Source organism: Quercus robur, chromosome 8 (assembly GCF_932294415.1).
Source record: "Quercus robur chromosome 8, dhQueRobu3.1, whole genome shotgun sequence".
NCBI classification, from domain to species: domain Eukaryota; kingdom Viridiplantae; phylum Streptophyta; class Magnoliopsida; order Fagales; family Fagaceae; genus Quercus; species Quercus robur.
The window spans coordinates 6430100-6538908 of NC_065541.1; the positions used below are offsets into that span (position 1 = coordinate 6430100).

General features: G+C 35.8%; 3 protein-coding genes and 1 long non-coding RNA gene across 5 annotated transcripts; 1 reads left to right on the top strand and 3 right to left on the bottom strand.

The window, feature by feature from the left end:
• Positions 1 to 5855: 5855 nt before the first annotated feature.
• On the bottom strand, positions 5856 to 106027 carry LOC126694350 (serine/threonine-protein kinase ZRK3-like). 2 transcript variants are annotated; one of them, XM_050390585.1, is made up of 2 exons: positions 105451 to 106027; positions 5856 to 6551 (listed from the first exon to the last, which is right to left on the bottom strand). In XM_050390585.1, exons 1-2 carry the CDS (start codon positions 105939 to 105941, stop codon positions 6023 to 6025), a joined length of 1020 nt encoding a protein of 339 aa, XP_050246542.1. In that variant the 5' UTR covers positions 105942 to 106027; the 3' UTR covers positions 5856 to 6022. The 2 variants fall into 2 exon arrangements, with proteins under 2 accessions (XP_050246542.1, XP_050246541.1); XM_050390584.1 differs by lacking the exon at positions 5856 to 6551 and adding an exon at positions 103391 to 104453 and having other exon boundaries at positions 104899 to 106006.
• LOC126694353 (uncharacterized) lies at positions 48222 to 49765 on the top strand. Its single transcript, XR_007645743.1, has 2 exons — positions 48222 to 48598; positions 49283 to 49765. It is a non-coding gene; the product is annotated as an uncharacterized LOC126694353 (long non-coding RNA).
• LOC126694352 (serine/threonine-protein kinase ZRK1-like) lies at positions 65711 to 67232 on the bottom strand. Its single transcript, XM_050390587.1, has one exon. It carries the CDS (start codon positions 66886 to 66888, stop codon positions 66058 to 66060), a length of 831 nt encoding a protein of 276 aa, XP_050246544.1. The 5' UTR covers positions 66889 to 67232; the 3' UTR covers positions 65711 to 66057.
• LOC126694351 (serine/threonine-protein kinase ZRK1-like) lies at positions 83101 to 88788 on the bottom strand. The gene is made up of 2 exons (XM_050390586.1): positions 87568 to 88788; positions 83101 to 83450 (listed from the first exon to the last, which is right to left on the bottom strand). The coding sequence occupies exons 1-2, from the start codon at positions 88599 to 88601 to the stop codon at positions 83444 to 83446; spliced, it is 1041 nt and encodes a 346-aa protein (XP_050246543.1). The 5' UTR covers positions 88602 to 88788; the 3' UTR covers positions 83101 to 83443.
• Positions 106028 to 108809: the final 2782 nt, after the last annotated feature.

A 108809-nucleotide genomic window follows, 5' to 3' on the forward strand; every position in this document is an offset into this window, starting at 1 on the left:
TTGCCAAAAAAAAAAAAAAAAAAAAAAAAAATCAAGCTAACATCAATAACACTACTACAATTGACCATTTAAATTTAGCCATATCCTCCATATCATTAAATTATTAATATTTTTTTTATTTAAAAAAATGAAACATATAATGTTTTAATTAAATAAAAATTTCCTTATAAAATTGCACTCATTTTTTTAACATTTATATTTTCTTCAACATTTCTCATTCCTTTCACATTTTCATCTCCTCACTGCCGTCTACCTTAATATCACTCTTTATCTTTCCCTTTATCTTCGCTTATTTTGTTTTTTCTTATTCTTATCCTCTTATTATAAAATTTTCATTATTTTTTCCATTCTATATTTCTATGCATAATTTTCCCTCACAAAAGATGTTATTTCTCTCTCAATTTTTTGTTGGATTTTTTTTTCCTTGCATCTTTGCTTTAGGTTATTCATTTTTTGTATTTTTAAGAACTCTACTTTAAGTTGATGCAATTTAATTTTGTGTTTTGTGTTTTAAGTTTTTTTCTTTTTTGTTCACTCTAATTGTTAAATGTTATCCTATTGCATTTTAAAGAATATAATATTATTCTATTACATAGCATGATTTGGATAATTTTACCATATAAGAATTTTATATAAGTTACATAGGCAAAAGTAAAACAATAATATATATATATATATATATTTATTTATTTATTTATTTATGAGATAACTCTATAAAAACTATCATGCGTAACGCGAAGGTGTGTGATTAGTTTATATATATCTAAAAGCTGAAGTGTAGTATTTATTATTGCTATGCTCCAGTTGAGCCACATCATCGCCATGTCACATCATTCTCTCTCTCAACTCATCATCTTCCCATCAAACAAATGGCTAATGTTTATACTGTTAACGACTTTCTCATTGAATCCAAATTCCCTTAAATCTAGCAATCAATCATTCTCTCTTTCTAACTTATTATCTCCTTATAAAAAAAAACGGTTTCTTTCTCCCATCAAAACATTCAATTGCCTCCCTTTGGATTTAAAACCCACTGATTTAATTTTTATATATATAGGTTTTGAATTGCTTTCTTTCCACCCTATCAGTGACCAAATTTCAACTATAATTGGAAAGTCCATTTGAGGTCAGTTTTTCTTTTTCTTCCCTTGAACTTCTTTGCTTTTTTTGTGGCAATTTTTTATGATTTGGACTGGATTTTCATTTCTAGGGTTGTAAATACCATTTTTCTATTTTCCAATTTTCAATTGATAGTCTATCTCTTTGTATTCATGTTTACAATTTTTCTTTACATTATTATGTTTTACCCATTAAAATTGTTAGTGTCTAAAGAATTGTAATGTGCTTTATTGATTTAGTACGTGATCATTTGCCTCCCATTTGTCTATTTTATTTTCTAAATGGCTTTGTAATTTTTAAATTAAATACTACATAAATTCTTGCTACTTTTCTATTAATCTCATCTAAATCTATGCTAATTTTTAACTTCTTAGGAAAACTTGGAATAGGAAACAAAATATTATGATTGATAGGTACGGACCATATGTTGTTCCTCTTTTTCTTTGTATTTGGGATTATAACTTAGTTTAATATGGTTATTTTCATTAATTCTTTGAAAAATTACGATGTAAAGGTTTGTATTGGATTTTCTTTTCCAGGATTGTAAATACCATGTTTCTTTTTTTTCTTTTTTTTAATTGATATTCTATTTCTTTGTATTCATATTTACAATTTTTTTTTTTACATAATTGCATTTTACCCATTAAAATGGTTTGTGTTTAAAGAATTAGAATGTGTTTTATTGATTTAGTACATGATCATTTGCCTCTCATTTGTTTATTTTATTTTCTGAAGAGCTTTGTAATATTTTAAATTAAATACTACATAAATTCTTGATAATTTTCTTTTAATCTCATCTAAATTGATGCTAATTTATAACTTCTTAGGACACCTTGGAAGAGGAAAAATATTATGATTGATAATAGGTATTGACCGTATGGTGCTCCTCTTTTTCTTTGTATTTGGGTACCATTTATCTTCTCAAAAAAAAAAAAAAAAAAAAAAAAATCTTACAATTTATAACTATTGCATCCATTTTATGATTGTGGACATGCATGCAATATTGCTTCATGTTTCCATGGTAATACTAATGTCCATTAATTTGAAATTAAAAAATTCTCTCAATTGAAGCATATACCTCAACGTGATTTCGTTCTTAGGAAATCTTACAACTTAATTCAAATCATGCTATCCAATAGATTTTGTATACTCCAACATGAATTAAATCATATTACCTTAGTAATTAGCTTAATTTAGCTTATCTAATTCTCAAGAGAAAAAAAAAAAAAAAAAAAAAAACCTTAAACTTATATCTTATATCTTATTGTTCAATTTGGCTATGATATGTTGCACTTCAATCCATCATACTCCTTAAATATTCAAAAATATAATAGAAATAACATAAGAAATATAATAGATAAATACAACAAGAAATCAACTAGGCATTTCTTTTGTACTGCAAATTTCACTATTATAATTCTTAAATAATATGTACATAAATATTTACTATTAGCTCTTTTACAAATACAATCAATTTTTTTTTGACTTCCTATATATTTCTTCTATCTAATTGAAAAAAAAAAAAATCCATAAAATTCTCATTTATGAAGGAAATTATTTTCTCTGATAAAAATTTTTGGGAAAAAAAAATAATGAATATGGAAATTCTTAAATTTTTCATAAACCTATATGGTAGCCCAAAAGTCCTATGTTCTGACTTACTATTGTGTTACTATATTGGATTTGATGAGTTTTTTGTTTTTTTTTTTTTTTTGTTTTAAAGAATATATATATATATATAACATTAACCATGCAACTTACCAGTTATAAATACATTTTTCAATTACCAAAGCATACAAAGTCTTTTCCTCTTCTCCAACGTTTCCCCTCTCTCAACACTTATGTATCGTATATCCCTCAACACTTATTTATTGTATATACATTTTTCCTCCCCTCCCCCCCCCCCCCCCCCCCCCAACACACACACACACACATATTTTATATTTATATATGTTTTCTTTTAATCTCTCTTAAAACCAATAAGTATAGTATTTGTGATGGAAATTTTTTTAATCATCACTACATATTTGTGATATCTTTTAATCTCTCTGTTAATTTATCACTAAAATTTAGAAATTGTGTTTGGCTTCATTTTGCTAGGTTCTTTTTCATGATCATTGGTTTATATGCTCTGAGTTGGGTTAAAGCTGCATAACTGGGAAAGATCAAACAAGATACAATTACTACATGAATATTTTAGAAAGCAAGAGTATTATTATACAAAAACAAATATGGACATATACAGAAACAATTATATCGTGAATACGTTTGCTTTCCCCTATCCCTTTTATGCAATTTATTGATTGACTAAGATCAACTACACATTCTTATTTTTTGGAGAAACAATCAACTACACATTTAGCTTCCTTAGTTTTTCACATTTTTTAAATTGTATGGAAAGGAATAATAGAAATCAATATATGTTTTGGGGAGAAAATTTTTTTGAAATAGTTGATTCTAATACATGAATTTAGTGATTATCAAAATAGAAACTATTATAATTTTGTTTAATAGTTCTTATGTGATAAAATGGAAACAAAGTTTGGATAAATTGCTCAGTAACTTCTCCAAAAATGCAAAATAATGTTAGCTTTCATATGAAACCAACAAGATTCATTTTCATGTTCTAATAAAAATTATACATTTTCCATTTTTTAATTGTGTTGTGTTTTGATACATATCTCACACTATTATAACATATTACAAAATATTTTGTCATATATAATAATTGAAAGTAAAATGCAACATTTTTCCTCGCCAAAATATATATACACACACACAAAAATCAAGATAAAGACTTCTTTACTTACATAAAATTTATTATATATATTACAATGTAATCACATTATTGTGAGATGAGTTTGAGACTATTACTTATAAATTTCGACTATTATTCTCATTCTTTACTTAACAAAAAATAATATGACATCAATATTATCCCACGCATTGCGCAGGTCTGCGACTAGTTGAAAAATAAAAGCTGAAGCCACAAGAGAACCAAACAAACTAAAAACAGGAAGCAGCTGTACCACAATTCAAACACAAGGTTTTGTTTCAAAAACTGAGATGTTGCCTCTTTATATTTAACATTAACATTATGAACTCTTTCACATTGTGCATCCAGATGTAATAAACTGTGGTAGCCAAGTCTAATTTGCATAGCAGGACCTTGAACTTCTCCACTTAACATCTCTATGCCTAGTTGCAAGATCTCATGCTAACAGCAGCCTATATTATTTTCCAAGCATTACAGCATCACACGAGACCAAATCCTAATTGTAAATACATTTCTAGCATTTGGTATTTGGAAAGGAACATGGATGAACCAAGTGAGAAAATAATTAATCATGAACAAACCTCTCAATCCGCCTGAGTTCTTGGTATTTTTAAGTGATATATTTTGGTAATTTGCATAGCATTTGGTATTTGACACGGTATCAGAAGGAATTGGAATCAACAGGTTAACTCATAATTTCATGATGGCAAAACTTGATGGGCGGATTTATGAGGCACGTATTTGGAAGCTGTTGACACGTCTAGGTAAGTGCAAGCTCTTGGTTTTTTAAAGTGATATATTTTGGTAAGAAAGTCGAGAAATTAAACTGATGGAAAAGAGAGTGTGCCAATTCTACTAGTGGATGTTTTGCTGATTTTACTGTACAGGACATTTTATTGTAATCTACCATTAATGACATAAAAACTCCATTCTTTCCCCCATTTACTTTGCTAGAACACAATTAACTTGTGTGTGTTTTCCTTCAACTTTTTTTCTTTTTCTTTTTAGGATTCTTTTGAAGAATAGTGGGTCCTTTTTGGATGTTCATCAGCTATGAATTGTGTTGGAGCCGTCAGAATGGCACAATTTGTTAGCCCTCATAACACTATTATGACTATTCTTTGTTGCAATGCAATGACACATCTGACTAAGTTTTACAATGCTGCATATTTGTGTCAGCATGGACTGACATCCAATGCTATTGGATTAGAGTTTCTGGGCATGAGATGAGTTAGCTTGACCTAGAGCTTTGATTTGATGTATTTTGTCACTTCAGTCTAAAGTTTGAGCAAGCCTCTGCAGCAAAATTTCTCCAGAAAAGTTTGTATTTGATTTTGGTAACATTTATCGCTGTTTATCTCCCTTGGGTGAAATCTGAATTTTCTTTTGCAGATATGACATAATGGAGCAGCAACGCCAGATTAGGCATGTCTTTTAGGATATTGATAATTTTTGTTTCATTCTTACTAGAGCTGGATTAGGCACATCTCTGTTCGATGCAACAATATGTATTTCATTCAGATGTGTATTCAAGGATGATTGAGAGAAATGGAATGAGTTTAGTGATCTATTCCCACTCAAAATTTTGCAATTATACAAGGATAATATATTCCCGTTCAAACACTGCAATATTTCCTCTTCAGATTTAACATTACCATTGTGAACTCTCACATCTCTGTATACAGATGTGATAAACTATGGCAACCAAGACAAACCTACATAGCAGCACCTAGAAACTTCTCCCCTTCAAATCTCTTATGTCCTGTTATAAGACCTCATGCCAACAGCCTATATTATTTTCCATGCTTACAGAGCCATCACATGAGACCAAAAAAAATCTAAAATGAACGCAAGGTCTGGGGGTTTGAAATTGTGAACAAAACCAACTTTCATTTGTAAATTAACATATCAGTCCAAATTTGAAATTTCCATGGCTTTCAAAGCTATTGGTGAAAGAGGGTAGCAGAACTCATTAAGAACATTATATAACCATACACATCATTCAATTCGGCAATAAAATTTTGTTTCTATCTTTGTAGCATTTCACATTAGTTAATTTATGGTAATAACTACATATCTAGAAATGATGGTTGGAAAGGAACTTAGATGAACCATGTGAGAAAACAGTTAATCATATGGCACAAACCTCTCAATCCGCCTTAGTTCTTTGGTGACATCTACCATAGTTGGCCTTCTCTGTGGATCATCCTCTGTACATCTCAAGGTGAGGTCCAGCACAGCTTGTAATTGCTGCTCTGCCAAAATTGTAGGATCCATAATCTTGCTTATGCATCGACCTTGAGCATGGTTACGGATGTATGCTGTTAAGCTAGAATCTTTATCAATATAAAGTTCCTCTCCAGTTAAAAGTTCTAGAAGAAACTCGCTGAAGTGATACACATCAGTTTTCTCCATTGCCTTACCTGTTGCTTCAATCTCGGGGGTTTTGAACTTCGAAGACCAGAAGTCGCCAGCAGCTTCTACCTCAGTTTCACCCTCAGGAATTGAAACGGAAACCAAAAAGTTGGACAATTTGGGAACATCATTTTCATCTAATAAGATACTTTCCATATCTATAGCCATGTGGATGACAGGTCTTGAGAACCCAATATGGAGATAGGAAATTGCATGAGCAATCTGCCTTGCAATTTTTAACCTTCTTTTCCACGCCATGGGTTGATGTTGTCATTCAATAACACGAGAGGAATAAATTCGATCTGCAAGAAGGCCATTGGCAGCAAATTCATACACTAAAATGGGAGATGTAGTCTCGAGACAACACCCTATGAGTTTTAATACATTAGCGTGACCACTCATCTGTGCAGAGATTACTAAATCATTGATTACAAAATCGGCCAAAAATTTCGAGTCAGGAAATCGCTTAACGAGAACAAGTCGTCCTTCAAGAGAACCCTTGAACCAATACGTTCCCAGATGATTATGATAGTTGTTGGTTGCTTGGTGGAGCTGTTGAACTGTAAAGCTCCGGATGGGAATAGGCTTCCCATTGCAAGAGACAATTAGCTTCTCCAGTACCTTGCTTCCATTCTCAAGGAATGCTCTTTCTTTTTCCTTTCTTTCTTCTCCTTTCTTACTCATTTTAAAGAAACCAGTAAGATTGGAAAACAGAGAATAGAGAGAGCTACGGAAGCTAAGAAAAGAAATAGAGAAAAGAAACTTCTGGAGGAACTTTCTATATTCTGATTCTGGGAAAATGAATTGATTCATTATCTGTACACGGGTTCAATATATATACTAAAAGATCAGCTAACTGAAACAGAAACTAATTCCCTAATTACACGGAGAACAGTTACATATAGCACGTGCAACACTCACGTGTGAACTTAAATAACTAATACAAATTGAAAACTACAAGTAGCATAAGTCCCTTGTGCCGTTTTGTGTCAACACCATCACTTGCTTTGCTTTACTCTGTTTCACAAGCACTTCACTTCACTGTTTCTGCTTCTTGCCTCACTGCTGCTTTAACCTTGAGTCTAGTATCTTTACAGCCCCCCTCAAGGTTAGCTTCAGTTCCATGGATATTGATTATGCTCATTTTGTCAAGTAAAGAAAACAATTGTCGAGCACCAAGTGCCTTTGTCAACAAATCTGCTAACTGTGTGTGAGTTGGAGTATAAAACAACTTGATTACTTGATCTTGCACTTTGTCTCTAACCAGGTGGCAGTCTATTTCTATGTGCTTTGTACGTTCATGAAATACAGGATTCTCTCCTATATATATGGGAGCTTTGTTATCACAGAAAAGTAGGGCCGGTTGTGGATGATACACTTCAAGATCCTTCAATAGAGCTAGCAGCCAGGTTATTTCACATACTGTCACAGCCATTGCCCTGTATTCAGCCTCTGCAGAAGATCTAGACACAATGGACTGCTTTTTAGACTTCCATGATACCAAAGAATCACCTAGAAATATGCAATATCCAGTCGTTGATCTCCTAGTATCTACACATGCTGCCCAATCTGCATCAGTGTACCCTTTCAAATGGAAATCAGATCTTGAAGACAACAAAATTCCTTGACCAGGATAGCTTTTGATATACTGCAGTACCTTATAAGCTGCATCCAAGTGAGGTTTTCTAGGCTTGGACATGAATTGGCTGAGCTTGTGGACTGGATATGCCAAATCTGGCCTAGTAATGGTTAGATATAGTAATCTACCAACCAATCTTCTATAGATTTCAGGACTAGCCAACAATTCTCCATAATGCTTACTTAGCTTCAAATTTTGGTCCATTGGAACCGTGCAAGGCTTACAAGCTGTCATCCCTGCATCCTTAAGTATCTCAAGGGCATATTTTCTTTGGCACAATGTGATTCCCTTATCTGATCTAGCCACTTCAAGGCCAAGAAAATATTTCAAACTTCCAAGGTCTTTAAGCTTGAATTTCTTATCCAAAAATAGTTTAAGTTCTTCCACTGCCTTGACATCATTGCTAGCAATGAGGATGTCATCAACATAAACTAATAGGGCCAAAAATGACCTTTGAGACTTCTTAGTAAACAAAGAGTAGTCTGACTTTGATTGTTTGAAACCATATTGTAAGATTGTGGATGAAAGCTTAGAGTACCACTGTCTGGAAGCTTGCTTAAGTCCATATAAGGACTTATTGAGCTTACAAACCAGTCCCCCCTTGCAGTGAAACCCCTGTGGAAGCTACATGTATACATCCTCATGTAGATCACCATGAAGGAAGGCATTATTGACATCAAGTTGAGCCAAATGCCAACCCCGAACAGCAGAAACAACCAATAAAGTCTTGACAGTAGCCATTTTGGCAACGGGAGAGAAAGTTTCAGTAAAGTCAAGGCCCTCTTGTTGAGTAAACCCCTTCGCCACTAAACGTGCCTTGTACCTTTCAATACTGCCATCTGCCCTATATTTTACCCTATAAACCCATTTGCAACCCACAGCCTTCTTATGAGGAGGTAAAGTTGTGAGAGTCCAAGTATTGTTAGCCTCTAAGGCAGCAATTTCTGTATCCATTGCTTCCTGCCACTGTGGAGTTTTGACAGCCTCAAAGTAGGACTTGGGTTCAGGAATATTAGTAATGAGGGAACAAAAATGGGCATAAGAAGTGGATAAATGTGAAGTAGAAAGATAAGAAGATAAAGGGTATTTGGTACCTGAAGTGGGATGTGAAGAACCTGCCTTGATGGAAGAAGTGGAGTGAGAAAATGGATCACAAATAACTGAGCTGCATTTGTATGATTGCAGATAGGTAGGAGGCTTGGAAACCCTTTGTGACCTTCTTAAAGATGGAGTGGAAGCAACAATGTCTAAGGTTGGAACAACATCAGCAATAGCAGGAGAAAGAGAAGGACTACTAGATATATTTGGAGGATTAGACATGGAAAGAGACTCATTTAGGGACTCATCTAGGATAGGAGTATTGGAAGAAAGGGAAGAAACAGGATCAGGAAGTGGAGTAGAGGGACTGACCTGAGATGGTGAAGGAATAGAATCTGTGACAATATCAGAAGTTGGAAAAGAAAGCAAAGGATCATGAGGTGAAGCTACTGAAGGAAACAAATGAGGTAGAGGAATATTGGAATGAGAAGAGGATGAATAAGGATCTGACACAAAAGGAAAAAGGGTTTCATGAAAAATCACATTCCTAGAAATGAAAATTTTCTTAGTAAATAGGTTGAGAAGTTTGTAACCCTTAACACCAAATGGGTATCCAAGAAAAACACAAGGTACAGACCTGGGATCAAACTTAGTTCTATGTTGAATTAAAGTTGAAGCAAAACAAAGACAACCAAAAACTTTGAGATGCTCATAAGAAGGGGTTGTGCCATATAACTTTTCAAAAGGAGATTTGTTATTCAAAATAGGGGAAGGCAACCTGTTAATGATATGTACAGCAGTCAACACACACTCACCCCAAAGATAAAGAGGGACATTAGATTGAAATCTCAAGGCCCTAGCCATGCTCAAGATATGTTGGTGTTTCCTCTCCACAACTGAATTTTGTTGTGGAGTGGCTACACAAGAGTGTTGATGTATAATACCATTTGCAGAAAAAAAATCTTTCAAGAAAAACTCAGGAGCATTATCAGTTCTAAACACCTTGATTTTTGTGTGAAATTGTGTACATATCATGTTGTAAAAAGAAACAAGCAGTGGCCTAGTATCTGATTTGTATTTCATTAGATAGACCCAAGTAGATCTAGTAGCATCATCAACTAAAGTAAGAAAATATTTGAAACCTTCTTGAGTAGGTTTAACAAAAGGACCCCAAACATCACAATGGACAATATCAAAAGCATTAGAGGAAATGTGATTAAAGGATGGAAATGGTAACTTTTTCTGTTTAGCAATAGGACAAAGAACACAATCTTTATTGCTTTGAAATTGGATTACATCAGGAATATGATTGTGCAGAGTATTGAGCTTATTATCGGAAACATGCCCAAGTCTAAGATGCCAAAGAAATGGCTTAGAAACAACAGGAACATTGGAAACAGAATTTACAAGTGAATCAAAAACAGATTGTAAAATGGAAGAAGCTCCTGATATAGATTTGCAATCTGGTGAAACTTGCAGCAAGTAAAGATTGTTGTGCAATTTACCCACTCCAATCGTTTTCCAACATGACAGGTCCTGTATGAAGCAAAATTTTGAAAGAAAAACAAAACAACAAGATAGGCATTTTGTCAATTTGCTAACAGAGATTAGGTTGAATGAAAAGGAGGGAACACAAAGAACGTTTTCAAGAATTAAGGTGGATGTGATTTGGATGGTGCCTATGTGAGTGACAGCAACTTTCTCACCATTAGGCAATTGAACAGAAGTAGATATAGAACTAGTGATTTTGGTGAATAAGGTGACAGAGTGAATTATGTGATCTGTAGCACCAGTATCAAGAACCCAAGTCTCACTATTAAAAGCAGTTTTGTGTACAGGATTCATAGCAAATACAGAATGTCGCATGCTTAAAGACATACAATCTTGAAACATATGACAAGTTTTACCTGAAGCAGCAGTGGAAGTAATTGCGGAATTGGCTGAATGAACACCCTCACAAGAATCAGATGAGAAGGCATGAGTGTTGAGTAGAGAAATCAATTGCTGGCATTGATCCGCAGTGAATGGAAAATTACCACTGCCTAGCTGTGTTTCTCCAATCTGAGATTGATCACCCTCAAGACTGATCTGATTTGCCATTGGAGCTTTTCCCTTCTGCTTATAACTCGGTGGAAAACCAACCAATTTATAACACTTCTCCTTGATGTGACCAAGCTTGCCACAATAACTGCACATAGGCCTTCCTTTTCCAGTATTGCCTTTGAAATTCTTGCCAGAATTATTTGCAAAACCAGAGCCATGAGTGAAGCTTTGATTTTTAACAGCAAGAGCAGTTGTTTCAACTGATGAACCTAGACTGAAACTTGAAGATCTTTGCCTTTCTTCTTGAATCACCAAAGAAAAAGCCTTGTCTATAGAAGGAGCAGGTTCCATCATGAGAATCTGAGTCCGTACTTGAGAATAAGCATCATTCAATCCATTGAGAAATTGCATCAGTGAATCTTGATGCTGAAGTGAATTGATCTTATCATTCACACCACAAGTGCACTTGCCACAAGAACAGCAAGGCAAAGGTCTGAAATTTAACAATTCGTCCCACGAAGCTTGAAGCACTGTGAAGTAGGAGGTGACTGTTGAATCTCCTTGCATCACATTAGAAATTTGCTTCTGCAGCTGTGAAATTCGTGGTCCATTAGCTTGAGAGAAACGATTCTTGAGTACATTCCAAACTTCAAGAGCAGTGTTCCTATAGATCACACTAGCAGTGATATGAGGCGAGACACAATTCAGAATCCAAGAGGAAATCATCGAATTGCACTTAGACCACGCCTTGTTCTCCAGTGGAGTGACTGCCATTGAAGCAGTGATTGATCCATCGACAAAACCTAGTTTGCTTTTGGCATCCAAAGCCATCTTCATAGCACGAGCCCAGTTAGGATAGTTATCCTCTGTTAATGGCTGTGAAACCAAGATCGCACCAGGTGATTCACCGTGATGCAGAAAGAATGGGCTATGCGGATCCTCCATTGGTGAAAGCTCACGCTGTGAGGTTGAAGATGAACTTTGTTGATGATTGGACGCCATTGAAAGCGATTCAGGCTCTGATACCATGTAAGATTGGAAAACAGAGAATAGAGAGAGCTACGGAAGCTAAGAAAAGAAATAGAGAAAAGAAACTTCTGGAGGAACTTTCTATATTCTGATTCTGGGAAAATGAATTGATTCATTATCTGTACACGGGTTCAATATATATACTAACAGATCAGCTAACTGAAACAGAAACTAATTCCCTAATTACACGGAGAACAGTTACATATAGCACGTGCAACACTCATGTGTGAACTTAAATAACTAATACAAATTGAAAACTACAAGTAGCATAAGTCCCTTGTGCCGTTTTGTGTCAACACCATCACTTGCTTTGCTTTACTCTGTTTCACAAGCACTTCACTTCACTGTTTCTGCTTCTTGCCTCACTACTGCTTTAACCTTGAGTCTAGTATCTTTACACCATCTATCCAGCAACCCTGCATAACTTAAAAATGTGAGCTAAAAGTAGCTAACTCCTTAACCTCTTTCTTCTACAACCCTCTAAAATAAAGATTCAAAAGATCTCATGGAAGGTAAAGCCTTCCTCAGTTCTCAGTTCTCACTTCTCACTAGTCAATTGTGCCTGTTCTGCTCACTTGGACAGGGTCAATGGTCTTTATTTATTGGTGTGACACACTAAGTGCAGGCAGGTTTGGTCAAAATTAAGTGGACCATTTCTCAATAGCCTTATTAGAAGACTCAGAGTCAGGGTCAATGTCCATTCTTTTGGGAAACTGATAGTCCATGGAGAGCTCCCCAATTCTATCTTTCACATTACTACCAGAATCATTTATATGCAATTATACCAGTTGTTAACTTAATATGAGGAAATGTGGGGCAATAACTTATTCAATGAATTTGTTATCCAATTCACAAGAATAATTTAAACTCTATTTTGACAGAAAGAAAAATGTTTGTCTAACTAAAAGGTGTCAATCATAATTACATTTTACTGTAAATAAATAAGACTCTCTCAGAACATCTTCCAAGATGGACATTAACATTGAATACTACCTATCTTGCTTGAGTTCACATTTACTCTCCTTCCTACCTCTGGGCTCTGAGCCATTGTGAATCAAGAAATCTTTTTGAAATCAAAACCAAGTTATGCCTGTTGTTGTGCCAAAACAATTGGATATGAAATAATGAGAATCTGCTGCATGATTATTAAAAATGATTGAGAGATATTTATAAAGATGAAAAACAAATCAATTTTTTTTAATGATTGAGAGATTTATTAAACAAACAAACAAATCAAGAATCATTACACAGAAAACAGTAGACAAGCCACATTACCAGAAACTAAGCTGAGACTAGTGGTAGGAAACCCAGACAAATTTTCACCCAAAAAAAAAAAAAAAAAAAGGAAACCCAGACAAACTAAAACAGAACCAGCTATTCCCCAATTCCACATAGCTTGAATGTGGTCTAATTAAGCTCTTGCCTTTTTTAGAATTCAAGACATCTGGCCAAAAGTATCACTACCCAATTGGGACTGTTTAGAATTCTACTAAGTACTAACTGTAGAGCATAGATATGGTTTACAAGTTACAACATAGGTGCGATGGACAGAATGGGGGTGGAGATGGGGGAAGAGAAATTGAGTTGCTTTCTTTAAACTATGTCGTTTGATTTTAAAAAAACTAGTCAAAATTTAAAAGTAGAAAAACTTCATACAGATGGCATACTGTAGTTTTTAAAAATAAAAATGGCATTTTGCAGTTTTTTTTTTTTTTTTTTCTTTTTTAAGAGTCAAATTTGCTCGACAATTTTGTTAACTTGCTAGTATGTCAGCCAAAACAAAAGGGAATAACATTAGGAAAACAATGGGTTTGAATTAACTCAACTGGTAAAGTTTCTGACAGTTTTTTTTTTTTGAGAAAGAAGTTTCTGACAGTTGAATAAAAGATCTGCGCTCTTCGCTAATGGATGTGCGACAACATTATCTAGTCTATAAATAATAATATAAGAGGAAAAAAAAAAAAAAACCTATGTAAAGAGTTTACATAAAAAATAGTATCTTTAATTGGATGATCATATGCATTTTGTAGTTAATCTATATCTATATATATCTAAAAGCAGAAACGTAGATTTTAATGTTGTTGTGCTCATGTTGAACCACATTAGCGTCACATCTTCAACCTATTTTCAATATTTTCTGTCTTTTTAAATTATTTTTCTCCTTATTAATTTGCCTCTTTACAATTATACCTCCTCTAACATTTACTTACTTTTGCCTTTTTATTTTCCCACTACTCTATACTTTAACCTTACAATTTCTCCATCCTTTCATCTTTCTTTTATTTTGACTCTTCTTCTCTTCAATTTTTTACTATAAAAATTTGTTATTTTCTATTCTATTCAATCCATATTTGGCTCACACAAAAAGGTGAATACTCTCTCTCTCTCTCTCTCTCTCTCTCTCTCTCTCTCTCTCTCTATATATATATATATATATATATATATATTCTTTCTTTTGGTGGATGTTTAATTCTTTAGATTGATGAATTTTTGTGTTTGACTCTACTTTAGGTTGATATGATTTGGTTATGTTTTAATTTTTTATCCTTTTAATTTTATTTTCTTTGTTTGTTACATGTTATCCTATGCAATTACGAAATGATTTAATGTTGTTATTCTATTTCCTTTTGAATATTCTTCTATTCATCTTCTTTTATATAATTTTGTTATTTGTCTCACATTCTCTTCCAAAAAAGGTGATTGTTCTCTCTCTCTCTCTCTCTCTCTTATTAATTCTATCTTGCAACTCTATTTTAGATTGATGATTTTTTTTTGTTTTTGTTTTTTTGTTTTTTTGTTTTTTTTTTGTTTTTTTGTTTTTTTGTTTTGTCTCTACTTTTGGGTGATACACTTTAGTGGTGTGTTTTTTGAGTTATTTATCACATGTACTCTCTATCCCTCTTATAGTTATGGTTTGAGTTAATTTTTAGATATTTTAGAAGTGAGATGATTATTTATTTGAATGTCTCTATAAATTATTTGAGTAATATCAATTGTAAATTTGTGATGAGGTTTGGTTATCATGATAACCTTCTTAAAAGAATGAGAAATTCAAATACGTAATTTTGGAACTTAAAAATTTTAGTTCTAGAAAAAAAAAACCATAACACACTATACAAAAGTTTTTTTTTTTTTTTGAAGGCACTATACAAAAGTTTGAATAATATAGATCAATTGAAAAAAATAATAATATTTCTATCTTTTGTCTCAAAAAAAAAAAAAATGGAATAATATGAATCAAATGCACCTAAGTTTTTTTTTTTTTTTTAACTCAAAATAATAGAATGATATATTTGTAGAGATGGAGAGATGAAAAGCAATATACATCAAATATTTTTAGTACGTTTTATAGAATAAATCATACATTATACCACATTATAAAATAGTTGTATATTTCCACGCATCGCGTGGGTCTACGACTAGTTGGGTATAAAGTGGGATACTAATAAAAGTATGATAGATGCCACATATTAAAAAAAGAAAGAAGGTAAGATTGATGATTTTTATTTTTAATAATGTTTAACGTTTGAGCTATGTGAAGAAGCCTTGTATTTTATTTTTGGAATCAGGACAGAGAAGCCCATATGAAATCAACAAAACTATTTTCATTTCAGTGGGCTAGATTACATCAAAGTGGACTGGTCCATAAATTAGGCCCACTCACTGCTGATACCTGTTCATACACCAAACTTTATCGTCTAGTATCGCTTTGTTTGTGTAGGACTCAATCACTGTAATAACTAATGCTCTATTTCGATTAAGGAAAAGTAAAAGAGAGTAGAGTAGAGGGAGGGAGAGTAATTTAATTTATCCTATTTGGATGTTTTTTAAGGGAGAGTAGAATACAAAAATTATTGGTCAAATGAATTACCCAAGTTACCCTTTCCATCTATATCTATATATTACTTAAAGCTGAAGCGTAGCATTTAATGATGCTGCTCTCACGTTGCGCCACATCAGCTGCCACTTCATTCTTTTTTTTTTTTCTTTTCTTTTTTAAAATATAATTTGTCCTACAATTTTAAAATGGTTTTCACAATTTTCAGTCCTATAAATGTAGTCCACTACTTATTTATTTACTTCCACTATCACCTTATAATAAATCCAGCCCATTACTTATTTATTTACTTCCACTATCATCTAGGAATGGCAACATGTCGGGTTCAGACCGGGTTTTTCCATACCCGGACCCGACCCGCGGGTCTTAGCCCGAAGCCCGAACCCGGCTTGTTTACTAACCGGGTTTTTTTCCCGGGGCCCGGACCCACCTCCGCCGGGCCCCGTTAAGCCCTGCTAGATTTGGGCCCAATCCGCAGCCCAACAAAAAAAAAAAAAATTTTGAATGGCCATTGCCCATTTCTCTGCGCATTTTTTTGTTTTTAGTACATAAAATATAAATTATGGAGATGAGTAAATAATAAAATTTATAGAATATAGTTTTAAACTCATTTTAAAAGGAATACTCTTTGGCCTAATCAGATCTATGATTTTTCCTTTAAAAATTACAAACCAAACACAAATTTCAGATCTATGATTTTCATTTTCCCCTTTCAAAAATCATAAACACAAACACAAACTCACATGATTGAGGCAAACTAAACCCAGAAAAGAAAAAAAGAAAAAAAATGGAGAACGAGGTGGAGTGAGGCCGTGTCACGCTTGTGGCCATGGGCGAGGAAGATGAGAGGGGCAGAGGACTGTGTGACAGTGTGAGATTGGCGACGGCGAGGATGAAACGGAGTTGAGAGAGTAGAGAGCTTGGGACCGGTGACACTGACAGAGCTTGGGACGGCGGCGAAGGCTTGGGACGGTTGCTAGAGTTGGATCGGTGGTGAGAGAGTTGGCCGATCTCACACTGTCGGAGTGAGGGTGAGGACTGAGGAAGGGAGGGAGGCGTGGGTTCTGACTTCTAAGTTGGTGCTGAAGAAATGAGAGATTAGATTTAGGGTTAGATTATAGGTGTATATATATAGGAGGGGTATTTTTGTAATTTTGAGTATCGGGTTTTTATCCGGGCCGGGTCTTGGATTTTTTTAATAAAACTTGGACCCACTTTGGGTTTTTTTTTTAAAAACCCATACCCGACCCTATTCCTAATCGGACCAAGTAAAACCCGGCCCATTAGGGTCGGACCGAATCGGGTACCTGCGAGTCGGGTAAAAATTGCCATCCCTACTATCACCCCATAATAGATCTATATAATTAATCCAGCTCACCTCTTATTTATTTAGTTCCACAATCAAGTCCAACCTAAATCCTTTTCAGTTTAGTTTTAGGGTTTTGTGTGAGCCTTTTTAGCTAAAAAAAAAAAAAAAAAACGTTGAATCCTTTCAAGCTTTAGGGGTTTTTTTTTTTTTTTTTTTTTTCTTCAATTTTCTTATAATTGTTTTTAACATTTATTTTTTTTAATATTTACACTTCTCCAACCTTTCTCTCCCCCTTACCATACGTCTCTCCACTACTTCAATCTTTCTCTCTCCCTTACCTTTTCATCTCCCCACTACCCTCTATATTAATATCATTCTTCATTTTTCCCTTCATCTTCCTTTATTTTTGTCTCTTCTTATTCATACTCTCTTATTATAAATTTGTCACTATCTCTTCTATTCTATGCATAGTTTTCCCACACAAAAAAAGGTCCCCTCTCTCTCTCTCTTTCTAAATTTTTTGGTGGATTTTTTATTTTTATTTTTCTTGTATCTCTACTTTAGGTTGATAATTTTTTATATTCTTTAAAACTCTATTTTGGGTTAATGCGATTTAGTTTTTTTTTTTAAAATTGTGATTTAGTTTTGTTTTTAAAATTGTTGTTGTTTTTTATTTTTATTTTTTATTCTCTTTGATTGTTAAATGTTATCCTATTGTGTTCTAAAGAATTAAATATATCATATAAAAATATAATATTATTCTATTACATAGCATGATTTGGATAATTTGGTATTTATTTTGTTACATAACATGGTTTTTTATAGTGCTCAATTTAGATGTTAAATTTTGAGACTTTACTAATTTTTGTTTATTTTCTAATCCTTTGTGGTGGACAAAATACTCTTAATAGTTGTATTAGAAGTACTCTATAATGCCATTTATTTAAAGAAAAACAAAGGTTAGCCAAACGAAAATAATTGGATAGGTGACAAATTTTAACTTTTGCAATTTTATTTTTATTATTATTATTATTTTATAACAATGCATGTATAGAAATTTAATTCCTAGATTTTGCTAATAATTGTTTATTTGATAATATATTTTGGGCGGCCGAAATTATAATTTCTACAAAGAAAATAACCTTAATAGATTATCAAAAACAAAATTTTATCCTAATATTGGTTCAATTAATCATTGTTAAGTTTTATTAATTTTTTTTTAGTTTACGTTTTTTTAGTGTTTTGGATTGTTCCTATATTACATTTATGATTGTTCCTATAATAAATAAAAATATAATTATGAAATACATTACTCATTATTAGATTAGTTTAAATTGTAAATTTTTTTTTAATAAAACCACCATAAAAATAATTATAACGAGCAACACGCGAGTTCGTGGCTAGTATTAATAAAATTTGAACTATATTTTAATAAAAAAATTCTGTAAAATGTTATTTCTCTCAACTCTGAAGTCTCAGCTGGCTCTCTTTCTCACAAAACTTCTTCCCTCTCGATTGTCTCTCACTCTTCATGCTAGCTCTCTCTCTCTCACACACAACTTCTTCACTCTTGAGTGTTTCTCACGCTTAGCTTTCTCTCGTAGAGGTAAACTCTGTTTTTCTTTTTGTTTCATGGGTTTCTTTTGAGTTGGATCAAATAACAATGTTCTTAAAATTGTGATTTTATTGGGTAATTTCTTATTAATTGTGATTTTATAGGGGTAATAACATGTTATTTGTGGGTGGGTTTTGGATCTGAGGGATGCTTTTTACTTAAATTTTAAAGTTTCAAAGTATTGCTCATAATGTGTTTGATAAAGTGCATGAGTGAGTCTAGATTGTGAGCTTGCATAAATTTGTATATTGTAGCTATATATGGATCTATGTTTCTTGTTTATTTTTAGGTGAAACTACACTATTGGCCCCTCAAGTTTACCTTGTGAGCATAATTAGTCCCTCAAGTTTCAAGTGAGCGCAATTGGTCTCTCAAGTTTTCATAATAAGCAATATAAGTCATTCTGTTAATTTCCGTTAGTGGTATTGCTTACGTGGCTAATGGAATAATGAGCTGGCAATTTTTTTTAATGATGTGGCATTTTTTTATTAAACAAAATTACAAAAGGGAATTTACACATAACTAACAAACAGACTCGTTTCAAATTAAAATCCTAATCTTTACTCGGTTCTAAATCAAAACTCCATTTACAACAAACCCATGGGAGAGAGAAGGGGAAAGAGTGAATGAGTGATTGATGCCCTAGTCGCCGCGATGCTGCCTCCCTCTTTTATAGATGGTGGCCACCCTACTCCTCTAGCAAAAAACAAAATACAATGCCCAGTTTCTATTTCAACCTAAATTTCTCTAGTCTTCAACAGAAATTGGGCAGCACAAATTAAGAAGGCATTAGCTACTAAGAGTGTAAAGACAGAGCATGAAATCGCCAACAAAGAAGGCTACAAATAGGAGAGGGGGAAGGAAATGATTAAAAGTGAATTACTAAGAATCCGTTTGGGATCCGCTTATTTTGTTGAAAATACTGTAGATAAAGGTAAAAGTTAGCTGAAATAGTACAGTGAGACTTGTGAATAGTATTAAAAAGTGCAGTAGAACCCATGAATAGTAGCAAAAATAAGCTGAATAGTAAAATAAGTTGGCAAAAATAATATTTGCCAAACGCACACTAAGTGTTTATTGGTTTGTTGTACAGGTAGTTCTGTAAATTTTATTTTCTTTACGCTTTGTTTTTTTGGGGTGTAATAGGATCCATGTGTTCCCGATTATATAACCAAAAAACTCTCTATTTTTATATTATAATTTTAATTATCATCGAGAAGTTTAGTTGAGATATGGCGATGTATTTTGGGGTTTTTTTTTTTAATTAAGTTGCTCAATTAAGTTGAGTGGAGTTTGAGAGAGGGGAGATGAATTTAGTATTATTAGAGGCAGATGGTTTTTTCTTTTTCATATCGTGTTCATTATCCTCCTCCTAAAAGTAGTAAAATTAAATTGCAATTAGAGGCAAGTTCTTTAATTAATTGGTGCTGCCGATCTTGGAGGTAGAATAAAGGGTTTCAATGCAAATGCAAAAACTATTTTTCTAAAAAAAAAAAAAAAAAGAAATTTCATCTCGCACGCCAGTAATTGTGTGATTCTGATTCCAAGTCTGTTCAATCACTCCCTCCCTTCTCTCTCTCATGGGTTTGTAAAAGTTTGTAAATGGAGTTTTGATTTAGAGCTGGGTTAGGATTAGGATTTGGATTTGAAACGGGTTAGTTTGTTACTTATGTGTAAATTCCCTTTTGTAATTTTTTAATAAAAAATGTCACGTCATTAAAAAAAAAAAAAGCTAGGTCATTATTCTGTTAGTGGTTCGTTAGCCATGTAAGCAATACCACTAACGGAAGTTAATAGAAGGACTTATGTTGCTTATTTTGAAAACTTGAGAGACCAATTGTGCTCACTTAAAACTTGAGAGACTAAGGAGTTGTTTGGATTTAGTTTTTTCATCACCCATCACTCTGTTTTCATCACCCATAACTCAAAACTGGTGGGTCCCACGGCTGTTTGGTTTGTTTGGATTTGTTTTCAATTTTTGTTTCCATCACTTAATTCTCTAATTTTTGAGTGATGAGTTATAGAACTGAAAACACATTTTAGGGGTACGTTTGGTATGCTATAATAGCTCCTGTAATGGAATAGTTATTCATGTGTAATAGTAATTCGGTCATTTGGTTGCATCTTTATTACATGGATTAATTATTACATTGGAATGATTATTCTTTAAATTGAAGAATAGCTATTCCTCTTTAAAATAGATGTAATAGTTATTCCTTAGTATATATAATAGGTTTTAAAATTAATATATTTCAAAAAATATAAAGTTTCCTTATACATCATATTTTACAAGCTTTCCATATGTAACAACCAAACTTATGAATAGTAATAGTTATTCCATTACAATGTCTTCTATTTCCAGTAATGAAGATTACTATTCCTAATGTAATCTACATTCAATATACCAAACAGAGTTATGATGGCAATATGGTAATTTCATTCAACTTATGGGACCCACAGATCTGTCTTGTCATGTCATGCCAACTTGCACCCAATGGCTCTCTCTTTCTCAAACTCTCTTTTCTTTCTTTTTAGTTTTCTTTTTTCTATTCTCCTTATCTCTCCATTCTTCATTTTTTCTTCTACATAGAGCCTCCACTACTCCTCCACAAATAGCTAGTCACCGCTACCACAAGCCACCTTTGAACCACTAAAACCTCAAACCCCAAACCTCAAACCCGAATCTAAATCCCGACGATGAAGAAGAATGAATCCCGACTTTGGTGACTCCAGTAACTTCTGCTTCGAATTCCACCGATAAAGGCTCGGATTTGAGTTGGGTTTGCTATGTTTGTGGGTTTGGGTTTGGTTTTGGTTTTGGGTTTTCTGTACATTTGTATGTTGGTGGTTTGGCTTTTTGGTTGTGAGTGTGTTTGATGGTTGAATTTTGTGTGGCTGTTGGTGGTTGAAAAAATCTAAAATTTGGAGTGGGAAAGAGAGAAAATATGGGTTATGGTGGTTGGAATTTTTTTTTTTTTTTTTTTTTTTTTTTTTTTTTTTTTTTTGTGTCTTTGTGGAGTAAAGAGTTGTTGCTCAATTGCTTTGCAATTTTTATATGGGTACTTGGTATTGTGCTCAATTTCTCAGTTGTACCGATTTAAGCCAAAATGCAAGTTAAAATGCCTTTACTTTATGTCAAAGATGCCTAAATTATAACTTGACCAAAGTAGGTTGATCAGAAAAAAGACGACAACATAATCTTAAGACTTAATATGGTCTTGAATATTTTGGAATAATATTAACAAAAATAAGTAAAGGACGATCCTTGCTTATACTTTGCAATAAAATGTTGTAGTTGAAGCCTATGCTATTCATTCTATTCTTTCATGACCATTTTCCTAAGAAAGTTGTAGTGAAGAACTCTAGTTTGGTGTTGGGGTAAATGGAGTAAAGAAGGGTGGGTAGGGGTTCTGGTACATTGGTAGTATATGTCAGGTGTGGGTCCCAATTTTTTGAGTTTTTGGAGTTGAAAACAGAACCAAGTTTAGGTGCCAAACCAATCCCCACCCAAGGGGATCTTCCTTTCTATATCTATTTGGATTGCATTCTAGCCCTCCACTTGGATGGCCTTTGATCCATTCTTAGATACTTGTCTCATCACTGCCTTACTGGTGGCGATAGAGTAGGCTGTGGGGGCATTGTTTAAGAGTCATTCTACCATTAGTGCGACAGGTTGAGTTAGTACAGTGCATTAAATTTGGAGGCGATGGGTGCTTTATATGAAAGGTTCCTTCTTCCCTTGCTTGCACGTCACTACTACTTTCCTCGACCTTCATCCTTATGACATTGGTGGTTTAACTTCAGTCCCAAGAAGTATTTGCTCCTTCAGCGGGCTGTCCTCCTTGGTTTCCCTGATTGGGTAATCTTGATTGGATTGGGCCTCCCACAATTTCAATATAAGTTTGTTATGAGTTTTGATAATCATAATAATCTCTTTTAATAGAATTGAGAATTTGAATAATTTATTTGAAACTTAAAAAACTTGATTGTACAAAAAAATTAGAAAAACATAGCATATTATTACATAATTGCAAAGAATATGGATCACCTTATAAAAGAATAATATTAATCAAAAACACCCAAAATAATAGAATGATATATTGATAGAGATAGAAAGATGAAAAATAATTTTAGAATTTTTTTTAATTTTTAGGGAAAACAAATTATCTTCAATAAATTTCAGAGAACAGATTATACATTATATTGCAATTAGTATATGTAAAAGCAAAGAAATCACGTAGGAGAGCAACTTGGGACGAGGTATATCTGTTCAAGTAATGCCCAGAGGAAAGACTATTATAGCTCTTTTATCTGGAATTTTATTACAAGAATAACAATCTATACTCTGGACAGTTCTACTTCAGATCAGACTTCCTCTTAATACTTTTCATAGCATTCCGTGATTACAATTTAGCTTGAATATGTCAATTCCTACACAGCATTGCCCAAGACTTGTTCCCCATGCTACTCCCAAGATATTTCTTAAAAATTGTCATGGCTGGCCAACATGGTGAACATGATTTGTAAAATGGTTTATTAAACTATTATCAACATATACATGATTAAGAAATACTTGTACACACTGTGAATAGCCCACATTGGGACTTAATTTGGTCTTACTAAATAGTATTGAATAGCTTCCAAACCTTTTTCCACTTCATTTTTGCTGTTGCATATTCCACCCCATTGAAAACATGAAAGTTTGCTTCCTGAATTAACACAAGAAACCACTCAAAACATTTCAGCTAGAGTAGGCGAGCTCCATGCCACACAAGAAACTTGAAAGATTTTGAAACTTGAAGCTAGATCCAGATGGTTTGTTGGGGTTAGTGAACTTCAAATCTCAAGATTAAACAGTAAGCCAAATTCAAATTGCAGTCAACGTTTGATCAAAGAGAAGAGAGGCACATGGCAGAGGGGGCAGTATCCCCTCTGATCGAGAAGCTAATTTTCTTGTTGAGCGAAGAGGCAATACTGTTACGAGATATCCATGAAGAAGTAGCAGACATAAAAGATGAATTGGAGAGCATTCAGTCCTTCCTCAAGGATGCAGATGAAAGGGCTGCAGCTGAGGAGGAGATCAGTGAGGGGGTCAAAACTCGGGTGAAAAAAGTAAGAGAAGTAGCTTTCCGCATAGGTGTTTTCATGGATGAGTACTTGCTTGAGATGGCTCAACATCATCCTCATTGGCATCATGGATTCAGTGGTTTCCTCCAAAAATCTGTTCACTTGATTACAATGTTGAAACCTCACCACGAAATAGCCAATACGATTAAGAAGATCAAAGCATCACTGCAGAAAATCAAGGACAGAAAATACGGTATGGCTTCCAATCCAATGGCCAAGGATCAAGCCATAGCACTCGCAGTGTTAGGTGGAATGATCCTCAAAAGGATTCCCTTTATCTTGACAATGCTGAGGTTGTAGGAATTGAATTGCCTAGAGAAGAATTGATTGGCTGGTTGGTAGAAGGAGCGCTTCATTGTACTGTTTTTTTGCTGGTGGGAATGGGGGACCTACGCAAGAAGAAAGTCTACGACCATCAAACAGTGAAAGGATGTTTTGACTGTCTTGCTTGGTTTTCAGTGTCTCAATCATACAATATAGAAGATCTACTACGGAGCATGATTAAGCAATTTTGTGACGTCAGAATGGAGACTCCCCCTGTGGGAATGGAATCAATGGATGAGAGGAGTCATTGATCAAACACTTAAGAGATTACTTGCAACATAAGAGGTATGTGGTTGTATTTGAGGATATATGGAAAATAGATTTTTGTGAGGGTATAAAGCATGCTTTACTTGATAATGGCAAAGGTTGCAGAATAATGATCACAACATGTAAGTGGGAAGTTGTTAACTTTTGTAAAAAATCTTCTCTTGTCTATGTTCATCAGTTAAAACCACTACCTCCAGAGAAGGCATGGGAGCTCTTTTACAAAAGAGCATTTCGATTTGACTTTGGGGTACATTGTTCTCTAGAGTTGGAGAATTTGTCTCATGAAATTGTTGAGAAATGCCAAGGATTACCACTTGCAATTACTGCCATAGGTGGTCTTTTATCAACCAAACACAAAACCTTATCTAGATGGAGAAACTTGCATGACAACCTTCGCTTTGAGTTAGGAAGAAACCCCCATCTTGCTAATTTCGGCAAAGTTTTATCCTTAAGTTATGAAGATTTGCCTTACCACCTCAAATCTTGTCTCTTATACTTTGGTATGTATCAGCAGAACCACCCCATTCGTTGTCCAATACTGATTTGACAATAGATAGCCGAAGACTTCTTCAACAAAATAAAGGATGAAACATTGGAAGATACCGCACGAGAATACTTGACTAAGCTTATTAACAGAAGCTTGGTTCAAGTATTAGAGGTTTGAAGTTGGGGAGAAGTTGCAATGTGTGGAATCCATGATCTATTGCGTGAGGTCATCTTACAAAAGATGGAAGATTTAAGTTTTTGTCATGTTTTGTCAAAAAGAGAGTCTAGTTTTGAAGGACTAACATGTCGCATGTCAGTGAATAGAGTTTCACTTCATGTATTGGAGCGATTTAAGATATCTCATATTCATTCTTTTTTATTCTTTAATATTGATGAATTTCCAATGTCCTTTTTGAGTACATTTCTTAAAATTTTTAAGCTTCTGAAAGCATTGGATTTTGAGAATACTCCACTAGATTATCTTCCTGAAGAGGTGGGAAATTTATTTCACTTAAAGTATTTGAACTTGAATTATACGAAAGTGAAGACACTTCCAAAATCTATAGGGAAGCTACCGAATCTAGAGACTTTGTCTTTACGGCAAACACTAATACAAGAGATACCAGTTACGATCAACAGGCTTCATAAGCTTCATTTTCTTTTTGCCAATCATTTTGATGCCAAGATGGATTTCAATCTAAATGCAATAAGAGGAGTTAAATTACATTGGAGCATTGGATGCTTAAAGGAACTAGAAAAGCTACTACTCGTGGACGCAAATCATGGAGGGGTCAAATTGATTGAAAATTTGGGAAATTTGAGCCAACTGAGATATCTAGGCTTGGTAAACTTGTCTAGGGATACTGGAAGGGCCGGCTTTATGTGCTTCTATGTAGAACATGAACTGCTTAAAAGATCTATATGTTAGCTTGATGAACAAAGATGAGATCATTGATTTACAGCCCATTTCATCTCCACCTAAATGTCTTGAACACCTATGCATAAACGGGCGCATAGACAAGTTGCCGGGCTGGATTTCAGAACTTCAACACTTGGTCAAATTATATGTTTATTGGACAAGGTTTTGTGGTGACCCATTTAAAGCCTTTCAAAATCTGCCTAATCTAGCGGAGCTCGTGCTGGGAATGGAATCATACAATGGAGAGCAATTGCAAATTAGGAAAGGAGGATTTCCAAAACTCATGATGCTATGACTCATAGATTTATCTGAATTGAATTCACTGGATATAGACAAAGAAGTGTTGCCCTTTCTTAAAAATTGAGCATTGAACGTTGTCCACAACTAAAGGAGGTACCCTTTGATATTCAACACCTGAGAAACCTTAAAGAACTGAGTTTTGCAGATATGCCTAGAGAATTTGAAAAAAGTTTGGATCCAGAGCAAGGGTCACGTTATTGGATCATTGAGCATGTACCATTCATCTTACTCTGTCACAAGGTTCGCAAAGGTTTTTTTGGTTGAGTCCCACAATCTCCGTTCTAAGCCTTTGGAGAGGTCAAGAGGGAAAACAATTGACAAAGATGATGACAACAACAACAACAATAATGGCGATAGTATCAATGCTTCAGTTGAGAAAGGTTAGTCATGTTAGTGAAAATGTGAAATGTAGCTAAAATCAGTTTTTGTATTTTGGTGAGATTTATGCTTCTTTCTTTTTTTTCGAAGAAAAAAATAAACATTGGGAATAATGCTATTATGGCTGCGTCATTTGAGGTAAATTGTATCTCAAGCTAAATGTGATAGTTCTCTTGTCATTTTAGATATTGTTACTATAAGCAAAGTTAATACTAGAAGGGCATGTGGGAAGAAATAGAATTAATAATTATTGGAAAATGGAAAAATCCATATGATTTGCAAAAGTTAAGAAAAAAGACAAGAAAATGAAAACATATAAGAAATGCATGAGTGATTTTTTTAAGCACCTATTACGATTAGCCTTGCTTTCTTATGAAAATAAATATGGTTCTTTGTTGGAAAATAAAGGAGAAGTTTATATAATACGTAGGATTGACATTTGTTGGATATTGTATGTAGGTTTCATCAAACCTTGGTATACTTTCCTGCATTATTTGGAATCATGAGTAACACGAGGGAAAAGGCTCTCAAAGTGCCGGTACTCTAGGCGATTGCATTTCATACATCGTGAAACTTGGATTCTAAAGCTTTGATACCAAAAGCACTTAATGAAGAGATGTCACACCATAAAAAGGAGGGGCAAGCTGTATATCATGAGACAAGTTAAAGTGATCAAGCTAAGATTGAAAATTACAAACTGTGGAGGGAATTTAAAGTGAAGAAGCAAGAGATGCACCAAGTGTGGAACTATCATGCTGTTATCTTTATTTCAATAGAACTCTTGTTATTGTGGCATTGTAATCAAAGTGTACAATTTAATAAAATTTTGTTCTTTTTTGGATCAAGATCCTTCTTGTCTACTTCTCTCTTAGATTAAATTTTGATTATAATGCAACATCAAAATTGTTCATCTTGAAGCAATTGCTTTATTGTTGATGATGCACTCTGAATTCAGTCATGTAAATAATACATATTCCGAGGCTAGAAATGTATTTACAAAAAGGATTATTAAAATATACTATATATTATGAGGCTAGAAATATTTCATTCAGATGCGTTATACAAGGATTATTAAAATAATTTTGTTAAGAGAAATGGAATGAATTAGGTACAATTATACCAATCATTGTGATCAATTGTGGGGAAGTTAATTATTCAATGAATCATTTACCCAAATTCGCACGAATGATCTAACGTCAGGAGGAAAATGTTTGCCAGGTTAATTTTACTTTATATACAACTCTATGAACATTTTTTAAGAAGGATATTAACTTTGAATACTGCCTATCTTGTTTAGTTTAGCCTTCTAAGTTCTGAGTTCTAATCTCTAGCATTGAGCCATTATGAACTAGGAAGCCTTTTGAAAATCAATTAAGTTCCGCCTGTTAATGTGTCTAAAACATTTGGATATGAATTTATGTGAAACTGCTGCATGATTTGATTGTTAACCAGTTCCAATGTCCCTTTTCTATTTATTTTTTAATCAGATGCAAATCATCTTTAAAGGTAAATTACAAAGTACATGATGCTTTGCATGGTTAAATGAACATACCAGTCCAAAATTCCAAGGTTGTAAACCACGCATTTTTATAACTCAACAATAAACCTTCATTTACATTGCAGGTTTTTTTTTTTTTTTTGGAGATCATACATTACAGTAATTGAAACGAGCTCATTTGACATTATAAGTTAATTCATGCCAATAACTACGTGCCTTAACATTTTTGTCGTTATAAATAAGAGAAATTTATTAAAGAAAGAAACATATCAAGAATCAGTACACGGAAACACAGCAGAGTATCTGCACATTAGCAACAAAGCTGAAGGCATGTAAGAACCAAACAAAATAAAATAGAACCAGTAATTAGCCAACTCCGACACAACGTTTTGTTTAAGACTGAGTTCCTAATTCCTAAGAACCAAACAAACTAAAATAGAACCAGTAATTAGCCGTTGTGAACTCTTACACATCTCTGTATGAAGATGTGATAAACCATGGCAGCCAAACAACGGCCTATATTATGTTCGAAGCATAACAACATCACACAAGACCAAATCCTAGTGGTAAACACACATGTTTAACATTTAATAGAAAATAATTAATCATAGTACAAAGCTTTCAATCCGCCTGAGTTCTTTGGTAACATCTACCATTGTTGGCCTTCTCTGTGGATCTTCCCCTGCACATGTCAATGCAAGCTGCAAAAAAGCTTGTAATTGTGGCTCTAAACTAGCACCTCCTTCTGCTGCCAAAATTGTCGGATCCACAACCTCGTTTATGCAATAAACTTGAGCATGGTTATGCATGTAGGCTATTAAGCTAGATTTTTTGTCAATTGTCAATCGGGTTATATTATAAGAATCCTCTCCAGTTAAAAGTTCGAAAAGAAGCTTACCAAAGTAATACACATCAGTTTTTTCTGTTGCCTTACCTGTTGCTTTAATCTCTGGGGTTTTGAACTTCGAATACAAACAATTGCCATCAACTTCCACGTCAGTTTCACCATCAGGGATTGATACTGAATTACAAAAGTGAGACAATTTAGGAACATCATGTTCATCTAATAAGATATTTGTCATATGTATACCCATATGGATGACAGGTCTTTGGAAGGCTGTATGGAGATAGGAAATTGCATGAGCAATCTGCCTTGCAATCTTTAATCTGCTCTCCCAAACCATGGGCTGATGTTGTCGATTAGTAACATGTGAGACATAAATTCGATCAGAAAGGAAAGCATTGGTAGCACATGCATACACTAAAATGGGATTTGTAGTCTCGAGACAATACCCTATGGGTTTTAATACATTACTGTGAGCACTCATTTGTGCAGAAATCGCTAAATCATTGATGGCTAAATCGGCCCAGAATTTAGAGCTAGGAAGTCTCCTAACGATAACGATTTGTCCATCAAGAGAGCCCTTAAACCAAAGCATTCCATAATGATTATTATAGTTGTTGGTTGCTTGTCGGAGCTCTTTAGCAAAGAAGCTACGGATGGGAATTGGCTTGCCATTGCAAGAGACAATAAGCTTCTCTAGTAGCTTGCTTCCATTCTCAATAAATAGTCTCTCTCTTTTCTCTTTTTCCTCACTTTTCTCACTCAGTCTCAAGAAACGATCTCTCCACCAACACCGCATAGCTTGAAGGTGTGCTAATTAACCTCTTACCCAACATGGATCTTCAATTTTGGACTAAATTTTCTTTACGGCCTTCAATTGTATTGTCAAGTCGACTCGTTTGGTCTTTTGGTCAATTTTTAACTTCACTTCTTGCACCAATTACTTTACGCCCACTCCCACACGCAGTTATATTACTTAGAAATTAGCACAATCTACACTCCTCAAAAGTCCACACGTCGTGAATGGGCCTAGCCACCATCTTGTCACGGAGGGGTCTATACGATTGTGCCGTGCAGCAAATTTTCATTGACAAGATATTATTTTATTTGGGAGCGACATATAATATATTGCAGAGACTGGAGAGAAAAATGAGAGAATAAAATAGTTTTTATTTTTTCTTTATAATGTTTGGTTTGGGAACAAAAGAGTGAAGGAATAGAAAATATAGTTTGTATAAATTTACTTTTATATCCTAATAGATAAAAGAAAAAGTAACAAATAAAAAAATATATATTGATGAACAGAAAATAAAAGCACCGACCAAATGAAAAGTACTAAAAATAACAACAACAACAAAAAAAGGCGAAAGCATCATTTTGGTCCTTATATTTTGGGGTCACAATCAATTTAGTCCCTACATGTTGGTAACAGTCAACTTGGTCCCTAGTATTTTCAACTTGCACTTGATTTAGTCACTATCGTTAACTCACTAACAGAATATGCCTATGTGGCAAACAGTTTATACAGTTGACACGTCTAATATTAAAAACGCAAGCCTCCTTCCTTGATCATAGCCTACTCATACGTGTTAGGATCAAATGGTACTACAATGTTAGTATTATGTAGGTGTCATTGAAAATTTGAAGATAAACAACATCATTTTTTGTGTGAATGTATCTGAGAAGGGATGACATGAAGGGCTATAGGCATGTGTATATAAAGGAGCAGAAGTGAATATGCTGAAAGGAAATGCAAAGAGTTTTTTGTGTTTGTGAGAGATGAAAAGTTTTGAAACATTAAATCAAATGAAACAAAAAGTAGGCTTAAAACATTGAATAAAAAATGTAACAAAAAGTAGTCTTAAAACATTAAACCAAAAAAAATAAAGAGTTCATATTTTAAATTTTTTTTTTTTTATCTCTAATGTGGCTTAAAAGTATTTTAATTATCTTCATAGAGTGCGCCATATAACAGAACCTCATGCTCTCTCACATGAGGTCTCTGCTTATATATATTGATTTTTTTTTTTTAGAAATTACACTTTACTACCCTAAACTATACATTCGATTACACTTAGCACCATAAACTTTTCGAATGCACATTTTACACCATAAACTATGATCATTGTTACATTTTACACCCCGACGTTAAGTTTACTATTAACTTGGATGGAAAAGTATGACATCGCATGAAAATACCTAATTGCTTATTTTCTCAAACCTTTAAAAACAAAAGAGAAATTACACTTTACTACCTTAAATTATACTTTTGATTATATTTTGCATTTTAAACTTTAAACTTACATCGAAGTTAACAAAAAACTTAACGTCGGAGTGTAAAGTGTAACAATAGTCATAGTTTGTTTTTTTTAGGGGAAATAAGGGTCATAGTTTAGGGTGCGAAACATACATTCAAAAATTTTAAGGCGCAGAGTGTAATAAGGGTATAGTTTAAGGGTAGTAAAGTGTAATTGCATTTTTTTTTTCTTTTATGAACCGAAAAACTTTTATTCCAAGAAAAGAAGATTACAACACAGCAGACAAACTTGCCTCATCCCTTTGGACATCACTCAAATAGGGAGGACAATTGCTAAGATCAAAATATCCTATCATCCTACTTTTAAGAGACCAATTTGCAATTACATGGGCTGCCATGTTGGCTTACCCAACAGAATATGGGATTACCAACTCCCGTCACCTAAGAATTGATATCTAGCATGGTGTTCGGATCCTTCATGGTATCTCTTGAGTTTGAGAATTTACTGCCTGGATCATCCAGGCTGGATGCAACTCAGGGAATTGCTTTAAAAAATGATTTGAGTCATAACTGAGCCGGGTCGCTAGAGTAACTGCCCATTTCAATGCTTCTGCTTCTGTTTCTGCTAGAGTTTAAAAGGCCCATCGTCAATTAGAGTCCAGTCCCCCATATAAGGCTTAGGACTTCCCCATGCTTTAGCAATGTATGATATATGTTACATAAAAAAATGGTTAGATAGACACTTTGTCGCTTTGTCCTTTGTAAACTTTCTTCAGTGTTGGTCTTGTCTCATGCTAATAGGTAAAAGGCTTATTGGTAAAGCAATATTGTAGCACATATCCTAGTTAGGAGAACAAGATTTTCTTTTTTGCTTTTAGTCTGAAAAGAGTCTGTTTCTCTTGACATCTTTAATTTTGTTATAGCTTATTTACCAGATTTTGACCTTAAGAGAAATAATACGTCCACAATATTTTTACAATAAATCCTATGTGGCAAGTTGTGACGAGTTGTGAGACATAAATTCAATCAGAAGGAAAGCATTGGTAGCACATGCATACACTAAAATGGGAGTTGCAGTCTCGAGACAACACCCTATGGGTTTTAATACATTACTGTGAGCACTCATTTGTGTAGAAATCACTAGGGTGTGTTTGGTTCCTGTAAAATGTTTTTCGGAAAATACATATTTTCCGAAAATGCTAATTTCCGGAAAAGGAAAATGTATTCAAGCTGTTTGGTTGTCTCGAAAATTGTTTTACGGAAAATCAATTCCGGTCTTTGGTTCGTCCAAACATTTTTACAGAAAATGCTTTACATAGCCAAGCCACCCAATTTTCCATACACTTCCTCAGCTGTAAACATGTGGATAATGAATCAATTCCACACTCATTCACAAAAGAAACAAAACCCAGCAAAAAAATTCATCAAATCCGGTCAAATTGAGATCGCGCGGCGGAGGAGAAGGTGAGATCGAGCGGAGGCGAGATCGGAGGCGAGATCGAGCGGCGCAGTGCTGCGATCGATGAGCGGCACGGTGCGATCATCGGACTGGAGCTCCGTCTGTGGTCACCGGCGAAGTCTCTTCTTCCTCTCTCTCTGATCTGGGCTCTCTCTTCTCTCTCTCTCTCTCTCTCTCTCTCTCTCTCTCTCTCTCTCTCTCTCTCTCTCTCTCCGGAAATACTTTGAAGTGAAAATGAAAGTGTAAATTGATTTCCGAGTCAAAGGAGTAAATTTCTGGTCAAAGGAAATGATTTTCCGGAAAATAGAATTTTCCGTAGTTGCCAAACACGCAGGTTAGGGGGAAAATGATTTCCTGAAACCATTTTCACCCAAAACAAACGCACCCTAAATCATTGATGGCTAAATCGACCCAAAGCTTAGAGCCAAGAAATCGCCTAACGATAGCAATTTGTCCATGAAGAGAGCCCTTAAACCAAAACATTCCATAATGATTGTTATAGTTGCTGGTTGCTTGTCGGAGCTCTTTAGCAAAGAAGCTACGAATGGGAATTGGCTTGCCATTGCAAGAGACAATAAGCTTCTCAAGTAGCTTGCTTCCATTCTCAATAAATTGTCTCTCTCTTTTCTCTTTGTCCTCACTTTTCTCCCTCAGTCTCAAGAAACAATCTCTCCACCAACTCCGCATAGCTTGAAGGTGTGTAATTAACCTCTTACCCAACGTGGATCTTCAATTTTGGACTAAATTTTCTTTACGGTTTTCAATTGTATTGTCAAGTCAACTCGTTTGGTCTTTCGGTCATTTTCTACCTTCACTTCTTTCACCAAATACTTTATGCCCACTCCTACACGCAGTTATATTTACTTAGCAGTTAGCAGAGTCTACGCTCCTCAAAAGTCCACACGTCGTGAATGGGACCTACCCACCATCTTGTCACATTGGGATCTATACGGTTTTGCCGTGCAGCAAATTTTCACTGGAAAGATATTATCTTACTAGGGAGTGACACATAATATAAAATAGAGACAGAATAGAAAAAACAGGGGCGGAAAATAGTTTTTAATTTTTCTGCATGATTTTTGATTTGAGAGTAAAAAAGTGAATGAATATACAATATAATTTATATAAATTTATTTTCATACCGTAATAGATAAAAAAAAATGTAACAAATAAGAAAAAAAAAAATACTAATGAACAAAAAATAAAAACAGCTTACCAAATGAAAAGTAGACAAAATTTAGTTGCAAAATTAGTTGTAATCTTAGACTACGACCTTACTCAATATCTTTTTATTATAGGTGACTTTTGACAAATGCACCATTAGATTATATCTTCTATTCTTACAAAATTTCAAAAAAATTAAAGATCACTAGATATATCGTCAATAAATTTTTTAAATTGCAAGTTTTTATAATCTAAAATTATAAATAAAATATAAACTTATAGATTATATAGTAAATAATATCTTATTGACACAAAATTTGATATGTATATTAAGAGCATAAAAAACATGCAATTCAATGGTTAGATTTTCAAAATATGCAATAATATTTATTTTAATGAGTGAATTTGTAGCCTTAAGTTACAACCAATTTTGTAACTAAACTTTGTCAATGAAAAGTACAACAACAACAACAACAAAAAAAAAAAAAAAAAAAACTTGAGCATGATTTTTTTTTTTTTAAAGTAAAAGGACTAAAAACTAAAAAATGATATATATATAAAAGAAACAGTTGACACGTAAAAAAAAAATGACAAAACGGACCCTTAAAATAGATGAAGAGTAAAAAAAAAAAAAAAAAAAAAAACAACAACAACAACAACAAATGAGAAGTCAAAGGAAGTTGGTTCGGAAATTAATAGAAGGAACGTTGCTCAATAATGGAAAGTAGAAAACAAAGAAGAAGAAAAAAAAATTAGGAAGGGGAAAGTAGCAAAGAGGAACATTTTTGTCCAAAAAACATGTTTAGTTTTCTCCCTATTTTAGGTAGAAAACATTTCGATGCGCAAGGGGAGAAAACACTCAACTCCACTATTTATTTTTTCTTCTCCCCTTTCTAACCAAACACCATTTAAAAAGTTTTTCCTCCTCACTTTCTCTTCTAATTTTTCCGTCCTCCCTAAAATCTCTCCAAACAAACACACTCGTAGCCTCTCCCTCAAGAGTCCAAACTTCATGAGTGGGACCTAGCCACCATCTTATCACATAGGGGTTTATATGATGTCCTGCACGATGTACGGACTACTTTACATATATTAAGACTAAGGGTATACATGGGTCGGGTTAAGGAGATTTTTTGACCCAACCCATCATGGTGGGTTAAAAAAAAATTCAACCCAACCCAACCCAACCCACATGGGTCGGGTTGAACCCATGGGTTGGATAATTTTTTTTATTACTATTATCATTAAATTAAGCAGAAAAATATAAATATAATTATATATAAAAAAAATAAAAAATAAAACTCAAAGATTAGTATCAATGTAACTCTTTAAAGGCAAACAACACTAATGACTAAACAACAAGAGTAATTTACTAAGGTTTGTGTGAACTAATTGTCTTTTGTATAAGATAGGAATAACTAGTTATTTTAAAAAAAATTATTAATTGTATAATATATTTTAAATAAATGGATGGGTCGGGTCGGGTTTGGTAGGTTTGGAATTTTATGACCCAAACCTAACCTAACCCGCTATCAAAAAATATTTTGTAACCCAACCCAACCCAACCCGGCGAGTTGGTTTGGGTTGGGTCGGTTTTGGCAGGTTGATGGGTTGGCGGCACACCTCTAATTAAGACCTACGTATAATACTTATTTTATTGTAAATATTTATGTTTATCCACAATATTGTTGAATATTTTGAAATTTGATTTTCTTAATTCATATTTTATTAAAAAAAATTGTATAACACTAGAAGATTATAACATATAATAATATTTTCTGTTAACAATAGATTTTATTTTTTAAAACTAATTAAATGATTTTGGAATCTATAAATAAAAATTTAAAACATAAAATATTTTTATATCTTAAAATTACATAAATTTCAGCATTCTCTCAAACACTTTTTCAACCATTGTATTCTCACAACCAAATATGGAGACACCTCAATCGCAAACACCCAATTCATTACTTTAATGAAATTAAGAAAAACATTTGTATGTATAAACATAAAGAGAATGTGATTAAACAAAAAGAAATTGGCTAAAAACACATCCATTTATCAAAATTTAATTTTCTTTAGTTAGGCTTCAGCATCATTAAAAAAAAAAAAAAAGCAAAAAATACTTTGAATTTATAATCGATTTTTATTTTTATCACTATGCCTCATACTGCACAAAATAGCACCCAAAAAAAAGCCTTCATAAATAATGAATTAGAATTTTCTTTTTCTTTATTTCTAAAAAAAAATATTTATGACTTTCCCAAACCAAAATCCTAAACACCCAAAGACTAAAAGTAAATCACAACATTTACAAAATCCACAACATTTGACTTCAACATCAAAATCGTAAGCTACCTTCACTAATTAAAAAATGCAAGCCCTCTTCCTTGGTCATAGCCTTCTCATAAAAACGTAAGCCTCCTTCCTTGGTCATAGCCTACTTATTCGTGTCAAGATCAAATGGTACTGCAATGTTGGTGTTATGTAGGTGTCATTGAAAGGTTGGAGATAAATAACATCATTTTTTGTGTGAGTGTATTTGAGATGGAATGGCATGAAGGGTTATAGGCATGTGTATATAAAGGAGTGGAAGTGAATATGGTGAAAGGAAATGCAAAGAGTTTTTTGTGTGTATGAGAGAGGAAAAGTCTTTTTTTTTTTTTCTTTTTTTTAAGTGGACTAAATTTCATTAAATCTTAAGCATATCCAGATATAGAGCTTATAATGCAGGGGGAGGGGATTCCTCCAGCCAAACACTCTCATCAACTAACCCTCTAGCATACTTTGCCAAACAATGAGCCACTCCATTGGTTGTATAGCTTACCCACCCAACAGACACAGCACGTAGACCAGCACACAAACACTGTATATCCTCGTACAAGTGCCCCAGCTGTGACCCATTAGGCTGTGAACGTAAAATCGTCTGCATAACAGAGATGTTATCATCCTCTACCAGCAGCTCGGTGAAACCTGCATCTACGGCAAACTCCAAGGCTTTGCGGCAAGCCAGCACCTCAACTTCCTCACTACCCAAAACTGGTGGTCCGAGAGAGGAAAAGTCTTGAAACATTGAATCAATTGAAACAAATAATAGGTTTAAAACATTGAATAAAAAATATAACAAAAAATAGTTTTAAAACATTGATCCAAAGGAAATAAATAGTCCATATTTTTTAATTTTTTTTTTTTTTTTTTATCTTTGATGTGGCTTAAGAGTATTTCAATTATTTTCATAGAGTGTACTACATGACAGAACCTCATGCTCTCCCACATAAGGCCTTTGCTTATATATATATATATATATATATTGATTTTTTTGGAGAAATTATACTTTACCACCCTAAACTATACATTCAATTACACTTTGCACCATAAACTTTTTGAATGCACATTTTGCACCCTAAACTATGATTATTGTTACACTTTACACCTCAACGTTAAGTTTATTAACTTGGATGGAAAAGTATGACACCACGTGAAAATACCTAATTGCTCATTTTCTCAATCCTTTAAAAACAAAAAGAGAAATTACACTTTACTGTCCTAAATTATACGCTTGATTATACTTTGCACCCTAAACTTTGAACTTCCATCAAAGTTAACAGAAAACTTAACGTCGCGGTGAAAAGTGTAACAAGAGTCGTATTTTTTTTTTTTTTTTAGGGGAAACAATGGTCATAGTTTAGGATGCGAAATATACAGTCAAAAATTTTAAGGTACAAAGTATAATAAGGTATATAATTTAGGATAGTAAAGTATAATTTCCCATTTTATTTTTATGAACTGAAAAACTTTATTCCAAGAAAAGAAGATTACAACACAGCAGACAAACTTGCCTTATCCCTAAGGACACCGCTCAAATGGGGAGGACAGTTGCTAAGATCAAAAGATCCTATCATCCTACTTTTAAGAGACCAATTTGCAATTACATGGGTTGACATGTTGGCTTACCCAACAGAATATGGGATTACTAATGAAGTGCAAATTCGTCAGTTGTTATAAGTGCATCCAGATGGAGCCGAGTCCTCGCTTGTGTCACCGTGAAAATGGTAAGACAACTCCCTTAAGGTGTTCATCGGTGTGGTGCCTACCACAACGTCTCCGATGCCAAAGTCAGTATAAGAAAGCTTTTAGGAAATAACAAGGTATCAAAATAACTAGCAGTGCTTCTAAGTGTGTCTTTGTCCCTTGTATTGGTGCTGTGAAGGCCTTATATATGTTTCCACAGCCCCTAGCCGTTGTGGTTGTTAATGTGGCTTCAATGTCTCTCTTGGTAATGCCTCATGCTCAGTAATGTGTGCCTTAATGAGGCATCCAATGGTCTGTACAGCTGGTCTTGTAACTACTTAGGACATTATTAGCTACATTGAATGACTTCGTTACTTTCGTTAGTGATATGGACATGTGGCTAGTTTGTCTCAGAGGACGTCCTTGTCGATCTCGATGGGATCGTTCTGGGAGGTTGAGTTCGTTAGTCCCATCAGCTGCCTCCGGATTCTGTGGTTGTTGTGACATGTCATGACAATCATAGAAGATGAAAGGTCCTTGGGCTGTACATGACTCTTGGGATTTCGCTCGGCATTAAATGCATAGTGGCGGCGCCACACACGTTATGGCCACATGGCACGTTTTGATCAGTGGAGTTAATGCTCCAATTTGTATGACTCTTGGGTTTCTCGCTGAATTTTAGTTTTTTGAGCTTTGGTTTTTAAACTTCTCCTCTTCTCATTTTCCCTTTCACTTTTCCCAAACTTCCAATCATTACTCTGTGTATTTTCTTCTCCAACCTTTCTCTGCAATTCTTCTCCGAGCTGGTGCGTGGCGTGGTTGAGCTTCCTACTTTTCCCCTTTTTGAGGTACGCTTTTCTCCCTCTTTCTTGCTTCTTTTCTTTTCGATTGTTTTAAGTTTCTGATTTAGGGGTTTGGTAGTAGAGGAGAGAAAGAGAATGTCTGAAGTAAGATCCAATGAACTCAAGACTGGCCTGTCTTCTAACGAGGACCCAGTTGGGGGAGATACCGCCATCTCTACCCCTCAAGAGGTTAGGGCTTTTTACGCCTTCGAGAAGGTGTGTGGGCTGGACGGCGAGACACTTGGTAGGTTTAAGGATAGGTTCTAGTTCTCGGATAGGGTTAGGGTTCATCTACCCCGTAAGGAGGAATGGGCTTGCCATTTCTTTCTCGGGGAGGTATGCTTTTACGAAGTTGCCTTCTTATGTGGGGTGAGGTTCCCTATCCATCCATTTCTTATGGAGATGTTAGATAGCTTTGGAATTGCTCTCGAGCAACTTATGCTTAATTCATGGAGGATAGTCATCTGCTGTATGGGGATATGGCTAGCCGCTATAGACGGGGATATGATTAAGGTAGATGAGTTCGTCTGCTTATACCGTTTGAAGGAGTCTAAGGAGCACGAGTATTATGAGTTGGTGCTTTAGGACAGGAGGACTAGGATCGTCCAAGGTCTACCTTCGTCCTTCAGGTACTGGAAGTCCCGGTTCTTTTTTGTATCCAGGGACGACTTTGAGACCCCCTACAACGAGGTTTGGGGTGATCTCCCAAGGTTGCTCCGTCGATGGGGAACCCCACGATTAGGTGCATCATTATTTCTTCTCGTCCATTGATTTTTGTTGTGTTTATTTTATCATCACTAACCCCTTTGCTCTTTGTTTTGTGCAGTTAAGAGACGGCCCAAACTTAAAAGTAGGCACAGGGAGCGTGTTGAGAAGGCAATTGAATACGCAAGGACGATTGAGGATTGGGACGATCTTGTGGACCCATGGACTCTTGCCTTTTATTACCTCGTTCCCGACCCATCTGCCTTCATCCTATGCAATATCGAGATTGAGGAGAAAATGAGTAAGTGCTAACCTCATTCATGTTGATCTTCTTGGATATATACTTTTGCTCAAAAGTGTTTTTATTTTTTTTATTTTTTTATTTTTTAGGAATGACGACAAAGTTTAATCAAAGTATGTACGCGCGGATGAGGGCTAAGAAGAACGAGCCTCTCTCCAATCTTGGGGCCAAAAATGTGAAGGTGATGGACAAGGGTGCCTCCATTACTCCTACTACCTCGGTTACTCCTGGCATCGAGACGGCAAGGATGGCCTTTCTAGCCACCTCGGTTGAGGAAATCCTTCCACAACGGAAGAGGTAGCAGACCGGTGACAAGGGGAAGAACAAGGCTGACTCTTGTTCGTCTAGTGTTTGGGACGATGCTGGGGTCGCGATGGCTAGAGCGCAGGAGACTTTTACTACTGAGGAGTTGAAGGTATTCTCGAGTTTGTCTCTGAGTGAGCTTGTGGGTCATCTTCATAAGCTCGTCCAGGTACTGCACTTGTGTAAATTCATCCCTTCTCCTCTTTCCCTTTTTTTTTTTTTTTTGATCTGATTTTTTTTTTTTTTTAGGTGTTGGGGGAGAGCCTCCACCTTACTTTGGAGTATCTGATTCAGAAGGCCAAGGTCGTGTCTGCGGTGTCCCGGGTGACGACCTTAGAGGCGGAGAACTTAAAGTTGAATAAAGACTTGATACTCGCCATGAATGAGGCTAATATTGCCAAGGAAAAGGCCAAGACCCTAAGTGACGATCTTAGAGCTGAACGACAGCTAATTTTGGAAAAGGACGAGCGACTCCTAGCTACTAAGGAGAAGATTAAGACCATAGCTGCTAAGGCTGTCGAGGCTTTCCAGCAGACTGATGAGTACAATACTGTGCCCTTTAGCTGGTACTTCAAGGGGTTCGAGCTTCTGAGGCGATACTTCATCAAGCACCCCTCTGGAGTAGATCTAGAGAACCTTGACCTCGAAGAGGTAGACAAGGAGATGGTTGCTAACGAGGCCTCCACAGCCCCTGAAAGTAATGCCCCCGAGAGTGCTCTTCCTCCTCCAGCTGGCGATGATGTAATCACAAATGCCTGAACCTGTTCCTTTATTTCACTCTTTTTCTTTTTCCTTTTTTTTTTTTTTTTTTTTTTTTTAATTTTCTAGTGTGTTTTTGGGCCTATTTTCAGAACAATTTTTTGGGAACAATTTTTTTAACCCAGTGTTTATGGGATTTTAGTTTTGATGTGAAAACAATGGTAACCGCCCCATGTTTTTAGGCTTTTAATTATATTTGTAATTGCATACATACTTACTCATACTCCTGTTTCCGTGTGACCTTCGTTCCTTTAGTTTTTCTTCTAGCATCTGTACCTTGTACTTAGTCGAATTACTTGCATATACTCCTATTTATTTTGCCTCTTTATGACTTACACCCTTTTAAGGGATTTTGTCATTCTTTGGCTTCGTCAATAAGTTACATCCGTCTAGGCAGAATCTTGTTACCTAGCCACTTTTTATGGCTTCGTCAGTAACTTACATCCATCTAGGTAGAATCTTGTTACTTAGCCATTTCTTTCTTTATATGACTTATACCCTTTTAAGGGATTTTGTCATTCTTTGGCTTCGTCAATAACTTACATCCGTTTAGGCGGAATCTTGTTACTTAGTCATTTTTCCTGACTTTTAAGTTGCTGGGTTTGTTTGCACTAAAACATTGACTGAATGGTTCTTTTATTGCTTTCAAAAATGAGTACAATTATCTGTTACACCTATTGGTAGTACTTCTTCAAGTGCTCAATGTTCCATAGTTGTGGAAGCTTTTGTTCGTCTATGGTCTCCAGGTGATAACTGCCTTATCTGGAGTAATGGACGACCCGGTAGGGTCCTTCCCATATAGGCCCGAGTTTCCTTTGGGCAGGGTTTTTGGTTGCTAGGGTGACTTTGCGCAAGACAAGGTCCCCTATGTCGAGTCGTCTGAGCTTCACCCTTTTGTTGTAGTACTCTATTATCTTTTGCTGGTACTTCGTCATCTTGTTAAAGGCTTTTTCTCTAACCTCGACCAGATAGTCCAGGTTTATTCTTAACTGATCGTCGTTACTTTCTTCGTGGAACATCTTTCTCCTGATGCTGGTTGTTCCTACCTCGATTGGGATTACTGCCTCAGTGCCATAAGTTAGTCTGAAGGGGGTTTCTCTTGTTGGGGTTCTTACCGTAGTCTTGTGAGCCCACAAGACATTGGGAAATTCTTCTAGTCAGGCCCCTTTTGCTTCGTCCAACCTGGCTTTGATAATCTTAAGCAACGTCCAATTAGTCACTTCCGTCTGTCCACTTGCCTGTGGATGTCCCGGAGATGAGAACTGGTTCTTGATTCCTAGACTTGAATAGAAATCCCTGAAGCCTTGGCTGTCAAATTGTCGCCTATTATCTGCTATGATTGTTCGTGGAATCCCAAGCCTGCAAATTATGTTCTTCCACACGAAGCCCTAGATTCTGGCTTCGGTGATGGTTGCTAATGCCTCTGCCTCAACCCATTTTGTAAAGTAATCAATGGCGCCTATTAGGAATTTTACCTGTCTTTTATCTTGAGGCAATGGGCCAACGATGTCGATTCCCCATTGTGCGAGGGGCCAGAGGGAGGCTATTGTTATTAGTTTCTTAGCGGGAAGGCATTGGACATTGCTGAACCTCTGGCACTTGTCGCACTTCTTGATGAGCTCCCTTACGTCTACCTGCATAGTAGGCCAAAAGTAACTCGTCCTGACAACTTTACTTACCAAGGATTTAGGGCCTGCATGGTCTCCGCAAATCCCTTCATGGATCTCTTCCAGAATATACTTGGCTTCCTCTTCATCCACACACTTCAAGTAAGCTAAGGAAAAGCCTTTCTTATACAGTGTGTCATTCAGGATTGTGAATCTGGCTGCTCTCTTCCTAACCTTCTTGGTTTCTTCAACGTCTTACGAAAGGTGTCCGTCCTGGGGGAAGGATATGATTGGTGTCATCCAGCTACCTATCCTCTGGATTGCAAATGTGGAGATTTCTTTGATGCTGGGGCGTTTCTGGACTTCCATCTCCAAGCCTATGCTCGTCGATCCCTCTTCTGGCGATACTAGCTTCGCGACTTCATTTGCTACTGTGTTTTGGCTTTTGGGGATCTGCATAAATTCTACCCTATCAAACTCTTGGGTCAGATGCTTCGTTAGCTTGAGGTATTTCTATATTCTTTCCTCCTTTGCCTCATACTCCTCCTTTATCTATCCTACTACCAACTTAGAGTCACTCTGGACGAGCAGGTTTTTAGCTTTGAGGGCTTTTTTGACTCTCAGCCTCGTCAATATTCCTTTGTACTTGGCCTTATTGTTGGTGGACGGGAATTTCAGTTGGACTCCGTATTTAAGCATTTCTCCGTCTGGGGTGGCTATGACGACCCCTACTCCTTCCTCTTCTAGGCTGATGAACCATTGGTCTGTATCGTCCACCGTTCTATATCCTTCGTAAGGCTATCTTCGTCTGGAAGGGTGAATTTGGCGATGAAGTCCGCCAGAGCTTGTGTCTCAATGGCTGTCCTGGGGTGATACTCAATGTCGAACTGGCTAAGCTCGATTGCCCATTGGACCATTCTTCCAGCTGCCTCGGGCTTGTTCATGGACTTCCTGATGGGTTGATCTGTCATTACCAGGATGGGGTTCGCCTGAAAGTACGGTCGCAGCTTACGCGAAGCTACTATTAGTGCAAATGCAATCTTTTTCGATCCTGGGATACCTGGCTTCTGCTCCTTGGAAGGCTTGACTGACGTAGCAAATTGGGAGTTATTTTTTGTCTTCTTTTCGAATCAGGGCTGCACTCATAGCTGTGGTTGATACTGCCAAATACAAATATAGACTTTCTCCTTCCTTGGATGGACTTAGGAGGGGTGGATTGCTTAGGTAGCGCTTGAGTTCTTGAAACGCTGTCTCACATTCGTCAGTCCAGTAAAAAGCTTGCTTCAGTGTCTTGAAGAAGGGCAAGCATTTATCTGTTACTTTAGAGACGAACCTATTGAGTGCTGCGATCCTTGTCGTGAGCTTCTGGATTTCTTTGACGGTCTTGGGCGATGCCATATCGAGTATGGCTTTTACCTTCTCCGGGTTTGCTTCTATCCCCCTTTGGGATACCATGAATCCCAGGAACTTCCTCGAGGCTACTCCAAAGACGCATTTGCTGGGATTCAGCTTCATCTGATACTGTCTGAGTGTGGCAAATGTTTCCTTGAGGTCGTCCAGATGGGCAGGCTCCTCCTTGCTCTTGACAAGCATGTCATCCACGTATACTTCCATATTTCTCCCAATCTGCTTGCTGAATATTTTGTTTACTAACCTCTGGTAGGTTGCTCCTGCATTTTTCAGTTTGAAGGAAACCTTATAGCAATAGAGCCCTTGACTCGTGATGAAAGCGGTTTTCTCCTGGTCCTCTTCAGCCATTTTTATCTGGTTGTACCCTGAGAAAGTGTCCATGAACGTCAGTAACCTATGCCCAGTTGTAGAATCCACTAGCTGGTCTATCCTTGATAAAGGGAAACTATCTTTTAGGCAAGCTTTGTTCAGCGTAAAGTCCATGCACATTCTCCATTTCCCATTCGCTTTCTTCACTAGGATGATGTTAGCGAGCCAATCTGGATAGTAAACCTCCCGAATAAAGCCTGTTGACAACAACTTGTTAACCTCGTCCGTAACTACTTGGTTCCCTTCTGGAGCGAAGACTCATCGTTTCTGCTAGATGGGCTTCATCTTCGGGTCCACACTTAGCTTATGCTGGATGACATTTGGGGATATGCCTGGCATGTCCTCATGGCTCCATGCAAAGACATCCAAGTTCTCTTTAAGGAACTGGACGAGTCTCGTCCTCATCTCAGGACTTAGTGTCGTTCCTATTCTGGTCGTCTTTGCTGTCTCGCCTTCGACCAACTCTACCGTCTCCAGGGCTTCCACTTTCTTTTCTTCCTTCTCCTCGATTACCCATGTATGGTTTTCTTTGGCAACCAGCATGGCCTGGTAGCATTCCCTGGCTAGCACTTGATTTTCTTTCACCTCGCCCACACCGTTCTCTGTTGGGAACTTTACTTTCAAGAAATAGGTAGACGTGGCTGCTTTCCAATGGTTAAGCATGGGTCTCCTGATGATCACATTGTAAGATGAATGGCAGTCTACCACCAAAAAGTCCAACGAACGAGTCAACTGTCTTGGGTGAGTCCCTACTGTGACCGTCAGTGTCAATATGCCTTTGGGATACACCTTGTCTCCACTAAAGCTGAAGAGGGAGAGTCAAATGGGTGCAGCCTTCTTGGATTTAGCTTCAACTGTTGGAAAGCGAAAAAGTAGATGATGTCTGCTGAGCTACCATTATCCACGAGGATTCTCCTAGTATTGAATCCTTCTATTACGAGCATTATGACCAAAGGATCGTCATGAGGTTGTTTCACTCCCCTAGCATCTTCTTTCGAGATACACATGTCTCGGTCCGTCTTTGCTAAAATAGAGGCATCCTGTGAATGCTGTTCACCTGCCTCTGATGTGCTTTCTTGAGGGATTTGAACGACCCACCTATGGATGGGCCACCTGTGATCATCTTTATCTCCCTGATCACACTCGGTGGACGTTGGGATGTGTAGTCCTCGTCTCTAGGTGAAGGTTTGTGCTGGTTTTTGTTGTCGTCCCCGAATCTACTAGATTCCCCTTTTTTCACATATTTCTGTAGTTTCCCCTTTCGTATAAGTTCTTCTATCTGCTCTTTTAGGTCTCTGCAATCCTCGATATTGTGGCCGTGATCCTTGTGGAACTGGCAGTACTTCTTTTTGTCATGTATGTGGGGGTGACGAATGTAATGGCCTTGGCCATTTGAGGTAATGTTCATCCTATTCTCGTCACTAATCTGACGATTTGGGTGCTCCCTTTTTCGTCCTCTACGATCGTCCTCCTTCCTTCCCTTGTCTCATGTCTTCTCCACGTCTTTTATGGCGGCTAGTGCATCCTCAGTGTTCATGTACTTCTGTGCTTTCAGGAGCATCTCTGCCATCATCTTAGGAGGATTCTTCACAAGTGAAATCATAAACTCTCTAGATTTCAATCCAGCTTTAAAGGTCGTTAGCTGTACCTTATCGTCAGCTTCATCTACCTCTAGAGTTTCTCGAGTGAAGCGTTTCATGTACGACCTCAGGGTCTCTTTCTCCCCTTGTCTGATGGTGAGTAGGTAGTCTGCTAGTCTCTTCGGGCATTGTCCTCCAACAAAGTGGCGCAGAAAGGCATTACTCAAATGCTCGAAGTTGTCAATGGATGATGTTGGTAACTTTGTGAACCACTCCCTTGCAGCTCGTTTGAGAATGGTGGGGAATGAACAACACAGTATCTCGTCAGGAGGCATTTGAAGGCCTAGTGTTGTCTTGAAGGTGTAGAGGTGGTCCTAGGGGTCCTTAAGTCCGTCAAACAGTTCAAGCTGAGGTAACCGAAATTTCGACGGCACTGGGCATTCCAAGACCACCATAGTGAAGGGTGAGTCTGTTGCCTGGACCATCCTATCCAGGCTTCAGTTCGTTTTCCCCTTAATGGCGTTCCTTAGCTCGTCCATCTCCTTCCTCATCTCTCTTGAAGATCTAAGTTTTGTTCATCCGGAGTAGCAGGTCCTCAATGGTCACTTCTTCTATGGCTATCTTCCTTATCCTCCTGGTTGGCTCTGGACCAATTCTCTTCCTGTTGAAGCCGTAGCCTCATTTCCTGATTTTGTCTAATGAGCTCTTCGACGGTGGCCGCAAAAGCCTGGACTTGCTGAGCTAAGGCTGTAGAATCCTGGTTGGACTCCATCTGAATGCAAAAGTTGATTGGAAACTACGCTTTCGAACTTGAGTATGAAAAAATTTTGTTTCCCACAAACGGCACCAAACTGATGAAGTGCAGATTTGTCAATCGGTCTAAGTGCGTCCAAATGGAGTCGAGTCCTCGTTTGTGTCACCGTGAAAAATGGTAAGACAGCTCCTTTAAGGTGGTCACCAGTGTGGTTCCTGCCACAACGTCTTCGATGCCAAAGTCAGTATAAGAAAGCTTTTAGGAAATAACAAGGTATCAAAATAACTAGTAGTGATTCTAGGTATGTCTATGTCCCTTGTATTGGTGCTATAAGGGATTTATATATGTTTCCACAGCCCCTAGCCATTGTGGTTGTTAATGTAGCTTCAATGTCTCTCTTGGTAACGCCTCATTCTCAATAATGTGTGCCTTAATGAGGCATCCAACAGTTTGTACAGCTGGTCTTGTAACCGCTCAGGACATTATTGGCTGCATCGAATGGCTTTGTTACTTTCGTCATTGATATGGACATGTGGTTAGTTCGTCTTAGAGGACATCCTCGTCGGTCTCGATGGGATCGTTCAGGGAGGTTGAGTTTGTCAATCCCATCAATTACGAACTCCCATTGCCTAAGAATTGATATCTGGGATGGTGTTCGGATCCTTCATGGTATCTCTTGGGTTTGAGAATTTACTGCCTAGATGCAACTCAAGGAATCGCTTTAAAAAACTATTTAAGTCATAACTAAACCGAGTCGCTAGAGTATCTGCCCATTTAAATGCTTTTGCTTCTGCTAGAATTTAAAAGGCCCATCATCAATTAGAGTCCAATCCCTCCATATAAGGCTTAGGAGTTTCCCATGCTTAGGCAATGTATGATATATGTTACATAAAAAAAAAAAGGTTAAAAAAGGGTTAGTTAGACATTTGTCTTTTGTAAACTTACTTCAGTTATGGTCCTTCTCTAATGCTTATCGTAGGTAAAGCAATATTGTAGCACATATCTTAGTTAAAAGAACAAGATTTTCTTTTCTGCTTTTAGTCTTGATAGACTTGTTTTCTCGAGACATCTTTAATTTTGTTATAGCTTATTTACCAGATTTTGAATAGAACTTGCTGATCTGTTTCTAATAAGAATAATAATAAACCTTTGAGCCATTTGAAGCTTTAAAAAAAAAATGAAGTATGGGGAGTCCTGGTGCAGTAGGTGGAGGTGGCCTTATACGTGACCATAACGATGACTGGATAGCAAGATTCTCTAGAGCTCTTGTCTCAACTAATAGTGTCATTGTGGAGCTATGGGCTCTTAAAGATGGGCTAACCCTTGCCAAGGAACTTTGTTTAAATAGTCTAATGTAGAGATGGAAGCTCTGAGTGTTGTTTAGTTGATGAGCAATAACACTATAAATATGTTAATAGAACCTCTTTTGTTTGACTGCAGGAACCTGTTTAGAGTTATCCCCAACAAACGGATAAAGCATGCATACTGTGAAGCCAACCAATGTGTAGATGCATTAGCAAAGATGAGAACTAGTAATAACTTTTCTTTTGTTGTATTTACTGAACCACTGCCTGTGGTAGGTACCTTGTTTGCTTTTGATAAGGCTAATATGTTTTGTAATAGACTTATTAATTCTAATATATGAGTATATCCATTTCTAACCAAGAAAAAAAAAGAAGCATGAACAGAGAAGCCCTTAAGAAAACAATAAAACTATTTTCTTTTTAGTAGGCCAGATTACACCAAAGTGGGCCAGTCCATAGATTCGGCCCACACATCTTCCACACCCGTTTAAACATTAAACACCGAACTCTATCGTCCGGTATCTCCCTATTCTCTAGGCACATCAATCAGTGTTGTAATCTTAATAAGCTTTTGGTCCGAGGCTTTGGATTGAAAGTGCTACAATGGCGCCTGTGAGAACCACAGGCACTATTGTGGCTACTGCTGTTGCTATCTCAATCTCAATGGCGGTGCTCTCTTACTTTTGGTCAGATACCAACTTGCCATTCCAAAGACGAAGAATTAGAAGTTCAGAACTGGGCCTACTGATGCCATTGGAAACGCACCTTTGATTCGCATCAACAGCCTTTCTGAAGTCACTGGTTCCGAGGTACACAAAAAGCAATCTGCTTTTTCAATTTTCATTTGATTTTATCATCTGGGTTTTCTTTGATTTTTGTTGTTGCTAGGTTTTTTTGTTCAATTTGTTATCTGGGTTTCGTTTCATTTTCATTTTTTGAGATAAGTTTCATGTGCCAAAGATTAAAAGGAAGGTAAAAGATTAGTTTTTTTTTTTTTTTTAGTTGATGTTTTTGTTTTGTTCTGTTTGTGGGGCTATTGAGATTCTTGGGAAGTGCGAGTTATTGAATCCTGGAGTGAGTGTGAATGATATACTTTAAATTAATATTACCAATAATTCTGGGTGTTGTTGGAATAATTTAGGGGGAAAGAAGTGAAGTTTGAATGTTGGGGTTTAATTATTCTTTATTTGGGTCTAGCATACTTGAGAATTTTCCGGAAACTGAATTTTTACCAAGCCATGTATTATTTATCAGTATATCTGTGTGTGTGAAACCATCAGGCACAAATTAGAACAACTCTTTTGAAGAGAATCTTAACTGATTCATAAGTGCTTTGCTTTGTTAATGATGTGTAATGCTAAATATGAATGAAAGATCTCTAAATTAATAAACAGATGGTGATATACCTTGATGTATAGTAAAGAAGGTAATGAGTACTGTTGTGGAAATTCACATTTAGTCTAGGATGATGAGTACTGTCGTAATGATGTCAGAAATGGTGGCTTGAAGAAATCGGGTGCAGATGTTAGGACGGCTTGGTGGTGGAGTTCCAGATTGTCCACAACCTTCTGTCCCCTACCCCGGTTGTTTAGTGATGAGGTCAGATGGATCCTCCCAGGTGATGACTTCTATAAGATAAACATCAATGTGGCAGTGTTCAAGCAACACAATGAAGCAGAGATTGGGGTTAGTGTTGGTTTTTATTTTCTTTGCATTCGTGGCTCTATGCAGGCTTTGAAATCTGGGAAACTAGCTCAACGGGAATGAAAGATCTTCAATCTAATTCAAGTAATTATTTCATTTTACTGTAAATATGATTCTTAGAGCATCTTTCAAGAAAAAATATTAACTTTGAATGCTACCTTTGAGCCACTGAACTTGGAAGCCTTTTGAAAATCAACTAAGGTTGTTCTTCCAGTTGATGTGCCTAAAACATTTGGATTTTTAACAATCTGAATCTGTTGCAGGATTATTAACTGGCTTCTCTCTCTCTCTCTCTCTCTCTCTCTCTCTCTCTCTCTCTCTCTCAATAAAAAGCAAATCCTCTTTAAAAATAAGGACAAAGGACCTGATGCTTTTCATGGTTAAGTGCACATACTAGTCCAAATTTCCATGTTTATAACCACTCCCATCTCATAATTCTACAATAAAACTTTATTTTACATTATGATTGAAACGAGTTCATTCAATCATCATTCTTCATAGTATTGACATTACTTAATTTATGATAGTAACTACATATTTAACAAATTCTGGTTGGAAAGGAACTTGTACAAACAAAGTTAGAAAAAAATTAATCATGGAACAAACCTCTCTATTCGCCTGAGTTCTTTAGTGACATCTACCATAGTTGGTCTTCTCTTTGGATCTTCATCTGTACATCTCAAGGCAAGGTCCAGTACACCTTGTAATTGCCACTCTAAACTAGTACCTTCTTCCCCTACCAACATTGCAAGATCCACAATCTCATTTATGCAATGACCTTGAGCATGGTTATGCATGTACGCAACTAAACAAATGTATTTATCATTTCTCAATCTTATTTTGTCATAAGAATGTTGTCTGGTTAAAAGTTTTAGCAGAAGCATACCGAAGCTATACACATCAGCTTTCTCTGTTAAGTTGCACATAGCTTTATACTCAGGGGGTGCATACCCAGGATATGCTACCACCGCATTAGTTTCCACATGAGTTTCACCCTTAGGGATTGTTAATGAAAATCCAAATGTGGACAGTTTGGGAACATCTTGTTTATCTAAAAAGATATTTTGTATATTTATACCCCTATGGATGATGGGTCTAGAAAAGGCAGTCTGAAGATATTGAAGTTACATGAGCAATCTCCCTTACAATCTTCAATCTGCTCACCCAAGTCAAGGGTTGTTGTCCTTGAAGGTCACCAGTGCCATGAATTTGATCGGCAAGGGTGCCATTTGCAGCAAATTCATAAACTAAAGTAGGAGGTTGAGTGTCGAGGCAGCATCCTGTGGGTTTAAGTACATTATTGTGAGCACTCATCCTTGCAGAAACCACTAGATCATGAATGACAAATCCGGTCCATACTTCATGACCCGGAAACACCCTAATGAAAACAATTCTCCCTTCAAGAGCACCCTTGTACCAACACAGGCTCTGGCAATTATCAAAGTTGTTGTTTGCCCTCATGAGGTCTTCAATTGAGAAGTTACGAATGGGAATGCACTTGCCGTTGCAAGTGGCAATCAGCTTCTCCAATAGCATGCTTCCATTCTCAAGAAACGCTCTCTTTTTCTTTTCTTTCCTTACTTTTCTCGCTTTCCTTACTCATTCTAAAGAAATGATCTATCCACCAACTCCGCATAGCTTGAAAGTTGAAAGTGAAGCCTTCCTCGCTGGCCTTTTGTAGCTTTTAGGAGATTGCTACAAGTAAGTTCAGGGAGGTTTCTTTAACACTATTGAATAAGTGGAGTTTTCCTCAATCTTATTCTGCCTATAATTAATAATAGGGTCAATGGCCATTCATTGGGCAACATGTACCTGTGAAGTCAGCGGGAGAGCGCGAGGACCCATTTTATGATTCCCATGACAATTACAAGGAATTTGCTCATCTTGTGGTGTGTGTGGTATATTTTACTTGAATAATACGAGTAGTCTATGTGCTACACTACTAATGCTTTGTCATCAATGCATCTCCACCTTTAGACATTGTACCTTTTCGTATTTTGATAATAATTCTACAAACAAAGTTCAAGGAGATGCCATCGATTGTGGAACCTTCCTCGCTAGGCTTTTCTTGAAGATGTTCCCAAGTGGAGATTTTCTTGATAGGCCTTCCTAGAAGGTTCGTACTGAGGGTCAATGTCCATTCCATTGGGGGCAACGTGTACACCTGTTATTCCATAGAGAGCCCACCGATTCTATGTTTCGCATGAGTCATGACAATTGCGTGTTTCCATTCTCATCTCCACCTTTATACATTTTTTTTTTTAATCATCTATATATATATATATATATATATATATATAAAACCGAAACTTTTGGAACTCTCATAATTTTCCACGCCACCATTATTTTCTTTTTCTTTTTATTTGCCACATCATTTTTATTTTTTTGCTCCAATTCCAATTAGAACACATCTTTATTTCTCTCTTTACGTAACCCTTCTTTGCCAAAAGGCCCAAAACCCACACTTCATCATTGACTCAAATAAAGGCTGCCTCCATAAACCCTAAACCTTCAACAACCCTAAACGTTGTAGCCAGCGTCTCCCTCTGCCTCCAAGAAAACATTTATCCATATTGGGTTTTCAAGTCATGTAGCTACAGAGCTTACAGTCAAGCTGCTAAGGATCCTATTGTAGCGACAAGAGAGAGTGCAAAAGAATAAACAACTAGGAAGAAAGAAGAAGTTGAGAGAGAATTGGAGGCTAGAAGATCAGCCGAAAGAAAGGTATGTGTGTACCAAAATTATATCTTTACTATTGCATAGACCTTCAATTATATGACTTTTTGAACATGAAATTCTACATGTTTACCTTCACAGCTTCACAACACTAAATTGATGTTTGTAAAAGTAGATCACTAATTTAAAGTAGCCACAAGACAATATACATTTATTGAGAATTGCCAAAGACTAAGGTATGAAAACATGTATTGGCAATAATTTAGATTGAATTTAGTAGGCGTAGCCAAAATTAGATGCTACAATTAATTTCTGAAGCATTCATTGGTTTGTTGTAGTTCACCCTTCAATATTGTACAAATAAACATTCTCTTTGTTTGTCTTCGTGACTAATTTGACATTAGAGACTTTTAATTTGAACTATTTTTCCTTTGTTATTTTCTGCTCTATATTTATTCTTCAAACATATTTATTCCTTTGTTATATTTTGCTCTATGGGTATTTAATGTAAAATATAGGTTAATGCACTTTTTTATTTAGTTAAAAATTTGTATTTTGTTATTGTGATTTTCATGTTTTGATACTTTTGTTGTAAGTGAATGGACAAGTGCTTGCATTGCGAGTGTCCTAGCCAACGTATTCAAATAATTTTTATTTCTTTGGTTACATCTTTCATAGTTTATGAATTATGTTTGTTTTAATTATTCGAATTAAGCTCTTCTTAATTGGAGGCTTGGAGTGACTAAACTTATTGGGAATTTCTATTGAGACCTTGCATTGAAGATAAGAACATTGGCTGATCCCTTTGTGACATTCAAGGTTTGGTCTTATCAAAATGAAAAATTTTCTAAGCAAGGTATGCTTTAGTTTCCCCACCTATCAACTAAAATCCAACTGAATTTAATTAAGTCTTTTACTATCTTTGATGTTAGGGTGTGCTATCAATTAGGGGTTTCATTGTACATTTCTTTTTTCTTTTTTTGCAAAATTATTAATGTACCTTCAAGCAAATTAAATATATATGATTTTAATTATTATTTATTTAAATTATATAAATAATTAATAATCTATATTATTATTATTATTATTATTATTATTATTATAATATATAAAACCAAAACTTTTAAAACTTTCATAATTTTCCACATCATCATTTTAATTTAAAAAAATTTTAATTTTTAAAACTAAATAGTGAGAGAGTCCTAACAGAAGTCTTATATATATATATATATATATATATATATAAGAGACAAAATCTTTGAAAACCCTAAAGCAATCTCCTCTCTCTATCTCCACTAAGAGAGAAAACCCTAAGTTTCAATTTCTTTAGTATGCTTGCTATTGCTTTTTCTCTTTTTTGTGAATAAGTTTTTTTTTTTTTTGCTTTTGTTTTGTGTCTGGTGGAGGTGATCTTGCAGCTGTCTGTTCTTCCAGGCCCCATGAGATTTTACGTGACTTTCATTGGCGATGGAGTAATACTTTACAATATATAGTATAACTACAAGTATTGTAGTAAGTTTGCTAACTTTTTGTGTGGTTCAAAGATGCTATATTCTATATTCTTTTAGATTATATAACCTTAAGATTTACCTTATGGAGACGTATGTTAGGTTGTCTCACATCAAAAGTAGCTTATTGCATTTGTTGTACAAGTTTTCAATTCCTTTTGTGTGGATATTTTTTCACAGCTGTAGAGTAAAGTATATGCACTATATGTTATCTTATGTTTTCTCTTATAGTGTCATGCTTCTTTGTTTATTAATTAAAGATTATGTTGGAAGCCTATATTATTTGCACCTTCAAAGTGTTTGACAATGTTTAAACCAAATTTTTCATCAATTAGGAAGAATTGGATAAAAAAAACTTAAAAAAGCTTTCCATCCTTACTAAAATTGTCTCACAATAATGAATTTTTTTTTTTTTTTTTAATAATTTGTAGGTTCTGAATCTTCTGATTTTTAATTTTATTTCCTTTTGAAAGTTTGACCATCTAAATTTTTGGGTTCAATTTTTTGCAATATCTGAAACAGTTTAGCAAATTTCAACTGTTATAACTATGGATTATTTTCTTGAAGGTAACCTATCTTTCTCTTATATTTTTCTATTTGGTAGTCATATATATTTTGTTTTGTTTCAATAATTTCTAGGCAGTGCCAGTAATTTTTTTTTTTTTTCCTTCCTTTCGGATGTTTTAATATCAGAATTTTTTAGTTATTTTTTTCAATATCTAAATTTGTTAACTAGATTTTTTGCAACCCATTGCATGTTCAAGCAATGGCTTATTCATCAAATTGTAACTCAAAAAGATAGGAGCAATTCACGCAATAGTATAGTTTCATAATCAATTTTAGTCTATTTAAATAAAATTATAAAATTTTATAAAAAAATAATTTTTTTTAAAATAATTTTTTTAAAACAAACTTAATAAGGAGTAAAACTCTATTTCTCTTATAAATCCAACTTAAACTTAAACTCAAACTCAAATGTTGGTAATTTATCTCTAAATTTGCAAGATTTCATTTAAGAATTAATTTATTTTCTTATATATATATATATATATATATATATAACCGAAGCCTTTAAAACTCTCATAATTTTCCACATCAGCACAATATTTAAATAAAATTATAAAATTTTATAAAAAATTATTTTTTTTTTAAATTATTTTTTTAAAACAAACTTAATAAGGAGTAAAACTCTATTTCTCTAACAAGTCCAACTTAAACTCAAACTCAAATGTTGGTAATTTATCTCTAAATTTGCAAGATTTCATTTAAGAATTAATTTATTTTCTTATATATATATATATATATATATATATATATATAACCAAAGCCTTTAAAACTCTCATAATTTTCCACATCAGCACAATATTTAAATAAAATTATAAAATTTTATAAAAAATAATTATTTTTAAAATTATTTTTTTAAAACAAACTTAATAAGGAGTAAAACTCTATTTCTCTAACAAGTCCAACTTAAACTCAAACTCAAATGTTGGTAATTTATCTCTAAATTTGCAAGATTTCATTTAAGAATTAATTTATTTTCTTAAAATTTACAAACCAATTTCTTTTTAAAGGAGAAAACACCAAATTGTAATCACTCAATAGTTCTCAAACTATTTGTAGCCGCCTCCTTTCTTTTTGAAACCCTATGTTATTTTGTTTTTTCTTTCAAGGAGATTGTCTTTATGTCATAATACCACCATAGGAACCTACAGAGAACATCTCATGGACAGACACAACACCAAAGATGCTAAGAAACCTAAGATGGTTACAACAGGTTTGGGTGATGTAGTTCTCTTCACGTAAAGTGATAAGCTAATATAACAAATAGGTTTGCAACAAACTCTTCTTCTTTTTTTAGACCCGTTAAAATTTAAAATTTATTGCTTCATGGGTTCATGTACTTTTTTCTTTTTCTTATATTTCTCTTTTGAATAGTCTTTTTTTTTTTTTTTAATTGTTTCAATAACTTATTCTTTAATTATATTTCAACATGTTTAGCAGATTTCAATAATTATACTATGCATTATTCTTTTGAAGGTAATCAATTTTTTTTTAATTTTTTTTTATTTTTCTATTGTGTAATCATATACATTTTGTTTTGTTTCAAAAATTTATAGAAAGTAAATCTTATGATTCTTTAATATTTTTTTGGTCTTTCATAAGTTTTAATATTTGAATTATTCTTTTGATGGTAACATATCTTTTTCTTATATTTATCTATTGTGTAATCACGCGCGCGCGCGCGCGCGCACACACACACACACACACACACACACACACATATATATATATATATATATATTTTTTTTTTTTTCTATAATTTGTAGGTACTAAATCTTTTTATTCCTTTCAATGGTTATAACAATGGATTATTCTTTTGAACATAACCCATCTTTCTATTATATTGGTTTATTTATCAAATTGTAACACAAATTGAAGTCATACAAGAACAAATCATGTAACGGTGTAGTTTCTTAATCAATTTAAGATTTTATTAAATTATTTTAGTCTACTTCACAATTAGGTAAGTTCTCGTGCATAGCACGGGTTAACGACTAGTATATATATATATAAAATCGAAGTTTTTGAAACTCCCACAATTTTCCATGTCAGTACAATATTTAAATTAAATTAAATTTTCCACCTCATCACTGTTTTCTTTTTCCAATGCAAATTAGACTTCTAGCCAAATAAGGACACTCTCCCACCGCCTCTACTCTCTCCTATTTAAGAATTGCTTGCGTAGAAAACCTAAGCCCCAAAATTAGAAGAGAAGGTTACGGCCAAACTGAAAGCATCAAAGTTGTCTACCAGTCTCTTCCAAATCAACAAGTCTCCAATGCCAACCTCCTCCGCAAAGCAAACTTAATTACCAGTAAGTTTCGTAGAAATATTCTAACTATAAACATTGACAATGCTTATTAGTTATGACCGTTCCTACTCAAATCATTGACAGTAAAAGTCCCTCCAAAATATGAGCAACTTCATTGCACTGTATTAGTAATTTCATTGTAAATATTCCATGAAGATAGAGAAAAAGAGTACGCCCACCTTACAGGTTGGTCAATATCTTATATCTATATGTATGGCCGTTGGTCACCACTATTTTATTATTATTTTTATTTTAAATTCTTTTTATTTTAGATTTTATGATTAGATCTGCTATTATCTTCTTTTGCCGCAACACAATTTTCTTCTTAAAACTTATTTTTCTTCAAGAATTTTTTTGAGGGCGGCTCATGCTTCACAATTCACATATTCCACTTATGTATTGGACTCCTCTCCTTCTTCGGTCAATGCATTAAGGTTAGGGTTATTTGATTTGTTCAATAAAATTTATAGATTTGTTGCTTTTTCTTATAAGTTTGTCAATTGTTGTTTTGTTTATTTAATTGTTGGGCTTGAATCTTTTAATTAAATCTTCAATTTTTTTTAACCTTTTAAAAGTTTTAATATTTTGAATTTTAACATTTAAAAGGTAACTCATATTTCTCTAATATTTCTATGTTGTGTAGACATATTTTTTTTGTTTATTATATTTCTCCATTGTGTAGTCACATAATTTTTGTTTTGTTTTAATAAATTCTTGGCTCAAAATCTTCTAATTGTTTGGTTTACATATGAATTTTTAAGTTCATTTTTTGCAATACATTTAATTGTCTGGCCAATTTCAATAGTAGAAAAGCTACAATCATGGATTCCCTTCTTTCTATTGTATTTCTCTATTGCGTAATTATATATATATATATATATATATTGTTTTATTTCAATACTTTTGAAGCTTGAATCTTCTGATTTAAAAAAAAAAAAAAAAAATTTGGCCTTTTGAAAGTTTTAACATCATAATTTTTGGGTTTTATTTTTTCTATTATCAGAAATTATCTAGAAGATTTCAATGAATATCCATGGATTATTCTTTTTGAGGGTAACCCATCTTTATCTTATATTTCTATTCCTAACTTTTTTTTTCCTATATTTTTTCTTTAATTGTCCATGTTTACGTCTCTTTTGTTTTTTTTTTTTTTTTTTACTTTCATAGCGTATGTACATGTTGTGTATGTTCTTTGATTCTTTTTTTAATGATTTTTGTGTGAGTATGTGTCATCGTATCTGGGTACTTAGGCAAAATCTATAAAGACTAAAGATGCTTCATTTTTTTTTTTTTGGTAATGAATCCTGTGTTTTTCATGACTTTAGTGAGTCATATTCTTAATGATCGAAATGGTTTTGTTTGACGTGGATTTTGTTCATATTGGTTTCAAAGTTTATTTCTTGGCTTATATTATAGATTGTAATATATTTATTCATCAAACTGTTTAGTTGAGTTTGTTTTCGAAATTGTTTTCAGTGTTGGACATTTTCTTGAAGCATGTTGGTATCATATATTAAAATACTGTTAAGTTGATAATAATAATAATAATAATATAGTTTAATAAATGTCTGAAACGTATAGCTGTTAACAAATGTTTTAGCTATATGATTTTATTTTACAAATTCAATTTTGGTGTTGTAGTAAAATAAACAAAGATTAAATTATATATTGTACTCAATACATTTCCCGTGTATAGCACAGGTTAGTGACTAGTTCTTTATAATTTAATAGTTGAATGGAAGGATTTGCATCGATGTCTCAGTATGAACGTGAGGAACATTTTTTGATAATTCTAGAAAGTATGTTAATAGTATGGTTTTCATTATTTTTCCCTCTTCTTAATTCTGTAGTTTAGAAATATTACTTGATTCTTCTCTACCCAATGATTTTAATTAAAAAAATCAATACAAAAAAAAAAAAAAAAAAACCTAAGTCAAGTATGAGGTTCTATTGAACAAGAAAAATTCAACTCAGATTGCTAAGGTTTTTACTTTTTATTTTAAACTAGTCGTAGACCCGCGTGTTTTGCATGATAATTTTTTAGATAAAATACTATTTTGGTCCCTAGACTTTGCAAAGAGTTTTTTTTTTTTTTTTTTTTTTTTTTTTTTTTTTTTTTTTTCTTTAAATAGTTGTATCATATTTTTCATAATTTTGTCTGTAACGTTTTTTACCATTATCATATATTTATTAGTTGATGATTTGCATAACATAGACATTTTTAAATAAGAGGTAGAACTATTCATTAAATTTTTTAAGTCATGGTATATGAAGATTATGATTATCTATCTATCTATATATATATATATATATATATAATTTCCCTAGTTAGAGTTTGATTAGTTTTAAATTTAAATTTTGAATTATTATATTTAATTGTTGATTATTTATTTAATTAAGTGAATGTAATGGTTGATTTTATTGCACTATAAAGTTTTCAATGTCCTCTGTATAGCTATCTTTATTTTATTTCTTACTCCTCTTGACCACCTTTTTATTTTCTAAATAATGGTTATTAATTGACATTTGATTTGATTTCTTTTTTTCTTCCTCCATTTATTCTTTATTACTTTGCATGTTCCCTTACTAGTTGTAAATTTTATGGTTATCAATAAGAAATAGATGTCATGGATGGTTTAAATAGTTATAGATGTAGTTACATTAGTGGTATGTCAAAGGGTTTTTTTTTTCTTTTTTCTTTTTTTTTCTTTTGAATTTTCAAAGAAATATGAAAGGCATTTCTCTAGTTTGATCTCAATCAATTAAGATATCCATAATATATTAACAGAAGTAATAATGAGCCTTAAATTTTTTTAATGTATGAAGTGGTTAGATTAGTGGTATGTCAAAGGTTTTATAAAAAAGAAATTTAAAAATGATTCCATGGAAATGTAAAAGGCCTTTTTTTGATAAAAGAAATTGTGACTTTTTGAATTGTAGAAATATGATTGTTTTAATTACCTTATTTATAGATTTCATTATTAAGTTATAAACATCTAAATTAAAGTAGATGAATATATAAATGCAAAATTATATGTAAAGTTACAATCGCACAAGATAAATATGTATAGATAATTTTTTTTTTTTTTTTTTATTATTCATGAATCATTATTTCATTGTTTACTTATAAATATCTAAATTAAAGTTTTTTTTTTTTTTTGAAAAAATATCTAAATTAAAATAGATGAATATGTAAAGGTAAAATTATATGAAAAGTTAAAACTACCCAAGATGAACTTTTAACCACTTGTAGATGTGTGTTTTTTGAAGACTAAAAGTATATACAATTGCTTTAACTGGAACTATATAACTATGCAAATATTATTGCGAGTGGTTCCATCATTAGCAAATTATCAAGTTTAGTGGCCTTACAAAACAGATATTTCATTTTGCGGAAAACTTTACATGAACTCATCTTTTGTGACAATTTTTTTTTTTTTTCCTTTTTGCCAAAACAACTTAAGAATATTAAGACTTTAGTTAGCACATGTGGTAGTTTTAAAACATGTCAGTGGTATGAAAAATAGAAATGTTTAAATATTTTAAAAAAAAAAACATTTACAGTAGATTGTAATATAAAACATTTCTTTTCTCAATATTTTACGTAGCTTTTCCCATATGATCAATATTGTTGGCATCCTTTAAAGATGATACATAATATTTTTGAGAAGAAGAAGAAAAGGCAGAGACAATGCTAACACATAATATAAAATTATTAAGTTTGTGTGATTTAAATTTGTGGCAAAAAAAATTATTAATGTATCTATGATAAAAGTTTTTATCTAAATGATATAGTGGTTCATATTTTTTTAGATTTGATTCAAAAAGTTCATTCTCAGTAGCCTTTTAAGTCTACAAATTGCTCAATCTATGGGTCTAGACACATTCAAAAGGTACTATCTAAATTATAAATTATATAATATCACACAAATATATTGATTCTCCTAATGTACGGTAAAGGAAGGCAAGTTTGTGTGTAGCCATTTTCTTGATTTGTGCTACATAATTTAATAGTTTAAAGGATGTGACCGGATTTAAATGTTGAATGAAATAAGATGAGATGAAAAAAAAAAGTAAAAATAAAATATATAGCAATAAACATCAAATTTTCCAAGTCATTCTATGTAATACAATAACATTATATTATTATATACTATATGTATTATAGGGGCAACAGACTAGAGCTAGCCTACACCAATATATATGATGGGCCAAGGGCTCAGTCCAAGAAAGAACCCTTCCTCGGCCAAGTATGGCCAAGGACAAAGGGAACAACCTATCAGTGAAAGTAGCACTCCAGGTCACTCCGGGTCACTCCATGGAATAGGAAAAGTACTAAAACAGAAAAGGATAACGGAAAGAATGGAAATATCTAAGGGAAAGCTCCCATCATTGCATTCAATGCTCTGTACCTGACATAGCCATACTTTTCTACCTTTACAACTACTCCCAACAACTTGGGGGAAAGGCTGATGGGACAAGTATCAGCACTACGAATCTAGATCAGGTGGGAGGAAACTAATATAAAAAGGGGTGAAGGGAGGCAATAAGGGGGGACTCTCGCTGGAACCTCGACCATTGAACGCGTACAAGAAAAAGCTCCTCAGATTGTGCCGAGGACCAACTTTCCTAGATAAACTCAATTCATCTTTGTTTGACTGTTATGAACATTATGTTAACTGTTAATTGTTATCCATGTACTGAGACTTAGCTCTTCGATCCACTCTCTACAAATTTATTGAACAGGGCTCACAGGTCCAAGATCTCATACATCTTGGGCTTGAGTTGCAAAATGTGTCCCTACAATTGGCGCCGTCTGTTGGAAGAGCTCATGTGTTAGTGAGGGCAACGGTTAATCATGGTAGGATCAAGCTCCCATCAGCAAGAATCCCTCGAGAAGACCATTTTGGCGATGGTGCTATACGAAAGCTTCCCCATTATTACCAAGAATACACAATTATTGTCATAACTTAGCTTCCGCTCAGGGCCACTCTTTTAGGTACTGATTACGTGGGGAGGATCGCTAAATGGGGCACAGTTCTAAGGGCTTCTGACATCAAGTATATGCCCCGTACATTTGTCAAGGGGCTAGTTCTCGCGGGTCTAGTAGCCCGGCCCGATGAATTCCCAATGGAGAAAGAAGCCGAGAACTAAGGTTTTGCATGGTCCTCAGACTCAAACCTATGGGGAAACTAGTTACTTCAAGAAGAATCTAAGTACTAGACAAAACCAAGGTCTTACATGGTCCTCGGACTCAAACCTATGGGGAAACTAGTTACTTCAAGAAGAATTTAAGTACTAGATAGAACCAAGGTCTTGCATGGTCCTCGGACTCAAACCTATGGGGAAACTAGTCACTTCAAGAAGAATCTCAAGTACTAGACAGAACTAAGGTCTTGCATGGTCCTCGGACTCAAACCTATGAGGAAACTAGTTACTTCAAGAAGAATCTAAATACTAGATAGAACCAAGATCTTGCATGGTCCTCGGACTCAAACCTATGGGAAAACTAGTTACTTCTAGAAGAATCTAAGTACTAGACAGAACTAAGGTCTTGCATGGTTCTCGGACTCAAACCTATGGGGAAACTAGTTACTTCAAGAAGAACCTAAGTACTAGACAGAACCAAGGTCTTGCATGGTCCTCGGACTCAAACCTATGGGGAAACTAGTTACTTCAGGAAGAATCTAAGTACTAGACAGAACCAAGGTCTTGCATGGTCCTCGGACTCAAACCTACGGGGAAACTAGTTACTCGGCATCTTCTGAAGCGATTAAACAGAACCTTAACTATGTCGGGTCCTCGGACCTCTTGCTTTGGGGAAATTAACGCGCACTAGAATTTTATGAAGTGGTTAAACAGAACCTTAGCTATGTCGGGTCTTCGGATCTCCTGCTTTGGGGAAATTAACACGCATTAGAATCTTCTGAAGCGGTTAAACAGACCCTTAGCTATGTCGGGTCCTCGGACCTTCTGCTTTGGGGAAATTAAGACGCACTAGAATCTTCTGAAGCGGTTAAATAGAACCTTAGCAATGTCGGGTCCTCGGACCTCCTACTTTGGGGAAATTAACACGCACCAGAATCTTTTGAAGTGGTTAAATAGAACCTTAGCTATGTTGGGTCCTCGGACCTCCTGCTTTGTGGAAATTAACACGCACTGGCAAATTTCTAAGTGTTTAAGCTAAATTTAATCATGCCTCGGTCCTTGGACCAGATGCTTAAGGGAAGTTAATGCTATAATATCATCGTAAATGTTGAAGAGAACCTTAGTACCCAGTGATCCCCTCGGACCGCTTACTTTAAATACACGTCCCTTGGCGGCAGCGCTATTCGCAATGTAGAACACACAGTTATTTTCCTGATTGGTCCTATATAGTTAACTTATTTAAAGTTAGCGGTCAGGTGCCCGTTAGTTTTGATAAATTCAGGGTGACAACTCTTTACCATCAACAACATCAATTCTAAATACTATTCGAAAGAAAAAATACCAACACACCCATTCTTAAAACAATTATTGCAAAAAAGGAAAGGTTCGCAAAGTAAAATAAAGTCATATTTTTATTAGATAAAGAAGGAGTACATTGTACATAAAAGGGCTTAGGCAAGCCTATTTCAAAAGCTAACTATAAAAAGCAGTCCACGGGAACGATAAATCCATAATCTTGTTCTAGCATCAATCGAGAAAGTACGGATAGTACCGGCGATGAGAAAGAAGAAGAAGCGGAGACGCCAGATCCATAATCTTGCTCTAGCAGCAATCGAGCAAGTATTGCTCTAGCAGCAATAAAACAAGTATGGATGGTACCGACAATGAGAAAGAAGAAGCGGAGACGCTAGATCCACAATCTTACTCTAGCAGCAATCGAGCAAGTATGGATGGTACCGGCGATGAGAAATCCAAATCCGCGCACATGTGACACACGACGCCGGGTGAAATCCAAACTTTGTCGTATCAAAAATCCGATGCGATCTACATCTGCTTCAGATTTTGGTTGAAGGAGGAGAGACTTCTTTCTTGCCCGATTGAGAGGAAGAAATTTCTTTGGCCTCTGCTTCCCTTGCCTTAACTGTGTCATCTTGAATCTTGGCAACGCCCTTAGCTTTTGAAGAGGGTTTGGATCCCTCACCCTCACCTTTATCCTTGGCCATTTCATTCCCTAAACCTCAGTAACCACCTTGGTGGGGCCCTTAGGAACATCTGGGGAATTAAGAACTTAAAAATCCCGTAGAATGCAAGGATCTGTAAATGAGGAAGAACAACCCCCCTATGTGTCTTATATAGGAGGTAAACCCGGTGGCAATTAATTCGCCCGAATCTCAAAGAAAGAATTACAAGCGAGATAAATCTCGCTTAATTTCCAAAGCAGTCTTCAGCCATTGAATTTGCGTCACCTCGTAAAAGACCTTAATGAAAGCGCGCCTCGTGCACCGAAATGGCAGGGACGCGACTTGGATAAACTAAAAGAATATCCTACAATCAGACATAGTGCAAAATGGGCGCGAAAGAACTATCATCACATCGAGATCCTCCTTTCCTCCCATGGGGAAGAAAAGAAGAATCTTGAGGGGCTATTGTGGGGGCAACAGACCAGAGCTAGCCCACACCAATATATATGATGGGCCAAGGGTCCAGTCCGAGGAAGAACCCCTCCTTGGCCATGGGAAGAACCCCTTCTCGGCTAGGTATGGCCGAGGATAAAAGGAACAGTCTATCACTGAAAGTAGCACTCCGGGTCACTCTATGGAATAGGAAAAGTACTAAAATAGAAAAGGACAACGGAAATAATGGAAATATCTAAGGGAAAGCTGCCATCATTGCATTCAGTGCTCTGTACCTGACATAGCCATGCTTTTCTGCCTTTACAGCCACTCCCAACAACTTGGGGGAGAGGCTGATGGGACAAGTATCAGCACTTCGAATCTAGATCAGGTAGGAGGAAACTAATATAAAAGGGGGTGAAGGGAGGCAATATGGGGGGACTCTTGCTGGAACCCCGACCATTGAACACATACAAGAAAAAGCTCCTCGGATTGTGCCGAGGACCAACTTTCCTAGATTAACTCAGTTCATCTTTGTTTGACTGTTATGAACATCATGTTAACTGTTATCCATGCACTGAGGCCTAGCCCTTTGATCCACTCTCTACAAATTTATTGTACAGGGCTCATAGGTCTAAGATCCCATACATCTTGGGCTTGGGCTGCAAAACGTGTCCCTACATGTATAATTCAGTATAATATTTAATCAATGAGAATATAAAAGATAACAACTGAAAACACAAAACTAAATTGCATCAACCCAAAGTAGAATTCTAATTAACACAAAAATTCATCAACCTAAAGAATTGATGCAATAAAAATAAAAAAATCAAACAAAAAATGAAAAACAAATTAAGGGAGAGAGAGAGAGAGAAAGAGGTAACCTTTTTTGTGTGAGAAAACTATGCATAGAATGAAAAAAAAAATGTCAAATTTATAGTAAGATTTGAGAATATGAAGAGTCAAAATAAAGGAAGATAAAAAAGTAGAGAAAGAATGATATTAAGGTAGAAAGAAGTGGGGAGATGAAGAGGTAAAAGGGAGGAAGAGTTTTGGAAAATTAATAATAAAAATAATGGTTAAAAGATATTTTAATTTTTAAATAATGGAGTTTTTAAGTCACCTTAAATGAGAAAATGTTTAAAAAATATATAAAAAAAAAATTGGAAACAAAAAATGATAACGTGACTGCTGATGTGGCTCAACGTGAGCGTAATAACATTAAATGCTACGCTTTAGCTTTTAGTAATATATAGATATAGATGATAGCAAAAACATCTTTTCCACCAATTTATTTAGGGGTATTTTACGTTTTGGTCCATTTTCTTTTCATTTTTAGTAATATATAGATATAGATGATGGCAAAAGCATCTTTTACACCAATATATTTAGGGGTATTTTACGTTTTGGTCCATTTTCTTTTCCTTTTTAAAATGATGGCAAAAACAAGTTCATTTGACAATTATTAATTCATGCCAAATTGTAACTACATGTCTGATATTTTTTGTCTCTGAGAAATTTATTAAAGAAAGAAACATATCAAGAATCAGTACGCAGAATTCACAGCAGACTATCTGCACTCCAGCAGCTAAATTGAAGACACATAAGAACGAGACAAACTAAAACAGAACCAGCTATTTGAAACTGAGTTTCCTAACTTTCTTCCAAAACTATAGTGTTTAGCTTCAAATACTGCCATATTGCTTCTTCAATTTAACGGTGCCTGTGAACTATTGCACATCTATGTAGCCAGATGTAATAAGCCTTGGCAGACAAGGCTATTTTACATGAACTTCTCCCCTTCAAATCTCTTATGCACCATTACAAGACCTCAAGCCAACAGCCAATATTATTTTCCATTCCAAGCATAGCATAGCCATCAAGGGAGACCAAATCCTTTTGGTAAATACATATCTAACATTTGATAGTTGGATTGGATCAATATTCAATTAAGAAATAACTAGTCATGTAACCAAGCTCTCAATCCGCCTGAGTTCTTTGGTGACATCAACCATTGTTGGCCTTCTCTCTGGATCTTCCTCTGTACATGTCAAGGCAAGGTCCACAACAGATTGTAACTGCTGCTCTAAACTAGAACCTCCTTCCCCAACCAAGATTGCAGGATCCACAATCTCGTTAATGCAACAAACTTGAGCACGGTTATGCATGTATGCTACCAAGCTAGAACCTTCATCATTTGCCAATCGTGTTATATTATCAGAATCCTCTCCAGTTAAAAGTTCTAGAAGAACAACACCAAATTTATATACATCAGTTTTCTCATTTACCTTTCCTGTTGCTTCAAGCTCGGGAGTTCTGAACATTGGATGCCGATTCTGAAAGCCTTCCACATCAGTTTCGCCCTTGGGGATTGACACGGAAAAATAAAAGTTGGACAATTTGGGAACATCATGTTCATCTAATAAGATATTTTTTATATCTATGTACATGTGGATGACAGGTCTAGAGAAGGTAGCATGGAGATAGGAAATTGCATGAGCAATCTGCCTTGCAATCTTTAACCTTCTATCCCACACTATCGGCTGATTTTGTAGTTGAGTAATATGGTAGACAAAAATTTGATCTGCAAGGAAACCATTGGCAGCAAATTCAAACACTAAAATGGGAGAAGTAGTCTCAAGAGAGCACCCTATGGGCTTAAATACATTACTGTGAGCGCTCATCTGTGCAGAAATCACTAAATCATTGATGACAAATTCTGCAAATGATTCATTTTCAGGAAATCTCTTAACGAAAACCATTCGCCCTTCAAGAGAACCTTCGTACCAACGCATTCCATAACGTTTGTTATAGTCGTTGGTGGGTTGTTGGAGCTCTTGAGCAGAGAAGCTACGGATGGGAATAGACTTGCCATTACAAGAGACAATTAGCTTCTCCAGTAATTTGCTTCCATTCTCAAAAACGCTCTCTCTCTTTTCTCTCTTTCCTCATCTTTCTTACTCATTTTAAAGGAACTATATCTAAACCAACTCCGCATAGCTTGAATGTGGAACCTTGCTATCTTCCTAGCCATTTTGCCTTCTCTGCTCTGCTCACAAGGAGTTTTTAGAATACTACTGTATGGCCATAGGGACGCTATGGCCATTTATTGAGGTTACACGCTAAACCAAGTGCAGCTTTTCTCAACAGCCATTCTAGAAGGCTTTTATCAATGTCCATTCCTATATATGGTATAGGCAAACCATCGTGTGCACCTATTACTCCATGGAGAGCCATATGTTTTGACCAAGATTGCCCCTTTTGACTGGTCTGACTCTAAGTCATACATGTGCTCATGCTTTGACCAAGGGAGAAAACTTAAGTACTCTGGGAGCAATGCTCTCTCCTCTCACATGAGGGGTAGACCCCATAATGGAACTCATGTGTGGGGCCCACCTCTCATATGAGAGGAGGGAGCAGTGCTCTCGGCACATGTAAGAATCACCCTTGACCAAGATTGCTTCTTTTCCATCATCATGCATCTTTGGTTCTTATGACTTCCCTCCTTTTTATTTGTTAAGCATAGTTTTGAAACCTGGACCGTTCACTTAACCATAAAAGGGAGAGGTTCAAGGTTTTTAAGGTCAGACTGAGGTCGAACCGTGATGACGTTATAATTAATTTAATAATTATTTTAAATATAAATAAATACATTAAATTAGTAAAAATAGAAAAATTAACTAAAACAGTCTCTAAATAAATATAAGATTTATCTTTCAAATATATTTTTCATATCATAATTTTCATAAGACAAATGGAAAATATTAAATCTTAAGCAAACTTAATAAATAAACAAACAAATAAGTATACAACCATATTATAGTAGATGATATAACGAGTATAACACCACTGTTGTAGTAACCAACTAGCAAACTACCACTATCAATTTTTTTGTATAAATAAAACCCACTATCAAATTTAAATCTAACATTAAAATATTATTAAAACAGGAGAGCTTAAAAAGCTTAAAGTTGTAGCACTGTAGTAGCAATGGTGGTACTGTAATACACTAATATAATATCAACAAAGATAAAAAATAAATATAATTATTAATAAATACATCGTATTTTTTTACCAGTAACTAGGAAATAATGGAAGTTGAGTTCTCAACACCAACCCAGCATACAAGTGAAGAAGAAGACGAGTTACATCGTAGCGTCAAGAAATTCAAAGAAAGCAATGGTGCAAGAAGCTTCTTGCCACCTGGGAAATTAGTGAGCTACAAGGATAGTCTTGTGGGAGATATCCCTGGAGCGTATGAGCAGGCTTTTAAGTTTAGCAAAGATTGGGAGGAAAATTATGAGTTAGAAGCTGAGATGGAGCCTTTAATAGAAGGTATGGCTGAGGTGACGCTTTCCAAGGAAACTAAAGCTTGTATCAGAGCACCTTGGTCGAAAGCCTTGATAGTGAAAGTGTATGGTAGATCTATTGGATTCCACTACCTCACTTTCAAGCTCAATGCTTTATGGAAACCAACGGCAAAGATGGATTGCGTGACCTTGGGCAAAGGTTTCTTCCTAATTCGTTTAAGTTGCAGTGATGACTTTGATAAAGTTCTTCAGGGAGGTCCTTGGCTTACAGGGGAGCATTTTCTTGCAATCAAGCCTTGGGAACCTTATTTGAAAGCTTCTGAGGCTAAGCTCACGTCAGTGGCAGTTTGGGTTAGATTGTCTGAATTGCCAATTGAGTTCTATGATGCGTCTGTGTTGAAGGAAATTGGAAGTGTCATTGGACCTGTCTTACGTATTGACTCTTATACGACCTCGAGACCAGAGGAGGTTATGCAAGATTATGTGTTCAGTTAGATTTGGATAAACCCTTGATCAGTTCTATTCAGGTGGGAAGGTTAGTTCAAAAAGTTTTATATGAAGGCATTTCTTTTCTTTGCTTCTATTGTGGTAAGCTTGGACATAAGCAGGATAATTGTGGGCTAAAAGTGAGGAAGCCAAGTGGAGAAGATGAAGCTCAAGTCTCATTGAAATCCAACGAGATTAGTGAGGAAGTCCAACCTGAATCCAAATATGGGGCTTGGATGGTAGTCACGAGGAAAAGAGGTTCGGGTAGGATTGGAAAAGCTAGTGGGCCTACCAAGTCTGTTAACCCAACTCAAGTTAAAGCCAGGGGCAATCCGGACCTTTCCCAAGCTTCTACGCATGTGGAAGTAGGTGATGATCTTGGCAAGTACAATCAAAGAGATTCGGCAGACTCTAGAGAAGGGACTTCACATGTTGTGGCAGCTCAAGACTTGTGAAATGGCTTAACAGACCCTACGGATAAGACCTCACATGCTGTGGCAGCCCAAAAATCAGAGATTAACCTTGAGATGAGGAAAGATTGTGTGATGGAGGAGAGTATTGAGAATCCATATGCTGAGTGTCAGCAGGATATGAAACAAACTTCAGGAAACAAAAGGAAAGCTTTAGCAAAAAATAAGGGCAAAGGAAGTGAAAGTTTGGGGATTAGGAGTTCAAAGAGTCCAAAAAATTCAAAGAGCCAAAAACGGTTATCCCATTACACCTAAGGTAAAAGCAACTTGCTTTTGTCAACAAGAGGTTTGGGGAGTGATAATCAACCTAAGAATGGAGAGGATTTTGATAGGGTTAACCCTTCTGCCACGATCCGGATGGGCCATTTGGTACAAGAACTGAGTGGTGGCTATTCCGAATGAGATAATCTCTCAAATAAGAGCGGCGCCGACAGAGACTCAAGGGTGGTTCGAAGAAGAGCTGAGATAGGCTTGGAAGCATCTCTTTCCCATAACACCGGAAAGCATCAGATTGGGGAGTCTTCCATTGGAGCACAATGCATGGTTTCTCACGCCCAATCTGTGGTGGAAGTTCCTCACGGATATTCCGGAGGTCTTGTGGGAAGTGGCGGAGGAGCTGAGCAAGCAAAGGAGGCCATCCTTTGTGCCTCATTGGGATGAATCCGGGTGGATCATTCAAGAGAGGAGACTGGTGGATTTCAAAGGGATGGCCACGGCACACTTGGGAAATCACCCAACTCTGAAATTGATCCAAATTATGGCTCCGGTGAAGAAATGCAATGCACTTCTGAATTGCAGAAAGGATATCCGAGGCATTCTGAAGCACATGATAATTTGGAAGCCGAAATGGGGGGCATTCAAGGATCTTTTGAGGATGGGGTGGAGTATGGTGGAAGAAACGACAATGAATACTAATCCACTAGAGATTGAGGTGTCGTTGGGCCAATTTATCAAAATGAATGTGTTACTCTAGAATTACAGAGGTGCTTTGAATCAGGATTTCAAGAGGAGGATTTTTGAAATGGCAATAAATCATAGGCCAACTATATTTGTGGTGATAGAAACTAGAATGGGAGGAGACAGGGCATCAAAGATTATTGAAGGGCTGCCTTTTGATGGGTCTATTACTACGGACACAAGTGGCTATGCTGGGGATTTGTGGATTCTCTGGAAATCGGAGGAGGTGGAGATTCTTCCTCTATCGTCCACTGAGCAGGAAATTCACGCTACTGTTAAGGTGCGTTCTTCCAACCTTACCTGGCTTTTATCTGCTATTTATGCTAGTCCTAGGTTGGCTGAAAGAAGAATTTTATGGGAAAATTTAAAAACTATGGCCCATCTCCACAATTTGCCTTGGTTGATGCTAGGGGACTTTAATGAGGTTCTTTGTGATGATAAATTTGGTGGCAATCATGTTAATTTGAACAGAGCTTTAGAATTCAAGAACTGTTTAGATGAATGTAATATGGTGGATTTGGGTTTTGCAGGTCCTAAGTTCACGTGGACAAACCGCAGGCCTATCTCAAGTCTGATTTTAGAAAGGATAGACAAGTGTTTTGCTAATCCTATGTGGTGCATTCTTTATCCAGAAGCCTTGGTGACTCACCTCCCTAGGACCTTCTCGGATCACTGTCCAGTCTTGTTTGAGCTGTGTAGAGTTAGTGTGAATCAACAGAATAAGCCCTTTCGCTTCCAAACCATGTGGTTATTCCATCAAAATTTTCCGAGGGTTGTCCAGCAAGCTTGGATTGATAGAGTTCTACAGGAAGCTATTTTGGAGTTTGTTAGTAGAACAAAAAAAATGGAATGTTGAGGTGTTCGAGAATCTGTTTGCTAAAAAGAGAAGAATATTAGCTAGGCTTCATGGGACATAAAAAGCTCTAGCCAATAATCCTAATGAATTCCTTTTGGAGTTGGAGCAGCAGTTGATTTCAGATTACTCTCTAGTCCTTTTACAGGAAGAGGAGTATTGGGCCCTTAAGTCTAGATTAAATACTGCCACCTTTGGGGACCGTAACACGTCCTTCTTTCATGTCTCTACGATTGTTAGGAGACATAGGAATAAAATTAGGTGCTTAAAGATACGGAGGGCAATTGGTTAAGGAGATTGAAATAAAAGACTACATCAGAAATAGTTATAAGAAATTATATATGACTGAGCTGAATGTGTCTTCCATGACCTCAGATGTCTCAGAATTCTCTTGTTGTTTTCTGGAGGAGGAGGATAGAGCTAGAATTGATGGTGGTGTGACTGAGGAGGAGATTAGAGCTGGTTTATGGGCTCTTAAGCCTTTTAAGGCACCAGGACCGGACGGGCTGCATGCAGGCTTCTACCAATGTTTCTGGTTGGTGGTTAAAAATTCTATATGCAATGAGGTAAAAGGGATTTTTGATAAGGGCTATGTACTGAGTTACCTCAATGAAACCTTGATTTCTTTGATCCCCAAATGTCAAAACCTAGAAGCCTTGAGTAACTATAGACCCATTAGCTTATGTAACTCGGTGTATAAGATTGTGACTAAGATCTTGGTGGCTCGGATTAGGCTACTGCTTAACAAATTGATATCACTTGTGCAGACTGCATTTGTTCCTGGCAAAAGAGGCATAAATAATGTTCTGATTGCTCAAGAATTGTTTCATGCCTTGGACAAAAAGAAAGGAAAAATGGGCTTTATGGCTGTAAAATTAGATTTGGAAAAGGCATATGATCGATTAGAGTGGAGTTTTATCTATAGAGTGCTCCAAGCTTTCCATTTTCCCCTTAAAATCACTAAGATCATTATGAGCTGTATTACGTCCGTAAATACCTCTATTTTGGTTAATGGAGGTGCTTTAGAGTGTTTTGAGCCATCTAGGGGCATAAGGCAAGGAGACCCTTTATCCCCATACATTTTTATTCTTTGTATGGAGTATTTAGGGCACCTTATTGGGCAAAAATGTGTGAATGGAGATTGGGTACCTCTAAAGGCTTCTAAGGATAATCTGGGCTTTTCCCATCTCCTTTTTGCGAACGACATAATCCTTTTCAGCAAAGCGGATGAGCATGGATGTGAAGCAATTTTAGATGTGCTTGAAAAATTTTGTAGAGAATTTGGCCAAAAAATCAGTCTTGATAAGTCCAGAATTTATTTTTCTCCTAATGTGAGAAATGAGGTGAAGGAGGAAATTAGTGAAAGGTTAGGCATCAGGGAGACCAATAATATAGGGAAATATCTTGGTTTTCCTCTTAAGCATCGAGGGGTCCCTAGAAATCCTTATAACTTCATTGTGGAGAGGGTTATGAATAAACTTGCGGGATGGAAGGCAAAGTACCTCTCCTTTGTGGGGCGGGTTGTGCTTATTAAGTCAGTTATGTCCGCCATTCCAAATCATGTAATGCAAGGGGCTGTGTTACATGTGCACGTTTGTGAAAAATTGGACAAAATCAATCGATATTTTTTATGGGGGTCCACGAATGAATGAAGGAAGATGCACATGGTGGGTTGGAGTAAAATAGTGAAATCCAAAGATGAAGGGGGGTTTGGGAATTCAAGAAGCTAGAGCTAAAAACATAGCTTTGTTATCCAAGTTGAATTGGAGGATGTATCATGAGCAGGATGCTTTATGGGCGAAGGTTATGTTGAAAAAATATTGCGCTAACTCAAGAATAAGGTCGAGAGATCCTGAAAAACTTCCATCATCCCCTAATTGGAAAGCCATCAGCTTAGGTTTCCCTGTCTTTAAAAAAGGTATAGTTTGGGGGATTGGTAATGGTGTTGGGATGAATGTGTGGATGGATAATTGGGTTAATGGTGACTCTTTACGAGCAATGATTGAAGGTCCTCTTAGGTAGGAAGAGCAAAATCTAAAGGTCTCAGACTTGTGTTGCTATCAAGAATGGAAATGGGATCTAATTTCTTTCGACTTACCCCAGTCCATTAAAGAGAAAATTAAGGCTATTCCAATCCAAATGTATGGGAGTGGGAGGGACACGGTGATGTGGAAGTTCTCCAAAAATGGAGAATTCAATACAAATTCAGCTTATAGACTTGCAATTCAAGGTGGGGAGAATGCTACGCAATTCAATGGGTAATGGATATGGAAGTTGGATATTTTGCCTAGAATTATAAATTTTATTTGGCTATGTTTACATGGTAGCATACCGGTGAAGGAAGTACTAGCGAACAGGGGCATCAATTGTGTTAGATTGTGCCTGATATGTAGAGAGCAGGATGAGTCCATCCTCCATCTCCTTTGTGATTGTGTGTATGCTTGTGATTTGTGGAAGAAACTAGAGGTACCTCCTGCTCATGTAAGTTCTTTTACTGAGGGTCTTGAGATTTGGTTAAAGACCAATTGTTTAAGTGAAGTGAAACATAAAGGCACTACTCCTTGGTGCACGTTATTTCTTTTTACTATTTGGCTTTTGTGGAAAACTAGAAACCATGTTGTGTTTGAAAACTCTGTCCCAAACCCAAGACTTGAGAAGGTGTGTCTGAGTCAAGCTAAGGAATGTTATTACTGTGTGAGTAAGGCCAAACAAATAGCACCTAAGATTGCTATTCCAGTTAGATGGTCTAAGCCTCTTCTGGGTTGGTTTAAGCTCAACATGGATGGAGCTTCACTAGGAAACCCAAGCAAGGCAAGCGGTGGAGGGCTGATCAGAGATAGTGAAGGGAGATGGATTAGGGGATTCTCGAGGTCTATTGGGCATGCAACAAGTGTAATGGCTGAGTTATGGGCATTGAGGGATGGTTTAAAGCTTGCTGTTCAGTTGGGAATTGGATGCTTGGAAGTGGAGCTTGATGCCAAGGTTAGTGTAGAGATGTTAAACAATGCTGACAATGTTGACAATGCTAATATAAAATTTTCTTCATTACTTTCTGATTGCAGATTCCTCATAGCAAGAGTCACACAGGTTCGGGTAACTCATGTATATAGAGAAGTGAACCGGTGTGCTGACTTTTTGGCAAAGAAAGGATGCTGCTTGAGGGAGGATTTTGTTATTTTTGAAACTTCCCCCTCAGATGAATTAGATAAATTACTTGTATCTGATGTTAATGGATTGTACTATTATAGGCAAATAGCCACTACTTTGGCCTCTATGGTCAGCCTGTAATTCCCCTTTTGTTGTTAATATATCATGCCTTTTAACCCAAAAAAAAAATATATATATATATATATATATATAAATACATCAATTTATGTGGTCTGTGGTGATACACGAGGTCTGGCATTTTTTACAAAGCATATACTACTTTCATCTTTACCCAACAGCAACAGAGAAAGACTTCAATAAAATTCAAACAAAAGAGAGATCATCTTAGCAAAAAAAGAGAAAGTAACACAGTGAGAGAAAGCGAGTCTTTCACTGGTTTAGAGAGATCCAATCACTGGTCATCAACTGGAGGCAGCAGCAGGCAACAACGCTGACAAGGACAGAAGCTTTGACTGGCATTTGGAGAGTTGTGGAGGATATTATCAGAGATTTAACTAAGCTGAGGAGTGTGGTGGCCGACAAGGGAGAGAGGCGATCTGAGGCGAGGGAGGGTCTGTAGGGAGGCAATTTTTCTTGAGCTTGAGGACCAAATGATGTTGACTTGGTTTGGTTTCTAATTTTGACTCTTTGAGCATCCTAAACGTCGCCGTATAAGGTAAAAAACAAATAGGGATGCCGTTTAAGGCTTTTTCTTTTCTTTTAAAAAAAGGTTCTGTGATGTTAGAGATATATTAGACATATTAGCCCAATGTAATAGGCCCAAGCTCACTCCTGCTTGTACTAGTAGTCTAGGGTTTAGTCGTCTATATATACTCATGTTATAGTTCATTGTAATATAGGTTATTGTACTACACTCTTACATAATAAAGATGTAGCCTTAGCCCTTAAGAGATTCCTACGTGGATGTAGGCCGACAAGGCTGAACCACATAACCCTCATGTTCTCAGTGTTCCTATTCTATACTTCCCCTTCCGCATTCACTCTAACATATACAACATGGTCTAACACATCGCGTTGCTAATAATTTATTTAACATGTGAGAACCGCTGAAACCATTCACGATTCTCAGAACCATACGGTCCAACCACGGTTCGCACGGGTCCTGCTTTTTTCCCATAGAACGGTTCTTGAAGCTAAAAAAATCGCAAAACTGAGAGGTTCGTGGTTTTCCTGGTCAGACCGTACAATCTAGTCCGAGTTTCAAAACCATGTTGTTAAGTAGAAGCAGGTGTCTCATTCATTCACATTTGTCTATGTTGATTGTTTCACACACACATATTTATAATTAATGCAAAAATTGTCTATATTTTAACGTGATGTGAAAAATGAGATAACGAATGTCTGAGAACCAGAACCCAAAATCATTATATATTATATAAAAGAGAATTATATTATAAAAAATAATTTTAAAGAAAAAAAAATGATGCGTATGTTTTACCAATAAGTATTAGTATGTAAATCATGCAATGCATGTGATTTTTAATTTTTTATATAAGCTAGTCAGTAACCCATGCAAAGCATGAGAAAGTTTAATATATATATATATATATATTCTCTCTCCTTTATTTATTTTTTTGTAAATATGAAATTAAATAATTATGATAATTATTAATAAGTATTTGTCATGATTGCATTTGTACATAGAATTATATATTCCACTATTTAAAGAAAATATAGTATATTAAAAATCTAATGGAGGGTTTATATCAAAAAAAGACTAGACAAAATTTCGCCACAAACTTGGTTGTAGCATTAAAGTTTGCTAACCTTTTATTACCCTCTTTCTGCTACCTCCCATACAAAAGTAGAGCTTTCCTCATTACCCAATTGCCACAGAGGTCCAATGATCATATATTGGGGTAAACATGCTTGCAAGTTAAGTTTGTTGTGCAGGCAGAGTCACTGACTCTATGTGACTATGTTTCAGATGACAATCAATATATATATAAAAGCAGAGACCTCATGCGGAAATGCATGAGGTCCTGCCATGTGGCACTCTAAGCTTCCATTTAGTCTTTTTAACCTTTTTTACATTAAATTTTTTAACTATAACCCAATAGTTTTTAGTAACTTATTTTTACTGTCACATATATGGCCTAAGGTTGACAATGACCAAACAATTGTAATCACTAATCTTCTAAAAAGAAAATAACTACGTTGTCAAAGTAGATGAAAACCCAAGCCCATAAATATTGACCCAAATATAAATTTCCCACAAACATGTAGCTGAAAGGCTACAACGTTTCACCCATCCCAACTTTGAACCCCCACCAACGTGTAGCTCAAATGATAACCCACACTGAACACCCCACCAACGTGTAGCTCAAAGGCTACAATATGAATTCCCACCAACGTGTACCTCAAAGGCTAACCCATATTGATGTCATTATATGTTTATATAGAAAAAACAATTATAAATAAAAAAATTACTAATAACAAAAAAATCCTCAATGATTTTAACTATACCAGGGGAAAAGAAATTAGGCTTTCACTATGGGGAACAAGTGTCTGGCAAATTGATGAAGATGTATATAAGAACAATCCAAGACCTTTTGTCTTAATTGCAACTTCGACTATTGTCAAATCATTTGGAGGTAAGCATAACTAAATAATGTTACCAACTATCAATTTTAATGTACTTAGTATTGCTATCAAGTTAATAAGTATATAGGTTACTAATCTTAGGCCATAAATTTTACAATGAGAAATGTAAACACTAATTATAAATTTTTTATACTCAAACTTATTCATTTTTAAAACAATCTAATGATACTTTTAGAGAATTTCATTCTCATTAAAACTTGTCTTCCTTTTTCTCAATTTCAATTCAATACAATTTGGTTTATTATAATGTATTCTCCAATTTTTGCAGGAAAATTCTCTTTGTCATCAACCAGTGCAACAAAAGTATATCTAAATCTTGAGATTCCCGAGGTTGCTGAAATAATTGACAGGTGCATATTTTAAAAATTATTAATAACAAAAAATATGATAAATAACATTTTTTATCTCACAAAATACCATTTACATTCTTTTTTCCTTTTTAAAAATTCAATGATAGGAATGGTAAAAAACATGATCCTATACAAGAAATACCAAAAATACATGCAAAACAGTTTTTAGAGGAGGATTTTTCTTCAAACAATATGAAGACAATACCACAGCTCAAATGCATTGAATGGGATCCTACGAAACAGGTTTGTTAATCATTTCAAAGTAGACTCATCATTTACATGAAAATATAATAACACATCATTTACTTAAAAAAAAAAAAAAAAAAACATATTACCTTCAAAATTCATTGCAGGATGTTAACTGCTATTGTGTTGCAACAATAAGCAACATTGATACAACAATGGGTTGGTATTATATTTCATGCATGTTATGTGGAAAGAAGGTCAAACCACAATCAGGATCGTTTTGGTGTGCAAAATGTGAAACAAAAACAAATCTGTCTATTCCAAGGTTAGAGGCACACACATTAACTACAAAGTTTGAAATTTTTTTTATAAACATATTCCTCTTACTATAATTACTATACAATTGCAAAATACTTCAGATACAGGATTCAAATTGAAGTTTTTGATTCAACTGACAAGACAACTTTTGTCATATTTGATCGAGATGCTAAGAAAATCCTAAATAAATCTGCAAAAGATCTTGCTGAAAAACAAACCGAGGTACAACTTATTTAAATTATTAAATTTATTGTAAAACTATAGATTATAATATAAATTAAAATTCCTAATATGCAGATTGAAATTGAAGAAGGAATCCCACGTGATCTTAAAAAAATTTTAGGAAGACAATACATTTTTCTACTTCGCTTGAATGAATTCAATTTGAAGGATGGTTTTGAAAATTACACAGTTGCAAAGATTTTTGATGCACCTTCAAATGAGAAAAAGGTATGGAACCAAAAAAAAAAAAAAAAGCCAGTATGCTATATTATTTCTTTCTCTACGCTATACTGATGTAAATAACGTGCTCAAATTTAATATGAATGCAGATACCTATGCAAAATCTTAGCGACAACAAATCTGCCAGCACAAACTTTGTAAGATCTAGCCAAGAATCTTCCAGTGCCATTTCATCAATGATCAACACAAATGATGCAACAAAAGGAGAAAATGATAAAAGCACACAAATTGAACAAATAAGGATAGAGCAAACTTCAAACGCTGAAGATGAAGAAACAGATGATGATAACATACCCCTCAACATGCTTTACAAGTGTCGACATACTTCAAAAACCAAGGCATTCAAGAAACAAAAAAACAAAATTTCGCCATAAAGCTCTTTATTACATCACAAAATAAATATCAATAATATGGAATGTTACCATGCTTTTATCAACTTTTATTATACAATATTACTCTAAAGTTGATTCTTTTTTGCTGATTACTTCAACAAAATAATTATAATGAATATGTGTTTGCAATTTATAATTGTTACTATGTTATAATATATATACAGTATTCTTCATAAAAAAATTGCATAAACTATTACAACATTATCCGTGCATCGCACAGGCAACTTACTAGTAAGTCTTAAAAAGAGTACTTTATGGCTTGTTAGGTAGCATATTTCAAATAACAATTTTCAGTGTTTAAAAACTGAAAATTATGATTAAAAAAATGTGTTTGGTAAGGATTTTTTATTGAGAGTGTTTAAGTTATAATTCTTAAATTAAGGTATTTGAAAAAATGTATTTTGAGAACTCATTCATATCAGTTTTTAGTTTTCAAATAACTTTGCTGAATGTCTTTTTTGTAAATAAATTGAAAATTATGAGACCCATTGACAAAATCAAACTCTCTCTCACAAGCTTCAACTTTTTTTTTCTCTCTCTTCTTAAACAAAATAGTATCCTTTTACTATACAAACAATCATCACTTTTTATATATAAAAAAAACACATACACATCCCAAACATACAATTATATTTTTTAACATTTTAAAATATATTATTTGAAATATGGTATCAAACACATTTTTTGAATTATAAGTATTTTTAACACATATTTTCATAACACTTTTTAAACCATAATTTTTGTATCATTTTAAATATGAAACCACGCTTAACCTTGCAAAAATAAGGGCTTTTTTTTTTTTTTTTTTGGAGGGAAAGGACTTATACTTTGTAAGTGCTCATGCATTCAAATTGTATCTTGTACTCATTTCGTTCTGCTTAGTTAAGTGGCACACTTTTTTCTCATATATATATATATATATATATATAAAACAAAACAAAAAAAAAAAAAATGTGGCACACTTTCAACGACAACTTTTTTGCTAAATAAAACATGACTTGTTTCTCCTTATATAGTTTTTCAAAGGATTGCCTTTTCTGCCTGAGGCTGGGTGGGGTGTACCTGGACTCTGTCATAGCTATGCGACATTTTTTCAAATTGACATTACAATAAAGGTCCAACATTCAAAAGCTTAGTCTAAACATGCGCTAGAAAAAACTGATTCAATAATTGAGATATATTGACCAAGACCTTAATAATTGAATAATTGGCCTGTACCTGTACTATCATTTTTAGCTTTCTCCCCAAGCCATTAAAGATTGTTGAAATGTGATAAAATAAGGAAGAAGTTAATGTTGACTGATGAATCCCAAGATGCGACTAGTCTAAGTCTTTTTGGCATAAAGCCCTTTTTTTTTTTTTTTTTTTTTTAAGATTCTCTCATTATCTAAATTTATTGTAAATTAATAGTTGTTTTCTATTAAAAAAGAACAAAGTTTGACTACAATTCTATTTAATATCTTTTTATTAGATGTGAATTTTGATAATTATACTATTGAATTATATTTTTTTTTCATATATTTATTGTGTTCGCAAACTCTCTAAAATATCAAAGATTTATAATTATCTCATCAATCAAATGTTTATATTTCAAATTCTTATATTTTTTAGAAATAATTACAGTATCTATGCTAACCCCGCAACTTGAACATTTTCTCCTTGACTCCCACAATTTGAACATTTTCTCCCTTAAACCCAAGACACTTTGTGTATGGAGAGGTGCCAATTCAGTTACATGACCCTCGACATATATATATATATCTCATTCAATAAATATAGAACTTCCTTTAAAAAAAAAATTAATACGTTTATCATAATTAAGGGAAATCCTAATGGGTACTTCACTTGAGCATATGTGAAAAAGGCATATACATACCACAAATGGCAAAGGAGAAAGAAAAAGTTGCTAATCCCTTTTAATATGGTTAATTGCTTTGCCTCAATTAGTCACCCAAACAACATACCGCTTATTCATTCCACAACCACAAATGACAATGCAGCATTGGCCATCGGTAATTGCTAATATGAAAGTATAGATTTCTTTAATAGCTCTACCTTCATTTCTTTTGGCTAATATGTCTTTACCAAATCAAAATCAAACCACAAAAATCATATAAAATCACCAAATTAGAGTTTAAAATTTTAATGAAATTTTTAAAAGAAATGTAGGCACAATTGCACAAAAATTCCATGTAACTAAGTCACACTTAGGAATATTGGACCCTTTTTCCTTTGTATAAATAGGGGGTCCCAATGGGATAAGGGGGCTAACAATTTTCTCTCCAAAACATTTATTGTAGGAACATAAAAGTTTTCCATCGTAGACTTTTCACGTTTAAAGAACATGACTTGCCAACTAATCAACCTATAGTTTTTAGTACCTACAGCAATTTCACAACATCAAGAACAAACCCCAGTGTATACAGTGTCAAATTCCATAGTCTCCTATTACATCAAATGAGTGTTTAATTTTTCTCGCAAAGTATTGAATAGTAAAGCTTCTGGGCCATAGTCTCAACTACAACTCTCAATCATGTTGGACTTGGATGACACCTTTCCATAATGTATCATAATGAGATGCAGAAAAAATTTGGAGTGTACACAACGTTTAGTATGGATGGGAAGAAATTTCATCCTATTCCAATTGGTTAGGTCAATAAGGGACCTATTCCAATTTAATGATCTTGGAATTTTGTATACAAGTAATAATCAAGGAAACTTCCACCTAAAAGTTGGACTTTTGGCAAGAGATAAAATTGATGTCTAGACAAATCAAGTCAACCAAAATGGACCATATTCTTAATTTCTTATCTTGATTTGTTTCATGTACAAGATTTACAATCAATGCTTGGTGTATAAAAGTTGAACATCTTATCAAAAGTTCATCCTTTGAAAGTTTGAGAAAAAATTCATTTAAACCAACACAATATATAAATTATAAAGGAATCAAAGAAAAATTGTCAAAAATAATGAAAATTTAATTTGTGCTTAAATTCTTATAAGGATGAACACAATAACAATATCCTTTTTTATTTATTTATTTAAATAAAGATTTTTTTTATAAAAAAAATCTATGCTTAAATTCTTATAAGGATGAACACAATAGCAATATCCTTTAAAAAAAAAGATAAAAAAAATCTATGCTTATTTTGTATGTATGATAAAGTCCTATCACAAAGTTTTTTTAGGCTCATGCTGATTAGTGATTAGGAGTTATAGAGGAATAATCATCAATATATATATATATATATATATATATATATATAAAGAAGAGATCTCATGTGGGAGTGCATGAGGTCTTGCCAAGTAACGCTCTAACTTTGCATTTAGCATTTTTTATTTTTTACCTCTTTCATTAAATTTTTTTTATTGTTACCCAAAAGTTCATATTAACTTATTTTACTGTTAGCTTATTAATGTCTCATTAATTTACTAAACTTACACCACACCTTTCTCTATTCTTCATGTCATTTTAGTATTTTTAAAAAAGCAAAAAAATAATAATAATTAAAGACTAATAGTAATAACTAACTAGATAAGGCCCTGAAGAAAGATAGAGAGACACAAAAATGTTGTGGATTTTTGTATAAAACGCACTGTTTCATTATATATTACCAAAATAAAAAAACCTGAAACTGACAAAACATTTGAAAGAGAGAGAAATAGGAATCTAAGGGGTCACCACCTTTGTTATACAGGCCACCCACTACCATTAAGACACCGAAACCCCTATGGGCTTTTTTTTTTTTTTTTTTCTTCCTTTTTCTTTTTAAAATTAGGGGTGGGTAATTTGGTTGGATAGTTTTTGTTTTGGGTATATAAGTAGAGATAATATTTAGTGCACAATGTAAAACCATATTCTACCATGGTTCAATTTTAAATCATCTATAAGCAGACACATACATACACATTTGTCCAAACCATGTCATAATGTCGCACTATCGATAAGTGGAATACGATCAGAGAGTTGGACAAACTTTCATTTCATGGGATGAAATATGTGAACACAACACAAATTAGTTGATTTTCATGGTCCCGTTACTCTTCTGCATTTATTTTTGGTTTCATGATTAAAAAAAAAAAATCTTACCTCAAGAAGGGTACAAATATGCAATGAAGCTACTAAACTAATTTTTAATACCTTAAAATGTATATGTTTCTTCACTCTACATATTATATACCAATCACAACAAATATCACCTCAACAATTACAAAAAAAATTATGAAATTTATTGTTTCCCTAAATTTAATTTTTATCAATCACAAAACACATGTATTGATAAATCAACGTATCTTTCCAATCCAGTAAATTTCATTTCAAGTTCACACCTTTCACGGAACATAAATATAATGAAACAAAATTTACCCCCACTATGTGCGGGAACCTTTTTATTTACATTTATTAGAAAAGAATTTTTTTAATAATATTTAAATACACTTTTACAACGTACTAAACACCCAACACATATCTCCATTTACAAATCTAATTACAAACACCATAGGCAAATACCAAAAACTAATTTAACCCAAATCTAATACAAATACTCAAAACAAAATTTATTTTAAACCCATTAAAACCAAATCTAACTCAAATATCTAAATCTAAAACAATCCAACCAAGTGCGTTTGAAGATGCTAATTCAACCTCAGCTCATTTCATATCTCAGATGTTCTTTTTGTTCCTGCTCCCTTACAATCAGTCAAATATCGTTTCCCCTTTTTATTTTCCGCCTATCATGTCCTTGTTGTGAGGAATAAATATAGACCTTTGTAGATTCCGTTCAACCCTAACATTTATATACTGCACAAAGTAAAAGTATCTTAGAAGCTTGATAAGAAACTAAAAAAAAAAATCATAAATACATATAAACCACAAATTTTCTCATTAATTTTAGACACATATTCTCCATACTCTATCCATTCACTAGATGGTTATGTATGAGAAGACAATGAACTTAAGATAAGACACTCATTTATGTTTTTTGTAGGTATACTATCTATCAAATACAATGAAAGAGAAAGCAAAATTAAACAAAAAACCAATTCTAGAGAACAAACAACATTGATTATTAAGCATATAACATAGGGAAAAAAATTAATTATGGAAAAATATGTAAAATCCTTTAATTATAGGTATAGAATCAAAGAATTATAAATAATTTCTATTAGTATGGTACTACAATTTTCACTTATTGCTTAAACCTACTACTATCATAATCTAATAATATAAACATGATATGATAAAACTTCTAAGATAACTCTATAAAATAGCTAAACAAAATCATAATATCATAAAATTTTTAGTAATAAGTTAGTCTCATTCCTCTTCAAATATTTTTCTTATTCAAAGTTAGGATTCTAATCACACTATTCAATCCATTATATAATTTAGTCTTCGATATATGTTGGTTCAACCTCACCCACATAAATAGATTTCCTTCTATACATGTGTATGCACCAACATGTAATTGTTGAAATAGTCAACCACCATAAACCAAAGTATGTCTCTCATCTTCACATTTGCTAGAACCTTTCTATCATCCATATTTAACTAAAGAGAAAAATTACATTTAATGTCAATTTATAAATTAAAAAAATACGTATAGTATGAAAATCTATTGAAACATGGTTTAGTCAAACTTAAAACTATACATATGTATTTGTTTTGTAGGAAAAAAAGCTAGAGACCACAAACCATATATATATAACTCGGTTTGGACTTAAATTTAGTAGTTATAGAAATATGACTAATAGAAACTCAAATTTCGCAAAACTAAGACTATATGTAATCTTAGAGGCAGACTGAATTGTAAAACTATACAAACACAAATAAGCCAAATTTGCTACAAAGCATAGCCTAAAAAAAAAGAAAAAAGAGAACTCTAACAATCTATTTGGTTACTGGGAAAAGGTGGGAAAAAAATTAATGAAATCATAACAATTTTACAGGTCAATTTGCTTTGAGAACAAAACAGCACTAATGTGTTAATTGTGTTTTAGAATGAAAGAAAAGTTCTTTTCTTCATATTAAAAATTTTGCAGTAATTTTTTTTGCATAAGTATTAGATTTATTCATGTGTGCCGTGATTAATACATGTGATATATTGTTTTTTATTGAATTAGAACTTGATTCATAAAAGGCCATGATTATCTTATCTTTGTCATGGTGCTGCATGTCCATATCATTGACTTGGATAAACATATAAAAGTTGATGCACGCATAGCATAAGAGTATCTATATCAGTAATCATTATCAATGCCGAAAGACAGAGAAATCCTTAAAATTTACATGGTAACCTTCCCCAAGGAACAACATACCCATATATATATATATATATATATATATAAATGGATTCCAAAAACGTTAATCAAAACAAATCCAAACTACTAATCAACCAAAACTAAGTCATTCTCCGCAAGTTATTTGTCTACTAGTGATTTCAATCAACATTCCTATTTAATTGTTCCTATTCCCAGAACAAACTAATTGAAAAAAAAAAAAAATCAAATTGAAAAATTGACAATCAAAATCAAATTAAAAAAATCAAACTTCTTCAATCTTCGACTCGCTGTTTTTCTGTCCTCTAAATGGTATCTAAGAGTGTAGTTTAAGGGGAAAAAGAAAAAAAAGGAAGACAGATATTGAATCAAAATCAATTCAATTATATAATGTAGTTTTCATATAAACTCACTATAGACACCATTTTATTTTACATTAATCAATTCAAAAAAAAAAATCACAAATCATAACAAATATCACTTCAAAACTTATGAAAAGTAATGAAGTTTATTCTTCCCACCACTTAATGTTTATCAAACCAAAAAAAAACACATGTATTGATAAATCAACCCACCATTCCATTCTAGTTGTATTTGATTAATTGAACCCAATTAATCAACTTGGGTAATTGAATTAATTAATTGGGGTCAAGCTATCTTAACCTAACAGTATTTAATTTTGGTAATGTATATCAGTGTTTATCTCCTTTAGAAGGTGCATTCTGATTTTTTGTGTGAGCAGATTATGACATACTGGAGCACCAACACCAGATTAGGCACATCTGTTAGGATAATGATAATTTTTGTTTCATACTTACTAGAGCAAGATTAGGCACATCTCTCTTTGTCAGAATACAGATTTTTTTTTTGTTTTTTTGTTTCATTCTTCTTGAGGCTACATGTATTTCATTCAAATGTGTATACAAGGACGATTGAGATCATATTGTCAATAGAAATAGATTGAGTTGGATGATCTATTTCCGTTCAAACATTGCAATATTGCCTCTTTCAGATTTAACATTACCCTTGTGAACTCTGTATTCAGATGTGATAAACCATGGCAGCCAAGACAAATTTAAATAGCAGGACCTATAAACTTCTCCCCTTCAAATCTTTTATGGGCTTTAATACATTATTGTGAGTGCTCATCTGTGCAGAAATCACTAAATCATTGATGACAAAATTGGCTGAAAATTTCCAGTCAGTAAATTGCTTTAAGAGAACCCTTGAACCAATAAATTCCCTGATGATTATGATAGTTGTTGAGCAGAGAAGCTATGGATGAAAATAGGCTTGCCGTTGCAAGATACAATAGCTTCTCCAGTGGCTTGCTTCCATTCTCAAGGAACGCTCTTTCTTTTTCCTTTCTTTCCTCGGCTTTCTTACTCATTTTAAAGAAACCATCTCATCAGAAACCCTGCATAACTTAAACGTGAGCTCAGAATCTAACCCTTTACCCTCTTTCTCCTGCAACCCACCAAAATAAAGATTCAAAGGATCTCATGGAAAGTAAAGCCTTCCTCAGTTCTCACTAGCCAATTGTGCTCGTTCTGTTCACTTGGACTTCTTAGAAGACTACCACAGAGGTCAGAGGGTCATTGGTATATAAATTGGGGTGACATGCTTACCAAATACCAATGGACTAAGTGCAGCCGTGCTGGCAGGTTTGTTCAAAACCAAGTTGTTAGTCCATGGAGAGCTCAGCGATTGTGTTTCACATTACTACCAGAATCTTTTAAATGCAATTATACCAGTTATTATGACGAAATGTGAGGCAATAAGTTATTCAATGAATTTGTTACCTAATTCACACAAATGATTTAAACACTATTTATCAGAAGGAAAAATGTGTCTAACTGAATGGTGTCAATCATTATTTATACTGTAAATAGTATGACTCTCAAAGTATCTCCCAAGATGTGACAGTAACAATGAATACTAACTATCTTGCTTGGATTTACATTTTGATCTCCTACCTTTGACCCATTATGTATCAGGAAGCCTTTTGAAAATCAACTGAGTTATGCCTGTTGTTGTGCCTAAAATAGTTGGATATGAAATAATGTGAACCTGCTGCATGATTATTAAGCAGCTCCATTTTATTTTTCATATGATTGAGAGAGATTTTAAAAAAAAAAAAAAACCAAATCAGTTTTTTATGATTGCGAGATTTATTAAAGAGACAAACAAATCAAGAATTAGTGCACAGAAAACATTAGACTAGCCACGTAACAGAAAACTAAGCTAAGACATGGGAAACCAGACATACTAAAACAGAACCATCTATTCCCCAACTGCATCACAACATTTTCTTTGAAACTGAATTCCTAACACCTTTACAAAACTCAATACAGGATCTACTGTCTAGTTTCAAACACTGTATTATTGCCTAGATTTAACATTGACATTGTGAACTCTTGCAAATCTCTGTATTTGGATGTGGAGACTCTGTAGCCAAGAGTAATTTGCATTGCACGACTTGCAAGACCTCATGCTAACAGCAACCCATATTATTTTCCAAGAAAAACAACATTGCATGAGACGAAATCATTTTGGTAAACACGTCTAACAGTAACAATTGATAGTTTGAAAGGAACTTGGATGAACAAACTGATTAAATAATTAATCATAGAACAAACCTCTCAATCCGTCTGAGTTCTTTGGTCACATCCACCATAGTCGGCCTTCTCTGTGGATCCTCCTCTGTACATGTCAAGGCAAGGTCCAGCACAGCTTGTAATTGCTGCTTTAAACTAACATCTCCTTTCCCGGAATAGATTGCAGGATCCACAATCTCATTTATGCAACAAGCTTGAGCACATGTATGAATGTATGCTATTAAGCTTGAATATTTATCAGTTTCTAATCGAGTTATATTATATGATTTCTCTCCAGTTAAAAGCTCTAGAAGGAGCTCACCAAAGTAATATACATCCGATTTTTCAGTTACCTTGCCCGTTCCTTCCAATTCAGGGGGGTTGAAGTATACATTCCAAAGGCCATCATAAACTTCCACGTCTATTTCACCCTCAGGGATTGATACTGAATAAAAAAAGTGGTCCAATTTCGGAACATCATGTTCATCTAATAAGATATTTCGCATATGTATAGCCATGTGGATGACGGGCCTAGAGAAAGCGGTATGAAGATACGAAATAGCATGAGCAATCTGCCTTGCAACCTTTAACCTGCTGGACCACTCCATGGGCTGATGTTGTTGTCGAGTATCATGGGACACGAAAATTCTATCCATAAGGAAACCATTCATAGCAGATTCATACACTAAAATGGGAGATTGAGTCTCGAGACAACACCCTACAGGCTTTAATACATTTTTATGAGAGCTCATCTGTGCAGACATTACTAGATCATTAATGGCAAAATCAGCCCATATTTTATTGTCAGGAATTGGCTTAACAAAAAAACTTCTTCCTTCAAGATAACCCTTGTACCAAAGCTTTCTCAGAGGATTTTTATAGTTGTTGGTTGCTAGTTGGAGCTCTTGAGCAGAGAAGCTACGAATGGGAATAGACTTGTCATTGCAAGTGACAATCAGCTTCTCCAATAGCTTGCTTCCATTCTCAATAAACGCTCTTTCTCTTCTTTCTTTTTCCTTTCTTTCCTCACTTTTCTTACTCATTCTAAACAGACAATCTCTCCACCAACTCCACATAGCATGAAAGTATGCTAATCTCTTATTACCCTCTTTCTCCTGCCACCCACCAAAATAAAAATTCAAAAGATCTCATACAAAGTAGAGACTTCCTTATTACCCAGTTGCCGCAGGCGCTCAATGATCATATATTGGAAGTAAACAAACTTACAAAAGTAATTAAGTTAGCTGTGCAGGCAGTGCCACCAACTCTATGTTTCGTATGACAATTGTATTTAGCTAACTTCTCTCTATAATGCGTGGTAAATTTTACTTTGACCAAGATTGCGTGTTTCCATTCACGAATCACATTTCACCTTTAGACGTTTGCCCTCTTTCATTCTTTTTCTTTTCTTTTCTTTTCTTTCTTTTTTTGATAATTTTTTTTGTTTATTTTTTGATAATTTGTTAGTTGGGTGGAAGGATTTGAATCGATGTCTCAGTATGATTGTATGAACGTGAGGAACACGCAATCCTTCCACCAACTAACAAATTATCAAAAAATAAACATAAGAAATATTATTTTATATTCTTCTCTCCCCGAATGATTGTAATTAAAAATAAATAAATAAATAAACAACAACTAAGTCAAGTATGAGATTCTGTTGAGCAAGAAAAATTCAAGGGGAAATTGCACTTTATTCACCTGTGGTTTGGCCTGTTTTAAAAGTGTCCACCTGTCGTTTAAAAGTTATCACTTAACCCACTTGAAGTGACTTCCGTTAGACACCTGTTACCTACCTCTGCCATTTCCATTAAAAAATCTCTTTTACTATATAAGCCACAATAGAAACAGAATTAGAAGCAACATATTGAAGAACAACTTCTCTCTCACCATTTTAGAAATCAAATCTTCAAACCCAAATCTCATGTCGTGACCTGAATCTTGTTCAATCGACACAATAATTGGTTCCCTCTTGATGTATATACTACCAACAAAAAGGAACCCAGACAACAAGGGAAAATAAAAGGAACCCATGTTTTTTTTTTCTTTTTTCTTTTTTTGATTGAAAGAAACCCAAAAGATTCTCCACCTTCTTTTGAAGCCATAGATAGAACAAATATGCCAAATCCTAACAACTCACAATAGGAAAAACCATTACACTCACAAATCCATTAAACCCACAAAATTTGAACCCACCAACCATAAGGAAATTTAAACCAACTCAGAAAATTCGAACCCACAAATCCATTAACCTTAGAAAATTTGAATCCACCAGTCTCCGCTGCTTCGATCTCAATCGATCTAAACAATCAAGTTGCTCTATTGCTCAGTCGATCTCACGATTTCATTTTTCTTGTTTCTTTGTTTATGCTTCCCGGTATGAGGTTTTGGGCGGTGGCTAACAATGGTGGTGGTGGTGTTGGAGGTGGTAGTTTGGTGAGGCTATGATTTGATGGTTCAGTGAGTTGGCTATGGTGTTGGATATGTTAGATTGCTTCTTCTTTTTTTCTTTTCTTCTTCTTCTTCTTCTTCTTCTTCTTGGTTCAGTGAGTTGGCTATGGTGTTGGATATGTTCTTTTATGCAGTTTTTTTGTTGGGTTTTTCTTGTTTCTTTGTTTTTGCATCCCGGTTTGGGGTTTTGGGTGGTGGCTAACAGCAGTGGTGGTGTTGGAGGTGGTAGCTTGGTGAGGCTATGATTTGATGGTTCAATGAGTTGGTTGTGGTGTTGGATATGTTAGATTGCTTTTTTTTTTTTTTTTTTTTTTTTTTAAGATTTTTTTCTGCAAGGTTTTTCTTGTTTCTTTGTTTTTGCATCCCGGTCTGGGGTTTTGGGCGATGGCTAACAGCAGTGGTGGTGTTGGAGGTGGTAGTTTGGTGAGGTTATGATTTGATGGTTAAGTGAGTTGATTGTGGTGTTGGATTTGCTAGGTTGCTTCTTTTTTCTTTTTTTCTTTTTTTCTTTTTCTTTTTTTTTTTTTTTTTTTTGGCAGATTTTTCTTTTACTTGCAAATCTGGGTTTTTTTTAGAGAACCCAGCAAAAGAGAGAGGGTTAGAGTTTTAGAGAGAGGGTTTTTTTGCTTTGTCTACCCTCTTTTGTAAAACTTTGTGCGAATTATGTATATGAAAAATGATGAAACAAATTTTATCTTGACTTGTTTTTTGATATTTTTCTTTTATGTTTTATGTTAAGAAGAAGAAGAAGAAGGAGAGAGACATAAAATATAATTAAAAAGACACATTTACTCCTATTTTTAACGGTGACAAGGGAGAGGTGGATTACAGAGGTCAAACGGAGAGCACCTTAGGTGAGTTAAGTGACACTTTTTAAAACATAAGTAGCTTAGTTAAAACCGGTCAAACCACAGGTGGGTTAAGAGCATCTCCAATGGTGCAAAATACTCTCTATAATAGAGAGTGAGAGCAAAAAAAGGGTCTCCAACAGCCTCTCTATACATCAAATTGTTTTTTGCTAATGAACAGTAGCTCATCAAGTCTAATGAGCTACTGTTCATTCTTCAAATCTTTTTTTTTCTATTATAATAATTGGGTGTTGAATAAAAAAATGTTGGAAAATGTGTAGTTGTTAAAAAAATAATAAATAATGAATGAAGAAATAATATTTAAATGAGATAAAGAATGAGATAGAGAGTCTGTTGGAAAGTGTATTTGAAAAAATAGGTAGATAAAGGTAAAAGTCACTGTTCATTCTCCAAACAGTACAAAAATTTGTTGATTCTGCTAAAGATGCTCTAATTGCAATTTCCCCAAAATTCAACTTAGATTGATGAGGTTTTCCATCTTTTAAAATATTTTAAAAGATGGCAAAAGCATCTTTTCCACCAATATATTTAGGGGTATTTACGTTTTGGTCCTTTTTCTTTTCTTTTTTAAAATGATGGCAAAAACAAGTTCATTTGACATTTGTTAATTCATGCCAAATTGTAACTACATGTCTAACATTTTTGTCTCTTTAGAAATGGGAGAAATTTATTAAAGAAACATATCAAGAATCGGTACGCAGAATACACAGCAGACTATCTGCACACCAGCAGCTAAGCTGAGGACTCATAAGAACCAGACAAACTAAAACAGAACCAGCTATTTGAATCTGAGTTTATTCCAAGACTCAATATGAGACCTAGTGTTTAGCTTCAAACACTGCCATATTGCTTCTTTAATATTTAACGTTGCCTGTGAACTCTGCCACATCTATGTATCCAGATGTGATAAGCCATGGGCCATGGGCATGGAGATATGAAATTGCATGAGCAATCTGCCTTGCAATCTTTAACCTTCTCTCCCACACCACGGGCTGATTTTGTTGTTGAGTAATATGGTAGACAAAAATTTGATCTGCAAGGAAACTGATGATGCCGTAAAATCACCAGTGAGCAACACAATCCACGCTCGCTCCAGCTAACAACCTGCAAGAAGAAAAAAAGTGATCTCGCCGTGGGCACCGGTATGGTGTCGACCAAATACCCTCCGATGGTCAAATTAGAACTGTTCTCAACTCTAGAGTGCTGAAAAGGGTAAATTATGCGTACCTTGATTTGCGAGAGTATTGTAGCTTTTATAGTAGAAGAAAGTTGGCTTCTCTTCCTTGGACTAGAAGTCTTTTCCTTATGGGAATCCCCTTGAGTAATCCCAAACGTGATGGACAAGACATTTCCTTGTAGAGGGGATCAGTGCGCGTATTTTCCGAAATCTTCCTTGCGCTAGGTTTCTAGTTTCCTTGGAGACCACACGTGCGCGCCAAGAGTATGGAACTACTCTAGGCCACTGGGCTCTACCGTTGCCGGCCCATGGGCTCGGATCCATCAGGCCCAATGTCGTGAAAGTCCATTGAGCTGAATTTTGCCCCTTCAGCTGCCCCCTTCACCCTATGGGTCCGTCAACTCTTATATAGTCGAACCCTTAGGGTGACGGTTAGATATTGTTTGGATTTCACGGACAGAGAAAATTTAGGACGGTGCCATATGATTACTAAAGTTGACTGTTTTCTAGGAGAAGACAGGTTGCGACTATTTCTAAGGCAGATAGCCAAGCATTTATGAGCATGCCACGTGTCGCATTTTGATTGGGTTTTCTATCGGATCGAAGCGTCGCTTCGTCTTCCGTGCATTCCAGGTATATATATTACACCTCTCAATCCTCATTTCTTCATTTCACAGCCAAAACACATTGTCAGAGCGCAACCGTCATCTTTGTCAGAACAGTCCGTCGCCCATACAAAACAGTCGATCATACAACCGTCAACTTCCAGTTACTTCAAAGAATGGTGAGTATTGCTATTATTATATGCAAGTTTTTGAATTTGGCAGTTATATTTAGACAGACCTATACAACCGTCAATACTCTTAGATCCGTCAATCTTAGGTTTTGCCGTCATTGTAGGAAATGTCTAGTGCGTTAAGTAACCAGTCAATGGTTCGTGACAGGACGGAATACGAGGAAGTATACCCGTCCAGTCATAAAGACCAAGAGAGTCCTAGCGAAGAGAGGAGTCCGTCCGCCTCTTCCTCGTCCTCAATAAATGAGGATATGGAAATGGTCGAAGTAGAAGAATCGTCTGATGACAGCGAGGATCTACCATCGGAACCCGTCGTCTGTGCTGATGGACTTAGGGAGTTCATCATGCTACCAGAGTGGACGGTGCACAAATTTACTTCCGTCATTAAGGAGAAACACTTCAACACATTTAGGGTCAACTTTCAAATTCCGGACTATATTCCAATCCGTCTGCCCTACATATTAGAGAAATGCTATTACGACGGGGTGGAAGGTGTCGGAGTATATGAACAGATGTTGAAGGCGGGGCTTAGATTTCCGCTAAGTAGACTGCAAAGAGAGCTTTTAAAGTACCTGGGTCTGTCCGTCAACCAGATATCCCCAAATGCCTAGAGGGTCTTCATTGCCATGGAGATACTCTACGGTGCAATGACTGACGGTGCACGGAGACTGACGGTGCGTAAATTCCTTCATTGCTACCGTCCAGACGAGATTGACAAGTCAAGGGGAATTTATAGTTTTGCCAGTAGGAGCCTATTGCTGAAGGTCATATTTGAAACACCAGACTCAAATAGAGACTGGAAGAGTCGCTATTTCTTCATGGAGGGTGACGGATGGATGAGCCATCCAGGGGAGATGGAGTTTATGCCCGTCGACACAACTTGGGGTGTTTTACATTCATCTCGTATGAACCCGTCACATTTTGCTTGATATATTGCATTCGTCAGCTTTGGCTGTTTTCTCTAACCGTCTATTTCATCTGCAGGTAGACGGCGCCCCCAAGTCAGCGTTGAAGAGTTCGGCTTCCTAGAAAGAATTTTCCAGAAGACGAAGCCAGAAGAACGGACTTGGGCAAAGTTGGTAAATCCAAAAACAATCCATTGGTATTGTGACGGTCCCGAACCTACCCGTGAGGCCATCAAATACGACGAAAGAGTTCACAGATGTAAGTCCGTCAACTTTACTTTTCTTAAGTAGTTTTAATTTATGTTGATAGCTTCATCCATCCTGTGTTGCAAAAATGGACGACGCAAAGAGGAGGGCACTGATAAGGTCACAGGCCGTCAAGCAAAAGGAGACGGGCAAGGTTGTGGTTCCTAAGGGGACGGTTTCGTCAGCGAAGAGGAAGCAGCCGTCCAAGTCGGACCGTCCACATAAGCAGCAGAAGGTTCCTTTGGAACCCGTTGTAGGCTTGATGGCTGAGGGTGCGAAGACCATCACCCCTGCGAAACAAGGGTCCGGCAAGGGCTTAATGAAGGCCCCGTCCACCAGCCAGGAAAAACCTCCTCCTCTTCTCCGTGATGACTCCAAATTTGCCTTGGAGAAACTTTCGTCAATAATTTCCTCAGAGGATTATGAGGACCTGGGCAATCATTCGATGGAGGCAATGGGGGAGACGGGTCTGTTTGCTGTTGCTCAGGTAACTTTATCCGTCGATTTACGTCTGTCAACTTTTCTTAGCCTTTTGTTTAACACCCTTTTAACTTGTTTATTTCAGTCCTTAGTTATGATGAAGGGCCTAATGGACAGGTGCCTAAACCGTGAGGCGGCATTGGAACGTGTACGGGCGAAGGCAGAGCAAACGGAGGACGAACTTGGTCAACTTCATAAGTGGAAGTCCACAATGGAGAAGAAGTTCGACCTATCAAAGAAGACGAGGAAAGAGCTTGAGCAGAGGACGGAGGAAGCTAGGAAGGCCTTGGAAGCTAAAGACGAGGAAATTAAGGACTTGAAGGAAAAGCTCCGTCAAGCCAAGGAGGATGCTGTCCATGAATACCGAGACTCCGAGGCTTTGTTGAGAGAGCTGGGGGGATCGTTCCTTCAAGGCTTCGATGACGCACTCCGTCAGCTTAAAAAAGCCTACCTGACTTGAATGTATCAATGATAAATGTCAATGATCAAGATCAGACATCTGCTCTGCCCGTCGCTTCAGAGAATACGGACGACCTATTTGGCGATGATGCGGTTCAGGGTGACGGAGAATCAATCCCATCGAAGGATGCCCAAGTTGCCGACCCAAAAAGGTAGACTGATATTACTTGTCTTTTTTGTAATTTACTTTGAGAACAATCCGTCCGTCCTTTTTTGTATTAAACAGTTGCCCCCTGGGCTTTTTATCTGTTTATTAATGCTATACTTTATTTTTATGCTTTCTATTACTGTTTGGAACTTTCTTAAAAATCCGTCCTCCTCATGAAGGAGAGATTAAGAAAATACTCGTCTATCCGAGTGTATTTCTAGCCAACCTTCAATCCGTCCACAGTGTGGAGTTCTATTATTTTTTGTGTTGATTGATCCGTCCATTTGGATGATCCGTCTTCCTTGGGGACAGGTATGACATCCTCTAGGTGGTCCGTCAACTTTTCACAGTCTTGGTAATCCGTCCACTTTTGGATTTGTAATTTTGTTCACAGTTTTGGTGATCTGTCCATTTTGTGGACAATTTTTTCATCAACTTAGTGATCTATCCACTTTGAGGACAGTTTTTCAACACCTTAGTGATCCGTCCACTTTGTGGACTTGTAAATTAGTTCACCGTTTTGGTGATCCGTCCACTTTGTGGACAATTTATTCATCACCTTAGTGATCCGTCCACTTTGTGGACTTGTAATTTCACCGTTTTGGTGATCCGTCCACTTTGTGGACAGTTTTTTCATCACCTTAGTGATCCGTCCACTTTGTGGACTTGTAAATTAGTTCACCGTTTTAGTGATCCGTCCACTTTGTGGACAATTTATTCATCACCTTAGTGATCCGTCCACTTTGAGGACAGTTTTTCATCACCTTAGTGATCCGTCCACTTTGTGGACTTGTAAATTAGTTCATCGTTTTGGTGATCCGTCCACTTTGTGGATAGTTTATTCATCACCTTACTGATCCGTCCACTTTATGGACTTGTAATTTCACCATTTTGGTGATCCTCCACTTTGTGGACAGTTTTTTCATCACCTTAGCGATCCGTCCACTTTGTTGATTTTGTTGCCTGTATAATATACATTCGTAATAAACATCCATATGAAAAATCAAAGTTGTGTCTGAATATTCTTCTTTAAAGAAAATGCATTTGTCGAAAAAGTACCTGCCCCCTTGGGCTTAAAAAGGCACAAAAAGATTGTAGCAAAAGTGAAAAGGAAATACTAGTAAATTGTAGCTAAAAGATTAGAATAAAATAAACTTGGAAATCGCCGGTTCCCCATATTTTCCTCTACTGGTAGTATTTCCGAAGATGCTCCGTGTTCCAAGGGTGCTGCAGCTTTTGTCTGTCCATCGTCTTGAGGTGGTAGGTTCCCTTCCTTTGCCATGACGTGATCCTGTAGGGTCCTTCCCAGTTGGGGCCGAGTTTTCCTTGTGAAGGATCTCTAGCGGCACCCATTACTTTCCGTAGTACGAGGTCCCCGACCTGGAAGTCCCTGTGCCTCACTTTGTTGTTGTAGTGTTTCGCCATGAGATCCTAATAGCGCGCCAACCTCTGTTCTGCTATTGCCCTGACTTCTTCCAGTAGATCAAGCTGGAGGCGCATACCCACTTTGTTCGTATTCTCGTCGTAGCTCTCCACCCAGTAACTCGTGAGCTCCACTTCTGCAGGAATGACAGCTTCGGCTCCATATGCGAGTCAGAATGGGGTTTCTCCAGTAGGTTCTCTCGCTGTGGTCCGGTATGCCCATAGGATGCTAGGTAGTTCGTCTGGCTAAATACCCTTTGCCCCCTCAAGACGGGTCTTGATTATTTTGAGCAGGGACCTGTTCGTGACCTCAACTTGCCCGTTTGCCTGTGGGTGTGCGGGTGACGAGTAGTGATTCTTGATCCCTAGCTCCGCGCAGAAGTCTCTGAACATGCTGTTGTCGAACTGTTTTCCGTTGTCAGAGACCAATACCCTGGGTATCCCGTACCTGTAAATGATATTTCTCTAGACAAAACTTCGGAATTTTTTCTCCATGATGGTGGCTAAAGCTTCTGCCTTGACCCATTTAGTGAAGTAGTCTATGCCGACGACCAAGAATTTCAGCTGCCGGATAGCCGTCGGAAACGGACCCATAATATCAAGTCCCCATTGTGCGAACGGCCAGGGTGCCGTCATAGGTGTCAACTCTTCGGACGGCTGCCTTATGAAATTGCTGAACCTCTGGCATTTGTTGCAAGATTGGACATAAGCTTGCGCATCCTTCATCATTGTAGGCCAGTAGTATCCTGCTCGGATCAATTTGTGTACCAGTGATTGTGCGCCTGAGTGGTTTCCGCAGATACCCTCATGTACTTCTCTCATCATATAGTCTGCTTCTTCTTGGCACAAACACCTTGGGTAAGGTCGAGAGAAGCCCCTTTTATATACGACATCCTTCATCAGCACGAACCGTGACGCTTGGACCTTCAGCTTCCTTGCAGCGCCCTTTTCCTCTGGTAACACCCCGTCCCTTAGGTAGGAGATCAATGGCGTGGTCCAATTATGTTCAGAGTTCACCACCTGCATATTTGTCCCATCATCGATAAGTGAAGATATTTGGACGAATGATAATACCTATTTGGGAACCAGCATGAATTCGGCTGATGCAGCTTTTGCTAGTTGGTCGGCCCATTCGTTCTCTTCCCTTGGGACTTGAATGAATTCGACTTCAAGGCTGTTGATTCAGTACCTCACTTCTTCCAAATATCTCTTCATTCTATCGTTCTTGCACTCATAGTTGCCATTGATCTGACTTGTTACCACTTGTGAATCGCAGTGGATAATTATGCTTTTTGCACCCGCAGCCCTTGCAAGGTCTAGCCCCGCGACCAAGGCTTCATACTCTGCCTCGTTGTTGGTTGTTGGGAAATCCAGTCGGATCATGCACTGTATCGTGTCCCCCTACGGAGTTTTAATTACTACTCCGGCTCCTCCGACTCGTCTGTTTGAGGATCTGTCTGTGTGGATACTCCACTATTCCTTCTTTTCTACCAACTGGTCCCTCCCGAGTGTGAACTCGGCAATGAAGTCAGCTACTGCCTGTCCTTTTATGGCCGTCCGCGGGCGGTACTGGATGTCAAATTCCCTTAGCCCTATTGCCCACAGGGCCATCCTTCCTGCTGCTTCTGGGCTATGCATGGCTTTTCTTAGTGGCTTGTCCGTTAAGACAACGATTGTATGCGCCTGGAAGTATGGCTTAAGTCTCCGTGCAGCAATTACTAACGTGAAATCCAACTTCTCCATCTGAGGGTACCTCTCTTCTACTCCACGGAGCGCACGGCTGGTAAAGTAGACGGGTTTCTGTATCCCATCCTCCTCCCTTACCAAGGTTGCGCTTACTGCGGCACTTGAGACTGCCAAATAAAGGTAGAGTTCCTCTTCGTGTATGGACAGACTAAGCAGTAGTGGAGACGAGAGATACGTCTTTAAGTCGTTGAAAGCCATTTGGCATTCATCTGTCCATTCAAATGACTTTTTCAGAGTGCGGAAGAATGGCAAACACCTATCCATCGCCCTTGAAACGAACCTGTTTAGTGCTGTGATCTTCCCATTTAAATTTTAGACCTCCTTGACCGTCCTTAGTGGTTCCAACTCCATTATTGCTCGCACCTTCTCCAGGTCGACCTCTATTCCTCTTTGGGATACCATGTAACCCAAAAAATTTTCCGCAGTTACTCCGAACGCACACTTGTTCGGATTCAGCTTCATGTTGAACGATCGAAGCGTATCGAATGTTTCTCTAAGGTTTTCTAGGTGATCTTCTTCGTGCACGCTTTTAACCAACATGTCGTCAACATAAACCTGAACGTTCCTGCCAATCTGATGTGCAAACATCTTGTTCATTAGCCTTTGGTATGTTGCTCCAGCATTTTTGAGTCCAAAAGGCATCACCTTGTAGCAGAACAATCCCTGGCTTGTGACGAAAGAGGTTTTCTCCTGATCAGACTCGTCCATCCTGATCTGGTTGTAGCTAGAGAAAGCGTCCATGAAGCTGAGGAGCTAGTGTCTTGCAATCGAATCCACAAGGGTATCTATCTGTGGGAGCAGGTAGCTATCTTTGGGACAAGCCTTGTTGAGGTTCGTGAAATCTACGCACATCCTCCAGCTTCCGTTGGCTTTTTTAACCATAACTACATTCGCCAGCCAGTCGGGATAATATACTTCCCGGATGAAACCTGCCTCCAATAACTTCCGAACTTCCTCGGCTATGGCCCTATCCCGCTCTTAGGCGAAGACTCGTTTCTTTTGCTGGACTGATGGAAGGAGGGCGACACATTCAACTTGTGGACCATGACCGATGGGTCAATTCCCAGCATGTCTTCATGATTCCAGGCGAAAACGTCTTGGTTATTTCTTAAGAAAGTTGTGATCGTCTCTGGCGTACGGGCCAACTGGCTAGTGTGCCAATCTTAGTCGTTCATTCAGGCCGTGTGTCGTCAAGTCTTACTTCTTCTAGCTCTTCAACCGGCTCTGCTAATGCTCGCTGTTTTCCGATGCACATCGTCTGCTGCTGATCCTCCATCTCTAACATGGCGATATAGCATTCTCGTGCTGCTACTTGATTCCCCCGCAGTTCTCCTACCCCATATTCCGTCGGGAATTTGATCATTAGGTGGTATGTTGAGGTTACCGCCTTCCAGGAATTGAGAGTGGGTCGCCCGAGGATGGCGTTGTAAGCGGACGAGCAGTTGACTACGAGAAACGTTATCTCCTTAGTGATCTGCTGAGAATAGTCACCTGCCGTCACAGCTAGCGTTATTGCGCCCAAAGGGAAGACCTTCGTACCCCCAAATCCTACGAGTGGGGCGTTCGTTGGGGACAATCGTTCATTGTCAATCCTCATCTGCTGGAATGCTGGATAGTACAAGATGTCTGCTGAGCTGCCGTTGTCAGCAAGGACTCGATGCATATTATAATCTCCAATCTGCAAGCTGACTACTAGCGCGTCATCATGAGGATGGTGAAGCCTCCGAGCGTCATCCTCTGAAAAGTTTATGACAGGATTATCTATCCACGGCATCTTTGGTACGGATCCTGTGAGTTAGACGCTATGGACCATCCTGAGGTAGATTTTGCAAGCTTTCTTGAAAGATCCGGCTGCAGTTGTGCCCCCTACGATCATTCATATGTCTCCTATGGGTGGTCTAGGGCGGTTGTTCTCCCTTCGTGGAGCCTGTTCTTCCGGCGTATCAGTTCTTTCCCTGCTGACGAACATCTGTAGTTTCCCCAGCCTGATTAAGGCCTCAATCTGCTGCTTCAGGTCATAGCAGTTAGCTGTGTCGTGCCTGTGGTCCCGGTTAAAGCGACAATACTTGTCTCTCGGTCTTTTGTTGGGGTCTCCCTTCAACTTTCCAGGGAAAGTCAATGCTCCTTCATCTTTGATTGCATCAATACTTGGTCGATTGGGGCGGTTAACGGGGTGAAATTGGTGAACCTTCCAGTGGGGGGTCTGGAGCGCTTTTCATCACGTCGATCCCCGATTTTAGCGACCTTTCGCCCCCTGTCTTGTCTCGTGTCTTCCTGCCTTTCCCTCTTCTTAGGCCTTTCCTCGCGGGCCAGTAGTGCATCTTCTACATTCATGTACTTGGTAGCCCTGTAGAGAACGTCTGTCATGGTTTTTGGGTCATTCTTGTATAAGGAAAACAAGAACTTGCCTTTCCGTAGCCCGCTAGTGAACGTGGCTATGAGTATTTTATCGTCAGCTTCGTCAATCGAAAGGGCTTCTTCGTTGAAACGAGTTATGTAGGCTCATAGCGTCTCGTCTTCTCGCTGCTTGATGTTCATTAAGCAAGCGGTGGACTTTTTGTATCGATGTCCACCTATGAAATGTGAGGTGAACAGGGCGCTCAACTCCTTGAAAGTATTGATGGAGTTTGGTGTCAACCTACTGAACCAGACCCTCGCAGGCCCCTTTAGCATGGTCGGGAACGCCCTGCACATGATCTCGTCTAGTACGCCCTGAAGGTGCATCAGGGTCTTGAAGGTCTCTAGATGATCGAGTGGATCCTTAACCCCGTCGTAACTTTCGATCTGCGACATCCGGAACTTTTGTGGCAGGGGGAATGAGTTGACGGACGCTGTAAATGGTGAGTCGGTCCTATTCACTAAATCGTCGAGATCAGAAGATACTCGCCCCTTGAGGGCGTTCATCATGACCTCCATCTGCTCCTTCATCGCCTGCATCTCGGCGACGATAGGCGGGGGGGCAAAATCCATGAGAGACGGAAGGCTCACGTTTTTCCACTCTGGTCGGCTTGGGGCATTGCTGCCCTCAGGCTTCTCCTGCTCCCTTCGCTCGGCACTGTTACCTTCCTGGTTTTGCTCCTGAAGGTTGGGTCCTACATCCCTTTGTTGTAGCTGCTCCTCCAGATCGTGGTTCTGCTTTGTGAGTCGCTCTACTGTTGTCATGAGTTTCTGGACCTGCCTTTCTAATGCAGTAGATCTCGGTGGTTCGTCTTCTTGAGCGTTATTGGTGGTAGCCATCGAGCGAGTGAGTACCATGCGACTCTTATGTCCGGGAGGCGATGATTTGGCTTAAACTTTTTGCTTTCCCACAGACGGCGCCAACTGATGATGCCATAAAATCACCAATGAGCAACACAATCCACACTCGCTCCAGCTAACAACCTGCAAGAAGAAAAAAAAGTGATCTCGCCGTGGGCATCGATGTGGTGTCGACCAAATACCCTCCGACAGTCAAATTAGAACTGTTCTCAACTCTAGAATGCTAGAAAGGGTAAATTATGCGTACCTTGATTTGTGAGAGTATTGTAGCTTTTATAATAGAAGAAAGTCGGCTTCTCTTCCTTGGACTAGAAGTCTTTTCCTTATGGGAATCCCCTTGAGTAATCCCAAACGTGATGGACAAGACATTTCCTTGTAGAGGGGATCAGCGCGCGTATTTTCCGGAATGTTCCTTGCGCTAGCTTTCTAGTTTCCTTGGAGACCACACGTGCGCGCCAAGAGTATGGAACTGCTCTAGGCCACTGGGCTCTACCGTTGCCGGCCCATGGGCTCGGATCCGTCAGGCCCAATGTCGTGAAAGTCCATTGAGCTGAATTTTGCCCCTTCAGAAACCATTGGTAGCAAATTCATACACTAAAATGGGACATGTAGTCTCAAGACAACACCCTATGGGCTTTAATACATTACTGTGAGCGCTCATCTATGCAGAAATCACTAAATCATTGATGACAAATTCGGCGAATGATTCATTTTCAGGAAATCTCTTAACGAAAACCATTTGCCCTTCAAGAGAACCCCTCGTACCAACGAATTCCATAACGTTTGCTACAGTTGTTGGTGGCTTGTTGGAGCTCTTGAGCAGAGAAGCTACGGATGGGAATTGATTTGCCATTGCAAGAGACAATTAGCTTCTCCAGTAATTTGCTTCCATTCTCAAAAAACGCTCTCTCTCTCTTTTCTCCCTTTCCTCATCTTTCTTACTCATTATAAAGAAACTATCTCTAAACCAACTCCGCATATCTTGAATGTGGAACCTCGCTATCTCGCTAGCCTTTTGCCTGCTCTGCTCACAAGGAGTTTTTAGAATTATACTGTATAGCCATAGGGACGCTCAATGGCCATATATTGAGGTTACACGCTAAACCAAGTGCAGCTTTTCTCAACAGCCATTCTAGAAGGCTCCTATGAGTCCTATCAATGTCCATTCCTATATATGGTATGAGCAACCAACGTGTGCACCTGTTACTCCATGGAGAGTCATATGTGTGCCCATGCTTTGACCAAGTTTGCTTCTTTTCCATCATCATGTGTCTCTGGCTCTTCTGACTTAATTCCCTCACTTTTTATTTATTGGGGTAAACAAGCTTGCAAGTTAAGTTAGCTGCGCAGGCAGTCACCGACTCTATGTGACTATGTTTCACATGACAATTGTCTTTAACTAATTCCCTTTATGATGCGTAGAAACTATAATTTTGCCAAATATATATATATATATATATACCGTGAATAGTTTTCTTGGAAATACAATTAAGTTAAACCATAAAGTTGATTCTCAAAAAAAAAAAAAAAAGGTAAAACAACGTCAAGTATGAGGTTTTATTGAGCAAGAAAAATTCAACTCCCTAAATTCCTAAATTTCTTTTTCTTTCTTAAACGATGACAAAAACATCTTTTCCATCAATATATTTAGGGGTTACGTTTTTGTTTTTTGTTTTTTGATTTTTTTTTTTTTTTTTTTTTTTTTTTTTTTTTTTTTTAAGGATGGCAAAAACGAGTTCATTTGACATTTGTTAATTCATGCTAATAACTATATGTCTAACATTTTTTTTCTTCTCATAAATGGAAAAAATTCATCAAAAAAAGAAACATGTCAAATATCAGTACGCAGAATACACAGCAGACTACCTACACACCAGCAGCTAATTAAGCCAAAGACACATAAAAACCAGACAAACTAAAATAGAACCAACTATTTAAAACTGAGTTTTTAACTGCCTTACCGTACTCAATATGAGACCCACTGTTTAGTTTCAAACATTGCAATATTGCCTCTTCAAATTCAACGTTGCCATTGTGAACTCTTGCACATCTATGTATCATGATGTAACAAACCATGGAAGACAAGACCTTGAAACATTCTTCAAATCTCTTATGCCCCATTGCAAGACCTCATGCCAACATCACCCTAAATGCCTATATTATTTTCCAATCATAACAGCACAACATGAGACCAAATCCTTTTGGTAAATACATGTCTAACATTTGATAGTTTTTTTTTTTTTTTTTTTTTGATAGGAGTCTAACATTTGATAGTTGGAAAGGAACTTGGATCAATAAGTGAGAAGATAACTAATCATGGAAGAAACCTCTCAATCTGCCTGCAAACTTTTATATTTTCTTCCTAATCAGAGATTGAAACTGCTATACAAGCCCTGTCATCCCTCTATTGCATCACAATTAAGCTTCCGGAGGTTTTTCACAGGCTTCTTTCACTGCTTGGCTTTCATCATTAGAAGCATTCCTCTTCAATGATGCAGAAGCATGCTCTTCAAGCTTCCGTGAAATTTCAAAAGGAATTGCTTGGAAATTTACTTTTTCATTCTGGAACATCACTCGATTTCGTAGCCTCCAAATGTAATCCATAATTTTTGCTGCCATAAGAACAAACTGCTCCTTGGTGACCTGCTCGTGTAACACATGAGCTGGAGGAACGACTATATTCTTAATGAGATCAAAGCTGTTATTAACATTTAAAGATTCAATGCAAAATCCCCAGTTTGAACTAAACCAAGCTGCTTTTACTACAGAACAGTTTTTGAATAAGTGTAGGCATGTTTCGTTTTCAATGTCACACAAAGGACAGCAAGTAGTTTCAATCTCACATTTTTGCTTCTTTTGAGCTTCTGTTAGTAAGATATCATTTGCAATCTTCCATAGTAACATTTCATAACGCTGATGAAGCTTTAAATTCTGCAAACTCCCCAAAAGCTCTTCACCCACCTCTGTGAATCTGTGTGATTGAAAAATACCATTAATTAGCTGATCTCATATAGAATCCTCCTTAATTATTTAAGATGCACGCATCTCAGTTTATTAGGCCTGCTTCTCAGTAGCAATGGCGATTTGATAATGGCATTAAATGGCTCTTCATCAAATAAGCTTTTTGAGTAGCTGAATTCCATCCATGGCCATTTGTTTGAAAATCAAATAATGCAAATCTAATTTTCTAATTTCTACATATTAAAGCTGTTGGAAAAAGCAGGGTCAACACATAAGAATATTATATGACCACATGATTCTTTGCAAGGGCAAATTAGAGATTACCATAGCAGTTGAAAAATTGAGTTCATTCAGTCATCCTAGCATTTGATATTAGTTAATATAAGCTAATAACAACAAATATAATAAATGATTTGATGAACCCAAGTGAGAAAATAATTAGTCAAGGAATGAACCTCTCAATCCGTCTGAGTTGTTTGGTGACATCTACCATAGTTGGCCTTCTATGTGGGTCTTTCTCTGTACATATCAAGGCAAGGTCCAACACAGCTTGTAACTGTCGCTGTAAACTAGCACCTCCTTCCCCATCTGCCAAGATTGTAGGATCCACGATCTCGTTTATGCAAAAACCTTGAGCACGGTTATGAATGTATTGTACTAAGATAGAACCATCATCAATTTTCAATCGGGTTATATTTGAAGAATCCTCTCCAGTTAAAAGTTCTAGAAGAAGCTCACCAAAGTAATATACATCAGTTTTCTCCGTTACCTTGCCTGATCTTCTAAACTCAGGGGCGCAGAACCTTGTTTTCCGAAAGCCTTGATAACCTTTCACGTCAGTTTCACCCTCAGGGATTGATACAGAAAAAAGAAAGGTGGACAATTTGGGAACATCAGGTTCATCTAATAATATACTGCGCATATGTATATACATGTGGATGACAGGTCTTTCGAAGGCTGTATGGAGATAGGAAATAGCATGAGCTATCTGCCTTGCAATCTTTAACCTTCTCTCCCACACCATAGGCTGATGTCGTAGTTCAGTAACACGGGAGACATAAATTCGATCTGCAAGGATACCATTGGCAGCGAATTCATACACTAAAATGGGACATGGAGTGTCAAGACAACACCCTATGGGCTTTAATACATTGCTGTGACCACTCATCTGTGCAGAAATCACTATATCATTGATAGTTAAATAGGCCAATATTTTAGCATCAGAAAGTCGATTAACGAGAACAATTCGTCCTTCAAGAGAGCCCTTGTACCAATATTCTAGATGAGGTTCACAGTAGTTGTTGGTTGCTAGGTGGAGCTGTTGAGCAGAGAAGTTGCGGATGGGAATAGACCTGCCATTGCAAGAGGCAATCAGCTTCTCTAATAACTTGCTTCCATTTTCAACAAATGCACTCTCTCTTTCTTTTCTTTCCTTTCTTTTTTTAAAAAAATGATCTCTCAACCAACTCCGCACAGCTTGAATGTAGAACCTTGCCATCTCGCTAGCCTTTTAGAATACAGCTGTATAGGGAGACTCAATGGCCATTTATTGGGGTTATACTCTTACGAGTGAAGTGCAGGGAAGTTTCTTCCCACTACAAAAAAAAAAAAAACAAAAAAAAAAAAAAAAACAAAAAACAAAAAAACAAAAAAAGAGGGCTATTGACCAGTGTGCACCGTGTTGACCAAGATTGCTTCTCTTCCAATCTCCAAGACGAGGTGGTAACCAGGCACGTGGGGTCCATCTCTGTGTGTAAGAGAGAGGAAACATGCTTTCGCATGATGTATTTTCTCCTCTAAGAGTTTGTCATCTTCCTCCCTTATTAATTCTTGCTCCGTAGAAGGTATCTTATTCATTATGCATTTGATAGGAAAAATATTCTTATACATTTTATTAATACATATCCATAATTATTACGAAAATATCACATTTTAACATATAAAAATTAATGTGAAAAAAATATATAATGGATGTGCAGGAATCTAAACCCAAAGTAATCATTATGTAAACAAAGGACCTCTATTATAAAAAAGATTTTTAAAAAATAATGATGTGTAATGTACAAGATTATTTTTTCTACCGTCAAAGATTAAAAAAGATTTGTGAATATATTTTTATAGATTATATATTTATTTTTTTATTATTCATTGATTTCATTTTTTTAGTTATAAATATCTAAATTAAAGTAGTTGAGCATGTAAAAGAAAAATTATATGTAAAGTTTAAACCTCTCAAGATGAATATGTACCGACAATAATTTTTTTTTTTTTTAATTTCATTGATTTATTATTTAGTTATAGTATCAAAATTAAAGTAGATAAATATATAAAGTTAAAACTGTCTAAGATGAATTTGTAAAAAAAATATATATATATATATATATATTTAATATTGTCAAAAAATTATAGATAAAAAATAAATAAGAAAAAAAATAATGATGTGATCAATGACGCAGGTATCTGAAAAGTATAATATATTTTGATTTTTTTCTCTTTTATTTTTTGTTCTAAATACAGATTTTGATAATTATAGTAATAATTAATAAATATTTATTATGATTGCTTTTGTATATAGATTTATGAACACAAATATTTTGTACCACTTTTTGTGTTCCAATTTACGTTACACCAAAAACACTCTTATCTCTTTCATTTCTATCATTGATCCTTTTTATAAGAAAGCATTATTTTACTATAACCCGAGAGTATCTAATAAACTTTCTCCCTCTGCATAAATATTGGGGGAGGCTCAATGGCCAGTTTTTGAGGATTGGGATTGAGTGCCAGAAGGTTTCCAACTGAGGATCAGAGTTGATGAACAGGAAATTTTATTCACAAAAGATAGAACAAGAAAATTACAAAGAGGAATCAAGAGCCTCAGCTTAATGATAAACTCAAAACAAGGACAGCCCAACTCAAATGAATGCATTGAATTTACGTTGCTTATGATGTGTGGTGTATATATATATATATATATATATATATATATATATACTTTGACTAATTCTAAGTCATATGTGGCCAATGTTTTGGCCAAGATTGACTCTTTCCGATATGAAGATTGTCATGCTTTCGATGGTGTCCCTCTCTGCTCTATTAATTTGTAAGGTGGTCTCCAAGAGAAGGTATATAATCCATTTCCTATATCTATATCATAACTTTACCATCTATAGGGCCCATACACTATGACAAGAATGATGTAAATACTACATATATACAATGAGAGACACTAAAGTTAAAAAATAAAAAATAAAAAAATAATGACCTGTGTATGTTTTTTTTTCCCCTTGAATACCTTTTTTTTTTAGTTTAAATTAGTTATTATGATTGGCTAATTTTTTTGCAGTGTCCATTCAATTGGTACAAAGAGGGAAATTGAAAAGACTTTTGAGGCCATTTGTTTGTATTAATTGATTCTTGTTTTTTTTTTTTTTTTAAATACTAATAATTTTTAACACACACAGAGGAAGAAAGGAGAAGGTTTTTTAAAGAAAATTACAGTGGTATATATCTAAAAGGGCCTAACTCTTGGATACACAGCACAGGCTTTAAATTGATTCTTGTTTTTCCCTCAACAAGAGGTACTATAACAATATTTTCATTGGTGTAAATATTCTATTGTTTTAACTTCTACCTCAATAAAGTTTGCATTTATATCAATGTCATTGAATTAGCAAATAAAGTAAATGCATATGTTAATTATTTATAGTTATGTGTTGATTATTTTTATTAGAGAGATTTATATGATTACTTTTATAAATTTTATATAAGAAATTATTTTTATTTATAATAATAATAATAATAATAATAGTTGATTTGGAATATGAAATTCTGCTTGGTGTTATATATTAAAAAAATTATTATATGTAATTATTTTTCATGTTAATAGGATGACATTCTTCCTTGCATTATATATTAAAAAGATTATTCTACATAATTATAAATATTAGTCATAGGACAAATACATTTTTATATTAATTATTTAAGTGGTGAATTAATTACTTAATTATAATAAAATTTTGATGCTTTTTTTCTAAGATTTATATGAGAAACAATTGATTTGAAATATGGTATTCTCAGTCAAATTTTTTTACCTTTGCAACAACTGAAACCAAGTCCAACAAAAGAAAAATAAATTTTTAATAGCACACAATTAAGAATGTAAAAAAATTAAAAAAAATTTAAAAAAAATTTATTGCATGATATTTGCATTTTTATTTGTCAAAATGATATTTACATTCTTGAGTAGGCATGAAAGATATGCTTATTTATATTAGTCACTATATCATGAAATGTTCAAATTTTGTAAATACATATAGTATGGTAAAATTACTACACTGTTCTTATTGTCTTTCTATTTTGTCTA

Bases quoted from the DNA above. Each gene is read 5' to 3' on its own strand.
- LOC126694350 (XM_050390584.1), bottom strand. From the start codon at position 105,941: ATGGCAAGGTTCTACATTCAAGCTGTGCGGAGTTGGTTGAGAGATCAT. The intron at 104,454-104,898 runs GTTCATTCCTTG...TCAATCACACAG, and splicing joins CAACTCAGACGGATTGAGAG to ATTCACAGAGGTGGGTGAAG.
- LOC126694351 (XM_050390586.1), bottom strand. From the start codon at position 88,601: ATGTGGAGTTGGTGGAGAGATTGTCTGTTTAGAATGAGTAAGAAAAGT.
- LOC126694352 (XM_050390587.1), bottom strand. From the start codon at position 66,888: ATGCGTTGGTACGAAGGTTCTCTTGAAGGGCGAATGGTTTTCGTTAAG.